At 40.8% G+C, this 144,179-nt stretch overlaps 2 protein-coding genes, 1 non-coding gene and 1 pseudogene across 7 annotated transcripts in view; 3 read left to right on the top strand and 1 right to left on the bottom strand.

The window, feature by feature from the left end:
- Nucleotides 1–11,016: 11,016 nt before the first annotated feature.
- LOC134292505 (ubiquitin carboxyl-terminal hydrolase isozyme L3-like) lies at nucleotides 11,017–11,697 on the bottom strand (annotated as a pseudogene).
- A 39,239-nt stretch (nucleotides 11,698–50,936) lies between these two features.
- Nucleotides 50,937–114,831, top strand: ctdspl (CTD small phosphatase like). Of its 5 annotated transcripts, none has more exons than XM_062957361.1 (9): nucleotides 50,940–52,031; nucleotides 91,095–91,249; nucleotides 92,875–92,907; nucleotides 95,669–95,770; nucleotides 102,571–102,627; nucleotides 106,988–107,026; nucleotides 107,890–107,982; nucleotides 112,179–112,364; nucleotides 114,176–114,831. In XM_062957361.1, the coding sequence occupies exons 1-9, from the start codon at nucleotides 51,956–51,958 to the stop codon at nucleotides 114,299–114,301; spliced, it is 867 nt and encodes a 288-aa protein (XP_062813431.1). In that variant the 5' UTR covers nucleotides 50,940–51,955; the 3' UTR covers nucleotides 114,302–114,831. The 5 variants fall into 5 exon arrangements, with proteins under 5 accessions (XP_062813432.1, XP_062813431.1, XP_062813435.1 ...); XM_062957364.1 differs by lacking the exon at nucleotides 50,940–52,031 and adding an exon at nucleotides 58,614–60,224; XM_062957362.1 differs by lacking the exon at nucleotides 92,875–92,907 and having other exon boundaries at nucleotides 50,937–52,031.
- On the top strand, nucleotides 107,126–107,219 carry mir26-2 (microRNA mir-26-2). The gene has a single exon (NR_129940.1). It is a non-coding gene; the product is annotated as a microRNA mir-26-2 (primary transcript).
- Nucleotides 114,832–131,806: 16,975 nt separating the features above from the next.
- vill (villin like) overlaps nucleotides 131,807–144,179 on the top strand; it is a 48,148-nt gene continuing 35,775 nt past the window's right edge. The window contains exon 1 of the mRNA XM_008112211.3: nucleotides 131,807–132,070. The gene's annotated coding sequence lies outside the window, so the exon portion shown is untranslated. The remainder of the gene's footprint in view (nucleotides 132,071–144,179) is intronic.

Below are 144,179 nucleotides of genomic sequence, written 5' to 3'. Positions count from 1 at the left end.
CCCCATCACTAGCTGCATCCGTGGAAAGCAGCCTTTCCGCTGGACTGATCAAGCAGAGAAAGGGTTCCAGCAACTAAAGAAACTATTCACCTCCCAGCCAATTCTACAGCACCCAAATCCTGGAACCCCTTTTGTGGTGCAAGCGGACGCCTCTGATGTGGCAATTGGGGCTGTACTCTTACAACCGGTGGGAGATCACCTCCATCCCTGTGCCTTTTATTCTCGTCAACTAACCACACCAGAGAGGAATTACACCATTTGGGAAAAAGAACTACTGGCCATAAAGGCAGCCTTTGAAACTTGGAGACATTGGCTAGAAGGGGCCAAATTTCCCATTGAAGTCCACACAGATCATCGTAATCTAGAACATCTAAGAACTGCCCGCAAACTAAATCAGAGGCAGCAACGTTGGGCTTTATTCTTTGAACGTTTCAACTTCCAGATCCATTATGTGACCCCAGCCCAAACCAAGCAAGCAGACGCCCTGTCACGTAAACCGGAGTACGCTGCAGGACGCAAGGAGACCTTTGAATCCCAACTGCTACAACCCGAGAACTTTGCCACGCTCACGGTGGGGAACACCAAATCCATTCCCATTGGTTCAACTTCCCCTACTCCAGGACTCATCTGTGCTCAAGAAATCAGGGCTAGTCAGCAAGCAGATGCCTGGGCGCAGGACCAACTTCGCCAAGGTCTGCACTTTCCCTTTTCGCTTAAAGATGGGCTGCTCTGCTATAGAAATCATGTTTATATCCCACCCGGACCGGGCAGGGAAAAAGCGCTTCGTCTGTGTCATGACTGCAAACCAGCAGGACACTTCGGACTATTTAAAACTATGCATTTGATCCTAAGGGATTTTTGGTGGCCCAAGATCCGCAAGGATGTGGAAAAATATGTCAACACCTGCCCAGTATGCCAGCGCTCCAAGATACGAAGGGAGAAGCCCTCAGGGCTTTTACACCCCCTTCCTACCCCATCTCGCCCATGGGAAATAATTTCCGCGGATTTCATCACTGACTTACCACCTTCCTGTGGATTCACCACGATCTTGGTGGTGGTGGACCTTTTCACCAAGTTAGCCCATTTCATTCCCTGTGAAGGCCTCCCCACGGCCAAAGAAACTGCGGATCTATTTCTTCAACATGTTTTCAGACTACATGGATTGCCCAAGAGTTTAGTCACAGACCGTGGATCTCAATTCACCTCTCGTTTTTGGAAGGCACTACAAAAACTATTGGGCATAGACTCTCGCTTATCTTCAGCTCATCATCCCCAAACAGATGGGCAAACGGAGCGCACCAATGCCACTTTGGAGCAGTATCTTCGCTGTTATGTAAACTACCAACAGGATAATTGGGCTTCTCTGTTACCACTGTCTGAGTTTGCCTACAACAATGGAGTTCAAGCTTCTACAAAAGAAACGCCGTTCTTTGCAAACTACGGCTTCCATCCACGTTTCTTCCCCCCTGTCATTGAAACTTCAGAAGTTCCCGCAGCAGAGGATTGGCTGCAGGAACTCACAGCGGTGCAACAACTTTTGCTCCAGCAACTGGACCAAGCCAAGGAGGACTATAAACGCCACGCTGACAAACATCGCCAGCCGGGCCCCGAAATCAAGGTAGGAGATCGGGTTTTTCTGTCCACTCGCTTCCTGCCCTCCCACCGCCCTTGCCGGAAGTTAGATGCCCGTTTCATTGGCCCCTATCCAGTGGTGGCGCAATTAAACCCCGTGACTTTCAAACTCCAACTTCCGCGTTCAATGCGCATTCACCCAGTGTTTCACCGTTCCCTGCTCCTTCCGGCGGATGGTGTGCGACCTGATACAGACCAACCAGCCCCCCCTCCTGTTTTGATGAATGGGGAGGAGGAGTTCGAGGTTGAGGACATTTTGGATTCTCGCTTTCACCGCCGCCGCCTACAATATCTCATTGACTGGGTGGGTTTTGGCCCTGAGGAACGCTCTTGGGAAGACGCCTCCACAGTCCATGCTCCTGATCTAACCCGTCGCTTTCATCAGACCTATCCCACCAAACCGCGACCTCGCGCCTCGGGGAGAGGGCCCCAGTTTGGGAGGGGCCTTGAGGAGGGGGATAGTGTGATGACCCATGGGCCTTGTAGTCCTGCTCAGGACATTGTAATTCCTGATGAAGATGAAAACTGGGGTTTTTTACCTTCCCAGTCTGAACTGGATTCTTCTCAGCCAGATCTTTCCCAGGCAGATCTGGGAACCTTGCACCTGCAAGAAAGTTGTCTCCCAGAAGTATGTCAAACAAGCCCAGAGCCTACTTCTCCCGTGTTCTTGCGCCGGGAGTTTTGTAAACAACAGAGAAGTTTGGAATCAGCTTCGCGCAGGAGTGCGAGGATTGCAGCTAAGAATGTGGCCAATTAAGACTGCTTCTCGTGAGAATCTTTGGGGAGTCTCACATCTGGTCTCAGAGTTTAGCTTTCGGTTCTGATTCCCAGAGAACTGCTTCGGCGGGAAAGTTAGACTCTATTTAGGTGTTTTACCCGCGTAGTAACTTCGCGGAGTCAATTCGTCAGCCTACGGAGCGAGTTGTGTCTGGACAGCGCGCTCCGATTCAAGCCTCGCTCCTGCTCAAGCCTTGCCTTGCTATCCAGCCTTCGCCTTGCTTCCCAGCCTTTGTTTATCTACGGACTTTGCCTTGTTTCCCAGGATCAATCTTTGCCTTGTTCCACGGATTCTATCAAGTTATTCCACGGACCTTGTTCTTGTTCTTAGTTACCCTGTTCCACGTTCAAGCCTTGTTTCAAGTATCAAGTTATTTCCTAGCCTCGCTCAAGTTTCATGGACTAAAGGACCTTGTCATCTCCCCTCACTTTGCTTGGCAAAGTGAGTGTTTCGGTTATTGGATTACAACTTTGGACCTTAATATTTCTTATTGGACATTGCTTTTTTGGACTAATTCTGACCTTTCCTGAAAGGTCTAATTCTGGACTATTTTCTACACTTGTTTTTATTAACTTTATATATTCCTTCAATAAAGATATTAGATAGATTCTGGCCTCTGTGTATGGTTATTGGTGCTCTGCAGCCTGGGTCTTGACAAAACCTAATCTACTTTCTGGATAGCCCTCGTAAAAGCAGACCATATCGCTGGGAATAATGGGGGTTGTAGTCCAACACATCTGGGAAAGAGAACTTTGCAGTACATGACAATAAATGAACTCTTTTAGGAGTCCCAGGTTTCTCAGATTATGAGAACAACAAGACTGGCAGGGACATTATTTTCAGCTGTGCATTAATATTCATGCCCTTCCTCAGGTGGTTCAGCAGTCTCCTTCCTTCTCTGATCTTCCTCTCTGATCAGACAAATAGCTTTCTATTTAGGCAGACTGTTGGCTCAGAAAGAGGTATATTTAATGGAAAATACTCTACTTTTATTTAGGTGTGGCTACACTGAATGAATGTAGTTTGGCACCACTTTAACTGTTATGGCTCAATGCGATGGACTCCTGGGATTTGGAGCTCTCCAAGGTTTTCTCTCTTCTCTGTCAAAGGATGCTGGTGCCTCACCAAACTACAGATCCCAGAATTCCATAGCTTGGAGTCATAACAATTAAAGTGTGAATCAAAGTGCATTCTTTTCTACAACCCAGATGCACATTTCATCATCCTCATCTGCAAAGATGAGCCGTCAAATCCACCTCATCCTCTTGGCCACCTGATGAAAGCACCACTTCACCTTTAGCCAGCTCACCCACTGTCATGGCTTGGGAACATCTTCTTTTTAGGATAATATATCCCAAAATGATAACTGGGGAAAATGCTGAGAACTAGCATCCAAAACAAACCCCCACCTCCCAAGCTATGCTCCACTTTTCTCCAGAACGCCTTCTGCATAGGAATACAAGGTACGTGCAGCAAACCCTGGGGAATCTCTATCTAGGCCGCCAGCAGCAGTCAGTGTGTTTTTCTATTTTGTTGTCTGGCCACGTAAAGGCCTTTGAAGAATGTGTGACAGGCACATTTTAGGCATCTAAAAATAGGCCCAGCCATGAATAAATAGCAGGCTGTCATCTTACTCTGGTCACTTTCAAGCAGATATCCAGATCTGGCCAGCAAAGCCTTCCTCTACTGGTTCTGAACTCAGTTTCTTTCAAGCATCCCTAATAGTTACTACAGGTGTAAGCATCCCTTATCTGAAATGCTTAGGAGCAGAACTGTTCTTGAATTAGCATTTCCCCACGATTGTGGCATATAGGTAAAGGTTTTCCCTGACATTAAATCTAGTCATGTCCAACTCTGGGGGTTGGTGCTCCTCTCCATTTCTAAGCCGAAGAGCCGGTGTTGTCCATAGACACCTCCAAGGCCATGTGGCCAGCATGACTGCATGGAACACTGCCACCTTCCTGCCAGAGCAGTACCTATTGATCTACTCACATTTGCATGTTTTCGAACTGCTAGGTTGGCCGAAGTTGGAGCTATCAGCGGGAGATCACCCTGCTCCCTGGATTCGAACCACCAACCTTTCAGTCAGCAAATTTAGCAGCTCAGTCATTTACCCGACTGCACGACTGCAAAATGGGATATCCTTGGGTGCATCTATACTGAAAATGAATACAGTTTGATACCACTTGAACTGCCATGGCTCAGTGCAGTGGACTCAGACTCACATGAGTTGTAATTTTACAAGAACTTTCTTTTTCCTATGTTACCATAGCATTGAGCCATGGCAGTTAAAGTGGTGCCAAGCAGCACTGATTTTACAGTGTAGATGCACTTAGAGATAGGACCCAAGCCTAAAGATGAAATTCACCAGTGTTTTAGATAGCTTGAAGGCAACTTTATGCAATGTTTTTAATAACGTTGTACATGAAAGGAATTTAGTGTACACTGAAACACCAGAAAGCATTATGAATGAATGAAAGAAACTATCTCCCTGAAGGGACTCAGGGCAGCTTACAACAAAATAAACTGGCAAACATTCAATGCCAATATTGGTAAAAAACAAACAAACAAAAAAACTCTAGAATCAGGACAGTAAATAAAGAGCAACACTCAAACAGGGGAATTCCAAACAGGAGACAATCAGGGCCAGGTAACACCTCCCAACAAAGGATCCCCCCAGGCAGGAAGCAGCTTTGAATCTACAAGGCTATTCAATGCCAGTTGTAACATTCACAGTTGCCTCAAACAGACTAGAGTTCTTTCTCCCATCCTGGACGTTATTCAACAGATATATAAACCCCACTTGCCTAGTTTCCAACAGACCTCACCGCCTCTGAGGATACCTGCCATAGATGTAGGTGAAACGTTAGGAGAGAATGCTTCTGCAACATGGCCATACAGTATGGAAAACTCACAGCAACCCAGTGATTCTGGCCATGAAAGCCTTTGACAACACAGTTATACTAAAATTCCTAGTTCAACCAAATAGAAGTAGTGAGATGACGGGTTAGTGGGAATCCTTATCAAGTTTGCGGATGCTGCAAAACTGGAGAGTAGGACACGGAGCAATGCATTTGAATTTCAGCAAAAGAGATTCAACCTAAATATTAGCAAGAACTTCCCGACAGTACATCTGTATTTTATTTTAAGTGAACCAGATGTATGTTGTATGTTGTTTTTGTATTGCCTGTCCTTGATAAAGCCAACTGGCTAATCAATAAATTGTTGTTGTTGTCCTGACAATAAGAGCTGTATGACAGTGGAATATGCTGTAAGGAAAGACTGGATGGCATTTTGTTGGGAGTGCTTTGATTGTATTTTCCTGCATAGCAGAATGGGGTCTGGCTGAATGCCCTTTAGGGTCTCTTTCCATGATTCTATGATTCATTCATGGCCTGAGGCTGTGGCATCTTGATGTAACTCTTGCACCATTCCCTGGGAACAGCCATTGGCCAAAGGAAGGGAGTTTTCGGTGTCTTTTTTGGAGATGAATGCTAGGCTGTTCCAAGTGCGACTGTCAGCAGCTGGAGAAGCCGCTTCTCCGTCTGTACAGCTTTTTCCAGTAACGAAGATGAGTTTTGACCTTTGGCTTTGTGTCAAGCAGCATCCACAGCGCACTTTCATTCTCTCCCTCCCGGCTATTGAAAAGCCGCACTCTTCGGTAATGAAGTCTGCTAAAAACCCTTCGGCGTTTTGCCTGATTTGTGACCTTAGCAAGTGTCCACTGAGGACTGGCCACTTCTTGGTTTTAATTGATGGCCGCGATTTGCATCTTTGGAGCGAGGCTGCTGTTCGGCACTTTCAGGGTCACCGCGTGTTATTACAGGAACCAAGGGGTTTCACGGCTGCAATACAGATTGCCGGTGAATGATTGGCAATAAATAATAAGCCCATCCAGGAAGGGTGGGGGGAAGAAGGCAGCCGGATGAAAAATGAGTCCCATTCATTAGCCATGATTGCATATCTCAAGGATCAAGGTGTGCAGGGAGAGATGATGACTCCTAACACGCTCAGGAGAGCAAATAAAAGCTTAAATATTTCTTCCGGCTCAGATTCATGAAGGCTGTCACTGTGTTCCTGTACCATATCCTCCAAAGTGTCTCAGTTTGGCAGCAAGGAGCAGACCCAAATCATCCTCTGCCATCCCACTTTTGCAGCCACTTCTAAAATAGCCCAGGTTTTCTCTAGCTACTTTCCTTTTTTGTCCTCAGTTTGCTTCAGGGGCTGCAAAATGAGTCACAGAATCATAGATTTGGAAGAGACCTTATGGGCCAATCAGTCCAACCCCTGCAAAGAGCAGGCAATCAAAGCATCCCCGACAGATGGCCATCCAGCCTCTGCTTAAAAGCCTCCAAAGAAGGAGCCTCCACCCCACTCCGTGGCAGAGAGTTCCACTGCTGAACAGCTCTCACAGTTAGGAAGTTCTTCCTCATGTTCAGGTGGAATCTCCTGTAGCTTGAAGCCACTGTTCCGTGTCCTAGTCTCCAGGGCAGCAGAAAACAAGCTCACTCCCTCCTCCCTATGACTTCCCCTCACATATTTGTACATGGCTATCATGTCTCCTCTCAGCCTTCTCTTCTGCAGGCTAAACATGCCCAGCTCTTTAAGCCGCTCCTCATAGGGCTTGTTCTCCAGACCCTTGATCATTTTAGTTGTCCTCCTCTGGACACAGCTTGTCGACATCTCCCTTCAATTGTGGGGCCCAGAATTGGAGTCAAAGCCCAGTAGTGGCAAGAGGAGATAAAAGTGTGAAATCATCCACTTCCCAGCAGGCTTGGGCAAAAGCAAACTGCTGAAACCTCTCTTTGGGTGTTTGTTTTGCCATTTAATCATAATTGTTGTCATCTTGAACCCACTTTGGCTGCACGTGTCCCAATTTTCATCTCTGAAAGACTGGAGGATATGTCATAAGTGAAGAACATACCAAGGGCTTAACCATTAAGACATCCTCTTAAAGCAGTGCTCAACCTTTCCAATGCCGCAACCCCTTAATACAGTTGTGGTGACCCCCCATAAAATTATTTTCGTTGCTACTTCATAACAGCCATCTTGCTACTGTTATGAATCGCAGTGTAAATATCTGATATGTGGGATGTATTTTCATTCACTGTACTAAATTTGGCACAAATACGCCCAAATTTGAATACTGGTGAGGTTGGGAGGGGATTGATTTCATCATTTGGGAGTTGTGGTTGTTGAGATTTATAGTTCACCTACAATCAAAAAGCATTCTAAACTCCACCAACGATGGAAATGAACCAAACTTGGTAGACAAACTCCCATGACCAACAGAGAATACTAGAAGGGTTTGGTGGGCATTGACCTTGAGTTTTGGAGTTGTAGTTCACCTACACCCAGAGAGCACTGTGGACTCAAACAATGATGGATCTGGACCAAACTTGGCACAAATACTCAATATGCCCAAATGTGATCACTAGTGGAGTTTAAGGAAAATAGATCTTGATATTTGGGAGTTGTAGTTGCTGGGATTTATAGTCAACCTACAATCAAAGAGCCCCTTGATAGAAGAGCCCACCAATGATAGAATTGGGCAAATTGGGATTTTGGTGGGAGGATTCACTGTCTGTTTCCAAAAAGGAAGAGAAGGACAAATGAAGAGATATTCAGCCTTCTCTATCAAAGGAGTTCCTAAGACCATCAGAAATATGTGTGGCGCAGGCTGGAGAGCAAGCCAGCTGCAACCAGCTGTAATGAATCACTCTGACCAGGAGGTCATGAGTTCGAGGCCCGCTCGGAGCCTATGTTTGTCTTGTCTTTGTTCTATGTTAAAAGGCATTGAATGTTTTCCTATATGTGTAATGTGATCCGCCCTGAGTCCCCTTCGGGGTGAGAAGGGCGGAATATAAATGCTATAAATAAATAAATACATAAATAAATTTTCTGGTGATCTTTGATGACCCCTTTGACATCCCCTTGTGATCTCGCAGGCGTCCCGACCTCCAGGTTGAGAAACGCTGTCCTAAAGTATCACCCCAGGTTTCCTCCCCTTTGGGTAGAAGAGATCTGTGAGCCCTAATACTAAGTTTTGTTTAGGAAAGGAAAAATAAAACAAAGATGTCCCGAGCCCCAAGAATCAGGCCAACCTCTGAGATCTGAAAACCCTTCCACTGTTCTGCTAGGAGGATATTTCACAATAACTCAATGTTCTTGTTCCTTGCTGTGATGATACCTTTCTGCTTCAGTAACATGACATCAGGGGCAGGATTCCCCCTCGCTATTCCCAAGCTATTGGTTTCCTTTTATTTTATACTTATATCTGCCATTTTTATTTTGATTTTAAAAGCTGGAATTGCACAGTCAGTTATGCTATAAAGGAGGTGAGCAGAAAGTAAAATTGCTGGACCATGGATATGAGGATAATGCAATTGTGCTAAGAAAGAGACGCCACATGAAGGACAGTGCAGTATGTATCCACTACCAAGAAACCTCCAATGGCACAATGGGTTAAACCCTTGTGTCGGTAGGACTGCGACCAACAAGTCAGTAATTTGAATCTGGGAAGAGCGGGTCAGCTTCCTCTGTCAGCTCCAGCTCCCCATGCAGGGACATGAGAGAAGCCTCCCATAAGGATGGTAAAATATCAAAACATCATGTCCTTGTAGACGGCCAATTCTCTCACACCAGAAGCGACTTGCAGTTTCTCAAGTCACTCCTGACATGAAAAAAAAACCCAAGTCTAACACAATTGTAGTAGAATAACAGCTTTGTGTGATAAAGTCCTTTGTCTCAACGAGAATGGGCCATGGAAATGGTGGCTAATGTGCATATACTACCAGAAACGAAGTCCTTGGTGGAGGGCTCCTTCAAAAGCCAGATTCTCCTTCACCGCAGCTGTAATATATATATCTAAAGAAGAGCACGTCTTCTTTGGAGAGGCTGCGGATGACGGCACAAGTGCCAAGATTGTATGGAGGCGTTCGTGCTTTGATAGATTATCTAAATAAAGAGGGGAAAGTGTGCTTTATTGGAACTACAGATTGCTCCACTTGATTATCTACAAATGGATGAGCTGTCACCAATTTCTTCCATAAATCTCTTGTATTATAAGCTCTGATGTGCCAACTTCTCCCTCTGCCCTTTTTGTCGCTGTTTGTGGAACACTTTTTTGTGAAAAAATTCATATCTTGTAGCAAGGAACTTGACAGCGTTTGGCACATCTTGATCAGATGATGTACTCTACATTATTTCATGGATTTTTTTTCGTGTCAGGAACAACTTGAGAAACTGCAAGTTGCTTCTGGTGTGAGAGAACTGGACGTCTGCAAGGACATTGCCCAGGGGATGCCCAGATATTTTAATGTTTTTACCATTCTTGTGGGAGGTTTTTCTCATGTCCCCACATGGGGAACTGAAGCTGGTAGAGGGAGCTCATCCATGTTTCCCCTGGGTTACATTCAAACCGGCAACTTTCAGGTCAGCAACCCAACCTTCAGGTCAGCAGTCCTGCCTGCACAAGGGTTTAACCCACTACGCCACCGGGCGCTCCACATTTCACAGATGAAAACCAGGACACGAACGGCCAAATGATATCAGAAAGTGGTTAAGATGGTAAAAGGTATTAATGTAGAAGGCCCAGCAAGCTAAGACAGGTTGCAGAAGTTTAGTTTTGGTTTTTTTTGCCTGAGTTGCTGGGAAGAAGCTTTTGTTCTCCATATGTTTCACCTTCAGTTCCCGGAATTCCCAGGCAAAACGGCTAATGATCTAGAATCCTGGAAGCTGAAGTTCCCAACATCAGAACGACCAAAGCTTGAGAACCAGTTAAGCCAGTATTCAACACCACTACACCACTACAACAAGGGCAAGCAAATCCCTTTGGAGGGTATATCTGTGTGGCAGTGGGAACTGGTATTCCCATGGCATTGAGGCAATGAATCCACTCTGGATGGCAAAGGAGCTCTCCAAGGTATTGATCCCTAGCCTACAAATATCTCCCACATTGAATTCTCCTTTAAAGTCAGCCAAAACGTGGAATGAATTCACTGCTCCATTGACATGGGAAGCAGGAATTGCCACTGCCACATGGCATACACAACTCAAGAGAAGAGAAAGACCAAGGACATGATGGAACCATGGAGTTCAGAGGAGTCAGGTTCTAAGGAGGAATGGTTTAAGGATTTTGGGTACGTTTAGTCTGGAGAAGAGTAGACTGATAGGATAGCCATATTTACAGGACACATCTGAAGTTTAATATGTATCCACATGTTAGTGGAAAGGGATCAAAATTTGATCACTGATTTATGACAAGATACATTGTAATACTTCAAAACAAGTCTCCTCCAGTCGTGAAAGAATAATTGAAGCTGCCTATAAAGCATTTGCAGGTAAAGGTAAAGGTTTTCCCCGGGCATTAAGTCTAGTTGTGTCTGACTCTGGGGGTTGGTGCTCATCTCAATTTCTAAGCTGAAGAGCCAGCATTGTCCGTAGACACCTCCAAGGTGATGTGACCAGCATGACTGCATGGAGCATCGTTACCTTCCTGCTGGAGTGGGGTATAAATATAGCAAATAAATAAATAAATAAATAAATATTGATCTACTCACATTTGCATGTTTTTGAACTGCTAGGTTGGCAAAAGCTGGGGCTGACAATGGGAGCTCACCCTTCTCTCCGGATTCAAACCACCGACCTTTCAGTCAGCAAGTTCATCAGCTCAGTGGCTTAACCTGCTGTGCCAATGGGGGCTCCAAAGCATTTGCATTGAACCTTAATTCATCTGGATCACGTTCCATAAATGTCTTACACACTTCTATTGCATCCCCTAAAAAGATGTCATCACTTGATTGCCCACAGTTGGTCCATCTAGTTCAAACATTTACTAACGCAAAGAAGTTCAGATCTACTTTCTCATCAATACTTGGTGCCTCAGTCTGACCTTCATGGGCACTGGATTGATGAGTAACACAGACAGCTTTATTTCTAGGAATTTGGACCTCTCTCTAGGATTCATGCATACTGAATCATCCAAGAACTTCTTCAAAGAAGAGTCCACTTCAAAGCTAATTTTATCTCTATTGTTTGCAAGAGCATGAATCAGTCCAATTGTTCCACAGGGATTTTTGATTGTTTGCTTTGTGAAATATACTGATGGTTTCACTTCTTGTCCTTCACCTTTTGTTTTATTTTCCTCTTTTGTTCTGAAAGTTTCACACTTTTCTGTAATTGGAAAATGAAAGAGAATAGCGCCGGCAGGTCTTGACACCATTCTAAGTAGTTCTGGATCCATACCATACACATCTACAAATCTACAAATTGTTAGCTGGGATGTATCCTCAGCTGTTTGAGAAACTGGTTTGTGACATCAAGGTTCAGCTCCAAGGGCAGCCAGCAGTGGAGTTCCATGCCTTGTTCCTCCAAGAAAGAAATGAAAGCCCATTGGAGAAAAATGTGTTTGTCCCTTGTGCTCCTGCACATCGCCAGTAGCTGACCCTAAACTGGCCCTCAATAGCCATATTTAAATAATTAGAGTTATCAAATCAGAGTTAGAAGGACCTCATGGACTATTGAATCCAACTCCTACTCAGTGCAGCTAAAGCAGTGGTTCTCAACCTATGGGTCCCCAGATGTTTTGGCCTTCAACTTGTAGTTTCCCCTAAACAACATCCTCCAAGCTTTCTAACAGCTAGTAAACTGGCTGGGATTTCTGGGAGTTGTAGGCCAAAACACCTGGAGACCCACAGGTTGAGAACCACTGAGCTAAAGCATCCCCATCAGGTCACCGTCCAGCCTCTTGTTGAAGACATCTGCAGAGAAGGAGAGCCCATCACCTATTTAGAATCATAGAATAATAGAGTTCGAAGAGACCTCATGGGCCATCCAGTCCAACAGAGAAATGTAAAAAAGGAAAGTATGGTATATAGTATGTAAGTACTGTTGGCAATGTAATATCTTCTATATAAACAACTTTTAGTGGCACTTGTTATACAAGCTGCAAAAGAAGGGGATTATGGTGTTGTATTTAACATCAATCTAAACTGGGGTTGTTGTATGTCTTTCGGGCTGTGTGGCCATGTTCCAGAAGTATTCTCTCCTGACGTTTCACCCACATCCATGGCAGGCATCCTCAGAGGTTGTGAGGTATGGCTAACTAAGTAAGGAAAGGAAAGAATATATATCTGTGTAGAGTCCAGGGTGTGGCAAGAGTCCTTTGTCACTGGGAAGCCAGCATTAAGGTTTCAGTTAATCACCCTAATTAGCATTGGAAAGGTTTTTGTCTCTTGCCTGGGGGCATCCTTTGTTCAGTCATTAGCCCTCAGAGTGTTGGTTCCCGTCTACTGTTCTGATTTTAGAGTTTTGTAATACACAAAAAATCTGCGAACCTCACCTCCTCCAAGGTGAACTCAACCACCTAAACTGGGCTCTACAGGCCAATGGAGACTCCACCACAGACATCAGAAGAGCTGCAAGGCCAAGAACAAGACATGAGAGTCAAGACAAAGATCCACCCAGAGGAAAGGTGTTCTTACCATACATCAAGGGAACCACTGACTGCATAGGCAAACTGATGAAGAAGCACTACCTACAAACTATCTACAGACCCACAAAGAAAATCCAACAAATGTTACGGTCAGCGAAGGACAAGAGGGATCCTCTCTCCTCTGCAGGAGTCTACCGGATACCATGCAGCTGTGGACAAGTCTACAGAGGGACCACCAAATGTAGCATTGCCCAAACACAAGTCAAGGAACATGAAAGGCACTGCAGACTAATTCAACCAGAGAAATCAGCCACAGCAGAGCATTTGATGAACCAAGCTGGACACAGGATATTATTTGAGAACACAGAAATGCTGGACCATTCCAGCAACTATCATGTCAGACTACACAGAGAAGCCATTGAAATCCACAAGCATGTGGACAACTTCAACAGAAAGGAGGAAACCATGAAAATGAACAAAATCTGGCTACCAGTATTACAAAACTCTAAAATCAAAACAGTAGATGGGAACCAACACTCTGAGGGCTAATGACTGAACAAAGGATGCCCCCAGGCAAGAGACAAAACATTTCCAATGCTAATTAGGGTGATTAACTGAAACCTTAATGCTGGCTTCCTAGTGACAAAGGACTCTTGCCACACCCTGGACTCTACACAGATATATATTCTTTCCTTTCCTTACTTAGTTTATCCATACCTCACAACCTCTGAGGATGCCTGCCATGGATGTGGGCGAAACGTCAGGAGAGAATACTTCTGGAACATGGCCACACAGCCCGAAAGACATACAACAACCCTGTGATCCCAGCCATGAAAGCCTTCGACAACAAATCTAAACTGGGTTTGGCTAGAAACAGTGGTAGATCATAGCCCAGTCCCTATGGAATCTCTTACATTGACTAGTAGTATATATTGCAATGAATATTTTACTCAAGGTATCCACTATTTGTGTTCTCATTCACTACATTAGTATAGTTCTTAACATAAAGGAATACACTTGGCAACACTTGCAAAGGTATTATGGCAAAACTATTCCCATTTATAGTTTAAGTGCCAATTATGTCAAATAGAAATAAAAACCAAACAAAGTCTTATAGTTGACTTAATAACAATCAAAATTGCTGTCGCAGCATTGAATCGAGTTAAATAAACAGTTCTTAACATGCAGGTGTACAATAAGGCAACCCTTCACATAAGCCTTAACATAAAGCTGTTGTAGTCTCTAGTTTGATTTCAATCTTGTCAAATCGAATAAACGAAAAACAAGCAGAATCTACTGCCCTCTTGATAGTGTTCTCAAGTGTTGCTGGAGCGTGGAAAAAGACAGTTCAGTAGGAAATCGCATTCAAAGCACCCCCAACAGATAGCCATCCAGCTTCTGCTTAAAAGCCTCCAAAGAAGGAGCCTCCACCATTTAAGTAATTGGTTCCATCACCAAGCAGCCCTTAATGTTCAAATGAAATCTGCTCCTCCATAACGTCAGACCATTAGACCAGATCTACTTGTCACCAAGTTGTACATGCCCAGCTCCTTCAACCTTCCCTCAATTTTTTGTTCTCTATACCTTTTCCTCAACTATGTTTTCTCTGAACCTGCTCCAACTCAAAAGGATACCATGTAGAAGATGAAGCTAATTTGTTTTCTGCTGTTCCACAGATTAGACCATGGACCTATGGATTCAAATTGCAAGAGATGTCACCTAAACATTTGGAAGAATGTTTATTTTAATTTGTCTTGTTAGACCTGTTCAACAGTGGAATAGACTACCTTGAAGGATAGCCAACTCTCTGTTGCACCCTTAAGCTACGTAGGCACCTCAAAACTACACTGGAGCCCCAGAATATAAACAAACATGCTGTTTATTAAAGGTTATATGCAAGCAAAAACCAAATAAAGTTCAGAGTCAGTAAAATAGGTTTAAATCCACAAGAGCAAGGTACTTGAAATTCATGAAGCAACAAGAGTCTTTAAAAGCCACTTCAAGAGCATCGTCCAAAACTGGAAGTCAAAGTAAGTCCCAAAAGGTACAATAGAGTCTCACTTATCCAACATAAACGGGCTGGCAGAACATTGGATAAGCAAATATGTTGGATAATAAGGAGGGATTAAGGAAAAGCCTATTACACATTAAATTAGGTTATGATTTTACAAATTAAGCACCAAAACATCATGTTTAACAACAAATTTGACAAAAAATGTAGTTCAATACGCAATAATGCTTTGTAGTAATTACTGTATTTACGAATTTAGCACCAAAATATCACGATGTATTGAAAACATTGACTACAAAAATGTGTTGAATAATCCAGAACGTTGGATAAGTGAGTGTTGGATAAGTGAGACTCTACTGTATCAAGGATAGTCCAAACAGGATTAAATCCAAGGCAGGAATCAATAATAATAATAATAATAATAATAATAATAATAAATAAATAAACTTTATTTTTATATCCCGCCCCATCTCCCTGAAGGGACTCGGGGCGGCTCACAACAGGGACAAGCCCGAACAACAACAACATATTTAACATAAACTTAAAACATTCCAACAATACACAAAATAAAATAATGGACAAATACATTAAAATCCAAGAAAACAAGGCTTGAATGCAGGATTAACTCCCAGACAGTTCAAGGTATAAAGTCAATGATGAAACACAAGGCAAGAGTCTTGACTAGAATAAAAACCAAGTCACAGAAATATCCAACTGGATTCACAGGCCAAGGCAAGGCTGGAACTTGAAACAAGATACACGGCTGCAGGAATACACAGGAACATGGAGAAAAGATCCTTCTTTCTTGAATAAGCAATGTTACCACTTCTGGTTGTGGCAAGGAAAGCCAAGCATTTTAAGGGAAATCCAAGGTCTTTCTCTCATGAGAAAATTGCTCATTAGATTGCTTCAAAAGCAAACGCTTGCTTCTTCGCAGAGATTCTCATTTTCTCCTTTGGTCAGTTATCATTGCATTCCTGTCAAACTCAGTGTCCATCTGGCACCTGGAGATTTGACCTTGACTTCTGGGAGAAATGCTGCTGGTAATGTTGTGGTAATCTCTAAGTGGTTAGACTCAATTTAACCCTCTCTGGGGGAGATTCCACCAAAAATCAGCAGAATAGCAAAAGCAAAGCTTTCAAATGCGTTACTTACACGGGGCGAGCAAAGATAAGCCTTTGATCATTTAGGATTGCAATGGACTGCAGAGTCTCAATAAAAGTTCAAAAAGTATTTATTCAGGTAAAAAAGAACTCCACTGTAGATAGAAAGGCTTGGGAGCTGTCTAGTCTACTCTAGACTGGTTTCTAAGGAAAAATAAGAAAGGAAAAATAACAAACATCTAAATAGTTACATCTTGCCAGGAGAGAAGGCAGGATGTGTTGTTAGCTTGAAGAACAAAGGGAGAAGAGTGAACCAAAATGGTTCCAACCTCATGGTCCAGTTTATTGGGGCCATAAAAGACATTCTGACCAATCACAAGTTAGTGTCCCTGGAGAGTCACATTTCTGTTAACTTCAAAGTAAAGGATGTGACGTATACAGGATAGAGTGAAACACAGTAAAGCCTATCTAGGCATGCTTTGGAAACAGGGAAAGGGTTCCCTCAATCTAACTCTATCATCTATCTAACTACATCTAGACTTGAGTAGTCCAGGGTGATTCCCAACAGGAAGAATATGGTTCACAATGCCTGCTTGCAACCATTCCGTCTCTGGTCCCAGAATCCACTGAGACAAACTCTGGCTGCATCTCAGGCCCAAACCCAGAGTCTCCTGGCAAAGCAGGTGCAGGAACAATCACTGGCTGAATAGACCCCATCTCAGGCTGGGCTACAACACTGTCTTTCTTTGGAGGTCTACAAATAGAGGATCGACAGGTATCTTTTGGGAATGTTTTCACAAGGCATTCCTGAACAGCTGAGGACTGGACTAGATGGTCCTTCCAATTCTGATTCTAGCATCCTTCCACAACTTTGTGTTTTAAGCATCTCCTTCTGATGCAGAGACAATGTCCACCAGCATGTGTCCATTGGGCATCTCACAACCCTTCCCATTGGCCCCGTATGAGTCATAGTTCCTGAACGTGGGCAAGACAGAGCAGCTGTGGGCAGTGGTAGGTACAGCCTGTCTTACGGCCAGGGACCTAAATAGCTCCTTTTCAAAATGTACAGCAGGTGACCGGAGTGCTTTTGGGTTGTGTTTTCTTTTTCTTATGTTACTCACTCGCCATCTCCCCCGCTTTCCTCTTGCCCAGACAAGCCTCTCCTGCTTTTATTGTTTAACAAAACACCACATTCTACTTGAGGTAAGGGAGAAGTGCTTTCAAACAGAAGGTTCATTATATTTTGCCAGGCATGAGGTAACCTTCGTTCCCAAGGCTCTGACAGATTTTGAAAACAAGAGGCCTTTTTGCAGGAGAAAAACAAAGCCCAAAAATTTCAAAGAAATACTGAAAGCCCCAAAAGGGTTTAGACCTGTGCTGTTTTTTCAATGTTCCCCATGTCTGCATCACTATCATGTCAATATGACAAACTGCTTCAAGCTGTTTCAAAAACACTGCGATTCATCATGTGGCATTAGTCTCTTCAAAGAGTGGTATAGATTTCCCAGATTTGAGGACCTGAGAGTCAGCGGGAGGAATCTTAGGGCAAGAGCACTGCTTTGAAAGGTGCGCCTTTCCTTTGAAGTAGATCCACATATAAGGCAAGGGATCCATGTTTCAGCCATTACCACACCTGCTTAGGTATTGCATCATGACATTCACAATCATACCCAGGTGCTATCAATATACCACATGTTCATTAAACAGTATTTTCCTTTGACTAAAAATGCTTTGCCTTTTCTATCTAACACAATGGTTCCCAATCTATGGGTCCCCAGGTGTTTTGGCCTACAACTCCCAGAAATCCCAGCCAGTTTACCAGCTGTTAGGATTTCTGGGAGTTGAAGGCCAAAACATTTGGGGACCCACAGGTTGAGAAGCACTGATCTAACAGGACCCATCTACGCCGTCATACAATGCAGTTTGAAACTTCATTATATGCTTGGGATACACTTACTATATATAATACTGTTTAAGATTTCTGTTTCAAGTTCGACACAGAGAACTCTGTTCATTCTTCTGCTCTTTCTTTCACTGTCTATCTGTCTCTCTTCCTCTCTTTGTGTTTGAATATCTAGCTTTGGTTAACTAGAATTGATACTGGATGCATGACAAGGGCCACATCTAGATCTCAGTTTGGGATCCAGAAACCTTAGGGTCTGGGATGATCCTGAATTGATAATCCAATTCAGAGAAGGAATATATACAGTAGAGTCTCACTTATCCAACATAAATGGGCCGGCAGAATGTTGGATAAGTGAATATGTTGGATAATAAGGAGGGATTAAGGAAAAGCCTATTAAACATCAAATCAGGTTATGATTTTACAAATTAAGCACCAAAACATCATGTTATACAACAAATTTGACAGAAAAAGTAGCTCAATACGCAGTAATGCTATGTAGTAATTACTGTATTTACGAATTTAGCACCAAAATATCACGATGTATTGAAAACATTGACTACAAAAATGCGTTGGATAATCCAGAACGTTGGATAAGTGAGACTCTACTGTACCACATTTCTTCAACTCTAAGATGCACCCCCCCCCCAATATAAACATCTCTTAAAATGGGGTGCTTTGTAGGATCACAGGTGTGTCTTGGGTAAATATATTTGGTGGTATCATGTGTATATCTTACCATTGATGGTGTCTTAGAATTGATGAAATAAGATGTGTATGTATACACAGATACATATATGTGTGTGTGTGCATGCACTGGAATCAAATCCCCCCTTTTTGTGGGTTACTTTTGATACTCTTAGATTGTTTCCCAGCCTTGAGGAGGCTGACAGCGGAGGCAGGGAGCCACAGAGAGCAAATTATTGCTCCTACATTCACATGCAGACCCTCAACAGAATCTTTGCAAAGTCTTCCCTTGCTCTTTTCAACCAGTAATGCTCCTTGCAGCCAAGGCACCCCATGTCCATAACAGACGGCGATGGAGCCTGAGGACGTGTAGCAAGGCGAGTCCTTTGCGCCGGAGTGCTGGAGCATGGGGAGAGGTCTCAAATGGCCATCCAAGAATGCTGGAGTGGCACCTGATGCCAAACGGTTATGTCAGCGTGGATGAAGGCAAGACTAAAAATAGTCCTGGCTTGAAAAGGTGTGGGATTAAGGGTCAGGGTGAGTAGCTTTTGGGCCATGGAGGAAAGCACTCTGGGCCGATTGTGAGAGCTTGGAGGAGGTCGTTTAGGGGGAACTATTTATTTATTTATTTACAGTATTTATATTCCGCCCTTCTTATTCCAAAGGGGACTCAGGGCGGATCACGTTGTATACATATAAGGCAAACATTCAATGCCGTATACACATAGAACAAAGACAGAGACAGATGCAGAGGCAATTTAACCTTCTCCTGAGGGGATGTTCGATTCCGACCACAGGGGAAGCAGCTGCTTCATCAACCAGTGCGATGGCACTTCCTCATTCCAATGGTGGCTGGATGATTTTTATGGTCGTAAATTAGTTAAATTAGCCTCTCCACTTATAAGTGGTGCCTTAATTTCCTACTTGATAGATGCAACTATCTTTCAGGTTGCTAGGTCAGCAACAAGCAGGGGCTATTTTTTATTTTAATTTTTAGGAGCCTCTGGTGGCCTAGGGGATAAAAGCCTCGTGACTTGAAGGTTGGGTTGCTGACCTGAAAGCTGCCAGGTTCGAATCCCACCCGGGGAGAGCGTGGATGAGCTCCCTCTATCAGCTCCAGCTCCATGCGGGGACATGAGAGAAGCCTCCCACAAGGATGATAAAACATCAAAACATCCGGCATCCCCTGGGCAACGTCCTTGCAGACAGTCAATTCTCTCACTCCAGAAGCAGCTCCTGACACACACACACAAAAACATAACAAAACAAAAAAAAACCCAGCTGTTAGGAACTGTGGGAGCTGAAGTCCAAAATACTTGGAGGCCAAAGTTGGGAACCACTGGTGTAGACTTATATAATGCAGTACAATTCAGCCTAAGCATTCCTATCACATGGTTTTCTTGGCAATATTTATTCAAAGTGGGTTTGCCTTCTTCCGAGGCTGAGATAGGATGACTTGCCCTAGGATCGCCCAATGGTTTCCATGAACAAATGGGGATTCTGGTCTCCGGAGTCACAGTCCATTGTTCAAACCATTGCATGGCATTGGCTCTAAAAGACAAGTATAAGCTGACTAACTAACCAAGATCCTCCCTTCTATCCAAGCTGACATGGTCTGCAAAAGCACTGTGTTGTGTGTGTTAACTGGAAAATAAAGTGCATGGAGCCAATTGGCTGAGCCTGGTAAAGACCTGGAGATTGATTTGATACTGTTTCTGTTCTGCTGCTGCAGAACCAGTTTGGACAAGTTTTCAGTTGCTGACTGAGTACTGCTGGTAAAGAGAGCTGTGCATTCAGAGAAGCCTTGCTATTTTGAGGCCTGTTTGCTGCTGAGAAAAGAAGGAGACGAACCAGGACTGTATTCTTGTCTGAAGCAGATTTGTGGACTGTTTATGACTGTGGACTTCTGTAAGAGATCACAAGAACCATTGTAAATAATACTGGTTTTTTTCTTGATTTCTTGGGATCAGTAAAGTTCCTGTATTTTTGTTCTGCAAACCTGAGTGGCATGTTATTGTTCTGTGGGTGAGTCTGGATCATGGGCACATGTAAAAGCTTCCATTAATTATCAACAATCCGTAACACAAGCTTCCCAGACTTACACATCCAGGACATTTTTCCTTCTTGAACAGAAATGTGTACATCTGAAAAGTGCTTCGTGAAATCTATATGGTCCACTGGCTCCAGAGTTATGCCAATTGCTCGGAGGAGAAGCATAAATCCATGTATTCCGAAAATGAATAATAGAGAAAAGGCCATAAAGAAGATGCGGGTGAGGTGGGGTGGGGGGCGAAATTAACTGAACTCTCCCGACCACGAACCGGCGGTTCCTGCAGAGTAACCATGTTATGAGAATGGATGAGAGGCCTCCGACATAAAAGGAGTAATGAAGAACAGGGCTGTGCTTTCTGGCCGGGCGCTGGGGAGCAATATCGGTGACGGACATAAATCTCCCGCAAGGTGAATGCCGGGGACGGCACTAAGGTGAAGGCAGAAATGATTCCCCTTAATAGGGTGCTGGTGGGGTGCAGGAGCAGCGTGATGCATTGCAGAGGTAATTGCGGCGAGAAAGGCATATAAAAGTTAATGGCAAAGCCAAAGCCCTTCTCTCCCCACCAAGCCCCCTTGGCCCTGGCATCCTACCTATCGAAGAATCAAAATCTGGGGGGAAAAAACTAGTTGCATTTAACGAATCATCTCTTTATTACTCTCCCAAGTAACTTGATATGTTAATAGGAGAGTGGACATTATGGAAATAATTTTATTTATTTATTCATTTATTTATTTGCAGTATTTATATTCCATCCTTCTCACCCCGAAGGGGACTCGGGGCGGACCGCAATATACACATAATTGGCAAACATTCAATACCATATACACATAGAACATAGACAGACATAGAGGCAATTTAAACTTCTCCAGCTTCTAGCTTCCTGAGGGTATGCTCGATTCCAGCCACAGGGGGAGCAGCTGCTTCATCATCCACAGTGACGGCAACTTCCTCATTCCAAACACTTGCTGGACGATTTTTTTAGAGTGTCGTAAAATAGTTAAATTAGCCTCCCCACATATAAGTGGTACCTAAATTTCCTATTTGATAGATGCAACTATCTTTCGGGTTGCAACTATCTATCTTTAGGTCAGCAACGAGCAGCGGCTATTTATTTTATTTTAATGGTCGGGTGCTCATTCAGCCATAGGCTAGCCTCGAACTCATGATCTCTTGGTCAGAGTGATTTATTGCAGCTGGCTACTAACCAGCCTGCGCCACAGCCCGGTCCTAATCCATTCATTTTAAATATGGGTGCATCTATGCCATAGAATTGATGCAGTTTGAAGCCACCTCAACTGCCATGGCTCATGAGAGATGTAGTTTACAAGGTCTTTAGCATTCTTCGATAAAGAGTACAGGTGCCTCACCAAACTATAATTCCCATGATTCTATAACAGTGAGCAATAGTAGCTGAAGTGGTGCCAAAGTGTATTAATTATAATTAATGTACCCTATGACTGGATCTACACTGCCATATAATGCAGTTTGAACTGCACTATGTGGTCAGTATAGACTCATGCCCTCTCTGCCGTGTAATCCAATTACTGAATCCAGATGATCTGATTTGAACTGGATTATATGGCAGTGTAGACACTTATAATCCAGATCAAAGCACATCATCTGGATTCAGAAACCGGATTATATGGCAGTGTAGATGGGGTCTCATATAATCCTGCTCAGGCTGGTGCTACATTGCACTATATCTTAGGATCTGATCCCAGATTATCCTCTTATCCCGGATTATCTGACAGTGTAGACTCATACAATCCAGTTCAAAGCAGATCATCTAGATTCAGAAACTGGATTATAGGGCAGTGTAGATGGGGCTTCATATAATGCAGCTCAAACTGCATTATATGTGCTGTGGTGGCACACTAGGTTAAACCCTTGTGCCAGCTGGACTGCTGACCTGAAGGATGGGTTGCTGGACTGAAGGTTGCCAGTTTGAATCTACGAGATGGGGTGAGTTCCCGTCTGTCAGCAATAGCTTGCGTGGACATGAGAGCAACCTCCCAGTAGGATGGTAACACATCTGGGTGTCCCCTGGGCAACGTCTCTGTAGACGGCCAATTCTCTCACACCAGAAGCGACTTGCAGTATGTTCTGAAGTCGCTTCTGACACGATTTTTAAAAGTCTACAGTGACCATATAATGCAGTTCAAATTGCATTGTATGGCAGTGTAGATCCAGCCTATGTGTCCTGCTTAAAACCAGCAAATGCCCAGTTGAGCACACCTGTAGCTAACAAGGGTTGGCAAGAAAACACGGAACGAATCTCAAAGCCTACATGAGGTTGCAAACAGAAGCATGGAGCAGAAAGCCCAAGGCCCAAAGTCTTGAGTAGAGTCCAAATCTAAGAGGTGAATTTCAGGAAAGATGGGCCAAAAGTGCTATCGAAGGTCAGGGAGCCAGAAATGTCAGCACAGCACAGACATTTGGGAGATATTGTTCTGCAGCAAAAGAATGACCTGGGCTCACTTCATTTATATCCGGCAGTAATCAGCCCAGCTGGCCTCATTATTTCAGCATCCAGTGTTTAAAGCGGAGCAGAGCATTCCTTGACCTTTTGCTCCTGGTGCTTTCATTTATGTCACTCAAGGAGATGAAGTGCTTCTGCTATCTCCTGAAATACAGTGGTGGTGTTCCCTAGCAATTTCCCATCCAAATGCTAACCAGGGCTGGCCTTGCTTAGCTTCCAAGATCAGGTGGGATCTAGTACCTTTAGGCTACCTGTGGTTTGTTTATTGTTGTTGTTCAAAGCAGATAATCTAGATTATCTGCTTTGAACTGGATTATTAGCTCTGATAACCTGTATTATTTGGCAGTTAGAAGGGGCTATAGTTTCCAGGCTATTGTCCAACACTCAAACTACTACCTCATGTTGACTCTGGCTGTTTAGATCCTACAAAACTGTGTATTGTCCCATATTTAAATGCTTGCCATTTAATTCAGAGAGGCATGCCTCTAAATTGGTATGTGTCAGATTGGGTGGAAAGAAGCATTGCAACACAATATTAGAAGTGCACAAGTCACCTCTGAAAACAGTTCCACTTTTCTATTCTTTTCACGGAACATAACCTCTTAGAGGCATAATTATACCTTGAGTTTCCAGGATTTTTTTTTCCTTAAAAGTATTTTGTTCCCTTGTTTTTTTTCACCATTTTCAAAATTATACTGTTTGCAAAAGATGGATAAAAGCTGTCAGTGAAGTCATTGGAAGCCAGATCGACAGTGCCCTACAATACAGTTTGAAGTGTATTATATGGTCAGTGTACGTTGGAAATAGCAACCTTCTTCAAGCCTCCACTAGTTATGTGTTATGTATATAATTCAGATTGTTTACTGTATTGTATATGTGTATATTGGTATGCAGTTTTCCTTAACTCTACGTTGTGGGAGGGGCTGCAGACCATGCGATCAGATCTGGGACTATTCGGGACTCAGACTCCATTTTAGAAACAGTATACTTTCAATATCTGTAGAACAGTATTATTTGTTTATTTATTTATTTACAGTATATATATTCCACCCCTCTCACCCTGAAGGGCACTCAGGGCAGATCACAATGTACATATATAGTATGTGGCAAACATTTAATGCCATTAGACATACGGCATACAGACACAGAGGCAATTTATCATTTTCCAGTTTCTGGCTTCATGAGGGTATGCTTGATTCCGGCCACAGGGGGAGCTGCCGCTTCACTGTCCACTTGTGACACTGAGTCCTTGATGGAGTACTTCCTTATTCCTTTCCACATGCTGCTGGAAGTTTTTTTGGTGTTGTAAATTAATTAAATCAACCTTCCTGCATAAAGCAATACCTACATTTTCTACTCGACAGATGCAACTGTCTTTCAAGTTGCTTAGGTCAACAACAGGCTTGGCTATTAATGGTTGGAAGCTCAATCCAATCCAGGCTGGCTTCGAACTCATGACCTCTCGGTCAGTAGTGATTTATTGCAGCTGGCTACTAACCAGTTGCGCCACAGCCCGGCCCACACGCCACAGCCCATCCCACAGTATTCTTGTAGAAGTCAGCAGCAACAGTATGCTTTCAAACGCCAATAGAAACAGTACAGCTTAGACTCCACTGGACTTTTATGCTATACAGAGATTCTGTTATACTCTCAGAACAGAGAGATGCTTTAGACTATGGACTGTTAAGATTCTAAGAAAGATGCCCTGTGTTATCTACACAGAGAAACTACGTAAAATCCTATCTGAAACTGGATTTATATGCAATGTACCTGTATGCTGAATACATGAAGTTTGTGAGTAAACCAACTATGTTACTTTAAAAAAATCTGTTTATTTTTGTCTCTTGAAAGCATGATTTTAAGGCAAATATATTTTAAGGGAGAGCAGATGTTTTTGGGCAACTGAAATAACACTTCTGAAATATATATATAGTCATGTGTTTTTGTCCCTAACTGTTCAGAGAGATATCTAGATACATCAGTTTAACAGCTGACAAACCTAGTTGCCTTGCATGAATGCCATTTTCCCAAAAGGTTATGACATGATTTTCCCAAAAGGTTATGAATTTCTAACAAGGTCATGCCTTTCTAAAGATCATAATTTCCCCAAAAGGTTGTGGAGATTTCCATTTTCCAAAAGTGTAAATCCATACAATGCAGTCCGAACTGCATTGAACTGGGTCATGCTGACCAAGTGAACAAATGCAGAAGGGGATTGGACTAAATGGCCCAATGTGTCTCTTCTAACCCTCTATTATTATTATTATTATTATTATTATTATTATTATTATTATTATTATTATTATTATTATCAACACAACGACGTTGTATAGCACAGCAAACAAGATAGATATGCTGGATTTCGTTTCGCAAAACCACAAGTCGAACACTTCCCAAGTGTCTAGCACTGTGTGATGTATTTTCTGATGATGTGTGCAGATCCCAGTAGGGTGGCCTTTTGCAGTTGGCAGATGGTGATTTTGTCAATGTCTATTGTTTCCAAATGCCGGCTGAGATCTTTTGGCACAGCACCCAGTGTGCCCATCACCACCGGGACCACCTGTACTGGTTTCTGCCAGAGTCTTTGAAGTTCAATCTTGAGGTCCTGATAGCGGCTGAGTTTTTCCTGTTGTTTTTCATCTATGCGACTGTCACCTGGGATGGCAACATCAATGATCCAAACCTTGTTCTTTTCCACAACTGTGATGTCTGGTGTGTTGTGTTCCAGAACTTTGTCAGTCTGGATTCGGAAGTCCCACAGTATCTTTGCATGTTCATTTTCCAATACTTTTGCAGGTTTGTGATCCCACCAGTTCTTTGCTGCTGGGAGGTGGTACTTGAGGCATAAGGTCCAATGAATCATTTGGGCCACATAGTTGTGCCTCTGTTTGTAGTCTGTCTGTGCGATTTTCTTACAGCAGCTGAGGATATGATCAATGGTTTCGTCGGTTTCCTTGCACAGTCTGCATTTTGGGTCATCAGCTGATTTTTCAATCTTGGCCTTAATTGCATTTGTTCTGATGGCTTGCTCCTGGGCTGCAAGGGTAAGGCCTTCTGTCTCCTTCTTCAGGGTCCCATTCGTGAGCCAGAGCCAGGTCTTCTCCTTATCAGCTTTTCCTTCAATTTTGTCAAGGAACTTTCCATGAAGTGTTTTGTTGTGCCAGCTGTCAGCTCTAGTTTGTAGTGCGGTTTTCTTGTACTGGTTTTTTGTCTGCTGTGTTTTGAGGAGTTTCTGATTTTTGACTTCAATCAAATTATTATTATTATTATAGTATTATTATTATTAACATTGAGGCTGGGTGGCCATCTGTCAGGAGTGCTTTGCTTGTGCTTTTGGTGAACAAATGCAGAAGGGGATTGGACTAAATGGCCCAAGGGGTCTCTTCCAACCCTCTTTATTATTATTATTATTATTATTATTATTATTATTATTATTATTATTATTATAGTATTATTATTATTATTATTATTAACATTGAGGCTGGGTGGCCATCTGTCAGGAGTGCTTTGCTTGTGCTTTTGGTGCACAAAGTCAGAAGGAGGTTGGACTAAATGGCCCAAGGGGTCTCTTCCAACCCTCTTTATTATTATGATTATTACAGTATTATTATTATTAACATTGAGGCTGGGTGGTCATCTTTCAGGGGTGCTTTGCTTGTGCCTTTGGTGCACAAAGGCAGAAGGGGTTTGGACTAAATGGCCCAAGGGGTCTCTTCCAACCCTTATTATTATTATTATTATTATTATTATTATTATTATTATTATTAACATTGAGGCTGGGTGGCCATCTGTCAGACATGCCATGTGCATAGGTATTTGTTTATAGTTTTTTTTAAATATAGTCCAGCCTTCCAACAGTCTGAGGGATCATGAACTGTCCCCCTGTTTAAAAAGTTTGGGGACCCCTGAGTTTAAATTTCCCTCTTCTAGAGTATGTATTCAAATGAATTTATCTCATAACAAGACTGAAAGCAAGGACAGGAACACAATTCTGGGCCATCCGGTTGTGCAAATGGAATGTGACTTTGCAGGTTCCAATTGTCAACCTTCCCGGGTTAAAACAACACTCTTCTGGTGCTCAGATTGCAAATTGTTTTATACAGGAGAAGATGTCATTCAGAACAAATAACCTACCAGCTTCAACCGAAGTGCAGAATTTCATACATTTCCTCTCTCCGCAGCCAAAAAACCTGCTCATCTCCAAACTGGTGGCTTAGGGAGCATCTACATGGTAGAATGGATGCAGTTTGACATCACTTTAATTACAATGGTTCAAAGCTATGGGATCCTACTATTTGTAGTTTAATGAAGCACCAGCTGTCTTTGGCAGAGAAGGCTAAAAACCTTGCAAAACTACAACTCCCATGATTCCATAGCCTTGAGCAATGGCAGTTAAAGTGGTGTCAAACTGCATTTATTCCACAGTATAGATGAAGCCAGCAACGAGGCCAAGGGTGTGACTGAGCGTGAACGTGGAATAATTAAAGAAATGACATTGAAACAAAACACCAATTATCACGTTATTCTAGTAAACGACAATTCAGAACGGCTTATTGCGAAGGCCATCTGCTGGATCGCTTCTGCTTTCATTCCATGTAAGTGGTAGTGATCTTCGTTAAATCGCCACGAAAAAATAATTAAAAAGTGTATAACGAGATTAGCACACTCACATGGGGCAATGCTGCATGAGGTTTTGTATACATTTTGCACAGGCTGCCTGCCCGCTTGCTACGGTTTTAATAAGGATGCAAAAAACAGCTGTGTAAATGAGAGCTAAGAAGGAATCCCAATGCAGATTCCTATGCAGACAAGATCATATTTTATTTAGCAAAGGCATCCCGCCAAGGGAATCTTTCTACAGAGAGGGAAAGCATATACAAAACTGTGCAACTGCCATCCAAAAAGTTTTTGCAAATTACTCGGTCCTTCGTTTATAATTTAGCAGAGGATGCATCTACACTGTATAATTAATGCAGTTTGACGCCACTTTAACAACCAAAGCTCAATGCCATGACTCATGCATGGAAATGATGGTTCTGCCAGGTCTTCAGGCTCCTAAGGTTACATAGCAATGAGCTATAGCAATTAAAGGTGGTGTCAAACTGGATTAATTCTACAGTGTAGATGCACCCAGAGTCACATAGTTGCCACCTATAGCAGACAGTAATCCTGGATGATCTTCATGAACCACTGCTTATAGTTAGTGGCACAATTGTCCCTTAACTTTCATGTCAGTGGGATGCTGAACCCTTTATGGTTTTAGTTTGGACTTTAAGGGACCTATTTGAGATGCTGAACACATCCGAAATACCTTCAGAAACTTGGAGAATACCTTCTAAGTTTATGCGTTGAGCATCCATTATTTGGAATTCCAAAATACACTAATTCAGGGATGCCAAACTCATTTTTATTGAGGGTCACATCAGCCTTATGGTTGCTTCCAAAGAGCTGTTGAATCCATGAATGGAGAATCCATGGATCCATAGTCTTCACCCAATTTGGGTCACCAGATGTTACTGAAAGACAACTCCCATCACTTTTGATGATCCACTGTGTGAACTGCGGATATTGGGAATTGCCACTGAACAGCACTTGTGGCCCTATGGTTGGGGAAAGGTCAAAGGACCGGGTTGTTGTATGTCTTTCGGGCTGTGTGGCCATGTTCCAGAAGTATTCTCTCCTGACGTTTCTCCCACATCTATGGCAGGCATCCTCAGAGGTTGTGAGGTATGGATAAACTAAGTAAGGAAAGGAAAGAATATATATCTGTGTAGAGTCCAGGGTGTGGCAAGAGTCCTTTCTCACTGGGAAGCCAGCATTAATGTTTCAGTTCATCACACTAATTAGCATTGGAAAGGTTTTGTCTCTTGCCTGGGGGCATCCTTTGTTCAGTCATTAGCTGCCCTCTGCCCTCAGAGTGTTGGTTCCCATCTACTGTTTTGATTTTAGAGTTTTTTAATACTGGTAGCTACCCTGGACTCTACACAGATATATATTCTTTCCTTTCCTTACTTAGTTTATCCATACCTCACAACCTCTGAGGATGCCTGCCATAGATGTGGGCGAAACGTCAGGAGAAAATACTTCTGGAACATGGCCACACAGCCCGAAAGACATACAACAACCCTGTGATCCCGGCCATGAAAGCCTTCGACAACAGGTCAAAGGACTCTTTAAAGCCATGCATCCTATCCACAAGCCTTGCATCTAAATTCAAACCCCACTCTCTTGACTAAACAGAACAAACTGCAGGCTTCAAGATGATACCGCATTGCAATTCTGATTTGTTCTAGTCATGATGTCGAATGATAAGGAATACAGGAGTTGCCATCCAGCATCTGGAGGACCACATAAAATGACATGGAGGGTCCAGTGTGCCCAAACCTGACTTCTGGCACAAAATTTATTAAAAGGTTGTGGATAAAATGACCTTCAGGCTATGCGTATTTGGTATATATGAAGAATAAAGTATTTTTTTCTTTAGACTTGAGCTCCAACTTCAAAAGGTGCCAGTGTTCCAAAATTTGAAATACAAAAACTTGGAAAAGGGATGTTCAATCTGTACTGGAGTGTTCTAAAGTGCTGTGAAATCTCTTGGATAGATCTGGGGCATTTAATTATAGGAGTCTACACTGCCAACAAAGGAGCTCCTGGTAGCACAGTGGGTTAAACTGCTGAGCTGCTGAACTTGCTGACTGAAAGGTCGGCAGCTCAAATCCAGGGAGCGGTGTGAGCTCCCACTGTCAGCTTCAGCTTCTGCCAACCTAGCAGTTTGGAAACATGTAAATGTACCGGCAGGAAGGTAACGGCACTCCATGCAGTCATGTCTGTCATGGTTTGCAAAGGCACTGTGCTATATGTATGTCAACTGGAAAATGAAGTGCACGAAGCCGATTGGCTGAGCCTGCAAAGACCTGGGGATTTGATTTGAAACTGTTTCTGTTCTGCTGCTGGGGAACCAGTTTGAACAAGTTTTGTTCAGTGAGTGTATGTGTGTGCTTGCTGAGTACTGCCTGGAAGGAAGATGGCTCTGTATTCAGAGAGGCCTGGCTATTTCTGAGGCCTTGTTTGCTCCTGAGAAAGAAGGGTGAAGAACCAGGACTGGATTCTTCACTAAAACAGATTTATGGACTAAGAAAGGACTGTTTATGACTGCAATCAGAGGGACTATGGTGAATACCACTGTTCTGTTGATCTCATGGAGTTAGTAAAGTTCATGTATTATTTGTATTATTTGTTCTGCAAATCTGAGTGGTGCATCATTGATCTGCAGGGTGGCTCTGGTAAGAGCTTCCATTTATCATCTACAATCCGCAACAATGTCGGCTACATGACCCTGGAGGTGTCTACAGACAACGCCGGCTCTTCGGTCTAGAAATGGAGATGAGCAGCAACCCCCCAGAGTTGGACACGACTAGACTTAATGTCAGGAGAAAGCCTTTACCTTTACCTACACTGCCATCTAATGCAGTTCAATGAAGTTAAACTGCATTCTGGCACAGCATTGTATGGCCATGTAGATGGGGCTGGGAATGGGGATAAATCATGAGCCACATGTCCCACCAAACTCCAGTTTTTACCCCCAAATCCCATATCAATCTTCTATAGCCCTTAACCCATTTTTGTCAATTTGGGGACTTAGGAAGTGGTGTTGGGATATTGGCAGCAAAGCTTAGCCATAAGTGACGATGGTGAGGAGGTGTAAGTAAATGATGAAATTCCATTCCAGACATAATTCACATGCCATGTAAAGTGCATCTTGTTCCGTTCTCTCTCCAAACTATCTATAAAGAGTAGGATCATCCGGAATCTGTCTTTTAATGGTACAGAAATGCAAATTATTTATGGGCAAAAGAAAAGCATACTCTGGGAATCCAAACCCAACAAGATTTACCAGAACTATAAATCATCCGCTGCTTTCAAAGCAAACCAGCAAGATGGGAACAAGAGTTCACAAGGTAGGGGCAAGATGGGACAAATATTTCAGATGCACATTAAAAAAAACTGAATCTGGGCTAGATCTGCAGTGGAGAAAATCTGGAGGTTGCAGAAGGAAAAAAGGAAATCTTCAATGCTGTTTTTAATTGAAGGCACTGTTTATAAAAGGACATGCTTTGATGAACCAGACATTTTGGGCCACCACCAAGGATGAGGGTAATTGGAGTTATGGTCCAATGCATCTGCAGTGTCCAAAACTCAAGCGTTAATATAATGTATGGTAGTTGCACAGCTAATATGTTTTAATAATAATAAAATTAAGAAGAAGAAGAAGAAAAAGAAGAAGAAGAAGAAGAACATCAACAACAACAACAACAACAACAACAACAACAACAACAACATGCCCTGGCAGAATATGTAAAGCAAAGTGAAGTACCTGCTTTAATTGAAGTCAAAAATCAGAAACTCCTCAAAGCACAGCAGACAAAAAATCAGTACAAGAAAACTGCACTACAAACTAGAGCTAACAGCTGGCACAACAAAACATTTCATGGAAAGTTCCTTGACAAAATTGAAGGAAAAGCTGACAAGGAGAAGACCTGGCTATGGCTCACGAATGGGACACTGAAGGAGACAGAAGGCCTGATCCTTGCAGCCCAGGAGCAAGCCATCAGGACAAATGCAATTAAGGCCAAGATTGAAAAATCAGCTGATGACCCAAAATGCAGATTGTGCAAGAAAACCGACGAAACCATTGATCATATCCTCAGCTGCTGTAAGAAAATCGCACAGACAGACTACAAACAGAGGCACAACCATGTGGCCCAAAAGATTCATTGGAACTTATGCCTCAAGTACCACCTCCCAGCAGTAAAGAATTGGTGGGATCACAAACCTGCAAAAGTATTGGAAAATGAGTACGCAAAGATACTGTGGGACTTCCGAATCCAGACTGATAAAGTTCTGGAACACAACACACCAGACATCACAGTTGTGGAAAAGAAAAAGGTTTGGATCATTGATGTCGCCATCCCAGGTGACAGTCGCATTGACGAAAAACAAAAGGAAAAACTCAGCCGCTATCAGGACCTCAAGATTGAACTTCAAAGACTCTGGCAGAAACCAGTGCAGGTGGTCCCGGTGGTGATGGGCACACTGGGTGCCGTGCCAAAAGATCTCAGCCGGCATTTGGAAACAATAGACATTGACAAAATTACGATCTGCCAACTGCAAAAGGCCACCCTGCTGGGATCTGCACGCATCATCCGAAAATACATCACACAGTCCTAGACACTTGGGAAGTGTTCGACTTGTGGTTTTGTGAAACGAAATCCAGCATGACTATCTTGTTTGCTGTGTCATACAAGGTCGTTGTGTCAATAATAATAATAATAATAATAATAATAATAATAATAATAATAATATCTAGAGCAGGCATCAGCAAACTTGGGCCCTCCGGGTGTTTTGGACTTCAACTCCCATCATTCCTAACAGCCTCAGGCCCCTTCCTTTTCCCCCTCAGCCGCTTAAGCGGCTGAGGGGGAAAAGGAAAGGGCCTGAGGCTGTTAGGAATGATGGGAGTTGAAGTCCAAAACACCTGGAGGGACTAAGTTTGCCCATACCTGATCTAGATTGTAATTAACTGCGAAGCAATTTAGGGAGCTGAGTATGATTACTTTGGAATAAAGAGTCCGAGAGGGGACATGATAGCAATGTTTACATATTTGAAAGTATCTGACATTGAGGAGAGGTCAAGCTGGTTTTCTCCTCTAGAAATCAAGGCATAGGGCAATAGATTCAAATAGCAGGAGAAAAAAAAAGACTAAACGTATTTTGGAGAATGAATTCCTAACTTAAGAGCTGTTCAACAGTGGTACATGCTGCTTTGGATTCTGCTGGAATCTCCTTCTCTGAAGGTTTGTTTAAGTGGAAGCTGAATGGCCATCAGTCAAGAGTGCTTAGATGGTCTTCCTACCTGGCAAAATGGGGTTGGACTGGATGGCCCTTGGGGATCTCATCCAACTCTATGACTTGCCTTGGATGTAATTTTGAGGGTATAGCATTGAGCTAAAGTGATTTTTTCTTCTGTGTCAGGAGAAACTAAATCGCTTCTGGTGTGAGAGAATTGGCCATCTGCAAGGATGTTGCTCAAGGGACACCCGGATATTTTGATTTTTTCTTTTACCATCCTTGTGGGAGGCTTCTTGTCAGAATATTTGCAGCGCAGCAGTAGTTGGATGGAAGCAGTGGAACGCAGAACGAAGAGACACTCAGAGACGTTGGTAAAACTATTTACAAAGTTTTACTGTATGCAGCAGCAATCAACACAAACAGACTTGCAGACTGTTCTATTCTCCAATAGAACTTGACTCGAACTCTAGGCAGACAGAACTGAACTGAACTGAACTGTTGCAATCATTATGCACAAACACTTGTGTCTGGATACTCCCTAGTTCCAGCCACACATCAAGGTCATCATAGCTTCTTGGCAATTAACTCTTTCCACACTATGGTACATTCTGGATGATAAAATCAGTTGCAATACAAGCATGGCACAAATTACATTTAAACACTATCAATACACAAATCCCACAATAACACTTCTCTCATCACTCCGCATGGGGAGTGGGAGCTGACAGAGGGAGTTCACCCACTCTCCCCAAATTCAAACTGGCAACCTTCAGGTAAGCAACCCAACCTTCAAGTCAGCAGTCCTGCCAGCACAAAGATTTAACCCATTGTGCCACCGGGGGCTCCAGCTAAAGTGATGTCGAACTGCATTAATTCTACCATGGTGATGCAGTCCTACTTTAACACCCCTGCCATCCTCCATACTGGCTCTTACTGTGTACAGATGCTTTAAAGTTCAGACTGAAACCCAGAGCAGAGTGACCATGCCACCAACACAGACAAGAGACTTTTAGACCATGCAAATGGAGAGGTGTGTGTTCCTCTACCCCATTTCTCTGATCCATATTTTAAGCTGTCATCTTGATTGATTGACTGATTGATTGAAATCAATGTAACCCATTTAGATTTATAATCCCCACCTCGTTCCCAGAGTGTGGAGCGGGCAGCCGTATTTCACATGGCGGCTCCCAAGTGAGTCCCTGTGAAATGGACTGTGAGGGATTCAATTTATGACCTGCGCTCAGCAGACCCCACCGGTTACAGAACCGCATGAAATATCGCTGTGGTAGGGTCCCAGTTGGGGAGCATAGCACATTCAATGACTACTGCAAGAAAATTAAGAAGCTGGGTACTAAATCAAGGGGCGGGGGGACAATGTGCTGCTGTATGCTGCTGGACTGCCAATCCCAGCATTCTTGTCCTGTATTATTGAGGGCTGTGTTGCAATACAACCACACCACCAGGACCCCTATTCTCAAAGGGTGGGTCAAGAATAGGGCTCCACGGTCACCTACGTATCCATCCCCAGAACACTACACCTGGAGGACAATCATCCTCGGACAACGAGGGATCACCCAAGTAAGTAAATAAATTGCTTATGTAAGTAAATAAGTCAACAGGAGCGACTGGTCTCGCGAAACCCCCTTATAATGCTAAGAATTATTAAATATGGTTTTTCACTGTGGGCAAGCAGATGGCAACAACTGGATAGCATATGTTCTGTATCAAAAACTATAGCTGATGTAGTCTATTTTCTAGATCAGCATCCCAAATAACCAAACCGAATGTAAAGTTGACCAAAAACTGATTTATAACTTTTTTTTGGTAGTAGTGTTGGAGAGTGGTCTCTGGTCAAAGTGGTCCCTGGTCAAAAAAAAAAGGTTGGGAATAACTGTTTTGGAGACTAGGATATGAATCCTGATACTATTTTAACTCTGTGGCTCAATGCTATGTAATTATGGGAACTGTAGTTTTACAAGGTCTTTACATGGGAACTGTAGTTTTACAAGGCTCACCAAACTACACCTTCTATGTTTCCATAGCATTGAGTAGTGGCAAAGTAGAGTCAAACTGCATTAACTCTACAGTGTAGATGCATTCCAAGTCACACTCCCAGGCTCAGAGGAAGACGAATCCTTCTGAATAATCATTACCAAGAAAACCCCCCTGAGAGGTTCACTGTAAATTGGAAATTACATAAAAGCACAAAAGAGGAACAATTTCTATTTTCCCAAGCGTTACTTTGTTTTCCAACTGGCTGGTAAATTCTGGGCAGTGTCATCCAAAGAAGAAGGAACTTTTCCAGTTCTTCCACTGATATACTTTCTCCAAATCCTCCAGGACGGAAATTAAGACGTTTCCTGAACAATCCCATATTTCAAAACTCTCCGAGACAATCCTTAGACAGCTGGCTGTCCTATGGGCATGAGCAGATGGATTTCCTTCTTTTGATCATAAACGCCCAGGGACGTGTGATTATTATTTTTCGAACACTTCCAAGGCAGTATCACATTGCATGCCCAGCCCTGTTATAGACAGCAGTGACAATGGGAAGAGGAAAAGGAAGTAACAGCAAACAGAACTGGGATAGCAGGATCTTTTGTGTCTGTTAATCCAGCCTAATAAATATATTTATTCAACAGGTTTGCTTGTCACGTGAACTCGTTGATTGCTGTTTCAATTAGATGCAAAGAGCACAACTCTAGGGTCAATTTCAGCTGGAAACTGTCCAAAGAATCACATTGGAGAATCTAGATCAGGCATGGGCAAACTTGGGCCATCCAGGTGTTTTGGACTTCAACTCCCACAATTCCTAACAGCCTACCGGCTGTTAGGAATGGTGGGAGTTGAAGTCCAAAACACCTGGACGGCCCAAAGTTTGCCCAGCCCTGATCTAGAGATTTGGAGAAAGATGGCCTCAATATGTCCATAAAATCACCCAAGAGGTCCCAGAGATTCCCAGAGAAAACATTTGTATTAAGGGACAAATCCCTTAAGAACCTGGGAAACTTTAGAAGCTGCTTGAAGAAAAATAACTTTTCCAAACTTTGGTTTCCCTTAGATGAGCGGTTCCCAAACTGTGGTCCACGGAAGCCTAACTTTCCACAGAAGCATTGCAAGGGTTCCGCAAAAAAATCATTTTAAGAAGAATCTTTTTTAAAAGTTCATGGCAGAATATGAAGATCTTATTTTTAAACTGAAATGTAAATAAATGAATTTTGGGTTGGACTAATAGAGCACATCGGTCGTTGGAAAGGCTCTACAAGTAATGCTCTGCTTCATGCCCACCTATCAATGTGGATCTGGCTTTTCAGTTTATGATTACACCAAAAACAAATTTAGGAGCAAGTTGGATGTCTCACTGGATTTACGTATGCAGCTGTTGGAAATGAAGCCCAATTTCAAACCTATTTTAATTACAAAAAATGAAACCATTTCATTCATGTTAGGTGTAAGGTAAAGGCAGGTAAAGGTTTTCCCCTGACATTAAGTCTAGTCGTATCTGACACTGGAGGTTGGTGCTCATCTCCATTTCTAAGCTGAAGAGCCGGCGTTATCCATAGACACCTCCAAGGACATGTGGCCGACATGGTTGTATGGAGCACTGTTGCCTTCCCTCCAGAGTGGTACCTATTGATCTACTCACATTTGCATGTTTTTGAAGTGCAATTTTCCTCTATTTTTTCCATCATTTTTAAAATGTATTTGTTATGCAATGCTTTTGACACGAAAAAAAAAGTGCTAGCTTGGCTGGGGCTAAAAGCAGGAGCTCACCCCGTTCCCCGTATTTGAACCGGTGACCTTTCGGTCAGCAAGTTCAGCAGCTCAGCAGTTTAACCCACTGCGCCCACTTGTTTTCCTATACCAAAACAAATATTTGTGGTTATACCCAATTTTTTTTGAACCAAAATGAAGGTCCGTGGTTATATGTAAAAAAAATATTTTTTTTACTACATTATATAAAACAATCAGGTAAAAGGAGCATATGAAAGAGGGAATAATAATATAATAATAATAATTTTATTTTTATACCCCGCCCCATCTCCCCGAAGGGACTCGGGGCGGCTTACATGGGGCCTTGCCCGATAAAACAAAGCAATAACACAATTATCCCAATAAGAAAGAAATTGTGAGTCCACAATATTTAGTAAAAATCAAGGATTGGGTTAGATCTCTACAGGGGGGAAAAGCCATCTGAAGGGTTCCATGAGCAAAAAAGTTTGGGAAACGCTGCCTCAGACAAACTATAAAGGGAAGCTCTCCTAGTTTGGACCAAAGGTCCCTCCAGCCTGCTGTTCCATTTACAGCAATGGATGGTTGGACAACATCCAGGGCTGCCCATAGACCACACCATAACAAACCTTTCATCTGCTTAGCAATCTCTGCAGGGTTTGTTGGGCACTTGCCTGCATTTCTTTTCCCCATTGGCAAGCAGTCTGAATTCCAGCATAAATGAAACATACTGTGGGCACTGCTTTCCCTTTCTTCTTATCCCTTGCCTCCACAGTTGAGGGGTGCCATACCTTTGTCTACTTCCCGGAGCCTGGAATTTGGGGTCCTGCCGGGGCACAGTGAGCGCGCATTCTGCTGTTTGTCCCTGTTGCTTGGCAGCTTTTATATAAATAAAGGAGAATACATCCTCCTAATGTGGGACTGCAACACCCATCAACCTCACAATCTGGCTCAGGATGCTGGGATCTGCAAAAATTACCATTATTATAACATTTTAATGGTATTTAAAAATTGTAGCAAATTCATGGCTGGAATGTATTGAAGCAGTTATGAATGAATAGCCTATAGTTACACATTTGTGACTAATTCATGTTCTCAATCCATCTATATTAACTGGTTTAGGAAATACATACTGACCGTGAAAGTCCCCCAGTTTTTAATTAGAAGGGAGCATCCATTGCAAGCAACAGTGGTCTGTTCCCCTGAGTCGAAGCAGCTAATTGACATTCCCACTCATTCCTCCAGTGAGCGATCACCAATGCAAGGGTGAATTGTAACAGAGGTGCTAACTGTCACATCAAAGATCATTCAAGGGAAGTGGTGGAAACATCAGTCAGCTGCTTCCTGATAAACAAGGGAACAAATACCTGTTGCTTGCAGTAACTGCTGCCCATTACATGAGGATTGAGTGGGTTGGGTTAGGAGATGCTACTTCTCTGTGTAACTAAGGTAGCTACATGACTAACAGTTTGGTGTAAAGGGCCAGTGGATAAAGGGTATGCTTGATGCACCTTCTTCTTGGCATGTTTCTTCCTATCACACTCCACTCGTGCCTGTTCAAAATCCACAGCACTGTTGGTAACAGCTGACCTCCAGTTCCAATGCTCAAGGGCCAGGGCTTCCCAATTTTTGGTGCTAATTCCACATGTTTTAATGCTCACTTTAAGCCCATCTTTATATCTCTTTTGCTGCCCACTGACATTCCGTTCTCCGTTCTTGAGCTGAGAATAAAATAACTGCTTTGCGAGACAATGATCGGGCATTTGGACAACGTGGCTGGTCCAGCAAAGCGGGTGGTGGAGAATCATCACTTCATTATTGATAGTCTTTGATTCTTCCAGATGCTAACATTTGTCTGCCTGTCCAAAAAGATATTTGCAGGATTTTTCAAAGGCAACACTGATGGAATCTTTCTAGAAATCAAGAGTGGAACTCCATAGCGGCTAAATGACACATGGAGCTGAACTGGGTTAACGTGGGTCAAAGATGCTTAATACAGTCTGGAACCTTTTTAAATAAATAAAATTAATTCTCCCTCAAACATCTGGAATGAGCTGTAACTTTGGGCCAATGTGAACTGGCCACAACTGTTTACATGGCCATCCTATGAGACCGAGGACACAGTATGGCATTCATCACCAGGACCCTGTTCTCTATGTCACAACTGCCAGCAGGTGCGACATGGGTCCTGTCAGTCAGCTGGATAGATGCTGGTCAGAGGAGTTTGGAGAAGAAAAGGTGGCAACGCTGCCCAATAATCAGGACTCCCTTTCACCTCCAAAGCAGCTGAGAGAGTTAAATCCTCCCAGGAACAATCTGGCGTTCTCATAAATGTCAGTAAAGATGTTTCTTATACAAGGCATGGCCAAACTTGGGCCCTCCAGCTGTTTTGGACTTCAACTCCCACAAACCCTAACAGTTTTGGGAGTTGAAGTCCAAAACACCTGGAGGACCCAAGTTTGCCTTATCCGGACTCTAACGTTCACACCGAAGATCATTCACAGAAGGTGGAAACATCAGTCAGCTGCTTCCAGACCAACAGAGGAACAGACCTGTATCGCTTGCAGTGACTCCTGGCGGTAATCAAGGATTGGGTGGAGTTGGGTTAAAGGACTCTACTTCACTGTGTAACAAAAGTGGTCAAATCACTATGTAGGCGATGCAGGCTCACGACCAATGCTTTTAATATGCTAACTATCCATTGCTCTAACTATATTTTGCTTTAACCCACACCTTGTGAAAGACAAGATAATTCAGTAATTAATGAGCAGCCCAAAACAAATGGAAGATACCAGGTTGGAGTTGGCTGCCCTGGTTCAATGGCAGTGCAATGCAGTTTGCATGCAAATAGGCTCAAGTTCAGACCAATTAATTCCTTTGCAACATTTCTGAATGAGAAGGAACAGAAAATGAAAATTTGTTTTCTTCAGCACTGGGGTGAATTGCTAGTCCCAGGGTGAAATAATCTGCAATTCATACACCTAAGAAAGACAGGGTGTTTTTGTTTTTTTTAAACTGAATACCTGAAAGCTGGTGGGACAAGTAATCTGTCAGCCAAAGGGATTCTTCTTGTCTGCCTAGTGTTTTATCACTTAACATGCCAAAGATAACCCTGAGGCACCTGAGGTATTTGGAATATGCCCGTTTCACTAGACACATAAAGGTCACATTCCAAGGTGGAGGGCTCAGCCGGCCTTCATATCTCAGTGCTAATTATGCTGAGTGCCATGCAGTTTGGGGGAGCTGGTGGTGAGAAAGCAGAGAGAAGAACCAAGGCTAGATCTGAGCAAGATTTCTCCTTCATTGGACTGGGTGGGCTTCCTCTAATGCGAAAAAGCTTGCTAAGATCTACAGTCTTGGTGCTTCTACAAGGGTAGCTGTCCATGAAGCATATGCTACAGAGCCAGTGCTTGGGAAGGTGACCTTTTGGACTACAACTTCCTTAATCCCCCATCTATGGTAGCCTGTTGTTTGGTGGGATTTCACCATCTTGACTTGGTAAACTAATTCTGTCAATACTCGAAGCTTGAAGAACCCTACTCAGGCTTCACCGACACTGTAGGATTAATGTATCCGTCAGGGTTTGGTGGGATTGCACCAACTTGGCTTGGTAAAGTACGAGGGTTGAATGAAAAGTAATGCCTCCACCTTCGTTACTTGGGTTTGGATGGGAATATTTTAATAAATCAAATGTAGAAATAATCCTTAAAATGTTTTCTTTAACTACCACTATTCACTTTTCCACATAACCACCAGACAATTGGATACATTTCTGCCAACGATGAACAAGTTTTCTGAAGCCATCACAGAAGACGTTGACACTCTGTTTCAGCAACCAACGTCTCACAGGACCCATTGTGCACAGGACTCACATCAACACAATCTCCATAAGCAGCTTGCATTCTCTGATGAATCTCCTTTGGAGTGACACCTTCTGCTGTCAAGAATTCAGTGACTGCATGTTGCTTAAGTCGCATTAACTGACCGTCTGCACAGGGTTCCATACTTCGCACTTTAACAACACAACTGTTTAATACAAAGGCTTCCCGCCAAATGGAACTGTAGGGGAGAGTCTACTGAACAAGCCAGGACCTGCCGCAGACCAGTACTACCATCTGTTGAGGAGTTATGAAGGTGGAGGCATTACTTTTCATTCAAGCCTCATATATTCCGTCAGTACCTGAAACACCCTACTCAGGCTTCATCAACACAGAACTGCCTTGGCTAAATGATACAGAACCATGAGAGTTGTAGTTTGGTGAAGCACCAGCACTCTTCGGCAGAGAAGGCCTAAAGATTTCGTAAAGCTAATGTTCCCATGATTCCATAGCACTGAGCCACGACAATGCAAGTGGTATCAAACTGCATTAATCCTACAATTTAGATGCACCGTTAATCCTTCACATAATAATCTGCACCCAAGCGGTGTTGAGCTTTGTAGCTCATAATCAGCACTTTGGAAATGGACCAGCATCCAATAGAGTTGTTTCAGCAAGGGAGTTATACGTTTCCTGCATTAACAATGCAATATTAATGAGCTTGCCTTACAACCCTGTGTTTCAAGCTCCAAATCTCATTTCTGGGCTGAAAATCCCAGCTGGAACTCTGTTAAGAACTCTGCCTTTACCCCATTCACTTTCTTCTAGAATATGGTTTGTAAAAATAAACGCATGCAGGGTTTGTTGCCAGGTCCAGAACAATGCATCCGCCGGATTTGCGGATAGGTGGTTGGTTAAGCTCTTCGGTGAATTGTGTGTTGGTGTTGCAAAAACGTGTCTGCAGGATGGTACACACCACGGGCTGTCTGGTGTACAGCTTCAGCCCTGGCAGTGGTCCCAAGTGCTTTTCATGCCCAGGACTCATTCATCATTTATATGTCCAATTGGCTAACAGCGAGCCTGAAAAGAAAAGGCTTCTCACTTCGCTTTCACCTGCTACTGCATGACAAGTTGTTATCGAGGTTCGTTAATGCAATTTAACACCACTTTAACAGCCGTGGAATCCTTATAGTTTTGCAAGGCATTTAGGCCTCTCTGCCCAAGAGCGCTGGTGTCTCCCCAAACTACAAATCCCACAGCATGGAGCCATGGCAGTTCAAGTGGTGCTGAACTGCATTGTGTAGTGTAGAAGCACCCTTTGTTTGGATACATAAAACCTATATATATATATATATATAAATTGTATATTAAATTGTGTGTGTGTGTGTGTGTGTGTGTGTGTATGTATGTATGTATGTGTGTGTGTGTGTATATATATATATATATATATATAGGTAATGAAATTTCGGCCTAGGACAAAACAACAAAACTCCACATCCCAGAAACACTAAACTTGGCAGCACAACCCCTCATCCATGCCTCTACGTTCATACAACAAAAAGAAAAGAAAAATAAAGTCCTAATTAGAGGGAGAGGAATAATTGTTTTTATCCAATTGCTGCCAGTTAGAAGGCTAAGCTCCACCCACTTGGTCTTCTGTCAGTTAGAAGGCTAAGCTCCACCCACTTGGTCTCCTAGCAACCCACTCAGCCCAGGGCCACTTCAATCAGGCCTCTTCCACACTGCCTAAAAAATAAGATTATCTGATTTCAACTGGATTATATGGCAGTGTAGACTCAAGATGAGCACCAACCCCCAGAGTCAGACACAACTGGACTTAATGTCAGGGGAAAACCTTTACCCTTTACCTTAACTACCACCAATTCCTCAATACTTTATTTCCCATACCACCAGACTTCGCCACAGCAATGCATGGCCTGGCACAGCTAGTCTATGTATATATGTGTGTGTGTATTATAAAATATTATATATAATATACAATATAATATACAATAATAAATAATAATATAATACAGTAGAGTCTCACTTATCCAACATTCGCTTATCCAATGTTCTGGATTATCCAATGCATTTTCGTAGTCAATGTTTGCAATACATCGTAATATTTTGGTGCTAAATTCGTAAATACAGTAATTACGACATAACATGACTGCGTATTGAACTACTTTTTCTGTCAAATTTGTTGTATAACATTATGTTTTAGTGCTTAATTTGTAAAGTCATAACCTAATTTGATGTTTAATAGGCTTTTCCTTAATCCCTCATTATCCAAGATATTCGCTTATCCAAGGATCTGCCGACCCGTTTAGCTTGGATAAGTGAGACTATATTTTGTGTATGTGTGTGTGTGTGTGTGTGTATATATATATATATATATAGTATATAATATACTACTCAAGTTGCTCCTGACACGAAAAAAAACCATAATATACAATAATAAATAATAATATATTGTATATACATATAATATTGATAATAATAATGTAATACAATATAATACTAATAATAATACAATATAATAATATTAATTATATATCATATATTATACATAATATTACTAATAATATTACAGTATTGCGGTATAGTACAATATAGTAATATATAATGCTAATATTGTGCTATGCTAATAATATAATATATTGTATGTACATATTATTTGTAAGCCGCTCTGAGTCCCCTTCGGGGTGAGAAGGGCGGGATATAAATGTAGTAAATAAATAAACAACCCTCCAGATAATAACAACAGTCATTATTTTCAATGGGACAAATGACCGAGGCCCCACCTACACTGACCATTTAATGCAGTTTCAAACTGGCATTGAAGAAAATGGTTTCACTGTGCAGATGATTACATAAGAAATCCTGGGAGTTGCGGTTTGACATGATCATAAGGTTCAAGTCGAGTCAAATGGCATACATTTGACAACGTAGAGCCAATCAAAGAGCTACCTTATACCCTTCGACGTACCATTGAATGTACAACTTGGTTCACATTAGTCCCTAGTTAAACTGAGTTATATGGTTAGTGTAGACTCATATAATGCAGCTCGATTCAGTGTAGATGGGGCCCTTGTTTATCCTTATTTTAAAAGACTTGGATGCAAATATTTTGCCCTTTGGATCACCAGGATCAGGGCCAATGATAGCTTCATGCTTCACATTTCCAATCTCGTCTTCATGGTCATAAAAGGATCTCTCCCTCTTCAACCCGCCTATTCAGGCACTGAGATAATGACAAGCACATCTCAACTGCTCACATGAGCGGCAAAAAAAAAGGCTCTGTAATAAACATCACTTTTGTGGCAAATGATATTTCGTTACCGAAATCTGCCATTGCTAATGGCACTCGTTGGGGGGAAAACAATAAATGGGACTGCGAGAGGGAAATCACAGAAGTCGTCCCCTCCACTTTGAAATGTTCAAAGCAATCAAGAGCCTTGGAAGCTGACGATTTAATCACTTTAGCAGAGCCGGGAAGGTTTCATCTATCAAGGCGCCGGCTGGAAAAGCATCCAGCAGCCAAGCTGAATCCATAATGAAGATTATACTCCTTTAGAAGTTGCCTGCCTTTGAGTTTTAAGGGACAATATTTCTCCTTTCGCAAACTGTAACATTTACAATGTCAACGGAGGAGCGCTTTCTGTGTTCTGTGTTAGGAGACAGACAATACAGGACCTTCTCTGCTGTGGCATCCCGATTCTGGAAAGCCCGCCCCTTGGAGGCCTGATTGGCATTGCCATTGGCCCATTCCAGTGTCAAATAGAAATGCAGCTTTTATCAAAGTCTAAATGGATTAACCGTCAATAATAAACGGCCATAAAAAAACAAGAAGGAAGCTAAGCCTTGTGGGATTTGAATGTTAGGTCCTCTAGAAATGGCTATCGTATAATATAAATATCAGGAAAGGAGATTCCACCTGAACATTAGAAAGAACTTCCTCACTGTGAGAGCTGTTCAAAAGTGGAACTCTCTGCTGCGGAGTGTGCCGGAGGCTCCTTTTTTGGAGGCTTTTAGCAGAGGCTGGATGGCCATCTGTCTTGGGTGCTTTGAATGCGATTTCTTGCTTTTTGGCAGAATGGGGTTGGACTGGATGGCCCATGAGGTCTCTTCCAACTCTAGGATTCTACGATTCTATACCATAATATAACATATTATACTATTAAATAAATAACTATTATTAAATAATAGTTTAAATAAATATAAATATTAAATAACTATTAAGACTTCCCTGTACTTGTATCCTTACTTGTAAATCCTATTGTAAGTTATTGTGAGCGCTTTCTTTGGGAAGATGTTGTAATGTAATGTAATCTAATATAGACTGCATTAAAGCATCTACCCAAACCTTTCTGATACATGTTTTTCTCATGTGTAATACAGTAGAGTCTCACTTATCCAAGCTAAACGGGCCGGCAGAAGCTTGGATAAGCGAATATCTTGGATAATAAGGAGGGATTAAGGAAAAGCCTATTAAACATCAAATTAGGTTATGATTTTACAAATTAAGCACCAAAACATCATGTTATGCAACAAATTTGACAGAAAAAGTAGTTCAATATGCAGTAATGTTATGTTGTAATTACTGTATTTACGAATTTAGCACCAAAATATCACGATATATTGAAAACATTGAGTACAAAAATGGCTTGGATAATCCAGAAGCTTGGATAAGCGAGGCTTGGATAAGTGAGACTCTACTGTATCAGGAAAGGAGATTCCACCTGAACATTAGAAAGAACTTCTATAATAATAATAAACATCACCAACATCATTATTAAACATTATAAACAAACATTGTATTGGAAGGGTTTGCTTTGAGGTGATGTTGCGACGTCAAAACATTTACGCAAAGAAAACCCTAATAGAATATACTTGTAATGTTTAATAATAATAATAGTAAAGCTGATGTTTATTATTATTATTAAACATTACATACAGACACTGCATTGGAGAGAAGGGAGTTGGTAGATATTGCAATACTACTTACATATTTACTTATATTACACTAGATGACACCATCTGCCCAAAGAAACTTCTTCCAATATAACGTGGGTATGGAATGTTTAACAATAATAATAAACATCATCATCATTATTATGAAATATGACAAACACACATTATATTGGAAGGGTTTTCTTTTGGGTAGATGTTGGGATGTAGTGTAACGTAATATAGGCTACCAATACAATTACAATGTATGTATGTAATGTTTAATAATGATGATGATGATATTATTACTAAACACTATATACGTATATTACCTTGGGTAGGTGTTGTAATCTACACTACATTACAACATCTGCCCAAAGTAAACCCTCCCAATACAGTGCATAATATTTCATGTTGATGGTGATAATAATGTCTATTATGATTATGATGGTGATTATTATTAAACACTACAGAAAAGGTAAAAGTTTTCCCCTGACATTAAGTCTAGTCGTGCCCGACTCTGAGGGTTGGTGCTCATCTCCACTTCTAAGCCGAACAGCCGGCGTTGTCCAAGGTCATGTGGCCAGCATGACTGCATGGAGCACCATTACCTTCCTGCCAAGGTAGTACCTATTGATCTACTCACATTTGCATGTTTTTGAACTGCTAGGTTGGCAGAAGCTGGGGCTAACAGTGGGAGCTCACTCCGCTTCCCGGATTGGAACCTCTGACCTTGCAGACAGCAAGTTCATCAGCTCAACGGTTTAATCCGCAGCGCCACTGTAGGCTTCATACACACATTGTATTCTAAGGGTTTTCTTTGGGTCACAGTTGTAATCTGGTTTAAAAGAAAAATGCTGTACACTACATTAATAATAATAATACTATGTGTATTTTATGGAAATACAGTAGAGTCTCATTAATCCAAGCCTCTGGATAATCCAAGCCATTTTTGTAGTCAATGTTTCCCATATATCGTGATATTTTGGTGCTAAATTTGTAAATACAGTAATTACAACATAGCACTACTGCGTATTGAACTACTTTTTCTGTCAAATTTGTTGTATAACATGATGTTTTGGTGCTTAATTTGTAAAATCATAACCTAATTTGATGTTTAATAGGCTTTTCCTTAATCTCTCCTTATTATCCAAGATATTCGCTTATCCAAGCTTCTGCTGGCCTGTTTAGCTTGGATAAGTGAGACTCTACTGTAGTTCAATACGCAGTAATGTTATGTTGTAATTACTGTATTTACAAATTTAGCACCAAAATATCATATATTGAAAACATTGACTACAAAAATGCCTTGGATTTGAATGCCTTGAATCCAGAACCTTGGATAAGCGAGTCTTGGATAAGTGAGACTCTACTGTATGTGTGTGTGTGTGTATATATATATATCTTTGGGTAGGTGTTGTAATCTATACTACATTAGAACATCTGACCTAAGTAAATCCTTTCTATACAATGCATAATATACCGGCTGTTAGGAATTGTGGGAATTGAAGTCCAAAACACCTGGAGGGCCCAAGTTTGCCCATGCCTGATTTTGAGCATACTCTGATGAGCTGTGACTTAGCAGATACACCTGGATAAATGCAGAAAGTAGTAATACAACTTCCCTCCTCGGGCAAAATCTCAGGTGTCTTTCAGTTTTAGATAACATCTAAAGAATGCGCTTTTTGGTGGGTGGAAGCAAGGCACGTATTTTGGAGCCATGCCTAGAATTCTAATTATCTTTTCCCTCCCTCCCTCTTTCTTCCCGAGGCTCTGTCAATTTTGATGCAAAGGAAGGCTGCGTGCTGAAAATCAATAGCCAGGGTGGATTTTATGCTAGGGCGGATGAGAAAGAAAAATGTCCATTCTCCGAAGCCATCTTTGGGCACATCTACACTGTGCAATGAATGCAGTTTGATAACACTTGAACTGTTGGCACTCTTTGGAAGAGAAGGCAGGTAGAGCTACAACTCCCACGATTCCATAGCACTGAGCCATCCAGTTCAAGTGGTGTCAAACTGCATTAATTCTACCATGTGGATGCTCATTACGTCCAACCTATTGCAAGGCTTTATTATGACCCCATTATCCCCAAGCAGCAAGGGAAGGAAATTATTGATTTATTCATTTATTTACAGTATTTATATTCCATCCTTCTCACCCCGAAGAGGACTAGGGGCGGATCACAATGCACATATACTTGGCGAACATTCAATGTGTCATGGTTTGCAAAGATAATATATGTGTGTTAACTGGAAAATGAAATGCATGGAGCCGATTGGCTGAGTTTGCAAGGACCTGGGAATTGGTTTTGTAACTGTTGCTGTCCTGCTGCTGGAGAACCAGTTTGAACTGGTTTCTCTCTGTGTGTGAGTCTACTGAGTATTGGCTGGAAAGAAGATGGCTCTGTACTCAGAGAGGTCTGACTATTTTTGAGACCTTGTTTACTGCTGATCTTCACTGAAGCAGACTTATGGACTAAGGAAGGATTGCCAATTAACTGATTTCTGTAAGCAAACATAGGGACTATTGTAAACACCATTGTTCTGTTGATCTTTTGAATTCAGTAAAAGTCCACGTGTTGTTTGTTCTGCAAAGCTGAGTGGTGCATCATTCTGCAGGGTGTCTCTGGGCTCACGGGCACACGTAAGAGCTTCCATCTATCATCCACAATCCCCAACACAATGCCATTAAATATACAACATGTAAACAGACACAGAGGCAATTTAACATTTTCCAGCTTCTGGCTTCATGAGAATATGCTCAATTCCCACTACATGGGGAACTGCAGCTTCAACGTCCACTTGTGACACCGAGTCCTTGATGGTAGTACTCCCTCATTTCTTTCCGCACACTGCTGGAAGTTTTTATGGTGTCGTAAATTAGTTAAATTAGCCTCCCCGCATAAAGCGGTACCTAAATTTTCTACTCGACCGATGCAACTGTCTTTCGAGTTGCTTAGGTCAACAGCGAGCTAGGCTATTAAATGGTTGGGAGCTCAATTCGACCCAGGCTTCAATCTCATGACCCCTCGGTCAGTAGTGATTTATTGCAGCTGGCTACTAACCAGCTATGCCACACCCTAGGTTGTAGTCCAATATATACTTGTGAAATGTTAAGCAACAATCCCAAATCCATCTTTTCCAAACTTAGAGCCAACACATTTGGAAGAAGGCAGAAGGCCAGAACTCAGATTTGGTGTTTACATATTCCCCGATATTTTAAAACATTGGCAGTTCAGCTCGCATGTCTATACATGTGTAAATCCCTATAGCTATATGCATTATGAGATGCAAAATACCATGGAGACCCACAAGGATGAAATCACCTCGAATATATTAAGTAGAATGTGTTGTTGAAGGCTTTCATGGCCAGAATCACTGGGTTGCTGTGAGTTTTCCGGGCTGTTAGGCCATGTTCCAGAAACATTCTCTCCTGATGTTTCACCCACATCTATGGCAGGCATCCTCAGAGGTTGTTAGGTATATTGTAAAAACTGAGCAAGTAAGGTTTATATATCTGTGGGAAAAAGAATTCTTGTCTGTTGGAGGCAAGTGTGAATGGACTTCCAGAGATATATAAACCCCACTTGCATAATTTTCCAACAGACCTCACTTTTGAGGATGCCTGCCATAGATGTGGGTAAAACATCAGGAGAGAATGCTTCTGGAACATAGCCATACAGCCCAGAAAACTCACAGCAACCCAATATTAAGTATATATATTGCTTTTTCTACAAGACAGTTGACATGTTTGTTCTCTTTCTTACCTTTGGGAAATGCTTCCAAAGACATGGGCCGCCTCCCATGAACTAGCAATGGAATTAACCAGCAATCTGCACATGCTCAAATGCACCATTTTTTTCTCTTTTTTTGATTCAGAGATGTTTTATGCACAGCTGGGATTTTCATAAATAGCAAAAAAAAAACCACTCTGCACATGTTCTGGCAACACTTTTCTTACCACAAATCAAGACAATTGTATAGATTTTGCAGATGAAGGTAGAGAAGGGGGAAGCATTCTGCACATGCTCAAAGGCACATAATAAAATGGGAAGTAAGCTGCATTTGGTGATATCAAATTTTGTAATCTTCAGAATGTGGGTACAGCTCCTCTTGCTCCTGCCAGCCTTCCTTTAGAGACCCCGCCCCTTTGACAGTCCCCGCCCCTTTTCTAGACCACGCCCCTTTCAGAAAGAGTAGGTAAGAATTCTCTTGATTGACGGGGCAGAGTAGCTTAGGCCACGCCCCCTAAGTCTTGCTGGACACACGCTTCTCCTCCCTCTCTCCAACATACACATTGCTTCCCGCCTTAACACTTGATTGACAGGGTGGTCCCCTCCTTAGTTAGCTCCTCCCCCTTTTGCCTTATTTAAATAGGAGAGGCGGGTCAGAGAGGAAGACTTGCCTTCTTCCCGCCTCAACGCTTGATTGGCGGAGGATTACGTCAATCTGTTTCTAAGTGGCGGGAAGAAGAGCTCTGCGTCTTCGAAAGGACTCGGAAGTGTGTGTGGTGACGCGACGCTGTCACAGGCTTAACCGACATGGGACACTCAGTCAGGCCCCGCCTCCAGGCTTGATTGACGTAGCGCCCCTTAGTCGAGTTCTAAGTAGGGAGGCGGGAAGAAAGGCTTGAGTTAGCTCCGCCTCCAGGTCAGATTGACATGAGTCCTTCAGAGAGGCCCCGCCTCCAGCCTTCACCAATACGAGCCCGTCCCCAGACTTAACCTGGGCTCGCCAGAGGCCCCGCCCCAGGCTTGATTGACTTGAGAGGCCCCGCCCCCTTAGTCAACTTCTAAATTGGGAGGAGGGAACAAGGGCTTTGGAGTTAGCCCCGCCTCCCGGCGTGATTGACATAGTCTGGTCATCAATTTAACAGACGCGGGCCTGTCAGAGAAGTCCCACCTCAATGCTTGACTGACATGAGCTCTTCATAGAGGCCCCTTGACTTGAATCCTTCAGAAAGACCACACCTCCAGCCATAATCGACAGGGGCCCGTCAGAGGCCTGATTGACGTGAGAGTCCTTCCTAGAGGCCCCGCCTCCAGGCTGAACCGATGCCCGCCAGAAAGGCCCCATCCCCAGGCTTGAGTTCTTCAGAGAGGCCCCGCCTCCAGTCCTGATTGACGTGAGAGTCCTTCAGAGAGGCCCCGCCTCCAGGCTGAACCGATGCCCGTCAGAAAGGCCCCATCCCCAGGCTTGAGTTTTTCAACGAGGCCCCGCCTCCAGTCCTGATTGACGCGAGAGTCCTTCAGAGAGATCCCTCCTCCAAGCTTAATTAACAGGGGCCTGACAGAGAAGCCCCGCCTCCAGGCTTGATTGATGGGTCCTTCAGAGACTTCCCGCTTCAAGGCTTAAGTAACCTGGGCCCGCCAGGGAGGCCCCGCCTCCAGGCCTGATTGACGAGAAAGGCCCCGCCTCTAGGCTAAAGTAACCTGGGCCCGTCAGAGAGGCCCCGCCTCCAGGCCTGATTGACGTGGCGCCGCCAGAGAGGCCCCGCCCCGTTGTTTACCGGGCCTGAGGAGAAGAAGAGGCGTCGTCGGCGTCGGGAGGAGAGGGCTGGGGCTGGCGCTGCCTCCTCCTCCTCTTCGTCGTCCTCTCCCTGCCCGCCTCCATGTTGTGTCCTGACGGGGCTGAGGCAACGGCGCCCTTTTCGTCGCCGCCAGAGGGGCCGAGAGGAGAGGGCGGGGCGGGCGGGCGGCGGAGGCGGCGGCGGAAGCAGCGGCCTCAAGAGCGCGGCGGGCCCTGAGGGGAGGACGGGCAGGCCTGGCCTGGCGGGCGCGCTGCTCTGAGGGGGAAGAGCACCCCACCGCACGCCACCTTATTGGCCTCTTGAAGGGGTTCAGAGAGAGACCTTTGGGATGAGACCCCCCTCGGCGACCTATTTGGGGGGAAATGGTTCCTGGGGGCGCTTTGGTTAGGATCTTTGGGAGGGAATGAACCGAAGAGTTGGAAGCGATGAGGGGCCATTGGGTTAGATCCCTTGCGGAGAGGCAAAGCAAGGAATGACGCGAAGACTCCTTTTTGGTTGCTTGGTTTGTTTTGCTTTCCTTCCTCTCTAATACCTAATTTTGAGAGGAAAGCTCAGCTCAGGGCAGCCTGATGGCATCGAATTAGAGCAGATTGAGGGGCCTGTGGGGGTCTTGACACCTATATTGCATTTCTATGTCGTGCCTGGCGCAGGGATTTGGACTGGCATTTGGGTTGACTTCTTCGCCTTGCATTTTGGTGGACGAGCTCTTTTGGATGTTTTAAGAACGAAACCACAGAAGAAGAGACTTGTACGCCTGCTGCCTTCTATTACTTTTTTCCCCTTCTTTCTTTTTCTGGCTGGGCTTCAATCCTGGAGGAGTGTTTCCCTCTTATTTTTCTCTCTCAATATAAAATAAATCCGCCTATTGATTTCCTCAAAGGAAAACAGATAACAATAATAATACATTTTTTTAAAAAAAAGAAGCAGCGCAGAAACAGACACCAAACCTGCCTCCAGGAGAGAAATAGCCAGGTGAAAACGCACTCAGTTTCCATGGACAACCCGTCCATTATCACCCAGGTGACTAACCCCAAAGAGGAAGAAATCCTGTCATGCTCTCAGGATAAAGGTGAGAAACTCTGCTGCTTGGATCATGCTGTTGTAATGGTTGGCTACAGGTATTATGGCATCCTGTAGAGCTGCTATAATATTCCTTTCAACAGCCTGCATGCCTGTTTTTTTTTCTAGGCTGAAGTTGTTTGATTGTGTAACATTCTTCTGCTTACAGTTTTGTTGAACCTGAGTCCAGCTGTCAATTAAAACATGCAAAGTGCTGTTGTACCTCTGCCTACATTTGTCTGGCGTCCGATTTGTGTTGAGCGCAACTCCCGTACCCTTGTTTTGTTTTTCCTTTGGTGGCTTGAACTTGGGTTGGATCCAAGCCCTAGGAAGGCAGACCTTTATTGAACTTACTAGGTGATTTTTGAAATGTTGGCATTTGAGAACTGTTCTCTGCTCTTGGGGGGGGGGGGGGGTTGGGGGGACATTAGAAAAGAGATTGGTGTAAACATCCTTTCCAAAATGGGGATTAAAACATTTGATCCGGAGACATTTTTTTAAAGGTACTTGAATCCATCCTTGAGAAATGGTAGATTCTTAATGTCAAGAAATGGCAAGCCTACACCGTTACTGTAGACATGTAGGTCTGGTTGTAAAGTTTTTAATCCCAAAATGGGCACAACATGCCTTGGAGGTATCTCTCCCCTTCAGAAACCAGGGCAGACAGTTGCTCTTGTTTCATCCTTCAGTGTTAGAAGAAAGGCTCAAGCCATGTCCAAAGTTGACAGATCAAAACACTGAAATGAAGATAGATCTTAGACCTGTGAAATGTGAAAGGGGCCACTGATTGTGCTCTACGGATATGTGATGTTTTGAAATAATGGACTTTCCATGCAAATAAGGGACAAGGAATAAATCTGGTGGCGGGAATGTTGCCAAAGAGTAAAGGTTGTTGATGTAGATTTATTTTGTCCAGCATCAAGAATGGTGCTTTATTCAAGGGATCTATAGTATGCCTTATCCACTCCAGATCTCTGCTTGCTTGATTTGGAATCAGTTGTGTTAATAGACAGTATTTTAGATGATGTTGACTGGAAGACAGGTTCGTGTGGACTACGCAGTTAGGGTTTTTCTTCTGTTCTCTGCTCTTTAATACTGTGATTTTCCTTCTTCCATTTAGGTGTCATTTGTGTTAATAACATTAATGAAAAATACAATAAAATAGTAATTTAAAAATAAACAGGATTATTGTTCTGAAAAGGCTCTCAGGCTGCCAATTTCTTACCAAGCCTTAATGTAAAATGCATTTCTTCCTTGTTGGCTTCAGCTCTTTTCATTTCCCTCCATAGCAAGGAGCCTTTGCTCCTGCTCAGGCTCTTATAATGTTAAGGAGTCCTCATAATGGAAGGTTTTAAGGCTGTGTTTTAATTGATTATTTTTAAAAGAAAATATATAAGGTTTGTTATTTTGACATAAACCTATGTCTATAGCATAGAGTCTATGATTGATACAAAGTGGAAGAAGATAGTGTGAATACTAGAAAAAGATCTCAAAACTTAGTGGCTATTTTTTTTACTAATATTGTATGAAATATAAATATGATTTTGCTTATTTTGAAGGTATACTGTTGTGGTATGGGTGAAGCCCGTGTAAACTAGGCAGATACTACGCATTTCATTTGTCTTTGACCATGGCTAAAAGAGGGCAGGACCCTGGAACACAAACCTATGTTCGCCTCTATGTTGATAGTTACTTTTTAACTAACCTGAAACACAATTAATGCCAAATACAATTTCCTGTTGACGAGTGCTTTAAGTTGCTTATCGGGTAATATGTTACCTGTGGTGAAAGATGGAAGGAAAAACATATATGAGTAGAAAAACTGTTGGTGGTAATTAAGTGAACCTGTTGGTCTCTTCTGCTCCCTTACCATGGTTTTAGCTTCCAAGATGATGACACTGGTTCTAAGGCAGAGGTGGATTGCATGTCACCCACCAGGCCTGTTGCCCCTGAGGCCCCATTGAGAGCTTTTGGTAGCCCGCTGGAAGCCTCAAGATCCTTAGGCCTTGTTCTAGTTTCCCAAATACTTTAAATAATAGTGTATATATGGAGCCCTGTGTAGTGTGAAATGAGGTAGCTGTAGTCTTTCAGGACCTTTATATCTGCCCATTCCTACTCTAAGACAATTTGCTCTGATTTCTCCTTGCTGGTGTTGTGTGGCAGCAGTTCTATAAATCTGCTAAAATGTTATTTATATTGAAACCTGTTTTTCAACCTCCTTTGATGGGGACACATGTTAAACCTGAGGGATGAGGCAATGTTGCACACAACTATGTGGGGGGACTTTTTAACTTTGTGGGAACATCTGACTTCAAATCATACTCAAAATAGCTTACTATGGTCAGTATATAGTAATATAGAGCTAGTTGTGCCTTGGCACTAATCCAATAGGATTGCCTTATGCTGTGCCATTGGTTTGTCCTAGTAATAAAGCCTAAACTTGTATTTGTCTGGGTCCGGCCCTTTCAGATACAATCCTATTCATGCATACTCAAAGTTCCATTGTCTTCAGTGGGGCTTACACAAAATGTGGACAAGTGGTAAAGTTTTGGAGCAAGGAAATAGAGCAGACATTTACTAAATGTGTTTCCTGTTACAGTGGTCAGGCACTTGTTTGAATAACTGGTGCGCTACCAAAATGGCCAGTCCTATTTTCTCTAGTTTGTGCTATAGTGGAAATTTTCCAGAACTCAGGGTAACTATGGGATCAGTATTTTGGCTCTTCCTTGTTCCAGCCTAGAGAGGATGTTAGTGTCTTTTCTTATCACCTTCATTATGATGTGGTGAAGTGTGGAATCCATTAATAGTGGATACTAGAAGATAAAGTGTTGGCACATTTGTTTGCTATACAAAAATGTTGTGGTTCTCTGGTGAATGAGGTACCAGCAGCAACATAGAATCAGAGTTGGAAGAGATCTCATGGACCATCCAGTCCTATCCCCTGCCAAGAAGCAGAAAATTGCATTCAAAGCATCCCTCCCCTGACAGATGGCCATCCAGCCTCTACTTAAAGGCCTCCAAAGAAGGAGCCTTCACCACATATAATCTCTTTCAGAATTCTAATTTGGCCTGAAGAAGAGAAGAGACTTTTTTCCTGTCTTGCATTTAGAGTGGAAATGAGATAATACCCTGTGTCTTTATTTAAAATTGTACCACAAACATTATTGATATCTACCTCAGATAACAGTTGGATAGTAGACCACAAACTCAAGCTTGTAGACCACTAAATATCACACATGTTTTATTCTCATATGATCCTGGATTTGACTAGATGCACCTTGTAAGGAAATTGTCACTTTACTACTTTCAAAACTTCTGTTGTATTTACACCTGACTGAGTCTCTAGAAAAGCTTTGAGTACCATTATAGCCTCACAGTAGTTATAATAGAGTGAGAAAGCGAAGCTTACTCGAGATTGGCCAACCAATAAACTTTAGTACTGAACAGGGATTTGAACTTGAATTTCCCTGTTCTAACTCCAGCACTCAATCCCAACCTGCCCCATACCAGTGATCTCTACGTGTTTGTCTGCAACTTCTATCATCCTCATTCAGCATGGCTTGGGGTTATTTAAGTTGTTCAGAGGATAGGAGATTGGGAAATGCTGCTGTAGTCACAGGAGAATCTAAACGGTTCCGGCCCAGCTTACTTATCCTAACGTGTCTCCCGCTATGACCTACCACGTAATTTAAGATCTTCAGGGGAGGCCCTGCTCTTGGTCCCACCAGCCTCACTGGTGCGGCTGGTGGGGATGAGAGACAGGGCCTTCTCAATGGTGGCTCCCTGGCTGTGAAACTCCCTCCCTAGTAACATCTGACAGGCTCCATCCCTTTTGAGTTTTAGACAGAAAGTGAAGACCTGGCTATGCGAGCAAGCGTTCAAAGAATAAGTTTTGTTGGCTTTGACTCGGTACAAGGTTTTGTGGATGAAGTATTTTGTATTGTTTTAAATCTGTACTTAACTGCTTATGTTTTATTCTTTTGTATTGTTGTGTATTGGCATCAAATTCTGCCAGTTTTGTAAGCCGCCCTGAGTCCCTTTTGCACATGTTAATAATGTGATATTTTTATGCTACATGATTGGCATGAACAGGTCTTGAAAGAATGCACACTTATCTAAAAACTGAAACAACTGAATACTGTATATTTAAGGTTTCAGTTTTCTTTATGTGAAGGTTTTGTGTTTAAATGATCCAGTTATACACTGGTTTAATACCAGTGTAACTTAGTTTAAAAGTCTTTGACAAAGAAACTTCATTTTACAAAATCTTTTCATGTCCACCCAACCTCAATTTTCTTCCTAGTCCTCTGTCTAGCTGGATGTTTTTAGTACCATTATAGAATCATAGAATAGTAGAGTTGGAAGAGACCTCATGGGCCATCCAGTCCAACCCCCCCGCTAAGAAGCAGGACATCGCATTCAAAGCACCCCCAACATATGGCCATCCAGCCCTTGCTTAAAAGCCTCCAAAGAAGGAGCCTCCACCACAGCCCGGGGGAGAGAGTTCCACTGCCGAACAGCCCTTCTCACAGTGAGGAAGTTCTTCCTGATGTTCAGGTGGAATCTCCTTTCCTGTAGTTTGAAGCCATTGTTCCGTGTCCTAGTCTGCAGGGCAGCAGAAAACAAGCTTGCTCCCTCCTCACATCCCCCTCACATATTTGTACATGGCTATCATGTCTCCTCTCAGCCTTCTCTTCTGCAGGCTAAAAATGCCCAGCTCTTTAAGCCGCTCCTCATAGGGCTTGTTCTCCAGACCCTTAATCATTTTACTCGCCCTCTTCTGGATGCTTTCCAGCTTGTCAACATCTCCCTTCAACTGCGGTGCCCAAAATTGGACACAGTATTCCAGGTGTGGTCTGACCAAGGCAGAATAGAGGGGGAGCATGACTTCCCTGGATCGAGTCGCTATACCCCTATTGATGCAGACCAGAATCCCGTTGGCTTTTTTTAGCTGCCGCATCACATTGCTGGCTCATGTTTAACTTGTTGTCCACGAGGACTCCAAGGTCTTTTTCGCACACACTGCTGTCAAGCCAGGCGTCCCCCATTCTGTATCTTTGCATTCCATTTTTTCTGCCGAAGTGAAGTATCTTGCATTTGTCCCTGTTGAACTTCATTTTATTAGTTTCGACCCATCTCTCTAGTCTGTCAAGATTGTTTTGACATTGGATGTATTGTGAAGGAGGATTAGAGAAACAAAGCCATTTCGTTTCTGGTTGCAGCAGTGTGTTTGCATTGATCAATGTAATAAAATATGGAGCTGGGTAATAATGTGACTCTGCTCTAGGGTATCCTACTGTAGCTGTGTGTGGTGGCCTAAACAATTAAGGTAAACAGCAACTGTCCACAGAAAACTTTATGGAACATGTTGAACACCAAAACAAAAGAAAGAGGGAAAACAGTTAAGCATGCCCAACCAACTGTTGTCTTCATGTTAAAGATCCATAAGCTTAGCAACCAAAATGGAAATCACAGGAAAAGGGAGCTAATGAGGAAAAAATATAATTTCTGGGTGCGTTTTGGAAGAAGCTGGTCTCAAGGATGTAAAATGTTTTTCTTTACTTACGCAAGACATACCCAACATGGTTGTTACCTTTGACACATGCATATTGTTAATTTTAGGTGCAAATTTTGCTGACATATAATGAACTACTCTTTTATTATTATTTGTGGTGTAGGACCCTGCCTCTTATTTATTTCATGTTATGTATGCCTCTAGCACCAAGTTTTTTTTTATTTAAAAAGTAATGCACAGGAACACATCTGCTTTATTCAGTGAGATACATTTAGAATCAGTTAGAAAATACCATAAGGACCATCTAGTCCAGGGGTCCTCAAACTTTTTAAGCCGAGGGCCGGTCCACAATCCTTCAGACTGTTGAGGGGCCGGATTTTCATTTAAAAAAAAAAATAATACAAATAAATTCCGATGTACACTGCACATGTCTTATTTGTAGTGCAAAAACAACAACAACAACAATGAAAGAACAATACAATATTTAAAAATAAAAGTAATTTTAACCAACATACATTTATCAGGATTTCAATGGGAAGTGTGCTCCTGCTTCTGGCCAATGAGATAGTCAAGTTAATTAGAGTTGTTGTTGTTGTTGTTGTTGTGTGCCTTCAAGTCATTTCAGACTTTGGGTGAGCCTAAGTCTAAAATGTATTTATTTATTATTTATTTATTTACTGCACTTATTTACTACATTTGTATCACACCCTTCTCACCCCAAAGGGGACTCAGAGTGGCTCACAAATTATATGTACATACAATATATTATATTATTAGCATAGCACAATATTAGCATTATATATTACTTTATTGAACTATACCACTATACTGTAATATTATTAGTAATATTATACGAATGTAATATAGAATATATAATTAATATTATTATATGGTATTATTATTAGTGTTATATTGTATTACATTATAATATTATTATCAATATTATATGTATATACAATATATTATATTATAAAACTGAGGGCGGGGGCCAGGTAAATGAGCTCGGAGGGCCGCATCCGGCCCCCGGGCCTTAGTTTGGGGACCCCTGATCTAGTCCAACCCACTGCCATGCTTTTCATTAATCCAAGCCATTTTATAGAAACTGCATCTTTGGAATAACATGGCTCTTACTTTTCATAATGGGTTAAATTAGTCTGAGTTCTGAAACATTATCTAATACAAATAGCATAATGGACGGGAGTAGTCTACACAAAATAAAATGCTGCCCAGCAAATCAATAGATTTATGTGAATAATTTGTACTAGTTTTCTCATGCCATCTAAATGTCATGTCACATCCTTCCTGATCAGTTCTGTATATATAAAACCATAAGGAAACAGCTGTGTAAGTTCAGAAGTATCCAAGTAAGAAAAGGGGCTCTTTTTATACATTAGGTAGATGTGCACTAATAACATTTGGTGAGTACAGTTGCCATATATTAGTGAGTTACATACAAGTAAGCCAAGGCTACGATGTTCTTAGTATTAATTAAAGAGATTTTTATGTAACAATGATTTCCAATTACTGGGTAAGTGCTGAATTCTTAAATAGCCATTAACATTATTGTCTTCCTTGGAGATCTCTTTTAATTTCACTGAAAGACATCTGAAATAATATGTATTATTTTTTAAAAAGTGGGATAGAACTTTTAGAACATAAAATAGTATAAATGAGATTTGGAAATTATATTCTTCCCGTTCTCCAAATGTACAAAGTATGATGGATTGCAGGGAAACAGGTCAAATGGAATCTGCAATCATTCTACCTGTACTTTTCTTTGGAATCTGACAAGTAGGAACCTCTGTAAAATATCTCCTTTTACAGATTGCTGAGGAAGAAGATAGACTGCATTGCTTCTCAACTCTGAAATGGTGCCTCAGGGCTTAGCTTGACAAGTCAGAACTGTAGAGACCTTTTTTGAACTGGAGAAACTCCCAAGGCTCATGGCTGGGTGCCTTTGGAGAGCACAAGATCTCTTTCTTATAAAGTGACCTCTAATTTTCTTCATACATTTTGATGACTTGCCTTCCAAATCTTTTCATCGTTTGTGTGTGTGTTGAGTCTATTTGTCATTTAGCTGCTATAACTGAAGCAGGAGAAATGGCTGTCTTAATTCAATACCACAGTTCAGTACACTGGGTTTCAGCCTCAGACATTCAAGGCACACTGGATGGACAAGTTACTTTGTCTTTTTCCATTAAAAATACTTATTTCCATTTTGCTTATTTTTTAAAGTGACAAATTTTAGCAAAACAGTGAACCCTGACACCAACCCTGGGACTCACTGTTGCACTATGGAAACCCCATGGCAATTCTATTGATGGAATGGGAGGGGAGGGGGAATTAAAGGAACATTTCACCGTGTTTTCATATCCAAGCACAGATTAAAGACACCTTCACCTGACACCTGCTGGGGTCCTCTAGAGGTCTAAATGGATTATGTCATTGATCTGCACCTGACTGGGATGTATCTAGACAAGGTCTACACAACCTGTGACCCTCCAGGTATTTGTGACTTCAGCTCCCAAAAATCCTGTCTATTGGGCAAGCTGGCTAGGGATTGTGGGAGTCTGAGTCCCAAACACCTGGAGGGCTACAGTTGTGCAGGCCTGATCTAGACATTTCTCCCGCCTCTACATTCTTGACCAGCAATGGAATCGCCATGGGGAAGGCTATCACGGAACAGTTGTGAGTTTGGAGATTGTTGAGTATCTAGATCAAGGGAAGCCATAGTACTGCACTGTTCTGATTGCATCAGACCTCACCTAGAATGTAGTGTCCCGTTCTCAGCACGGCAATTCAAAGAGGATAGTAGTTAACAAACTGGAACATGTCCAGAGATGGGTGACTAAAATGGTAAAGGACTGGACACCATATCTGGAGTAGTTTAGAGAGGTGGGAATATTTCGCTTGGAGAAATGAAGAGGACATTTTAGTCATCTTTAAATATTTAAAATGATCTCATTAAATATACCTGCCATTAACAAGGTGCTAGTCCATATATAATCTGAACTGTAGTTAAGGACTCCATGCTTGACTGCAATGTATAGTATTGCTTCTCCTCCATACATTTGATACGTTCTGACATGAAAGATATCCCCACCATTTTCATATAAAAATCTCCCAAGGTCTTTCGGAGGTCTTGGTTATAATGTTCCAATGGGATATGGAAAATCTTTGAAATGAGTGTATCGCTTGAACCAAGTAATTTGTACTTTAACCCTTTGTTATGTTGCTAGGAACTCTATAACTGTCTCTGTTACCTTTGTGAGGAATGTGGATGTAAATATAGATACAGTGCTTTGGAAACCAATTGGTATTTTATTCATTACTGAGTAACTGCTCATGATCAAAGTACATTCAAAAAACTAAAAAGAGCTATTTGACAGTGGAATAGGTTGCTGGGGCGTATTGTCGAGTTTCCTTTTCTGAAGATTTTAAAATATAGACTGAGCAGCCATCTGTTGGTAGTGCTTAGATTATGTATGTCTGCATGGCAGAATGAGGTTAGACTGGATGGCTCTTGAGGTCTCACCCAACTCTGAATTTCTAGAATTCTTCATACATTGAAAAAGTATTCTTCATAGTTACTCAGAGTACTTCTGGAAAACAAGTACTTGTTGCAGGGAAAGGTTGATCTGTAAACTCAAGACTTTTTCTGATAGCACAATGGGATAGATTAAAATGATCTTACCATCAGATGTTTGTGTGTATGTAAGTCAGTCACTATTGCTTTCCAAATTTAGAAACCTTAAAACCCTGAGGGTGAATAAGACTAAAATGTAATATTAAGATTCTGGGGAAAAATACCTTTTATTTGTTGAGCTCTGCAACTGAACAGTTTACAAATATACTTCGTATTCCTGTCATTGAACTTCTCGTTGAAAGAATAAACATTGCACACATATACCTAATTGTTTCATATTAAATAATGTGTCCATTGATGAAGAAAGGAAATGTAGGACTAGATTCTTTAGTTTCATTTAACAGTAAACAGTTCAGAAGTGGTTGTCTCTTGAAGTATGGCAATTGTTTCCCCATGAATAATGCATTCTTTCTGATTGCATAATAGCTATAAAAGTCATATTAAGTCACAAAATTCTTGTGTGTTCTTAGTTCTGTTCTATACTTGCATTAGAATGAGAGAATAGATTTCTGTGATAGTTGGGACAGCTGGACATTTCAGTGGGAATTAAAGACATGGTTATTCATTTGTTTGGAGGGAGGACTGCGAAACAGTGAAATTGAGTTAAATTATGTTTTAAATTATGTATTACTCCTATTAACATTTATAGGATGTTTTCAACTAAAATAACCTATTGAACAGAATCTATGAAAGTCATGCAATATATGCTCAGCAAAATATAAAATTAGCATTACTGGTAACAGATTAGTACAATAGAATAAACAGCTGTGTAAGAGTGTAAAACCTCGTTACATATTATGGATGTATTGTCATCAGCAATGAATTTGTGAATGGGCAAGTAAGTCTGGTGATAGCCTGTTTCCCTGAAAATAAGACATCCACAGAAAATAAGACCTAGTAGAGGTTTTGCTGAATTGCTAGATATAAGACCTTCCCTGAAAGTAAGACCTAGCAAAGTTTTTGTTGGAAGCATGCCCGCGGAACAGAACACCAAAGCATGTAGGATCGATAAATGTACATACCATAGATTGTTGTACATGGAAATAATGGTAGTAACAAGAAATTCTTGATAGGACTCATAGTATACAGTACATAATAAATGTATATAATAAATATAATAAATGTTCATTTTTTGTTCAACAATAAATGTGAACTCTTCTTCATGGAAAAATAAGACATCCCCTGAAAATAAGACATAGCACATCTTTGGGAGCACATTCTTATTTTTGGGGAAACAGGGTAGGTTTGCTAGTAGTAAGCATATAATATTTTCAAGAACAAAGAATATTGTTTTTCACAGGTTAGGGTACTGTCACTTCAAATACATTTGATTCAGCTATATAACCATTAAAATATGGCTAAAATAGATTTATAAAATATGACTATCTGAAAATACCGGTAATATATCATATTTCATTGCATAGTAGTTGCCACCACATAATAGTTGCACCCCCTTTTTTAGGTGCAATTTTTTTCCTTGCATAATCATTGCAGAGCCATATGGGGCTGATCCTTCCTTCCTATTTTCTCCTAAGGCAAGGAAATTTTAAAACTGTAAAATGAAGGTCCTTTCACTCTCTTTCCTTTGAAGCAAATCAGTTTTTTAAAAAAACCTGAAATGCAAGTCTCTGGAATTCGAATATTCCCTCCCTTCTCCAAAGAACACAATTCTAGGTTTGCTAAACAGAAATGGTAGATTATTCCTCCTCCTCTCCTTTTAGAGGTAGGACATTTTATTGAAAAAGCAGAATTTCTTCTTCACATAATGGTCACACCCGCTTCTTATATTAGAAAAGGAAAAAAGTGACTATTATGTGATGAAATACAGTAGTTAAGGAGTGATAACACAGGATTATCTCATCCTACCCCTTCCTAAATTTCTTAATGAGTTTTGATTAGTTTTGATTCACATAATTTCTAAGCAGTCTCAGTTCTGTATTCTTCCCTTTTCTACTTTGGAAAAGAACAGTGTTTCTAAGATATTCAAAGACCTCATCTTGATTTAAGCTTCTTTTATAAATACTATAAATCATCTCCCATCAGTAGTTGAGGGAGTTGTTCTTTCCTTAACTCAGTGACAGGAAGGCCCTCTAGGAGCTTTGGGTGAGTGGCATTGACAGATTTAAGGGGGAAAATGATAGTTTGTAGTCTTATTCAGACATGATGATGAATAGCTTTTTCTCTTTAAGGGGGAAAATTCCATAAAACTGTGTTGCATGCTTATTTCTACATAAAGGTTTTTCTGTATGGGATTTTTAGTGTGGATGCAAGAACAAGCCCCCCCCTCCATATTTTATGTGCAGTAAAGTTAGTTCATATAAATGACCTAAGACTAGAAAACATATCTTTGATTTTTGTGACAAACCATACAGTCCTCTACATACTGAGTTCTGTGGAGCTTATTCCCAGATAAGTGGACATATAATTGTCTTGTTAGCAATGTTGAATGAGTCAAAAACTTATAAAATACTAAATTGAGAAGGTTTTTTTGTTTTTGTTTTTTGTATCTTGGTCTCGAGGAAGTTCACATTTGGCTTGACAGCTCACCTTGTTCTAACTCTTCTGATTGCACATACACACATTCATGCATGCTGCAGTACATATGGGAAGCATTTTTTCCACCACTTGTCCACTTTAGCTATTTTAAGACATTGTAATGGAGGTTTGGAGTCACTAACGTGCAGGAGGAGAAGTTGTCTGACTAAGGAGGTAAAGTTATAATTACCAGGCAGCCGTAGCAAGCTTGCTATTCCCCATCTTGTATTTTTAACTTGTAAGCTTTTGTGTTCTAAACACTCAGGCTTTGTATGTAGTATAAACTTTCTTCAGCTAGATAATCCAGAATTTGTTGGTGCCAAAGTACCAGAGTATGCACTCTTACTGTTTGCAGATATAGATTGTAAGACTTTTTAATACATATATGTGGCAAACCTCTATTTTCAGATGCAAATTTCTCCCCCGCTTTCATCCAGTGGTAGTTATAGGGGTGGGTACACATTTTTCATAAAATTCACACAGACTCTTGTTATATTTATCTTCAAAACATTTGCAAGTAATTTAGATTCCTTTGTGTTTCTCTTTTATCTTGGTTGTACAAGTGACTGAATATTTTGCACTGTGCAAGAAACTGCTTCATTTTCTTCCTTCTGTTGAAGGAAATGGTAAATCTTCCAGCTATTCAAATATTGTTTTCTAGAAGGGGAAACCTGTAATGCTTTTTTCAGACAACAGCTTTTTTTTTTTTGGTCAGGAGTGACTTGAGAAACTGTAAGTCGCTTCTGGAGTGAGAATTGGCTGTCTGCAAGGACGTTGCCCAGGGGATGCCCGGATGTTTTGATATTTTTACCATCCTTGTAGGATGCTTCTCTCATGTCCCCGCAAGGAGCTGGAGCTGATAGAGGGGGCTCATCCGTGCTCTCCCCGGGTAGGATTCGAACCTGGCAGCCTTCAGGTCAGCAACCCAACCTTCAAGTCACAAGGCTTTAACCCACTACTCCACCGGGGGCTCCTCAGACAACAGTTGTAACATTGGTGGATATTCTATGAGAAATGCATGCCCATATGCCACATTTGTTTGGTATGTGACATAATCAGTGATGCACATTTATTCTTCCTGATTTCCCTTTGTAAAATGGTGGCTGCTGTCGATCCACCATGTTGACATATCAAGTTTTGAATGACTTTTCAGTTATTTTGATTGACATCATATTAAGTAGAATCCAGTTCTACAATCTGAATTGTAGACCCACTGAATCAGTCGGGAGAGTTGTTATGTCAACCCATAAGTAAAATTCTGTGATTTGGGAGTAATAGTTGGATTAAGCTCCTAGTTTCTAGGTCATAGTTTTCTGAAGAATTGGGCAATTTTTTCAGTGGTGTTTAGTCTCAACACCTAAAACCCCAATTGTGCACTTACCGGATCACTCCTCCATTGCCAGCAGTAACCTCTGTTGTATTGCACTAAGTATTGTGTAGACTTGGCACTTTTCTATGGAGTACCTATCCATGCTATTGATCCCAATTTGAAAGGGCTGAAAATTTTGTTAAAGTGGATACATTGTTAATATTACTCATAGTTGTATATTAATGTTAAATATGGTGTTTATGTTTAGCAGAAGTTGAAAAGTAATCAAGCAGAAAAAGAATTATGTGTAATAATAGGATTATTTTTTTTGCTTGATGAGGGAAAGACCATTGTTTTTAATTATTTCTGTTGCATGTAGGTAGAGAAGGGGTGATGAGAGGATTGTGGAGTGGGTCACAGTGAGACTTTTTGTTTTGGAAATTGTGTGTGTGTTTGTTGTTTTTGTCTTTTAGCATTCAATAAAATGAAATTTAAAAAGAAAATAGCATGGGCATCCTTTTCTTTGGATGTTTTATGCCTCCTCTCAGTTCTGTTTCTCAGTTGGAATTCACAGAGAGAATTTTCATTGTTAGAATTATTGCTGCTCCCTTAAAATTGCTATTTTCTTGACCTTTCTTTAGGAAATGATGGTACATTTTGCTGAACTGCAGGTTAACTATTTGGAAAATGTCTTGAATAGATGTTTATGTATAAGGTATATGATCATATTCCATAAATGCTGCTGTTTAGAAGGACTGGTTCTGGCAGATGTTAGTGTTTTATGTCACATTTAGCTGGCCAGACTGCCTTTGGAAAATAAACATATAATTTGATCTGGACAAGGGCATCATAATGATAAGCTGTTTCTATACTACTCATGGCTGTTACAAGTGTTATCCTTACAGAAGAATTATTGCATTCAATTAAAATGGTAGATAACAAATCTTTCAGCCAAAGTTTTAAATTATTTTACTCTTGTGTCGAGAAGGTCTCAAATGATATTAAACATTACTTGAATGCATAAATCCTTGTATAATACTGAAGACTCTTAAACATGTTGTCTTGTTTTATGAATAAAGTGAACACCATATCACACATTAGCGTGAAAATTCAAGGAACTAGCTGCTGGTGAGATGTATTCGTATTGCAGTAATAAAATGAAGGACACTGCAGCAGAGCAATAAAACACAGTCCAAAAGCATATTAGCTTTGTCAGCACTTTGCCAGGAAGACAACTTATCTCAAGTTTAGATAGGTGTGATTTAAAAAAATGCCTTTACAGTCCTTAAAAACATGATGCTTAAGATTCTAAATAAAATGTACTGTGAATCTAACTTCAACTGATATCAATGGAATATGTTTTCAAAATAGGCTACGACTTGCCTACTAATTTATTTCTCCTTCATATGTAATTCCTATGGTTCTTAACTACATATTTTGGTTAGTCCACATTTATTTCAACTCACGTTGGATCTTCTCATACAGTTTGGTTATCCTTATCTGAATATTAATTGACTTTAGTGTTCTTCCTTAAAAGTGTTGTGCCTTTTAACGGTACTACAGCCAGAGGAGTGACCTCTGCATATTCTGTATTTTCTGGCACAGAGAACATCTAAGACTAGTCTACCTTATTTGCAAGGTTGTATTGTCATGGAAACCAAACAAATATGTGTTATACTCCTGTATAATCCTAGAAAGTTTAATTTAAAATCAGCCTAAAAACTTGTGTCAAGTTATCCACTGGTCAGTGTAAATACTGTAACTAACTCTTGCCAAAAAAGGAACCACTCCCTTCTTTGAGTACAGGGGCAGAAGGCAAGAGCTTAGTCTGCCCTAGGAGAATCTAAAAGATGCACCAACCTCTTCTACCTGCCTTCGACTTATACGTGTATTCATTGTAAAGGGATAAAAGATAAATCATGACATTATACTCTTAACATGCTTTTGTGTTTATATGTAAATGTAAGATAAATTTCTTGCACCTGATAGGTACTATTTTTGAGGTAGTTGAAAACCTGTCTTTCTTTTTATTCAGACCAGTGATGAATGTAGACGGGTGTCATCTGTCCTGATTGCCTGCAGCTCCCCACGGTCTTTCCCAGTCAGTGATTTTTTTTAAGAGTTGATGCTGGGAATGGAGCACTAGGATTCTCTGCATCCAGGATGTGATCCTGGTTTTTTTCCTGACAGTTCCCCATGTGCATACACAGTTATTGCGAGTGATGGCAGTGTCAAATCAGGTAGCTCATGCTTTAAGATGCAAAAGTCCCAATGTAAAGACTTTCATCAGGGTTTCTCAACATTTGAAAAACAGTTTACAGGCAGTCCCCAAGTTACGAACAAGATTGAATTTGTTCTTAAGTTGAATCCATTTTTAAGTCAGAACAGGGACATTTTAAAGTGTAACTCCAGACAGTCAGATAGATACATGCATGCTTTGGATAGCATAGGGAAGGATTAAAATCCCTGTGATGTTTGTTTTGTTTTTGTGTGCCCCTTGTTCAGAAGATTTCACCTCACTTTCTGTCCCTGTGATCATTGGATTCTGAAAGTTTGGCTTGTTGAGGAAACAAGGATTGGTGATAAAGCTTCCCCCATGATACCTCTTCTAGGAATGAATTTCCCTTCTGAAGAAATTCCTGTTTCCCTCACTTTCTGTTGTCTCACTCCTGTTCTTAACTCTGAGTTGTTTGTAAGTCAGATGTTTGTAACTCAGGGACTGCTGAACTACAATTTTTGGAATGATAGGAAACCCGGACAGCTGGAAGTTATGGGACTTACGTTTTACAATACTTACAAGTTCAATGCTGACAAGAAGTTATAGTCAATATTGATGAAAGCTTGTGTGTTCCCTTGAGAACTTGCTTGACTGTATTGGTCAGGAGGTACTTGGTCCTCATCAGCTTTTGCACTTACATGACAGTGTTGCTCAGGTCATCACTCAAGAAGCAGCTGAGGCACATCAAGGAGACTGGGTAGCCTAAGATCTCTACTTCAGAGACCACTGTGCTCCAGTGAGAAGCTGATGAAAGAGAGCCAAAGAAGAGCCACTAATGCTGCTTCTCTTTCCTTCTTCGCTTTGCTTTTGCTGTATGGATCTGCAAGCAACTTTGAGCCAATTGTAGCAGCCAGGTGGATTACATCATTTCCTCCCCAAAGGAGAAGCACCTGCTGCCCCATTGTCCTTCAGTTTTGCTTCCTGTGTAATACAGACAAGACCCACCAATTTCTACAATTTAAGACAGTTCACAGGGGCCTTAAAGCTCCACTGCAGTCTGTCATCTTTCCTGCTAGTTCCTACAGCTCCCCATCTTATTCTGTGAGACATCCCTAATTTTGACATGTCTCACACTGCACTCTTTTCCTGTGGATATCTTTTTTACTGCACCATAGAAGCAAGGTAAAGGTAAAGGTTTCCCCTGACGTTAAGTCCAGTCATATCTGACTCTGGGGGTTGGTGCTCATCTCCATTTCTAAGCCAAAGAGCCGGCGTTGTCTGTAGACACCTCCAAGGTCATGTGGCCGGCATGACTGCATGGAGCGCCGTTACCTTCCCACCGAAGTGGTACCTATTGATCTACTCACATTTGCATGTTTTCGAACTGCCAGGTTGGCAGGAGCTGGAGCTAACAGTGGACGCTCCCGCCGCTCCCGGGGTTTGAACCTGGGACCTTTCGGTCTCCAACTCCGTGCTTTAACGCACTTCGCCACCAGGGCTCAACATAGAAGCACAACATATTTTTAAAGTCATGAATTAACTTGGGTCATGAGTTAAGCTGCTTTGAGTCTCCTTCAGGAGAGCTAAAGCAGGGTATAAATATAATAACAACAACAACAACTCATGATGCATTATAAACTCTGTAAGATCTGTAGTTGGAAGCTATCCATGCTGAATAGTGACCTCTATGATATTATTACACATAAACTGCTAAAATATGGGCTAAATAGTGCTACTGATGGCTGAATGTTTACTCTCTAGTCATCCTAAATAGAAGTTATTTGGAGACACCTCTGAGTTCCGTCCAGGTATTTGTCAACATCTTTATAAACACCAAGGATGATGGAATTCTAGGAATGCTTGTCAAAGGTGCATATAATTCTCAATTAAGGGGTGTTAAGAGGAGATAACAACTATTTAAAATGACAATTTGGAGAGCTGGATAATTTTTGAAAATTAATTTCAACATGAATTAATGTAAGGTGCCACATTCAGGCAGGAAAAATATGTTGTGTAAATAAACAATAGTCAACACTTTGACAATAGTACATGAAGAAAAAATGTAGAAGATTTAATAGACTACAAACTATACGTGGGTCAACAGTTTGATTTGTTATTTACCATCAAACTGATTGAATCTTAGTCTCAAGAATATAAAGCCAAAGCAATTCTAGACTTCAAGAGTAGGACATTCAAATTGAGGGAAGTAATAGGACCATTCCATTCTGACCTGGTTAGATCCATCTGAAGTATGATTATGGGCTGAAGGATATTGGCAAATGGAATGTGACAAGAAGAAGGCAACCAAGATGATGAAAGGTCTGCAAGCCCAGCATTCTGTGGTTGACTTGCAGACTTTTAGGGCATTAGGTTTAGCACAGAGAACTGAGAGGTAATATAAAAGCTATATTGAAATATCTAAGAGGCAGAACAGACTGCGCTCCATGTAGTCATGCCGGCCACATGACCAGGTGTCTACAGACAACGCCGGCTCTTCAGCTTAGAAATGGAGATGAGCACCAACCCCCAGAGTCAGACATGACTGGACTTAACGTCAGGGGAAACCTTTACCTAAGAGGCAGAACAGTTGTTTTTTTAAGATTACCTTATGTAGGGATAGGTATTTTTCCCTAACCTGCCAATGACCAGGACCATCATTGTGTGCCTTGTTTACCATTGCTTTTTTTCTCCACATACTAGCACTTTATGGTTAATGAGTGTCACTGACTCGGAGACCACTAGTTTGAGTAGCATTAGTATAGAAAATGGAACATGTAGGACACAAACTCAGATGATTAGAAAAGAGAACTCATCTAAACATTAGGGAAAAGATCTTAACGATAAAGAGCTGTTACAGTTGAATTGACTACCTTTAGGAGAGTGGACTTGCTTTCATGAGTGTTTTAGCTACGTATTTCTTCATATTCATAATAAATAAATAAATAAATAGTAGGGGGTTGCAGTAGATTTCCTTTGAAGTCCCATCCAATCCTGTAATCCTAAATTGGCTTGTTATGCTAGTCATAGTCATTTTTCAAACCAGCACCAAGGTAGTTGATAGGAGTAATTCAGTTTTAATGTCTCAGTGTGAGTAAAAGTTAAAAGGTGTTGGGAAATAGTAAAAAGAATGTTGGCAGTATAAACTAGAAATAATCTCACATTCATTATGGTTACATAAATATGCTGAAATGCCAGGAACTTCTGTGGATGTATCATCTTCTGCTTAAATACAGTTAAATAAAAAATAAGGAGAGCAGCATCTACAAATATCTGACTATCCCTTAATTCCCACCACCTTCATTCCAATGAGGAACATCAGTTTACCAAGCGAATTTCTCCTGTTTTTTCTTCTTCTGTAGATTGAAAATATTAAGTTCTTAAAGGGCAGAGAGAGATGGCAATATTCCAGTTCAGTGGTGCATAGGAATAGTTAACGCACATGGGAGTAGAGTATAAATGCTTCCTATTCAGAATAATTTCAATATGCATCAACATAGAAGAGATTGAGGAGTAGCAATGAGGATGCAATCCTCATAGCTGCCAGTGGATTCTAATCTAGTAAAAATCTTCAAGCACTTTGAATCATCATCTCCTGGGAAATATTAACACATTGTCAAACGGACTCTGGGAGTGCACTAGGATTCTCCTAGGCTTAGTTGAACAATCTTCTCTTAGTCATATTGACTTCATTATTATGATTGCCCCTCACTGAAGAATATCTATTTGGGATTGTCCCTGATAGCCCTTTTTGTTTTCACATCTTTGTCATTATAAATATAAACCCACCCTCATACCAGGAGGAGATACATTTTTCTACTTACTGTAGAAACAGGAAATTTTGGATGCTAGTAGACCCTACTGAAATAAATTATTTCCAGCAGATGTTACCATACAATCATGCTAGAGGACCTAGAAAATTCCAAGAGTTAATCGGGGAATCCATCCCACCAGTATTATGCAAAGCAATAGTTTCTTGACCCATGTCCCAGAGGGTTGCATTAGATGCTGTGTTAAATCTGTAGTCTGCAGAGAACCTGTACTTTTAGTTGTAATTTTTTGAGATTCTGCAGAGGATTCAGAACACCATATTCCTCCCAAATGGCATCTTAAAAATAACAGACTAAACTAAGCTAAAGCTAAGATAAAAGGGGGCAAATCATGGCAAATCTGATCCAGAGCAGAACCCCTCTGTGCTTGTTTACAATTAAAACATAGTAAATGTAGTATCAGTTTTGTTTTTCCAAAGTACACTCTGTTAAGAACTACTTCACTGTCTCACCCTGTTTCCTGAATCTGTCCCCACTTTGAAACAGTCCTTTTCTGCTAATAGTCTTACTGCTTCTATTCTTCAAATTATTGGTTTATTATTTTCCTGAATATATTCAGTCTAGATTTGATTTTTCTGGTTTTCTTCGCTATAGCAATGGACATTTTGCTATGCATATTTTCTTCCAACCAGATTCCTGTAGTCTCCACCAGGTCTTGGTTCTCTCTACACCTCAGAGCTTTACAGGTTTGTCTGTCTGTCAAAGTAAAATGACTCTTGCCATTCCAGACAGAGACTTAATGAGTCAATTGAGGAGGTTCAGTATTTTCTGTTCTCTATGACTTCAGTATGCTTTGTAGGTCAGCATCTAAAAATTGGATTTTATAAACAGAAAGCCATTGCTCGATGGAGTAGGATGAAGACAGTTAGTCAGTTCCTGTTACAAATTGGGTGGGAACCTGGATCCTTTCAAGACTATTCAGTAGCTGCTATGTTCTCTTTTATATAAAGAAGTATTAATCACTAAAGAGTATTCCAGATCACTGGTTTTCTTGAAAAGTCTCTCTTCTCTCACTGCCATCACCGTCGCAAATGCGACTGACATGGACGAGGGAGAGGGCATTTTCGGTGGCCGTCTCTACCCTGTGGAACACCCTCCCTAAAGAAATTAAAACAGTTCCCTCCCTCTTTCAAGAACCAATTAAAAAACTTTCCTGTTTAGACAGGCCTTTAGTAAAGGAAACTAAGTTGGAGTGGTAATAAACATCATAATGTTTATGGACTGGAACAGTATAATATGATCTGACATGATGTCACAGGAATGTGAATGTATATTATTGTTTTAAACTGCTTATTTTATGATGTTTTATACTTATTGATGTATTTGGATGGTTGTTTACATGATTTGAATATGTCGTAAGCTGCTTTGGGTCCCGTGATGGAGAAAAGCGGGATATAAATAAAAATATATTATTATTATTATTAATAATAATAATAATTCTCTCATTTTCTCTCCATTATAATAAAGCAGGTCTAGGTTTTGCTGTTCCAGTTTCTCTTATTAAAGTATTTTAAGACTATTAAAATCTGGGTTTTGGAAAAGACCTGCTTTGTTAGAATTGCAGAAAGTTGGAAATGCTTGTTGACATATTTATTTTCGGACTGGCTTATCATGACCACCTATTTGTCATTTTGGATTGGTGCTTTAATATAAAGCTAATTGCACTTGGTGTCACAAGATTCATCATATCAGACATGCCTTAGAGTTTCTTAGTTTCGGGAAACTATGTCTCTGTTTTGGTTTGGTTTTTTAAAATCCATTTATAGCTGTTGAGTTATGCTGTGGACAACCTGAGGATTTTAATAAAAATATTGCATAAGATTTGTTCAAAGCTTCTGGGAAGGAACCAAATTGATGAAAGTAATTGAACTGGATCTCTGGACCATGTTTGGTTGTGATTCTACTACAGTATGAGGAAGCATACTTGTTTAACAAAAAAATGAGCCTTATATAAATTAAACGTGAAAATGCTGAAATTTACATTTCAGATAGTTTCTACCCCCCATAGAAACATCAGGGAAATTACATGTTACAGAAATAAAGCAGCTGGGACATTTGCAAAAATGGTTAAAGTCTGAAATTACAGGTTTCTACATGACATGTAACACTAAAGCTAGCATACTGCACTGGAAAAAGAATGAGGTTGTCACAGGATGGTGGATAGCTAGTGCCAAAATGGGATCTAAACAAAGTCAAACAGCGCATCTTCATTTTTATTATTATATTATGTTATTTATACCTCGCTTCTTCTATCCACAAAGAGATTCAAAGCGGCTTCATGGGAGTAACTTTGTGCCTATAATTCATTCATTTTACAGTTAACATGCCTCAAGTCTTTAATGCGCATATATGAAAATGTTGCCTCAACTTGTCAGTTACTGCCTTTTTCTGGAGCACATAAAGTTTAAGTTGTGTGCAATAACCCTCTTGGAAACAGTGATTAATTTTGTAGATGTCTGTAGATAATGGGCTGATTCCAAACCTTTCTTTGCCCTGAGATCTCATTGAAATCAACAATGAGAGTTTGTTACACTGATTTTCTTTGGTGGATTCCTAACGACAGTCAACATGTTCTGAATCTAACCTCCTCTCCCCTCGTTAATTTTTTTTTAATGTTGGTAGCTCTAACCAAGGAAGGCTTCAGTATGCAGGATTAAATTTGAGGCCCCAGCTTCCTGTGCAAGGAAAACTAAACATGTATGAACAGCAAAGGCAGCCAAAAGGAAAAAGGGCAATTGGACAAACATAGAAGCTTCAGTTTATTCTGGCAATGGTCAGCAACTGCTGGGTGGACTTCCTGCCTTGGGAGGAGGCTGACATTTGGGGCATTTTCTGTCTGTGAAGCAGCCGTTTGCCTGAGCTCAGTTAATAAACATGTTTGGCAGCTAATTTTATAGAAGTACTCTCTTTTTACTTTTAAAAAGAAGGAAATGAGGATAGAGGTTTCACAAATCACTACTGAAAGCATCTGTTTTATACATCAAGGTTCTCATCATATGAAGTACATAAAACAAATAATGCTACTTAGCAAGCTAAATTTATTTTGGATGAGCGGCATGAGATTTAGCCCTTAATTTGAGTTGGAATCACATTATATGCTTTTTTAAATTGCTGGATTTGTTTTCAAGCATAAATCAAGTAATTTATGTTTCCTTTTAAGTTGGCTCGTTAGAAGGCCATCTCCACTAAAGTTTGTATGTGCGTTTTCTTTTCAAAATACTTTGCTCATAATAATTTCTCAAGTGATTCTTTTTACCTGGAACTTGTGATGTGCAAAGGTCTCAGTTCCCCTTAGGTAGATTTTCCACTGCTTTGCAATTCAGATCCAGGTCACCAACTCTTGTTTGGCAGCTACATCTAATGTTACACAAGGTCTTTTACACTTCTGTGTTTTCTCTCCTCCCCATTTTTTGTCAGCAACAAATACCAGAAGATGAAAGAATCCCAGCCTTTCATATCTCTGTAAGCATAGATTTGTGTGCAGACAATGTGAGATCTAAAAAGCGGAATTATTTGCTACTCCATTAACAAGCTCTTATAAATCATAGAGACTTAGCCACTTTTGTTGGTGTGTTTTCCAGGTGATACTGATAAAGTGATTGATATAATTTCCCAAGATGTTCCAAAAGCTGCTGCTGTTAAGGAAACAGTCAGAAGGAGCCTGATGTCTTTTAGGGACATTCAGAGGTTTATCTCTTGCATCTATAGTATTCTGTCATTCTGTGGTTGTCTTTGTGTTTCTCATGCTTTGTCTTTGGCACCAACAATGCCTTATCTGTGCCAATCCTAGAATTTGTACTAGCCACCCGATCCATTTGAGAAGACAGATTGCTTACTCTGATTGTAGGCAATGCTTGCACTGTGTTTCAGCATCTCTGCTTGCTTAGAGAACAAGGAAAACTGGTTTAGAGGTGGTCAGAGACTGGAAAAAACATCCTAGCAAAAATCTGCTTAGCAGCTACAAGCAGTCTTTATCTTACATTTGATTTTCCTTGACTTCACACCAGTTTCCTCTGAAAATGCCAGGATGTTTTGTTTTCATGTTTGTGGAGTCCACTTTGCTGTCCACTGCCTGAAAAACTAGCTAATGTGGATTATCTGCATTGATAATCTGGATTATATGGCAGTGTAGAAGGGGCCTAAGTCCTCCAGTGCCACTCTGGCTGAAGCTGACTATAAAGTCAACAGAAAAATTTCTAGAGAGAATGTATTAATCTAATCTTCAAACGTGAATCCTGAAAATGTGGAGGGCCAGCTATGTATGTGAAGCACAAAGTAAAATCATGAGTAAGACCAACTCAAAGCCTAAAATAAAACAGCAAGGTTTTTTTTTTTTTAAAAAAAACCCTCTATTTAAATCAAAAGCAGATTGCTGTTTGGTTTCCAATTCTACTGATCTACACTGTGGCATGTTTAAATAATGATAGGTGTATATTGTGATAGGATTTGTACATATCACAATATGTAAGCAAGATCCAGAAAACCTAATGCTTACACCAAATCTCTGTGTCGACAGGCACATCTCTCCAGTTTCCAGATGCTGTAAAGGAGCAATGTTTTATGCCTATCTCAGTTTGCTCTGCAGGAGAACATCACAGGGGCTGTCTTGACCACAGTCCGGCACATAGCTGTATGTAATGGAGCTTTGGTCTGATTTAGCATGGCTGCCATTCATTTCTTATATCTGCTGCCTGATAGCCACTTCAGCAAAATTGCATATAGTGTAGTTTTGCCATTGTTGAGAGTGAAGCGTACATAATTCCAACACTATGTGCCATATAGTGATCAAGCAATTGATATTTCATTCTGTCGTCTAATGGATACAAAATCTGTTTACAGGCTGCTTCACATCACATTTTGAAAATGTATGCACTCAACTCTAAAAATGAGTGCATGCAGAGAGCGAGAGTGCATGCAGAGAGTGCATGCAGAGAGCCTTTGAAAATGTTGCTTCTTGTTGTTAGCAGCAGCAGCAGACATTTTCTTGGAGACTATTTGCTATGTTTTTCAGGCAGTTAGCTAAAATGTTTAAGATCCAGAATCTGATGTCAAATGTTTACTGCTTCAATAGTGAACAGTGAGTTGAGGTTTCTTTAAAAACAAATCCTTTCTCATAGGACAATCAAGGACATTCCTTTCTTCTGGTTCTCTGACTTTCTATAGGCAGTGAGATTTTGTTATGTGTGAACAGTATCCAACCTGACAGAAACACGCATTCAAGGGAATCCCTATATATATGGCTCTCACGATTTACAACACAGACTCTGGAAGCCCAGGGAAAAGGTCTGAAATATGTATGAAAGTCCATAGTGGAAGAAGGAACACTCCATTAGATCTAATCCACAATCTCTTATCAGCAGCAAAAATTGAGACATCTCAACCAGGAAAGTGAAAGCTTGCTACTTCAGGGTGTAAAATGACCATAATAAGGGTCATGATGGTGGTATGTATGAATGTAATTCAAGTCCTTTTTGGTGTACCACTATGAGAATACCTAATAGAGCATTATGTGTTTCTTATTTTACATTTGCTGCATTTAGTGAGGGGTTTTAAAATATTTTTTCTATGATCTTGTATCTTTTTGTCTTTATTAGGTGTTATGAGGTAACACCACCTCCCCCTTGGTCATAGGACTTTGTGTGATATTTTGTTTGAATCTGATTTCATTACCTATTAAGGTGGTAATACACTGAATAACTTCATTGAACTTATTTCAGTCCCAGCTTTTTTGGGGGGCAGGATGTTGCTCTACCTTTATTGTATAGAGGTGCTCTTGGGTATATTTTGATTTAATCTCATTTAGTTGGCTGTACAAATATTGACCAGATTGAAAAGCCCTGGTTTATCTCAATCATGACAAGTAATAGGATTCAAATCACAGCTAAGGTAAAGCCTTAATGTTTTGCTGTGGGCAGAACATTATGTCTCACACTCTATTTCTTATCAGTAGAAGGGGATTAATAACACCCACATCATAGAGGTTGCAAGGAAGAGCAAGATAAGATTGTCATCACTCCTTGGCTTGAAGTGCTGTTACATGAAGATGAGTGCATCTTGTATTTTGGTGGCCTTTCATTTATTGGTCTTGCAAGCTTTCCTTAGAAAATAAGTTGACTTCTATTTCTTTGGGACTCTAAATTAATGGGTGAGGTGTGTGACCATCACTTACTACCCCCACCAAGATCTGTATTGAGCTACAGTTGGAGATAAATCTTCAGTTTCCTCCTATATACCAAGAGGAGGCACCAAGAAAATCAGGTTTTAGATCATGGTGTAAATTAATCAAAAGCTTATTGTTGGTGTTTTTATGTCTGCAGAAATGCCATTTTTCTGCTTTGCATTTATGCTGTTGGCCATTGGTGTTACTTCTCATTGATCTGTGAAAAGCAGTTAATTATATAAGCATGGATGGCATAATTATTTCTTTTCAGATACTCTGGAAGTAAATAAGCCTCATTCTTATAATTTTCTCCATTATTGAACCATTAGTTGTCTTTGTAAAGATCTCAGAAAGAGTTTGTTTGGGCTCAGTTAGGAGCAAGCTGCCCCAAGGATTACAGGCAGTGAACAGGGTTATCTATAAAACACATGGCTTCCAAAATGTCGTTTTAAAATAATTTGCCAAAACTTAGGCAGATGTAGGTGGTACAATTTGAGACTGGGTTACAGTAGCCTAAATGTAAAAGGTCACTTTGGTTTAGTTGCTGTTTAGACTCTACATTTATTTAAAAATATATTTTGCTGTAATCATACTTTCATTATTCTGTCTGACAATAATGTTAGGTATCTCTACTTGAATCATTAATACTCTTGAAAGAAACTGTTTTGGGGCACATTTTATTGTAAAGTTAAAAATATTCAAAATATTCACACACACATTAAAACATGCAATGGAACTATTAAGTGTCTATTTTACTGATACCATACATAGTCAGGGAGCCCTCAGTGGCGTAGCAGATTAAACTGCTGAGCTGCTGAACCTGCTGACTAAATGTTTAGCGGTTCAAATTCGGAGAGCAGGGTGAGCTCCCACTGTTAGCCCTAGCTTCTGCCAATCTAGCAGTTTGAAAACATGCAAATGTGAGTAGATCAATACGTACCACTCTGGCAGGAAGGTAACAGTGCTCCATGCAGTCATGCCGGCCACATGACCTTAGAGGCGTCTATGGACAACGCTGGCTCTTCTGCTTAGAAATGGAGATGAGCACTAATCCCAAGAATCGGACATGACTAGATTTAATGTCAGGGGAAAACCTTTACAGTACATAGTCAACTGGTATCTACTGCTCAAGAAAAATACTCAGTTTTAATTAATAAAACATTTGTATTTTGTATCTGTCCTGTTAATTTTCTGGGTACTGTTTCATTGTCTGGGTGGAGACCAAAAGGGAGCACTAAACATAAAAGGATAGTCCATTTTACGGGGGAGTAGGGTTTGAAGGAGTAAAACCATTTCCACGTTTTCCTGTCATTTCCACCACCCATGTCGCTGTCGTGGAAACAAACCTCATTTATGAAATGGGAAATGGGGAGGGGAATAATCAGCAAAAATGGGGGAATTTGTTTTCCTCCTTCAACCCCCCCCCCAATAAAGGGGGCGATCTTTGTTTCCTTTGTTTATTGTTACAACCTCATTATTACTTTACGTAAAGCAACCATTTTGAGTGAATTCCTAAGACTTTTTAATTTTATTTTTTAAATTTTTCTGTAGTGTGTAGTTATTTTGCTTTTGTTTGTTGTCTTTCTTAGATGATAAGCTAATTTAGGCAAGACGTGTCTTCTGTTTCTTTAGACTAATAATGAACATTACTACTGAAATCCTTCATCGAATTTCCCTTCCCACTTCTTAATTATCTTGGTTCTGGAAAATGAAAGCAGAAAGATTGCTTTCCTGAGGCTGTTATTATAGTTTAGAAACATGTCTGCTTCTTGGAGTATAGATAAACGATTTTAGAAATTAGGCAAAGCTATTTTCCTTGTCAGAATAGAATCCAACCTATATTAAGCTTATTCTGTACATGGTTGTTAAGGAATTATTTCAGTCTTGTAAAGTAGGGATGATAATTGTGCAGCCTTTCAAAAATGATTGCATTGCAACTCCCAGCACTCCTCCCTATTAGCCGGTTTGGGTTTCTGGGAATAGCTGTTCAAAAAGATCTGAAGGCACAATTCTCGTCCCTGTTCTTTTTTTTTTTAAATGGAACTGTATAAATGTGAAATTCTCAAGCACCAGTCAAATTTCAAAGTTGGCACTACAAAAATAGACTCCATGGCTACATTTTTTGCATTCCATTTCAATCAACAGGATGGAGGGCATTCAAATGCATATGGGGATTGTGGTGGTGTGAAATTGATGTTTCTGAAAGTGGTTTCTTATGGCAGTCAGGAGTCTTGTGCAATTATTCTACAGTTTCACTGACTGGATTGTAACTGTAGGCGTTTGAGTTCTTCCTGCAGTCGATAGAAACCAAGTAAATCTCTTCTGTTGGCCTTAACATCCGCAATATATTCAAAAATATGTCTGATATCATGGCTTGGATATTTCATAATTCTTTCCTTGCCTGAAAGGGAATATTCTTGTCCGCATGTTGCAGTGTTGTTTTCCCCTCAGTTATGTTCCCAAGACCACAGGCGTCTTGGAAGATTGTCAAGAGCTCCGAAATAGCAGATCAGAGATGGTGGGCAAACTTCCCTGAATGACAGCTTGTCTAATGAACTCCCCTGCAATGTGCCACTGAAGGAAGAATAAAAATTGTAGGAGAGACAGCAAGGTCCAATATGCTGCTTTAGAAGCTTTTGCAAACACAAAGTATGGCATAGAGTTTGTGTCAAGAGAGTTGAAAGGATTCCTTTAGTATCAAAAATGTGGCTAACCCAAAAGTAACATATATAATCAACAAGTTTAGGGCTCTTGGCATTGTATAATCAACAAGTTTAGGGCTCTTTATCATTTTTAGATATTTGATTTTGAAAGCTTTGTTTGTAGTTGATGAACTTTGATCCTCCAGTCCATAGAATCCATGTTTCTTGGCCACCTGAGCATTTTGGAGTTGGAGTTCAAAGACTGAGGGCCCTTCCACACAGCCATATAACCCAGAATATCAAGGCAGAAACTCCCATAATATCTGCTTTGAACTGGGTTATCTCAGTCCACACTGCCATATATCCCAGTTCAAAGCAGAAAATGTGGGATTTTATTCAGCTGTGTGGAAGGGCCCTGGGAGTCACTTGTTTTAGTGGAAAGGATTTCTCCATACTTACTGAAAAGAAATGAAATTCTATGTGCAGAATTGCCAAAGATACCAAATACCAAAGAGTATCTGTCCATAATACACATCTGCACAAAACCTTGTAGGTGTACATTGAATGCCACCATGATTTTGTTATTAAATTTGAAATACTCTAATTTGAGTTCTAGTTTTGTGGATTGGAGAGTATGTTTGACTTTGTTATCAGATTACTAAGAATTTATCTATACTGTAGAATTATTTCTGTTTGACACCACATTAACTGACGTGGCTCAGTGCTGTAGAATCATGAGATTTGTATTTTGATAACCAGCATTCTTTGGCAGATAATTGTAAAATTACAACTCCCATGATGCAATAGCATTGGGCCATGGCAGTTACAATGGCATCAAACTGCACTGTTTCTACACTGTCGATGCACCTTTAGGGTCACTATAGGTTAGAAATGACTTGAAGGCACACAACTACAGTAGAAATACTGGTTTAGCCATAGGTTACCTTGCTGGTATTAATTTAGGTACATCTTCCCATATGTAAATAAAGCAAACTGACCTGTCTCACTGGTTTCTGCAAACTGATGCTTGTGGCATTTTGAAGTACTGTGCTTTGAATGTTAAATGCTTTCTAAAGAGAGAGCTGTGGTAGAAGTCATCAGTAAATAATGTCTGGTATCATTTTGCTGATCAGCTGCACTCTATGGCATTCTTTTGCCTGGTTGGGTTAGTAGGAAGGGATAGCCTTTTACGCTCTGACCAACATGTGGACTAGCCAGAAGCCTTCTGTGAAGAATTTGCATTGCACTTTTCAGATAAAATCACTCACAATCACTCTGATCTGAATGCTGTGGTTAATACAGGGCCAGTGGATGGTAATTTTATCTCCTCTTGCGTCGTCTTGTTGGATTCCTTTCAGTTTGACACCATTTTGACTGCCATGGCTCAGTGCTATGGGATCATGGATTTGTAGTTTGGACAGGATCCTTGGAGAGGTGAAAGCCTTTATTATTATTAGATCCATGCCCTTCCAGGCTTATAAAAACATCCAGAGGAGGACTGAGTAAAAGCAGGGTATTTTGGAAGAGTAGTACTACTTACACCTCAACTGCCTTTGTAAAACCTTGTTAAGAAACACATCTTGCTTTGCTGCTTGGATATTAACAGCACTGTGTGCTCAAACAAATGTACAGTTGATTTTTACATAAATGATAATTTCTGTATTTATTTACAGTGAGCCTTTCCATGTCGATACTTTTTTGACATTTATATGCTCTGAAATATTGAGCTTCGTTCCTTCATTTTAGATCAAGGGTTTGGTTGTGCTGCCTGGATTTTTTCCCAGTACATTGGTTTGGAACAGGAGTGTAACAGGAAATACTGCAGAGTCTGTGCATGCATTACATTCCTTTCCCGCCCTGAGAGAGGGGCCAACAAACAAAGCTTTCTTCTAGGAAAAAGAGACAAGCTGCACAAAGTTCAGCAGCAGATGCAGCCACAAAATCCAAACATCCTTTTCTGCAGAAGGAAAAAATGCAGCTATGCTTAACCAAAGTAAGGAAAGAAAATTGGGAAAAAAGGGGAGAGAAAGAAAGAATTAGTGTTGCCTTTTTGAGATCTAAAGCTGGCAGATATTCTCTCACCTTCATTTAGCTGACATTCCTCTAGGAAATTTGCTTGCTTTGTGGAGGTGTCTGGAAGGATATATGTAGTATTATATTTTCTACATTACAAAACAGAGGATATGGTGAAATATATTTAGGCTACCCTCCATATTTGCAGGTCGAACTTTTGCAGATTTGATTATTCCCAGATTTGTCCTGCCTAGGAATCTCCAGAGTAACTCTATGATCAACTTCTGCCAGAAATTGACCACAGCATCATGGTGGAGGACCTAAAAATTCCTAGAGGAAATTTATCAAGGAATTTCTGAGTCCTCCATAGTCCATAGTTTTGTCCTGGACGACCTAGAGATCCCTACAGATGCTCTCTCAGGTTTAAAAAATTGATTTTTTTATTCATGGTTTTTCCACTGTCATGAGGGCCATGTACGCCTATGCTTTCAAATTTAGGATCCTTTTGTGGTCATAATGGCGTGCAGTTATTTGGTCTGATGTGGAAGTCTAAACAACAGATTAAATAGTTGATGTATTAGATGTAATTGTCAATTTTGTTTAGTGAAAGCTCAGATTAGGTCATATAAGAGCACTGGTCCTTCTACACTGCCATATAATCCAAATTCATATTATCTGGTTTGATCTGGATTATATGAGTCTACACTGCCGTATAATCCAGATCATCAAAACAGATAATCCACATTATCTGTCTTGAACTGGATTATATAAGTCTACACTGCCATATAGTCCAGTTCAAAGCAGATAATCTGGATTTTATATGGCAGCGTAGAAGTGGCCTTAGTATCTGTATTGTCTTGTGGTAGTTCTCCAGGGTTTCAAGGCAAGGAACTTTATCCCTAACTAAAGATACCAGGAACTGAATGTTTACCTTTTTCGTACAATGCATGCTTATTATTACTGAGCAATGGGTCTTCTCCCATTGCTTTTGAAAATTAAAGGACTATCTGCTGCCTTAAAGGGTTTGCTTCAGAAGTTTGGTGTTCATTATAGTAAGCGCAGTTGAGCTGTGTGGAGGCTATGGAGCCCATCCAGGTAATATCAGATTAGTCTTAAGCATCAGACGGTTCCTCTCAGTGTTGTCACCATGGCAGCCAAGACAGTAGTACATCCTCTACTATTTACATATAAATCATTAGCCATCCTATATAGATGAGAGTGTGAACTTTCAACCTGCAGAAAGTTCTTGGGAACTTCACACTTGAATATGCATACTCCTAAAGGAGCATTTGCACCATGGAGCAGCAATTATAGGGCAGACACTCCATTACCACCTTTACATAACTCCATTACCACCAATACATAACTTTCTTACGGTTCCAGAAATAATACATTCTATCCTTGCCAAACTGAAAAATATTTTAAGTTTAAAAAATTGTTTAAGAATATAGTCTAATGATGTCTCAATGTACTTCATTTAACTTTATTTTTTTCTAGTGAATGGGAAACAGGATGCACATGCTGAACTTGCCAGTTCTTCTTATGCTTATTTAGCCTTGGGAATATATTACATAATTTATTAACTATTTGACAGAAAAGGGGAACTGAAAAGAAACGGAACTGGATCACAGATAGTATTGTTGTATGAAGCTTTTCAGCCATTGTTAATGCCCTTGAAAATGAATTGAAGTTGCAGGGAAAGAAAAGCATTTTCTAAGTGGATTGAGAGAAATACTATGAGTACGTAGGTGAGCTGAAATATGTGCCTGATTGCTGGGTTTTGATTAAAATGGAAGGTTAGCAGCAGTCTTGATGAAAGCCAATTGTTACTCAGCACTGAAGTGACTTGGAAGTAGTAATTGTGGATACTGAGCAATGTGAAAGGGTTGTACTTTTTATGGCCTTCACAATTAATGCCTTTTCAAAAGTGAGACTTATTTTTCTATTGTACACATTAATATAGAAGCTAAACCTGATGGATAGCAGTTGCTAGCCTTAACTGCAGTAAATCAGTTGAGTTAGTAAGATTTGCATAAAGGTTGATTTACCATTGAACAGATTATTTTAGATAACTATTGGATTTATTGCATCATTACCTAGATTCAGCAGGCTCGGTCTATGCATAATCAGCCCTCGGTATCCTTGGATTCTGCATCCACAGTTTGAAAATATCCCCCTACCCCACAAGAAAAAACTCAAAGCAAACCATGGATTTGACTTTTTATACAAATGACAGAATTTTACCATGCAATTGTACTGTATATAATGGGGTGTGAGCATCCGTAGATTTCAGCATTCACAGGGGCCCAGGAACCCATCCCAGCAGAAACCAAGAGCCCATTGTATGTATATTTAAAAATGGAAACCATGCATGATATGTATGAACAATTGATTCAGAATGTGGTTGGTGATGTTTCTTAAAGCTTGTTTTGGAAATACTGTGAAATATTGATGAAACTAATGCATTTTGCACCTCTTTTGAAATTACAACTTTTTCAAAAATAGAGGGGAATATTTGTATGGTTCAACAATGTTTTCTATTATAGCCTGAGATGATATTTCTTAGACATCTAACAAATGAATTTCAGTTCGGAGTGTACATGTGTGTGTGTCTGTGAATGTCTGTTTTTAAGCTGAAATATAAATAGGATGTATTGGTAGATTGATTAATGTGCTAATCGGAGATGAAATGTGCGTTTAAAAATCAGAATGTAACAGCAGCAGGAAAGAAGCCCGCAGGGCTCTTCTGGTTGCTCAACTACGAGTATAATTGTGCCCTACTTTATAAAAAGAGTGTTGAAATGCCTCTTCTTGATAACAATTTTAACACCAGGTTTGGTGGGTGGAAAATTGTTTTAGAATATACAAGGAGATTCCTTTCAAATATTTCCTCTCCCCATGTTTCTGACTTTGTTAAGTCATTGCAAGGTAGAGCTTCAGGAGACCACACACGTTGATTGTCTTGGGAAATGCAGCATAGATGGCATAAGATTTTAACATGAGCTTGGCAAAATAATATTGTAGCGTTCATATGGGTTCATAGGTCTGATCACAAGGGTATTTGTTCTTAGGTAGGTGAAGTGCTGCAGCGGTACCTCTTAACAACGTTTACTTGAGTCTGTTTCTGATGTGAATGTGTAGGTGAAAATGTTAGTCTGGAACACAACATACAGATGGATTTTTTTTAAAACAAGGTTTTGTAAGCAGGGGATTCTACTGTTTTAATGTAGCAGGAAAAGTTAGAAGCAGAATTGCTGCCTGGATGTTTCTAATCTGCCTCTGTGGCTAGGTCTCTAAAAACAGTAGGCGGTTCTTCAAGCAAATTGCACCATTAGCACCTTGTAATCTTGGGTAAGATGAAGCATCAATTCCTCTTATGTTCTGTCTGGGAAGTATGTTTGCTGTGGATTGACCTCACAGCAATGAACTACAGAGTTAGTTGCTGAGTAGCGATTGTGGAGTTAATTTATAGCAGGGTCCCAGTGAACAGCTGCCCTGGTAACATAATGGAAATGTTAATGGGGAAGTTCAAAAGGCTGCTTGGGAAAGGCAGCATAGGTGGCAGAAGAGCACACACTTCCTGTTATCTACTAGCCAGATTATTAGATTGACTGGAAAGTCCCTTTCCTGGAAGGAAGGAATATTTTGTCTGAATTGTTTTGTTTATTTGTAGGCAATATAGCCAAAAGGACACATGCTTCTTTAATCTAATAGCAAGGTTATTAGGTTGGCTGGAAAGTCCCATGTTTGAAATAAAGAATTCTTCCTTTTTTTCTTTTTAAAACCTTCCTACTCTAACACAAAACAGACAAAACAAGACCTCCCCTGACACCTCAGGTATCACTGATGTGATATTAGGGCATGCACATAACTTGAAGGCATCAAGAAGCCAACATGGCTCCAGAGATTAGATCAGGGGTCCCCAAACTAAGGCCCGGGGGCCAGATGCGGCCCTCCGAGGTCATTTACCTGGCCCCCGCCCTCAGTTTTATAATATAATATTTTATATCAGTTTTAATAATATAATATATTGTATATGCATATAATATTGATAAAAATATTATAATGTTATACAATATAATACTAATAATAATACCATATAATAATATCTATATATATAAAAGAGTGATGGCATCACGGCGACCAACAAAACAACAAAACTACAGGCCCCCCAACCTCGAAATTTGACAACACAACCCATCATCCACGCCTCTAGGTTGATACAAGAAAAGAAAAGAAAAATAAAGTTCTAATTAGAGGGAGAGCAATAATTGTTTTTATCCAATTGCTGCCAGTTAGAGGACTAATCTCTGCCCACTTGGTCTCCTAGCAACCCACTCAGCCCAGGGGACAGGCAGACTTAGGCCTCGGCCTGTTCCACAGATTATCTAATTTGCACTGGATTATCTGGACTCCACACTGCCATATAATCCACTTCAGTGTGCATTTTATACAGCTGTGAAGAAGGGGCCTCATATAATCCAGTTCTAAGCAGATAATATAAGATTATAAATATAATATGTAATAATTACTGTGATACAGAATCACAGAATAGTAGAGTTGGAAGAGACCTCATGGGCCATCCAGTCCAACCCCATTCTGCCAAGAAGCAGGAAATCGCATTCAAAGCGATTAATAATAATACAGAACAATATAATCTCTAAAATCAGGACAGTAAATAAAGAGCAACACTCAAAGCATAAGCCACAGCAACGCGTGGCCGGGCAAAGCTAGTTAATTATATATTATATATTACATATAATATTACAGTATAGTGGTATATTTATTTATTTATTTATTTATTTACAGTATTTATATATCCCGCCCTCCTTTCTCACCCTGAAGGGGACTCAGGGCAGATTACAATGAACACATATATGGCAAACATTCAATGCCAACAGACAAACAACATTCAGTTTTAGACAGACACAGAGGCATTTTTAACATCTTTCCAGCTTCATGGTTCCGGCCACAGGGGGAGCTGTTGCTTCACCGTCCATTGGTGGCTGTTCTTCCTCATTCTTTTCCTCGTGAGCAGTTTTATGGTGTTCAATATAGTAATACAGTAGAGTCTCACTTATCCAACATAAACGGGCCGGCAGAATGTTGGATAAGTGAATATGTTGGATAATAAGGAGGGATTCAGGAAAAGCCTATTAAACATCAAAATAGGTTATGATTTTACAAACTAAGCACCAAAACATCATGTTATACAACAAATTTGACAGAAAAAGTAGTTCAATATGCAGTAATGCTATGTAGTAATTACTGTATTTACAAATTTAGCACCAAAATATCACGATATATTGAAAACATTGACTACAAAATGCGTTGGATAATCCAGAATGTTGGATAAGTGAGTGTTGGATAAGTGAGACTCTACTGTATATAATGCTAATATTGTGCTATGCTAATAATATAATATATTGCATGTACATACAGCTGCTCTGAGTCCCCTTCAGGGTGAGAAGGGCGGGATATAAATGTAGTAAATAAAGGTAGTAAATGAATAAATAAATAATTTTAGACTTAGGCTTGCCCAAGTCTGAAATGACTTAAAGGCACACAACAACAATCATAATTAACTTGACTATCTCATTGGCCAGGAGCAGGCCCACACTTTCCATTGAAATCCTAATAGGTTTATGTTGGTTAAAATTGTTTTCATTTTTAAATATTGTATTGTTCTTTAATTGTTATTGTGGTATTGCACTACAAATAAGACATATGCAGTGTGCATAGGAATTTGTTCGTATTTCTTTCCAAATGATAATTTGGCCCCTCAACAGTCTGAAGGATTGTGCACCGGCCCTCGGCTTCAAAAGTTTGAGGAACCCTGGATTAGATGAATGCTCTTCTCTTTTCCAATATGGGGGAAAGGTAGTGTGGATAGAGACTTCAGATAAAAGCTGGACAACAAAGCCATTAAAAATCTGTGAACCCCAAATAGAAACAAACACGAAGACGGATCTAGTGCCTTCAGGGTATTTAGGCCCAAACACAGTATATCAGCTTGTCAATGATACCATACACATTGCCTTTTTGACATCCTTCATTGAAGATTGCACCTTCCATTATTTATGGTGAGAAAGCAATGTGGCCTTTTGATGAGCCTAGATAATTTGCCCCTGATCAGTTTGATGAACCTAGATAATTCAGTCCACCTCCCTCCATTGTCATTTTCCTTAGGTGGAAAGCAGTGTATCTACAGAGACATTGCTGTTTGCATGGGAATTCTCTATGCAAGCTGGAACCCTGAACAATTTAGGTGTCTTATGTGGCTCATCTCTATGTAAACAGAAACAATTCTTCAGATAAGTCATTTTTCAGATGAGAAAAGTGATGAAAGAGGTGGAAAGGGCTTGGCTCTCCCCTCTGTTCCTGTCAAAAAAGTGTGATGAGTAATGCCTAAGCTAGGCTATTGTTGCTTGCTCATACATGTGGTGCATATTTGGCTGCATGCCTCTCTTTTAGTATGTTTATCACTATGAAATATTATTTCCTGAATATTTTGGATACACCCAAATGCTCTTTATTGCAGGGTAGCTGTTCTCTGCTTAGATAGATACCTGTTTTGCACTCTTATAATCTGTGTTTATAATTCTATAATTTTGCTATGTATTTTGGAAAAAAATGAGACTGTACCTAGCTTTATATGTCAGTATATTAGCTTTTCAACTTGACAGTGTCTCCAAGAAAATGTCTGAGTGGAGTGAGCACATTTGGCGTAGGGCAGTTACAAAATGGATGGAAAAGAAAATTGGGGTTTTGCTGTTGTTATTCATTTGGAACCAAGAGTTCAAATATTGTGAATTGCAATGTACCTTTCCAGAATGCCTTTTGCATGTTGAAATTGAGCTTTCTCCCTCTTTTTTAGTCGATGGTTAGATATTTTTGTATAGTGTGGTCTTGTGAGCCTTTTAACCAGACAGTATTAACAGAGCCATCATTCAAGGAAGATGTAATATGTGCTATTCCGCCCATTCCCTTTCATATGGCAATTTGCTTCTTCATTTGATGGCTTATTGCAAGGTGACTTGACCATGACAAATCTTGTAATCCACAACGATGTTAAAGTAACAGCTTGGAACTTAAAATACGTACATTACAGAAGGATGGTTATCAAAACAGAAAATAGTGGTTCTGAAGTTAATCAAAAGAATCCACTTTGTACATTCAGTTTGAAAACTCAGACCTCAAGACAAAATTTTGAATGCTTTCTATAGGCTTTAGTTCAATTGGCTAGCTGTCCCATCCCCACTTAAAAGAAACAACAATGGGAATTACTGGCATGTGCTTTATACATATGAATTCCTTTTAATTGAATTAACTTAGAAATGTTAGTTTGAAGCTAGAAACTTGAATGATTCACATGCACACACACATAACCTTTAACTTTGAATATGTTTTAATGGTTTTTAAATGGGAATTTTAAAGTACTGTTTATATTTAATCCTGTTTTAATGTTTGCATATTGGTATATTTTATAAATTGTATGCTAATGCATTTATGTTAAGCTGCTTTGAATTCCCCTTGCGGGAGATAAAGTAGGATATAATAATAATAATAATAACAACCTGGAAATATTGTAGCACTAATAAAAACACTATCTACCCAGATTTAGAAATCAATTCTCAAATATCAGTAATTGCCACTAATATGTAAGTACAGTAGAGTCTTGCTTATCCAACCTTCGCTTATCCAACATTCTGGATTATCCAACGCAGTCTGCCTCCCACCCTGATCCACAGCTCTTTCTCTAGGCAGCATGGGCTGAACTTTTTACGGATTTAACTTCCAACAATGTTGTTACTATAAGTTCATTTTATGCAATTCTATCTTTATTTGTAGTCAATTTGTTAGCAGCCAATATTTTTGTAGTCAATGTTTTCAATACATTGCGATGTTCTGGTGCTAAATTTTTAAATACAGTAATTACTACATAACGTTACCGTATATTGAACTGCTTTTTCTGTGGATTTGTGGTAAAACATGATGTTTTGGTGCTTAATTTGTAAAATCATAACATAATTTGACTTTTAATAGGCTCTTCCTCAATCCCTTCTTATTATCTTACATTTTCACTTCTCCAACATTCTGCCGGCCCGTTTATGTTGGATAAGTGAGACTGTACTGTAGTACTATTTAGATACGAGCCTATATCATTTGTGCATTAAATTTTGCTTTTCATTATTTAATTATTGTACAAGCTATACAAAAATTATTTAACTTCTGACAGACTCAATATGTGTTTTAATAAAGTATCCAGACTTTGCATTACTTGAAGCAATGCTTTTTTTCTCCCCTCCAAAACGTGATAATTTCAGCCAAACATATTTGAAATCTTGCTCACTTCCTATTTGGGAAGAACTTAGCAAAACAAAACAGAAAAAAAACCATAGCTTTTGAACCACAACTGAAAAGGCTGAGTTAGTAGAAAATACTCTTCTGTTAGAATAAAAACTAATGAGGTTCGTTTGAGGTCAGGTCATGCCTCATCCCATCATCCATGTATTATCTTAACTTCCTTTGAGAATCTTGGTGCTTAAATATTGGTGACCATATCAGTATTATCAGTAGTGTCTGTATACTAGTCAATTTCATGTTGTTTGTGTCTTTAATTCATCATTTTATAGCATAGAGGATGACAAGATATTTCATGTATAAGCTTCTAGTGGTTTAAGTTGATTGTAAAAATGAAGTTTTTATCAGAGGCTTTGTAATCTGTGGAATACTTGTATTCACATAACACACTGACTTCCACATAGCTTTAAAAACTATTGGCTCATTTGCAGTTAGTATTTTTACATATAAATGTAAAGTATGAATGTGGCCAGGTTCACTGTAGCACAGTATGAAAAGTTGAAGTAAAAATCCCCAACCCAAGAGATGTAGCTTAACAGTTTCAATCAAATACATATGTATCTAAAAGGTCCTCCTGTGTACTCTCTCTGTCCAAAATGAACCCAACGATCAGTGAAAGCCATAGAACAGCCTTCTGGTTCTAACTTCAAACTAGTCTAATGACTTGCAGACAGAAAAGCTACATTTTAAAGAAGTCTTTCTTTTCATGTTGTAGATTTTAGAAGTAATATGTTTTATCTTCAATGTAATGTTGTTATTTTTAAAGTGATACAAACATATGTGAATCAGGGATTTTTTTTAAACTAAAGAGCAAATTTTAACTAAGTGTCACTTTTCTTTACAGTATCCCAATGTAATCTCAGTTTGAAGAAGCAGAGGAGTCGAAGCATCTTTAGCACCTTATTCTGCTGCTTTCGTGACTACAATGTTGAGCCACCATCTTCCAACAGCACCAGTGTCCTTCCTCCATTGGTGGAAGAAAATGGCGGGCTTCAGAAGGTCAGCATTTCTTTAGCAAGGTTTTTAAAGTCGTGTCCATAAAACATCATTCACGTGCAGTCGTAACACCAATACCCATAAAAAAATTAAAATTAACCCCCAATAGTGACCAGAAGTCATGCCTTACCACTTCTGGTGCACTTTGAGAGTCACAGGGACAAAAGCTGTACAGCCTTCCACACAGTTCACAATGATGATGACGGTGATAATGATGATGATGGTGATGATAGGGTGCTTCAATTGGTTTGGAAGTTAGAACAGGTATATTTTTAAATGTAACTCCAGCCACATATATGTGTGTGTGCATGTGTGTATACACACACACAAACCCACATACACAAACTTTGGATAGCTTAGGGAAGGGTTAGCACCCCTGTGGTGTTTATTTTGCTGTCTGTGCACAAGACAACAGGAAGTGAGGGAAATCTACCCATTGGAAGGGAAATTCACTCCTGAAATGAAAGAGTTATCGTGGGGGGAAAGGTGTCTCCACTGAAGCTTTATCACCAAACAAGTCAAATTTTTCAAAATCCAATTATCACAGGGACAGAAAGTGAGGTGAAATTTTCTGAACAGGGACAGCAAAACAAACACCACAGGGATTTAACTCTTACCTATGCGGTACGAAGCATATATATATATATATATTTGGCTGTAGTTACACTTTAAAATGTACCTGTTCTGTCTTACATTCTAATTTAACTTAAGAACAAACCTTCAGAACCTATTGTGTTTGTAACTTGGGGACTGCCTGTACTATTTACACTTGGAGTAAATCCATGGAGCCAGTGGAAATGGTTGGCTTACTTGAGTGTTGATGTAAATTTTACATCAATTCAGTGGGTTTGCTATACTTGGGAATACAAATTGGATGTAAGTCCTAGAAGGAGTGGCTTAATGTTACTCATTACACAGTAACAGCGTTGCTAGTTACATTACAAGACAGAAATGCCATTGTCTTGTCCTCATCACCCAAAAAGACAGGTGGCAGTGTTATTACAAACACATTCATTTTAAGCTTTGATCCATGCCAAATAGTAGTAATCAAGCAGAACCAAACTTGTTTTCAATGCACCTAATAGTTTCCTTCTGCTTTTCCTCTTAATTATTCCTGTGTCTGGTCCACACACTGAAGCCTGGGGTTTTAAGAGCCATTTAGTTCCTGTGAGACATAATTCTATAAAGAACACTTGTGAAAGATATAAAGATATACATACACACACACACACACACACACACACAAATACCCAGGTGCCTATGCAAAATATGGTAGTGCATTATATGAAATGGGCCCATCTTGTAATCTAGTCCTGTTTAGCTTGTCAGCCAAATGCTGTAAGTCATGTACTGAGGCATGGCAACTGTACTCTTGTTGCAGATACCAAGGACTTGCTTTGTAGGAATTACTCTCAAGAGTAATTGTGATTCTTACAAATGCTTCTGTTATACTAACTTACAATTTTTGTTGTCATAATAAAGAATCTTTCCATTTTTGCTAATTTCTTAAATTCTATATTGATTTTCTGTTGGAATAGTTTGGACTAATATGACAATTTAGTTTCCTTGGTGTTTGGTCTTTCAAAATACCTTATTCTTACAGTAACTCTTTTCCCTTTCCCCCCCAGGGTGACCAGATGCAGGTCATTCCCATTCCAAGTGTATGTATTTTTATTCTTTTTATGTTTTTAATTTTTGGATGTTCCTAATTTTGGATTGATTTGCTTTTGTGTTGCATGCTATAGAACTGTTCTTTTTTACTAATCTATGAGATGTTTACAACACAAGGTGTACAGGATGAGAGTTGAGCATTACTTAAATACAAATAATGCGCAAGAACCAAAAAAAAAGATTGTTCGGTCTTGAGCCACTCATGAAGCATTTGTCACAGTATTCTAATAATTGGTCAGCAAGATACAAAAACATAATATATGTATATCCCACTGTTGGCTCTCTGTACAGTGTCCCAAGCACAAAAACTATTTTAGAATTGCTTAGTTCCTGCTTTGATCATCTTTACACCCATGGTTCCACCCTCCCCAAAAAATCTTCTTTAAATATATTTGTTCAGGGAATACTCTTTTATATGGCTCCACTACGAACAATATTTTATCACTTGCAGCCACCCTTTCAGCCTTTTTGTTCATTTCGTGGGGTTCTTGTCAGCAAAAACTGCTGAATTTGGGGCTAGTTTGCACTCCTTGTGGCCCAAAGGTCATGCAAAAATGGATGAAGGCAGTAATTTTTTTTAATAAAAAAGTTTGGAAACATTAGGATCCTCAGAAATGAATCTGTCCAACTGCATGCAGCCCATAGACTGCATTTCTCCGCCTCTTCTCTAACCCATTTCCTGCTGGGCTTCAGGGTTTCGCTCAGTGTGGCTGCAGTCGATTGTTTAGCATATATAGCGACTACATAAAATCTTTCCAATGGATGAAAGTTACCCTCACAAACTGGCTGCTTGTAGCATCCTGCTGTGCATTGAAGAACTTATGACGTGTCCTAATTATTCCACATCTTTTATGTTTGCCGATGTTCACTAGAAATATTTCCATCCAGGGTCTGCTATAGAACAATATGCACTCCATTTTCAGCACTGTGTGTGCAGAGACTTAAATAATTTTCGGATAGTACTGACTGCAGCATACAGTATTTTGCACAGCTGTTTCCTTATTCATCCGACTGATGACTATTACGTTCTGCTGTGGAGCGGGGGAGCCCGTTTGTTTCCAGAGAACATTTGTAGGCACTAGATGTCTGGCCAGGCAACAAAGGCCTTACAGTATAGATAAACCTTGTGTACACACTCTCCTTAATCTGATTTTGCTATGAATTGGGTGTTTATGTGACTATTTTTAGTCTGTTTCCAGTTCCTAATTTTTGCATGCTATCCGCTCTTCCCACCTGGCACCATATTTAATTCCCATAATCACAGATCTTCCCTTCACTCCTTTAACCTTCCAGTGCTCACGCCCTTCTCTTGGGGCCATTAACCACTTTACCCAGCAGTAAATCCTTGCTCACTTGAGAGGGAGATGCCACTAGTCCCACCTTCTTGAAGAATGTACAAGCATGATAATGTGTCTGCACAAGGACTTGTCACTTTCACACCTCTGAAATGTAATGTGCAAAGTGGTCCTCTCTATCATGTAGTATGATTGTAACGCTTTAATTTGTCCAGCTGCTCTCATAATGCCGTCTCTGCTTTTTTCGTCTTCTAATGCGGTGTCAGGTTTTCAGAGTGCTGAATACAAATGGCTAGGTAATAAAGACTATTCACTGTATACTTCATTTTGGTTAATAAGTTAACTCTCCATATCAGCCTTTTACAATTCAGAATTGTTCCTGCCCTTCTTTGTTTCAACATGACTTCTGAAAGATGCATGGATATTCTGGATCATCTCCCCTGGAGTACTTCAATCCTTCTTGGAGAATAATTGTATTTGCAACCCCATGAGATATTTGACAACATGACAGTTGCTGTTAGGCACTTCATGGTAGTTTAATGTCACAGAAGCATACAGAAGTGACCAAAGTCCCTTATTCTGCCACCTAATATACGGAGTTTCTACTAGCTTGTGGGGAAGTTCATTAAGGATGACCTGTGATCAGTAATTTGACTCACTAGGGAGAAAATAGTTTTCCTCCCCCCTCCCTTGTTATTTCCAGTTATATGAGGAAATGGCACCTGACCATCATGTGCCAGAATGTTAATGCAGCTTCATTTTCAGCTCAAGACTTGCCCCTACAAGGAGGGGGGGGGGGGGGGGGGGTTAAGATAAAAAAAAAAACCTGGGCACTCCTTGCAAAAATAGTAGGCACTTGTTCACAGAGGGCAAGGAAGGTCCATATAGTAGGTCACTTCCCTCTAGTGGCAATTGTCCCCTTTCTTAAGCATTTCCCAAAAACTTTGGAGAAAAAAGCTGAGAGCTTAGGGTTTGCCAAGCAGGAGTTGCTGTTTTAGCTGTATGTGAGAGAGGACATAGGCCATAATAACCACTATTGTGGACTAAATTTATATCTGGGAACCACTTTTCCATCTACCTTGCTTGATATTTGTGTTTTTAATTGATTTATGGTGAAATTCCTCTAGGTTAGTAAGAAAAGTTGGCTTTCGGTGCAGTTTGTTATTAGCCCAAGGCCAGTCTCAGTTGCTGGCTGTGGTGGGAAAGACACTGAGGGTTCTTGTTTTACAATACTTTATGCTGAAGTCGTCAATTTATTTTTATCTCTGGGGTCTGTTGTAGCAGTTGGGAGTATGGACTTCAATGGTTTTCATCAACCCTACAAGCTTCAAGTTGTACCAACCAAAATGATAGTCTTTGTATTTGTATCATATGTGCACTGCTAATTACAACTGTCACAATTTCATCAAGGCTATGCTTCTAATATCTCATGATGTTCCTCTGTTTTCTGTTTTAGCCACCAGCTAAATACCTCTTGCCTGAAATGACAATATCTGATTATGGGAAGAAATGTGTGGTTATTGATTTAGATGAAACACTAGTGCACAGTTCCTTTAAGGTATGTATTCTTTCTTGTTAGCTGATGCTGTTACGAATTTGTTTGTATACATCAACCTGATGCCTTCCAGATGTGCTGGATTACTCCCATACAACTCCCATGATCCCACACTACAGTTACAGTCCAGCACATCTGGAGAGAGTGGAAATACACTCACACACATGTTCTACCTTCCAGAAATATCTTGAAAAATTAAGATTAGGATCCCATGCTAGATATACTGGTTCTGGAGGAGGAAGGTCCCTGTTTAGAATCCAGTAACAATTGTACCTCTTGGTCAGATTGTCACAACATCAAATGATGGTTTATAGATATGAGTGACCATTGGAAAAGATTTCCATCTTGCCTCAAAAGTCTGTGTTTTTCAATGGAGCTGCTGGATATTTATCTATGATTCTGTTTGATGAGAATTTACGCAGTGGGCATGTTTGTGTATAAATGAGACCTGGACATGAAAGAAAAATATGGGAATCAGTTTCCAATATGAAGCTACTTCTCTAAGTATTCCATTTTTAGCCATAAAAGAGCTGAATTTACTTCAGCCAATGCTGGAACAGTTCCCAGGAGCCTTTCACATTTTTGGACCTCATTTGTGTAATTAAGAGTCTTCTCTTACATTTTTTCAGCATGGAAGAGAACTGCAGGATGGCTATATGTAAGGAAGCAATGTGAGAAAGGCAGGCTGAATTCATCGTGTTTTTGTACATGAACAATTTCATACCATTGCAGGGCAGTTCTTACAAGTCCTTCTGTTCTTGATAATGATTTCTCTGGTACTGCTCTTTTCAAAGAGGACTATTCAGTTGCTTTTGCACTTTGAATTGGTATTCCCACAGTCTCACCTGTTCGTTGCCAGTAGTCATTTTGTAATAAATGTTCCTTATTTTCCTTTCAGAATGTCTGCTGCTCATATCTTTTTGGAGTAGCCTAGCTGATATAATTTAGTCATGACCTATCCTAGAAGCAGAAGCAAATTAATATATGTGTAGGGTAAAGGTTTCCCCCTGACATTAAGTCTTGTCGTGTCTGACTCTGGGGGTTGGTGCTCATCTCCATTTCTAAGCCAAAGAGCCGACGTTGTCTGTAGACACCTCCAAGGTCATGTGGCCACTGGCATGACTACATGAAGTGTTGTTACCTTCCCGCCAGACCAGTATTTATTGATCTACTCACATTTGCATGTTTTCAAACTGCTAGGTTGGCAGAAGCTGGGGCTAACAGCAGGAGCTCACTCCGCTGTCTGGATTCAAACCGCCAACCTTTCAGTCAGCAAGTTCAGTCGCTCAGCAGTTTAACCCGCTGCACCATCAGGGGCTCCAATATATGTGTACATGGTGTTTATTTAAAGATCAAATTATAGATTTTCCTAGAGAGTCTGTTTCTGATACAGAGCCACTTAAACAGAATAATTCCAGAGGAACGTAGGATGAAGGGCTACATAATGGGAATTTATTAACAAATTTCTGAGGGCCCAATTAAGGGTTTTAAAGCTGCCTCTTATGTTTTATTGTTTAAAACTATCACATTTGGGACATGCATTGCATCCAGCACTCTAATTTTAATTTATTTTGCAGGAAGTAGTGTGCATGTAGTGTGCATGTATATATTGTAATATTATCTTTAATCATCTTGCTTAATTTCATTATTCCCCAATATATTTAAACCCATGGGCATGTACCTGTCTTTGTGAATAAAAAAGAAATACTGCCTTCTCAATTCATTTACCCTCGGATATGTGAGGAAACTTTCCTAGGAAAGGCTATCCTAAACAAACGTTTTTGTGTCCACACATTTGGATTCAGTTTGATACCTAGCTGTTCCTTCTGGTAATTGCTAAGACTTTCTTACCCTTACAGCTGAGTTAGGTCCCTTTCTTCTGTAACCGCTGATAGAAAAATAGATTATGCTCTTTCCTGTAGTCCATGATTTGGATCAGGAGTCCAGGCACAGCACCCATCCCAGCCTCATTTTCATTCAAACATTTCCAGCTACACCAATACTATCACAGAGAGCACTGTTATTATCTAGCAAATTCTGCAGGCGATCATATGATCCTGTAGGAAACCTTGTGGTGATAGTGCCAACCATAGTTTTGAAGGTCAATTGGAAACTTCTGCTTTGGGAACTTTACCTGAATCAGCAAGCACTTTTCTAGTTCTTTCCTAGATTTTGTTTGTCTATATTTTCATTTTAGATTTAAATTCCAATTTTAAGTTTTAATCCTGTTATTCACCATGTCTCATAACAAAAAGTGATTATGGAGATTAATTGGTTGCTTCTTGAAAATGCAATGTTCCCTCAGTACTTCGCGGTTCACTTTTCACAGATTCGCTGTTTTGCGGTTTTTCAATAAACTCTAAAAGACTATTATAAATCATAAAAAATTACAATTTACAGCCTAAGGAAGGGAGGAAGGAGAAGCCAAAGGGAAAGAAAAGGAGCCCAAGCAGCAATGGGAGGAGAAGGAGGCGATTTATCAACACACGATTGGCTGATAAAGACTGAAAATAATGTATAACTACTAAAATAATGTATAAATATTAAAATAAATATAGCGTCCCTACTTTGTGGATTTTCACTTATTGCGGGTGGTCCTGGAACCTAACCCCAGTGATAAGTGAGGGAACACTGTATCTACTTTTGATAGATGTTAGCATTCTAATAATTGAATATCGATACAAATATTCCCACACTAACAAAGTTCTTTTATTGGAGTGGGAAAAAACAATAAGCTTGAGTCCTCTTCCTTTTTCCTCATCTCGTGTTCACCTGAAGAGAGCACTTCCAGGTTTGCTGAATCAGAGTTTTGCTCTGATGTTTGAATGGCAATGGGATTTGAACCCTGCCTACCAAGCACGACTGCGTATAGTTTGATCTAGTTTGTAGAGTATGTGTGATCCACAGTTTATTATTTTAGAAATCATAAGGACAGAACAGAAAGACCTTTCTGCAGCAAGAAAAGAGAAAGTACCAGTTTGCTCCCAAACCCATAATTAAGCTGAGCTATGTCATATTGTAGTTCAAGCTTACCTTTTTAAATAGTTGCCTCATACGTGAACCTGTCCAAATACTACTGCCATGTTTCATGGCTCTCTTCCAAGTCTCCCATTTTTAAGATTAGGCAAATTGTGATGCCGTGCCTATGAAATGTGATTTGCTAGCAACTTATCTGGTGACAAAAAATGGGAGGAAGGTAATTTCCCTCCTTTTGGCCCTGTATTTACATTTCCCCATGTGCTAGCTAATCTCAAATTCTTGAAAAGAGTAATATCGTAGAGGCGGTTTCAAAGTTACAAAGATAGATTCTGTAGGTTTGTTCTTAAGTTGAATTTATATGAAAGTCAGAACAGTTATTTTTATATTTTCACTTTCTGTCCCTGTAATAACTGGTTTTTGAAAAAAATAGCTCTTTGTGGTAACAAGGATTGATGAGAAAACTTCAGTGGAGACACCATTTCCCCTTGAGAACTCTTCCAGGAGTGAATTTCCCTTCCTAGGGATACATAGATTTTGCTCGCCTCCTGTTGGCTCATCCTCGTTCTAAACTAGGAGTCGTTTGTAAGTCAGATGTTTGTAACTCGGGGATTGCCTGTATATGGATTTCTAAATATATAAATACAGTAGAGTCTCACTTATCCAACATAAACAGGCTGGCAGAATGTTGGATAAGCAAATATTTATTTATTTATTTATTTATTTATTTATTTCCAACATTTATATCCCGCCCTTTTCACCCGAAGGGACTCAAATATGTTGGATAATAAGGAGGGATTAAGGAAAAGCCTATTAAACATCAAATTAGGTTATGATTTTACAAATTAAGCACCAAAACATCATGTTATACAACAAATTTGACAGAAAAAGTAGTTCAATACGCAGTAATGCTATGTAGTAATTACTGTATTTACGAATTTAGCACCAAAATATCACGATGTATTGAAAACATTGACTACAAAAATGCGTTGGATAATCCAGAATGTTGGATAAGCAAGTATTGGATAAGCGGTACTACTATACATAGAATTATGATGGGCACCTTGTGTGTGTCTTAAGAAGGTCTTCTGGCATTGTTAGGTATCTCATAAAAGCCAGAACAAACCCCTGCTAGATCCAGCGTAAAGCCAGTTTGATCTAGCATCCTGCTTCCCAAGCTGACTAACCTGATTCCTATAGGAAACCCACAAGCAGAATACAATAGTCTTCACTCCAGCAAATCAAACTCAGAGGGAATGCCAACCCTGTTTTTGGAGGCGGTGCATATATATAACCATCATGACTAATAGCTGTTAATAGCCTCATTTTCCATGTTTTTTTCTTATACCTCCTTAGTTCTGTGGTCATCACCACGCCTTGCATAGCAAGTTCCATTGTTCCGTAATGCAATTGGTAACTTTTGTTCACATTTCTTTTAAAAGGCATGATTTAGAACACAACAGATTTCCTTGGGCTCTCTTTAGAATGAAGCAAATCTTAAGAGTTATATCGTTGGAAAAAGCAGGGAAAAAACTCATGAATATTTCAACAATTTTGATAAAAATTCACATCACTGGCTAATGCAGGCTAGGATACATGTCTCTGGGTAGTGGCTATTTTTTTTTTAAAAAGATTAACTTGCAGCACTGCTTCTCAAACCAGAAAGTCTTTTGAAAGATATTTAATGTCAAGATTATTTGGGTCAGAGAAATATTTGTGAAAGAACTAATGCATTTATGATGTGGTTTATAAATAGCAGCACAAAGGCAGGAGAATTAAAAGGCCTGTTGATATTACTTAACCTTGGTGATTTTGAACCTCGTCTGCTGTTATAATGGTTGAAGCTGTCTTGTTAAAAACTTAAGGACAGCTTTTGTCTTTGGAGTGACTTTTACTTTCCCTGATAATTAAGATTTTGTTGCCTTGCATCTCTGTAGATATTAAGAAGTACACTATTTTAAAATATTTTATCTAAAGTGTTTAAGTGAGTGAACACACATTCCTATTAATTAAACTACAGCAGACAGCATTAAGCTTTGTATCTGGCTTTTCAGTTGTTCCTTGCAATGAGTTTCAAGAAGCCTAGAGCATTTTGTGAAATAGTTCTAGTTAACTGCAAACAAAAATAATTAAGCCTGGCTTTTTATGAACTGAAGTGACCAAGAACTGGCAGTATCCTGAGATAGTGGAATGGGCAACTGCTCTTTGGGTTTTTCAGAAAGAATCCAGAAAGAATGCTCTTCTCTGCTTAAAGAATAAAAAAAAAAACATAAGTAGAAACCCAATATACCAGAGAGAGAGAGAGAGAGAGAGAGCGAGAGAGAGACGCGCACACAATTTCTGCACATCTTTCTCTGTGCTCTGCTGGGTTTTCATTTGCAGGGATTGTTTGAAAGAAACAAAAGGTATCAGTCAATAATGACACTTCCCTACTTGTAGTTTGTAATAGTACATTCTAAAATACCGCCTCCTTCTGCGTTGAAGATAAAAGCTGAGGTTTTATGGCTTCTATGTCAGTGATCTCATGAATTTTGTTTTATAGAGAAATCGGTGTGTGAGCCTTTTTCTGGGAAATAGTACCATTCTCCATTTTAAGAGGAAAATAACTCTTCAAAATGTTCATGGATTGTTGTAGATTCTTAGGGGGGAGCAGAAAGTAGTAGTGTGTCCTGTACGAATATTTGGTATCTATAACAGAATAGAGTGCAGCATAGCCAGTACGCTATATGAGGTCATGGTGGGAAACAGGAAAGAAAATGCACAAAATGGTCTGGTAAGGTTTAAAAGAAATAAAAACTTACATTTATTGTAATACATGTTGTATAAAAGACCAGATAAACAGAAGTAGAAGATTCCCAAGTGCTGACTCTCATGTCTAGAGTAAGGCATCTTGAGGCAGAGAGAAGCCTCATGATGCTCCCTTCTCAAACAAAGGGGAATAAAACACCAAAGACTTTTGGGAAGAAGAGGGAAGTGAGCTTTATAGACTGACAGGAAGCAAAACATCTTGGGTTACTTAGATTTAGAAAAGAGGGGAAACAAGACAGCAGACATACTCCACAGGGTTCCCTCTGTTCCCAGTTGCTCCATATACAAGTGTTGATGCTTCTTCACTTCCAACCCAGGGGAAATTGAACCCTGGTCTCTGGAAAGTACTTGAATGTTAATCGATGTTCACCACTTGCAAGTGTCAAATACTGCATGCTAGAGCCATTTTGCTCATGATTTGAACTGCAGATGGGGAATGATGGACTGCTTTGATGGTGTATTCCAGCATGGCAGGAAGTTGGACTGGATGGATGGCCCTTGTGGTTTTTTCCAACCCTGTGATCCTATGATTCCAAGGATATTGAAAACAGCCGCTTTTCCTCACAAATTGACTAATTGGAGATAGGCAGGGATGGGACAGCCTTCCTTCCCTGTCTCTTTCAGAGGTTTCTCTCCCATCCTGTCCTTCCTAAATCCCCTCTTCAGAGGCATGTCCCTTTGACGGGAACTACCTAGTGGATTTGTTTGCAGAATCCAAGCAAAAGCCTCTCCTGCGTGACTAAAAACATCTTGACAGCCATTGTGCCCCAGTTATAAAGCTGAAGACACAAATGTGTCTACGCAACAAATTTGGGTGCGCAAATATTTGAACAGGGTAATTTTCCAGCTCTTTGGCAGTTCTGAAAGAGTTTTCTGTGACAATTGTGCTGCCAAAAGTGTGCAGATTTTCAGAGCTCTTTTGTCACTTCTGATATTTTCCTTGAGTGTGTCGTGGGGAATTTGTCATACTAGAAATTGCTCTCATTTCCTAAAATGTCTCTTTATTTTCTCTTTTCTAGCCAATTAGCAACGCTGATTTTATTGTTCCAGTTGAAATTGATGGAACTATACATCAGGTGAGTACTGCTGCTGTATTTACCATTTAATTCGTGTGTTCTTGTGGCAAGCTTTCTTTTTATGTGTAAGATGTTCTTTTAAACTTAAGATGGCCTTGTTCATCTTATCTTATTTTGGAGAATTTCACTAGTCTTTTTCTGCCATTTGGGTATACATAATGAACTCATGAGGGAGTTATCTTTCCATAAGAAGTTACTGTAGAAAATGATGGATTGATATTCAGATTGGAAATAGATTACCCATACACACACTGGAAAGGCACTTAAATTACCTTGGCAAAGGATGGAGTGTTTGATTAAAACTAATCAACAGATTCAAAGGAAATGTTACTCTCCAAGATCAGATGACACTGTCTGGAAATATTAAAAGAGTGAACTGTTAAATAAATAAATTCCATGTTTTTTTTGTAATCACTTGAGTTCAAAAGGAAGCAGGGTTGCTAAAGTAACACAAAGTTTCAAAGGTTGCTTGCATATATGGAGTGGAAGGAGGCCAAAAAGACACTTTTCCAGTAACAGAAGTAAACAGAATACAGAGTTCGGTGATCAGGACCATTCAGTTTAGACTCATCAATTTAATTGCAAGCAGTTGATTTGCTTGACTGAGAAATATTAAGAGCCTCTAATTTTGTCATCACTGGTTAGCAAAGTTCTCGTTCTTCTAATGAGAAAAAGTTCTGCTAAGGATCTCCTTCTCTTGCATTGAAGGCAAATAACTATGTAATCCTTGTTGTTTTTTCTAAGTATACAGATGAAATACCACACTGTTATTGTTTTTTTTTAACTTGTATTGCTCTTTTTAAACTGTTTAGTGTGGATAGATGTTAACTGCCTTGAGTCCTCATGGGGAGAAAGGTGGGATATAAATGATGATGATGATGATGATGGTGATATCCTTTATCTGGAATTCCAAAACACTCCAATATTCAAAACTATCCACATGGGTGGCTCAGATAGTAACATCTTTGCTTTCTGATGGTTCAGTGTATACAAACTTTGTTTCATGCACAAAATTATTATAAAATTACCTTTGGGCTGTGTACGAAAAATAAAGAAATATCATGTTTAGTCTTGGGTCCCATCTCCAAGATATCTGGTTCTGTGTACTGTATGCAAGTACAGGAAGCCCCCGAGTTACAAACATCTGACTTACAAATGACTCCTAGTTAAGAATGGGGGTGAGACAACAGGAAACGGGAGAAATCTACCCCTTGGAAGGGAAATCCACTTCTGGAAGAGTTATTATCATGGGGGAAAAGGGTCTCAACTTAAGTTTTATCCCCAATCTTTGTTTCCACAACAAGACAACTTTTTTCAATATCAAGAGAGAGAGAGGGGGGGGAGATGAAGTTGCACTGCCATACAAATTTAATTTTAAAGCAAACCTACAGACCCTATCTTGTTTGTAACTTGGGAACTGCCTGTATTTCACCCCCCCCCCCCCCCACCAAAAAAACCCCCACCTTAAAGTATAGAATGTTATCCAAGCATTTTGGATAAAATATAATCAATCTAAATCTCTTATGTACTACATTTATGAAACATATTCTGATCAGACAACCTTACATGTGGTGAACATTTTACAGGATCTTGATTCTAGGAAGAGAAGGCTTAAAAGGACCTCAGATCTTGGCCAAGAATATATTTTCTGTCATACAGAAACCTCCTGTTGTCTTTTGTTTGTTGATTTGTGTTTGGAGCTAAATGGCTACACCCATGTTCTTTGCCAGCTCATATGTTGTTTTCAACTGCATAGTAAACTAGTGCACTTTATTGTAAACAGCTGTGATTTCCTGATTTCCACATGGTATCGCATACTTTGGAATTCAGTTCCTGTCTTCCTTCCACTGTCCTTTATTGTTTCAGAGGTTGATGTAATATGCAGGAGTATAAATAGACTTACTTGAGCAAAAAGGCCTTTTTTCTTTGTTCTCAATGAAGTCTTTGCACACTCTTCCTCAATTTGGTGTCCTCCTTAAAGCAGGTGGATCCAACCTTTAATCCTCCAGGCATTTTGAACTTCAACTCCCAGAATTCCTGACAATTGGACAATTTGGCCAGGGCTTCTGGGAGTTGGAGTCCCAAAAACCTGGAGGACCAAAGGTTGGGCATCACTGCTTTAAGACATATTGTATTGGCTTCCCTTTCCCATCTTAGCTTTTCAATTTACTGAGGTTATCTTTTTATACATCGTTCCGTGAGATCCTGCCATTCAGAGGGCCTAAATCAGGGGTCCCCAAACTAAGGCCCGGGGGCCGGATGCGGCCCTCCGAGGTCATTTACCTGGCCCCCGCCCTCAGTTTCATAATATAATATATTGTATATACATATAATATTGATAATAATATTATAATGTAATACAATATAACACTAATAATAATACCATATAATAATATTAATTATGTATTCTATATTACATATAATATTACTAATAATATTACAGTATAGTGGTATAGTTCAATATAGTAATATATAATGCTAATATTGTGCTATGCTAATAATATAATATATTGTATGTACATATAATTTGTAAGCCACTCTGAGTCCCCTTTGGGGTGAGAAGGCTGTGATACAAATGTAGTAAATAAATAAATATTAAATGAATAAATTTTAGACTTAGGCTCGCCCAAAGTCTGAAAGGCACACAACAACAACAACAACAACAACAATCCTAATTAACTTGACTATCTCATTGGTCAGAAGCAGGATCACACTTCCCATTGAAATCTTGATAATTGTATGTTGGTTAAAATTGTTTTTATTTTTAAATATTGTATTGTTCTTTCATTGTTCTTCTTGTTGCTGTTGTTATTTTGGCACTACAAATAAGACATGTGCAGTGTGCATCGGAATTTGTTTGTATTTTTTTTTTCAAATGATAATCCGGCCCCTCAACAGTCTGAAGGATTGTGGACTGGCCCTCGGCTTAAAAAGTTTGGGGACCCCTGGCCTAAATACTCTAAGGCACAATCCCGTCTGATCTGGGAATATAAGTATGGCCAACCCTAGTTGTTATTTGAATGGGACACCAACAAAAAAAATGCTAGATGCTGTAGGCCATCCTTCAGAAGAATTGGCTAGATAATATGAGTATCCTTTGCCTAAGAAAGTTCTATAAAAATCATGGGGCGATTATATCAATAGGTGGGTTGAAGGCCACACACACACAAACAGTTTGTGTGGTAGTGATATTAATGGTGATGACCATGGTATGGATTATTCATACAAAGCACGGGTTTAAATATCACCTGGGTAACATTTAAAAACTATTATATTATACAGTACTTAACTTTTGATTGATAATGGTGTAATTGTGTACTGCTTGCATTCTACCGGTGGTTTTGTTTTTTTTCTTGTTAAACATTTTGTGGTCCGGCTGGATAAAAATGTTTTAAAAGATGTGTCTCGGCTTAAATTAGTTTGAGCAAACGTTCCTTTGTCCCACAGAAAGTCAAATAAATTCATCAACAAACAACAGTTCCCATTATTTTTTTACTCCAGCTGTGACATTATTCTGAAATCTATGTAGTAAATAGGTCACTCTCCATTTACAAATATTAGTCTTTATTTGTCTCCTATCAGACCAGGGAGTGCTTTCTGGCAGCCAGAAGTATGGAACAAAAGCAGCCAAGATGATTGAACAGCTGATGTGGAGGAATTAGAATCATAGAATTGGAAGAGACCAATGTTCAACCCCCGGCCATACCCTTTTAGCCCTTTTCACTGGTTGCACTATTTTCCTTTGTCTTCCCAAAATAAATGGCCATCATTATTGCATCATGATCTAAAGTCCCATCATCCTTCCTTAGAAGGCAGAGAGGCTCCCAAGCAAACTTGTAGAGACCTTCCTTGGGCAGTTGAATTTCAAGCCACTTCCTATAGCTGTTTATTAATTCCCTTTCCCCCCAGAAAATTATTGCTAAAAATGCCTTTGTCTACAGTGCTTTGTATCTCTGCCTATTTGATTGCTTTTATTTAACTTCGGGGACAGTTGATGAGCATATTTAATAACCTGGGGAATGCTTAAAATCTATTTTACATTAAACATCACTCTTGTTTCTGAACGTTAATACAGTTCTGACTTGGAAGAGGGTTTGTGAAATGGCGAGTTTGCAATGCAGCAAACAAAGCATTACAGTTGTACCACTCAGTGACTACTTGAAAGCTGCATTTTATTGAATGTACAAGTCATTGTTTGTCCTTGGTCTAAGAGGACCTGAAAAAAACCTCAGTCGTAATGTAGATCATAGAACATTGTGCCTGGGTACAATAACAAATACTGTATATTGAACAGTGAGAGTCCTTGCACTATTTCAACAGCATGTATAAATAAACAAAGTAATTTTTTCTCTCTGTTAAGGGGTGGCGATGGGAACAGGAGAAGAGAAAAGTGAACGAGGTACAATTGAAAGCCGTATGCATAACTCCAGTACGTGGTGATTTGGGGCATGTATTCTTTCCCTAAAGGGCAATGCTGTCTATGAGCCAACTTTCAAGAAGAGGCTGTGACCTGCTTCAAGTAATCCAGGATAGGCTGTGTGCATTCTTAATGGCCTATCCTTGATTACTTGCACTGGGAAATAGCCACAGCGCAATGAACAGGATGCTGGAAGATTCATGTCCACACACCTTCTCCCACACACTGCAGCAAGAAATGTTCACAACTGTAGATACTGGAGCAGTGAGTGCTGAGGATGGCTTGGCTACGTCTCCATCCTCATCACAAGTTCAAGGCAAGGGACAAAAACCAGAGCTTGAAAAAAGTATGTCACAAGCATATGCACCAGTAACCATGTTACTCAGGAGTGAACTTTAAAAAGTAATGTGCCAATGGTTATATCATTATGTTGAAAGAACTGTAATGAATAACACTTATATGGTATTCCTAAAACATTGTAGTTGTGGGTGAGTGTTCTCTCTTTGAGCTACTTTTGTATTTTGAGGGTTTTTTCCATTGGAAAAGAAATTTGAAAGGAGCACTTAATGTATTCCTCACATTGTTCTGTGCATTCAAGTCACTTCTGACTTATGGTAACCATAAGGTGAGCCTATCGTGTGATTTTCAGGATGTCACTGAATGTGTGACTCACCCAAGGCCATCCAGTACATTTCCATGGTTGAATGGGTGAGATTGAACCCTGGTCTCCAGTGTCATTTCTTTGCAAGTGTATTATTCACAAACACCACTTACAGATTTGCCATGATGCAGGCCATATATTTCTGAATCTCAGCTTCTCTTTTCCTATCCTTCATTACTTCTAGGTTTATGTATTAAAACGACCGCATGTGGATGAATTTCTCCAGAGGATGGGAGAGCTGTTTGAATGTGTTCTGTTTACAGCCAGTCTAGCAAAGGTAAGCCACTATATAACGGCCTTGTCTCTACCTCTTAGTCTTTCACCTCCTCCTTTCAGGTACCCTGAAATGGCTTAGAGTGAAGGTTCCAAGTCACCAATAGTTCTGGGATAGTACAACAACTTTATGACTATTGGAGACCTCCTTTGTGAGAGTCACACCTTGAAAAAGCTACCTTCTTTTTGGAATACAACTCCCTCATGTACTTCGAGATTTTCAAAAGTATTTTTTCCAAGCTCTATTAATAATAATTTCTCAGAATTTGAGTGGCACGAACCCAGGAATTCATAAGAGCCACTGATCTAGTGTCCATATGAGCAATGGCCCAAAGAATTTTGGCCCAAAGCAACACGATCCTAACCAAGTTTGTTACCAATGTAGGCACTCTTTCCCTTTCTCTCTTTCTTTCTTTCTTTCTTTCTTTCTTTCTTTCTTTCTTTCTTTCTTTCTTTCTTTCATTATCCACAAAGTCTCCTTCAAGGACCATTTTTAAGTTGGCATGAAGTATCAAACAAGGAGAAAAATAATTATCTTCATCTTCCCCCCTTTTCTTCCGCTTCTTTATCTGGCAGCGTGTACTTTTGTCTGCTAGTGTGTGGGTAAGTGTCTCCATGGTAACAATATCACATATGGGCTTGTCTCATAATGTGGCCTCCATGTATTGCTCAAGATGCCAATATGAAAGGCTTTTTTTAGTTACCATGGTTATTGGGGGGAGGGCAGGATGAAGAAAAGCAATGGAATAAATAGCTTATTACATGAAGTCATATCCGAAAGCTGGGCACACATATATATATACCCATTTCCGTCCAGTGTTGGTGCAGGCAACTGACAGTCAAGACTTTTAAAGTCCACCGAACATATCTAAACTTATAGCAGTTAACTATTTTATAAACTGTGCTTGCAAAGCTTGAGGATTCTACCTGCATTTGTGGTATTGTGGAATAGAGAAGACAGAATAAATATTTTGTGTACTCTGTTCTGTTTTGTAGAGGCTTTGTAGACATAGTGGTGTATATTCAAGCTCTACAGTAGAGTCAGTTGTGTTAGTCTTGTGATGTTTTCAATGGCGTCTGTAGTTGTGATAGCAGCAAAAATCAATCTGATCATTTTCTTTGGTTGAGAATGAAGTCAGGCTTTTGCAAACTTAATAGCCCTGGAGAAAGAGAAGCTGTATTCACTAAAATGGGGTTTTGGGAAATATTGTTACCTCGTATTTTGGGAAATATTGTTACCTACTAAACCTGATAGAGAATGCTATGGGTTTGAGTGGTACAAGAGACAACTGGGATTTCTAGTTTGCTAGAATAGCCCTTACATGGGCCTAAGGGTGGGAGTTTTTTGTAGAATACCCTACCACAAATCTAGCCCAGAATTATTGCTGTTTTCAATGCATTCAAAAGCCAGCTCTAGATTCGTACACTAAACTTTGACTTGTGAAAGCTCCTGATCAAGCATCTGTTTAAATATATTTGTAATTATGTTTAATACTTTCTTGGCTAGGAAAGCCTTTGACACTAATGCAAGAGATGGTTGTTGACCTACTGAGTTTTTAATGTGTTGTTAAGGTTTTTTTATGTCTTATTTTCTGCCATACTCTGCAGCTTGCTGCTCTTAAGCTAATCAAGCGTGATGTAAATATTAAAACACATCTCCCCTGTAATGATTTCTTAAGAGTATGGAAAGTCCCACTCAGTTGAAATATCAGACTTCCTTACCTGCATAGTACATTGATGCATGTGAGTGCAATAGTAAAAAAAAAATTAGGTTACGTTTCACATTAGCAATGTGCAGATACATATCCTGAGCCTAGTGCCTTGAACCCAAGGCCAAGACAGCATTGTTATTCTTTCTTTACAGTGGTGATGTTAAAACCAACCCCATGTTGTATTGTGTCTCTTGTGTCTCTTGTGAAGGACCACAAATGTAGAAAAATTCAGCAGCATTAGCACTCTTAATTTAAGTATTTATTTTATTTATTTATTTACTAAATTTATATCCCACTCTTCTCACCCCGAAGGGGACTCAGAGCGGCTTACAAATCAAATGAACATACAATATATTATTAGCATAGCACAATATAAGCATTAAATTACTATATTGTACTATATAATTATATGGTAATATTATTAGTAATATTACATTTAATATATAATATATAATTAATATTATTATATTGTATTATTAGTAGTATAATATTGTATTCCATTATAATATTATTATCAATATTATATGTATATACAGTATTTTTTATATTTATATATATATAATTATTGTGGAAGTTTAGTGTTAATCCAGTAGTTATAGACTTGGCATATGTGGGCTCTACTTCACAACCTCATTTGATGGAGAGTGATATAGACAGCAAGTACATTTAATAGTTTTTCCACCTCATCCTGTGCATTTCTGTGCCTAACAAAAGATACATCCACATGCTTGTTCAGATCAATGAATTCAGCATCTTAAAGAAATCAGACATGAACTAGATTGTGTTTCTTCTCTTGCTATTGCTTTTGGAACCAGACTTATTATGAATAGTATAAAATTGGTATAATGGCTGTTATTTATCCCATAACTACGCTTCTTAAGTCGTTTATGAGATTCCCTTTATCAATTGTTCTACAGTTTTAGAGTCGGTGGCTTGGATTACAAGATCCATTGAAACTAGTTCCATGAATTAAGGGGGCATTGAATTCATTACTCTTAAACAGTATTTATCCTTCTTTCTCACTATTACTATTCTTGAAAAATAATTGTTTAAACCACTTCAACCTCTTGTACAAGCCTTTTTAGTTTTTCGGTCCAATGTGTTCTCTGAAAAATAAATAATACAACAAACATTAAGTAATGACCCTGGATTATGTATTTTCTTTCTCCAAATAAGAGATAAGGAGTGATTATGGAGTGAGGCTGTCTGTCTAGACCGGCTTTGCCTCCTCTTACCAGTAGATATTCTCCAGAGTCATGAAGAAGGTTTTTCCCTTTTAGCTGGAGATTATTATAATTTTGTGATTTATTAGGTTCATATTTTGGATGCCTGCTTCTAAAAAAAAGAAAAGCAAAAGCAGAGAGACGCTAAGCCTTTCACAGATAAATTATACAAAAGTGGAATGAAAAGGAGTCTGTGATAAGACAAGAGCAGGACTTACATAGTCCTGCAGATGTTAAAATACAATTTCAAGCATCCCTTTCTTTTAGCTATGTTTGCTGTGGCTACTGGAGTTTGGCGATCAATGCCAGGGAAGGTTGCCTGATTTCCAGTCTGCGATAGAACAGCACATCCATCTATCAAATAGGAACAAGCAAATGGAGTCACCGACAGATATATCACTTGAATGCCTCCTTATTTCTGGTCATGGCAGTCCCAAACAATTCATTGTCATTTTCAGATTGTATAACTTTTTCCATCTCCTGTTCCTTTCTGGAAATCCCATCTGCAAAGCCATTTCTTGACTGCCATGCTTGCAACATTGAGTTTGAAATATTCTTAGATTTTTGCACCTGTGCCATGATCAAAACATGGCAATGAGATATGTTGAAATCAATGTATTTTGTAAATAAAACTTAAATACCCCTTATGCTTGGTTTGTACACATGATTCTAGTCATCAGTGGATCTTACCTGTGAATATTCTCACTTGTTAACTGGCTCAGTGGTCACAAAACTCCACAAGAGTGCATTTGTACTGTGGAATTAATGCAGTTTGACATCACTTTAATTGCCATAGCTCAATGCTATGGAATTCTAGGAGTCTTATAGTTTGGTGAGGCTCCAGCTATCTGGTAGAGAACATTGTAAAACGATTCCATAGCATTGGGCCATGTCAGTTAATGGGGTGTCAAGCTACAGTCATTCTACAGTGTACTTACACTCTGAATAATTTTTAAATTGTAAACCTGTAGTCTTGTTTATGGGCCATTTATCCCAGTGAGTTTTGTTTACTGAAAGGCTTGAAGTTCAGGAAGTAGTTTCATTCATGTGAAAAATGTCCCCCTAAAATCTCTCCTTATGGAAAGCAAGGCCTCCCATTCCTTTTGGAGTTCTGGGGTGTTCAGTATCATAATTTTTGCAGTTGCTTAAAAAAATTCTCATACTTTTGTCAGTAATACATTATTCTGGCTGTTCAATTTTGTGAAGAAAATGCCAGACATTATGTCTTAATCCTGTAACCTTTTCATTTTATTTTCCAATCACAGTATGCAGACCCAGTGGCAGACTTGCTGGATCGCTGGGGTGTGTTCAGGGCTCGGCTCTTCAGAGAATCCTGCGTTTTCCACAGAGGAAACTATGTGAAGGATCTAAGTCGACTGGGGCGAGAGTTGAGCAAGGTTATTATAGTGGATAACTCCCCCGCGTCTTACATCTTCCATCCCGAGAATGCAGTAAGTATAGTAGCAGTGATGTTTACAGTAATGGAACTCTTACTTGAACTTTATGGATTTGGGCCGTCAAGCATTGGCTGCTTTAGGGAACGTAAAGCTCTGTTCTGGTAGAAGATATAGTATGGTCATATTCTAATCCAGGTGTAAGAAAGGGTTAACAGGAGTTGCTTTCTTCTTTTATTATTTTTTAAATGTTATTATTCTTTTACATCACTGCAGCTCCAGTCCATTTTGTCCTTATACAGCACACATACCTCCCTTTTTAATAATATTTGGATACAAAAACAAAGTGGATGATGTGCTTTCAAGTTACCTGTTAACTTATAGTGGCACCAGGAATTATATATTTTTTTCAGAGGTGGTTTTGCCAGTTCCTTCCTCTGAAATATAGCCTACAGCACCCAATATTCATTGGTATTTTCCCATTCAGATACTAACTGGGATTGACCCTGCTTAGCTTCCAAGATCAGAGAGGATCTAGTAGTGTCTTTAGAGGTGTTTAGGTCTAGCAGAGGGAGGCACTCAGGTACTGAAGAGACAGGAAAAGAAATGTGTATTGTTCCTTCTATCAGTTCTTGATTGTATCCTGTTCCCCAGCATTTCAAACAATACCTCTTCAGGAGCTTAGAAACCAGCCTGCCTTAATGAAAGCTGAGGTTTCAGAATCTTTAGAGCAGCTGTCCCAACTATTCAGCATCTAGTCGTATCTTACATAAAGTACCAAATGTTCAGTTCTTGGCGCTGTGAGTGAAACCTCATGGCATGGAAAGTGGAGGCGGAGGAAAGAGACAAGCTACAATTAGGAAGAACGAGCAGGCCTGATATGAGCAATATGGCCATATATTGAAGCTCCAAAACTACAACATGTATACAGATATCTTAATTCACAATGACATTTCGTCATTCCTTGGGGATGGAATGGGGAAATGTGGGCAAGAGTGGGGGAAATGTAGCTGTGATTCTTATGTAGCTTCAAAAAAAAACCCCACCTACTATCCCTTTTTTAAAAAAATCCTGCTGATTTTCAGTTAGTGTTTTGCCCCCAACTGTCCAAATCAACCCCAGACTGACAACAAATGTGATAGCTTATTTCTGCCGCCCGTCCTTGAGCTTCCATGCAACTTTTTAAAAATACAATTGTATATACCCCCATGTTTCCTGGGTGTTGAAGGAGTTGCTACCCCCTGATTCATCCTTCCTTTCTTTTTCCTTCCCCTCATACACTTTCCTCTTTTCTTTCCCTCCTTCCCCCCATTCCCTCCCTGTCTTCTCTGTTCCTTCCTTTTCTTCTTTCCTTTCTTCCTTCCCCTCCCCTTTCTCCTTTCTCCAGTCCTGAGAGGGCCCTATCTCACAATGTCTCTGTGGCAAAATAATTCTCTTTGTGGGTCTTCCCTCCCTCCCTCCCTCCCTCCCTTCCTTCCTTCCTCCCTTCCTTCCTTGCTCCCTTCCTCCCTCCCTCCCTCCCTCCCTAACCCTAACCCTCCCCCTCCCCCTCATAGACATACCACCTTTCTTTTCCAGTGACATCACAGAGGGCCACTTCACCTAGCTATAGCCTTTGTGGTACAAACAGAAAGATAAACAAGTGTACATACTTTGACTTTTATATAATGAGATAAATACTGAACTTTATTCAAAATGACATTTGAAATTGACATGGCATGACATGCTTTCTAGTGCACCTGAAACATGTTGGTGTGGCCCAATGAGAAAACAGAGTACCACCCACTCTTCAGTTGTCCACCCCAGATTCTCAATAAGACATTTGCCTTATTTTTTTTTAAAGCTAAATTATGCTCTTTTTGTTCTAGGTGCCGGTGCAGTCCTGGTTTGATGACATGACAGACACAGAATTGTTAGACCTCCTTCCGTTCTTTGAAGGACTAAGCAAAGAGGAGGAGGTCTACACTATGCTTCATAAACTCTGCAACAGGTAGCCTTCCAAGCTGAAATGCACTGCTTGGCTGCAGCCCCTCCGGGGGGTGTTCAGAATTAACACAGCATCTCAAAGAGGCTGCTCATGTCAAGAGTTATAAACACTCTCGATCTTCCTCTTGCAATGCTGTACATGAAGGACAATCGTGAACTGATGCTACTAAAATCGTGGGAATACTGATGCCGTAAGGTGATAAGACTACTTTTTTAAGAAAAAAAATATAAGAAATTGAAACAAAGCTATTTTGAATGGGACTGTTTTAATGAATTTCATAAATGGACACCTTTTACAGATCCTGCTTTTTTTCTTAAAACATGCCAAAAAAAGTATATTTAAAGCTTAATGTTGTTTCAGCACGTTGACTTGACCCTTTCCCCTTCCCCACTCGTCCCATCCCATCCCGCTATGCAGACCATTCCCCCCCCCACTCCATCCTGCTTATAGAGCAGTTGACCTGACTCTGAACTTACTTTCTTCCATGATAAAAGTGCCTTTTCAAATGTTGTTTTAAGATTTAAAGGAAAAAATTAATCATTTTTGTATGAGGAGTATTTCCAGACATCTTTTAGTCTTGTATTGTTTAAATGCTTGAAGAGGAAGAAGAAAAAGAAGAGGACAACGCCGTTGTAATATGTGGAGGTAAAAAGGAGAACATTGGAAGCAGTTTGTTGGTGGGGGTTCTGTTCTGTTTCTTGGATGTTGTTATTAGATTCGCATTGGGTCAAGCTTGAAAGGATCAGGAGTATGTAAGCAGGGATATTGCAGTCAACTGGGTAATATACCATATTTCATTGCATAATAGTCCCTCCCTTTTTATCCTAAAAAGGAAGTGTGACTATTACGCGATCAAAAAAATCTGCCTTCGATTCTCCAATTTCTGATTTTGTTTTATTTTTAAAATAAAGCTTTACCTTCAAAGGGGGAGGAGGAAAAGGAATGATCCAATCTCAAACTAACAGCCCTGTTTCTGTTTGCTTGTTTAAACTGTTTTCCCTCTGAGAAAAGAGGAGGGAAGATCCTCCTCCTTTCCAGAAATGGAAATCTCTGGAACTTGGATCTTCCTTTCTTCCTTCTTTCTCCAAAGGCAAGGCAGTTTACAAAATCTGAAATTGAGCTCTTTGGTGAAAGGAGAAAGGACAGAAGATCTGAGTTCTTAAGATCTCCATCTTATAGTTTTTAAAATGCCTTGCCTTCACAGAAAGAAGGAAGGACTCTGCGACTATTATGCGAGGAACACAAAAATACCAATTTTACCACCCCCAAAATGGGGGACTATTACTCAGTGGCGACAATAATGCAATGAAATACGGTATATATATCAGTGACATAACTGTCTTAATAATTTGGGGCATGTTTTGCACATAGCTTACAGTGCGTCTGCATTTTTCGACTGAATATGGTGAAACGGAATGGGATGTGCACACACAGTGGCAAGCAATTCCTCAGCGCCTTCCAGAAGGGTCTTCGATAGCCTTTGCTAACGCACAACTGCCAGGTATTTCTGTTGTTAGTGATGAGATACTGATATAAATTATTGAAGACGAGGGTATATTTATGAAGCTTGAATTCTTCCCATAAGTAAATATGAAAATTTTACTATTTGCAAAATACCCCCTCCACCAAATGGCCCAATAAAAGGAATGGGAGGTAAACCAGGAGCACACTTTTCACCCCAAACAATGGGGCACGCACAGGAGACAGTTCCCAGTATAATTGTGCTCTAGATATTTTCTGGACCGCTACTACAGAAGGTTCACCCAATAGAGCTGTACCCCGGCTGTTATACTGTTCTTCGCCACTGTGCCTGTGCTACTGAAACCTTTGTCAAAAAGCTGCAAAACACGGGCAACAAATCAAAACGCTGGCTTTCTGCTTAAGGCCCTTCAACATATATTGGCTAATGTCATCAAGGATAACCCCACAGATTCCCTTTTTTAAAAATTGGGATGGTGTGCCCTTTTCTTAGTACTTCATTAAAAAAAAAAAAAACAGTGACGTTGACTGTCCCATGGCTAAAAGATTTTGTAGTAGCTCTAAAGTCAGATCTGGGATTGTTGACCCTTAACAGGAGTGCTGAAAATTTTTAAGTGGAGGTTCGCTATGAAAAATTTTGAGTTGGGAATTGTCTAAGTTGTTGAAATCACTCCACTGAGAGTTTGCATTAATATTCCTAAATTGCTCTATATTGCTTTGGAGCATCACCTTTCAAATTTGACCCTGCCCTCCTATACTTCGGCAAAGAACATCGGAGTCTGTCCTTGGTAGAAAAATTGATGCTATCAATTTGATGCTTTTTTGGACCACATGAAGCTCATATTTACACCAGTGAATCATAGTTGCTCAAATTTAGCCATATTGGACAAGAATTGTCCAAAAATGTTTTGGTGCTCAACCCAGCCAGCTTTCAAATGCTGAAGCTGGCTTGTTGTCACTCCTTGCCTTTACCTGGATATATGGCCAGTAGGAACCTCCTTAAGGAGCTAGAATGGATTTCTACTCCTTAGCTAAAAACATCTAAGAAGCAGCTTGAACACATTAATTCATTGGAAAGAGGGGGGGGCACCTCCATGGGCATGGAAAAGATCAGCCTTCCCCATCACCATTGGGATGTGCTGAAGTATAGCTCCCATTATCCCCAGCTGACCTGGCCACCAGGTTGGAGGGGGCTGCCATAGGTTACCACAGGCACAGTAGAAGACAGACATCGCTCCAGCCATCCCCAACCTGTACTCTTGAAATGAATTGGACTACAATCTCCATCAGTCCCATGACTCTGCTTGCCGCTCGCAGTAGGATTATGGGAATTGCATTCCAGCATATCTCAAGAAACCAGTTTCTCCCAGTGTTTGCAGCACTCTTTATGAGCAGTACAGACTTACTAATCCCAAAATGATCTCCCATTGATAACATCAACACATTGCTTGCCCTTTGGAGGTCATTCCCTTTAGTACTGTATGTTTCATCTGCCAGGAATTTGGCAACATGGAAAATACCCAACCATTAGGGCATTTTTTCCTTTTTTATTTTTTTTTAAGTATGGATTCTGGTTAGTCCATAAAGCTTAACTGTCATTCGAAGTTTTCTCCTGATTTTGTATTTGACTTCAAAATAATGAAACAGTTGTACTGCCAAAGCGTTTTCTCTGAGCAGTATTTTTCCACTGTGTTTCTGGCCTTCTGAGCCTCAAATGCAGTCTGCAGGGAAAGTATTCAGGTTGTAGCGAGGGCAAGTATGATGGGAATTGTTGGAATTAAGTCGAAGAAAACCACGGGTGGTTTTTCTTTCTTGTACTAAATCTCTGGATCTTCCCAACTGCCAGCTGATATCATCTTGCCCTTTCTAGTGTGGTGTGACCTTCTGACAGTTTTCTGAGATCTGTTTGTACATAATACAGACCATTTTCATTCAGTGTTCACTTTTTTATAAAATCAGTGATTTTATCTCTAGCCGGTTGCCTTAAATGTCTGTGAATGAATGTTGATTATTAAAAGTGTCTTGTAACGTTGTGGAATCCACATACAACGGACAATGGAACTTCCCTTTTTGATTTCTTCCCTCACCAGCCTGGCCTCTGTTTTAAAGAAATTACCTTGAAATTAACTCTGGGATTTTCAAATCTACCAAGTTCTTGAAAAATAGCAGCATAAACCATAGGCTGTAATTCATAGGCAGGCAGCAGCCAACCACCTGTGAGTGTTCCTTGCTGAAATCCACGGGGCCACCATAAGTTGATGGGTGACTTGAAGGCACAGATACCCGCACATTATGAGAGTGTCATAGCACCTTAAGGATTAATGAGTTTACTATGTCACTGATAGTTGACATAATCCCAAACTCGATTTATAATTGTTCAGGAAGATAGTTGGAAAGGACTACAAGGTCCATCCATTCCAACTCAATTCTGCCATCCAGAAAAACACAATTAAAGCTATCCCAAAAGATGGCCACCCAGTCACTGCTTAGAAACCTCCAGAGAAGGAGACTCACAAGACCTTCAAGCAGCAGCCAATCTCACAATCAAACAGTATTTACCAACCATTGGAAACACTTTTCCTGTAATTTGAATCCATTGCTAGTCTCCAGAGCAGCAGGAAACAAGCTTGCCCTTTCCTCAATATGACATCCTTTCAATCACTTAAACGCACCTATGTTGTCCCCTCTCAGTCTTCTCTTCTCCAAGATAAACATACCCAACTCCCTAAGTGTTGACTCATAGGGCTTGGCTTCCAGACCTTTGACCATTTTTGGTCATCCTTCTCTGGACATCTTCCAGGATGTCATATTCATGTTGAATTGCTTTGCACAGATCTTAACATAGTGTTATTCCAGGTGAGGTCAGCCCAAAGCAGAATAGAATGAGACTATGACTTCCCTTGATCTAGAAACAATATGTCTAATGCATTACAGGAGTTGGTAACATGTTTAAGACTCCCCCCCCCCTCCAATAATACATCCAGCAATAGTGAACTTCAGAATGTCACAAAATTGCCCAATCATCTTTTAAAAACAACAATGACACATAGTAGTGCATGCCATTGCAACAAGCATCTGATGTCACATTGCAACCTATGCGCATGATCAGATCTGCTCCAAATTAAAGCATATCTACTTAGAAAAGCAGAACTGATGGCATTTCAAATGCACTGCATTGTCTCAAAAATGGGAGAAGTGTACTTTTTTGGACTTTAACTTTTAATTTGCTATGGACTATGGGAGTCACAGTCCCCAAAAAGTGTTTTAGAAATTATATGAATTTGCAAAAATAGGTTCACGCTTCTTGTATATTGCATGCACAAAAATTCCAAATTTCTGGTTGGTAGGATTGCTGTGCTGTATTGCCCACCCTTACTTACCCTGCAGTGCAACAAAGCAAGTAAGATCCCTTCCTTGAAGCCATGACACTGAACGTAGTATTTCTTAGACCTGCCTTGTGGTTCTGTGCCTTCACCATACGGCCAAGTGGGATTTCATTCTCTCAAGAGGCATATACCATTGAAAGATATGGTATTGTATATAAAGATCCAAACATTGTCCCGTTGGTCACTCAGGTGTTGCCTGACCTGAAGTTCTGTTGTCAGTTGTACGTTGGGTTTTGGGGATGGGATTGAGGGGAAATGAAAGGGACACAAACCAGTCCATGGATGCAGTGATTGTGCATGGAGAATCTCCATCCCTCTATTAGACTGCAGTTTTCATTGTTCCCACCTGTGTGCATGCACAGCAAAGTTGGAATAAACCATTGGGAACAAGGGAAAAGTTTTGACCAGGTCTCTTTCTTTATCTCCCTGTCAGTTTTTGGTCCTTTATTTGATGAAATGGCTTTTGTTTTGCATCATGAATAGCATCCACTGAGCAAAAAGGGGAGGGATGGGCCTTTGCGGTCCACAGATGTAGGCAGGGGAATTAATGCGGCCCATGTAAGTCAATGAGGTTCTCCATACACAAGCTGTGCACCTTCAGTTGGATGGGATTATGGCCAATATAAATTAGCTAATGAGGCATCCAGTTTTTAACTCAAAACTGGATGCCTTGAATACATGAAAAATCCTAGGAATAATCATGAATTAAATTGTAACATGTTAAAACTTTAATACTTGAAAAAAATATATCCCACGTGTAATCAAGAGACACGCAAGAAAATCCCATGTATAAACTATGGCTACGCCCAAAATATATTTTGTCAAAAACGTAAAAAATAATCTGCAGGGTTTTGAAAGGAAGATGTCAACAAATAATGTAATTTGCTGTGTTATTTTGGCTACGTTGGACAATTCTGTTTCCTCTTGTTTAGCCTTTCCATTATAATTTTTTTTTATTAAAAAATGAATTTTACTTGGCTGAACCTGTCCAGCTTAAGAGTTTTATTTTCTTTTGCGTATGGTCTCTGTCAAGGTATTATTTAGAAATTTAGGTGGTTTGGGGAGCAATCAGTCCTCAGTGACACCTGAGAAATTTGTGTTTTGGAAAAGTATGCATATAAATGGGTAGGCTGTATATTTTCCAACACTTTCCAACACTTAAATAATAATAATATACTTTATTTATATTCCGCTTTATCTCCCTGAGGGGACTCAGAGCAGATAACAGGTACATATATGGCAAACATTCAATACCATTATACAATTGACAAAGACAGACAGTACTTAAAACAGAGGTAAGGTGTATCTCTTTTCATCTCCGGCATCTGGCTGTGCTCCACTCAGCCATGGGGAGGTGCTGTTGTTTCATTTTCCATGACGCCTTTCTTCATTTTTTCATTACTCCTTTTACCTCCCCGCCAAAGAGGTACCTATTTATCTGCTTACATTGTTGCTTTTGAACTGCTAGGTGGGCAGAAGCTGGGCTGACGGTGGGAGCTTACCCTGACCCGGGCTTGAACTGCCAACCTTCCGGTCGGCAGGATCTTCTATAGCTGACAGTTTCACCCGTTGTGCTAGCCCAGCCCTAAATACACTATAGATCTTTTAACAATAATAAAAACAGTAACCATAGCAATAGCAACACAGAACCACACATACCTTTTATAAACTTCTTTTTCAGCCTCTCATCTCAAAGGTGCTATAGTATTTCTTTTGAATGATTTAGAAAATAAGTTGGGATTGGCATTTTTATCAGCTGTGTATGGAAAGAAAGAAGATAAATGCTGTCTTTCGGTATATTTTCAACTTTACTGTAAAAATACAGATCACTCAGAAATCTGGAAAGAAGAGCATAAGCAATGGGTGAATTGTTTGTTATAAATAATAAAGGAACTGTTTGCACTTTTTGTGCTTTGAAAGATTGCCACAGTCCTTGAGAGAACGCATTGCGATTCCTGGGTAGAAGCAGAAATGTTGTCAGTCAGGAACAGAATGCCTTCTTTATCGTGCAAATAAAAAGGTGGTTCCTTTTTTTAAAAAAAAATTGACACTTGTACATATAATATTTGGATAATATGGAGGAATGATCTTCCTCTTTTGAAGCAAAATATAAGACCATTGGATAGAGCTGTTCATTGCTGCACTGTCTACATCAGGCATGGGAAAACTTGGGCCCTCCAGGTGTTTTGGACTTCAAATCCCACAATCCCTAACAGCCTCAGGCCCTTTCCTTTTCTCCCTCAGGCGCTTAAGCGGCTCTTATTTATGCAAGCAAAAATCCCATTGGCTTTTTTAGCCACCACTCACATTGTTTGGCTCATATTCACCTTCCTGTTCATGAGGACTACCAGACCTTTTTCACACATTCTGCTGTCGAGGTAGGCATCGTCCCCCATTCTGTATCTTTGCATTTCATTTTTTCTGCCTTTTGTCCCCATTGAACTTCATTTTGTTAGTCTTGGCCCATCTCTCTATCATAAAATCTTTCATTTTCTTTCTTCTGAACCAACAGTTTATTATGTGCGTTTAAGCGTGTTCATTGAAGCTTTTGTTAAAACCACAGTTATTAAAATATCAATATATTTTCTTAAGGAGAAGTTTCTTCAACTGTGTGACTACTGGTAGGAAATGAATTCTGCAATAAAAAGCCAATCCAGCCATTTTGATATCTGAACATTAAGGGAAGGTTCTGATATATAGGCCTCTGTTAGGTAACTGGCCCACTCTCCTATTCATGCAGGGCTTTTCCACTAGATGGAGAGGTTGAGCTAGACTTTTTGCTAGAAAAAAAGCTATCCGAAAAGACTGCACCGAAATTAAAATTCAGCTACTCCGAAAGGCTCCTTTTGCAAACAGCCACTATGCCTTTGCTACAGGAAGGAGTGGGTTATTGGATACAAGCCATGAAGAAAGGAGGAAGAGCTAAATGAAGGAAAAAAATGTCTACACTTATTCATCGTATTTACAGGCAGTCCCCAAGTTTCAAACATTCAAATTACAAACGACTCCGAGTTAATTTATCTCCAATCCTTGTTTCCACATCAAGCCAAATTTTTCAAATTCCAGTTATCACCGGGACAGAAAGTGTGAAATCTTCTGAACAGGGGCACAGACTACAAACATAAAAGGGTATCATGTGATTGTCACCCTGCTCTAAAGACAATTCTCGGAACTTAAGCATTTTATTATTTTATTTTATTATTTGTTTTATTTATTTTGGTTGGTTGTGAATATTATTTTTGGGCCACCGTGGGATTGGGGGAAGAGGGAGGTGGGATTTGAATGAGTTAATATTTGTTAGGAGATACCTAGGTCCTCCAGTTCAACTCTAGGAGTTATCTAGCTCCTCCAGTTCATTTCAATAGGGTTCCATATCCACAGTTTGCTATTTCCACATATAGGGCTTCTACTATGTTTAGGGCCAACGTAACTACCCCTAAATATGTTTCAAAGAACTCTAGAGCTCATTAATATAAAATTACACTCAAAATATAAATTCCAACGTTTCAAATGCGTTCTGCTCCTTCAGATGGGATCACTATTAATTCCTTGCTAGGAATCTGGTTATCATCCACTATCTCTATGCTGTAGATTTAATGCAGTTTTGTACCACTTTTAACTTCCATGGGTCAAGGCTATGGGGTCATGGGAGTTGCAGTTTGATGAGGAATCTACTTTTTTAGCATAATCATCGAAAGGCCTTGTAACACTAGTACTCCCAGCATTTTTCTGAATGAAGCAGAGTGTTTGAGGATGGGGACATCCATAGGATACCAAGATGCTTGTTTATAACGCTGTTGTCCTCCCAAATCTATTCTATGCCTGCGAAATGTGGACTGTCTATAGATGTCACACTCAACTCCTGGAACGATTCCATCAGTGTTGCCTCTGAAAAATCCTGCAAATCTCTTGGAAAGACAGGCGGACAAATATCAGTGTGCTGGAAGAGGAAGCAAAGATCGCCAGCATTGACGCCATGATCCTTCGCCATCAACTCTGCTGGACTGACCACGTTGTCCGAATGCCCGATCACCTTCTCCCAAAGCAGTTAATATACTCCCAACTCAAGAACAGAAAACGGAATGTGGTGGACAGAAAAAGATGGGCTTAAAGCTAACCTAAAAACTGTTGCATAGACACCGAGAACTAGGAAGCCCTGGCCCTTGAGAGCTCTAACTGGAGGTCAGCTGTGACTAGCAGTGCTGTGGAATTTGAAGAGGCACACATGTAGGGCGAAAGGGAGATACGTGCCAAGAGGAAGACATGTCAAGCCAACCCTGACCAGGACCACCTTCCACCTGTCCTCACTGTGAAAGAGCATGCGGGTCAAGAATAGGGCTCCAAAGTCACCTACGTATTCACCTCCAAGACCCTAAGCTTGGAAAGGCCATCAAACTCGGACAATGAGGAATCGCCTAAGTAACTCCCAAGACTGTAATGCATTAAGCCATGGCTGTTAAAAGTGGTGCCAAACTGCATTAGTTTTACAGCGTAGATGCAATGTAAGGGTACATTCAAGGACAACTGGAGCCCTGGGGGGATGTTTCAGCCTCTTCCCTTCTTTCCTCATGAAACTTTTATTCTGTGCAAGGTATTTAACCTGAAAGTGGGACAAAGAGAAGGGCAAAGTGCTGTGTTGACACTAAACTCCGACAGCATTTTGGAGGTTTTTTTTTTCTTTTTAACAGCATCTTCATTGCATTCCTTCAAACCTGTTTCTGGAACAGCCGGTTTAGAGAGATGGAAAATTTCCCAAGGGCTGTATCACTGAGGATATGGAGTTAATATTTACCTTGATTGAAGAGCAAAGGCAATGTTAAGAAGAGCAAAGGCTGACAGTGAGGGAAGGATGCATCTACACTAGGCATGGGCAAACTTTGGCCCTCCAGGTGTTTTGGACTACAACTCCCACAATTCCTAACAGCCGGTAGGCTGTTAGGAATTGTGGGAGTTGTAGTCCAAAACACCTGGAGGGCCAAAGTTTGCCCATGCCTGATCTACACTGTAGAATGAATGTGTTTTGTCACGACTTTAACTGCAATTCTTCAGTACATTCCTTCTCAAAGGAAGCAAGAAATAATTTTGGCAATTTCCTTCCCGTGTAAGAGAGACTTCGAAAACCACCAAGGTTAATTGCAATTCGGGATTAATTCTGTGCAGAACTCACACGTGGCTGTTTTGCACAGAAAGCAAAAGAGACTGAATTTTCTACATTGAAAATGATACTTCTATGCAGAATCACAACCCTCTACTTTGAGGTTAAAGCCAAATTGTCTCAAAGCAAAGCCGTGTAATTTGTTTTCAAATATTTCATATTTCCAGCAGCAGTAGCATGGAACACACTCCACCCATATTGTCAGGATTCCTGGGTTTTGCATGGATGGACTAAACCAGAGATAATAACAAACGCTACTGAAATGAAGAACTTCTGAAGAATCCAATAACATTGCACTGGAAGACCTAGAAAATGCCTAGAGAGAGGACCTGTTTAATCAGATATCAATAAATGAAACCACAGATACAGGGGTCGTATTGGTACTCAGACCTCTTTGATCCTTATGGTTTTATTTATTTATTTATTTATTTATAGTATTTATTTATTTATTTATAGTATTTATATTCCGCCCTTCTCACCCCGAAGGGGACTCAGGGTGGATCACAATGTACACATACATGGCAAACATTCAATGCCATATGAACATAGAGACAGAGACACAGAGGCAATTTAAACTTCTCCATCTTCCAGCTTCCTGAGGGGATGCTCGATTTTGGCCACAGGGGGAGCAACTGCTTCATCATCCACTATGACGCCGAGTCCTTGGATACTTCCTCATTCCAAACACTGCTGGATGATTTTTATGGTGTCGTAAATTAGTTAAATTAGCTTCCCCACATAAGGGGTACCTAAATTTCCGACTTGATAGATGCAACTATCTTTCGGGTTGCTTAGATCAACAACGACCAAGGCTACTTTTTATTTTAATTTTCGGGTGCTCATTCCAACGGGCTGGCCTCTTGAACTCATGACCTCTTGGTCATAGTGATTTATTGCAGCTGGCTACTATTTATTTATTTATTTATTTATTTACAGCATTTATATTCCGCCCTCCTCACCCCGAAGGGGACTCAGGGTGGATCACATTACACATATAGGCAAACATTCAATGCCTTTTAACATAGAACAAAGACAAGACAAACATAGGCTCCAAGCGGGCCTCGAACTCATGACCTCCTGGTCAGAGTGATTCATTGCAGCTGGTTGCAGCTGGCTTGCTCTCCAGCCTGCACCACAGCCCGGCCCTTCTACACTGTAGAATGAATACAATCTGACACCACTTTGACTCCCATGGCTCACTACTAAGGAATCATGAGTGTTGTAGTTTTAAAAGATCTTCAGTCTTCTCTGGTGCCAGACTACAACTCCGATTATCCCATAGCAAGAAGCCACTGCCATTCAGTGGTGTCCAACGGCATTCATTCTACAGTTGTAAGTACATCCTACGTTGCCTAGGATAATGTTATCTCAGTTGCCTATCGACTCGGCTTAATCCGTGCCCAGATTTAGCCGCCTTGAGCTAATGAATGCCGTTTTTTGCCCTGCTGTTCATAACGCTTGCATTTCTTTCTCAGCCTACTTCCTCCTCCTCCTGAATCCTCTGCCACTCCATTCCTGAGAGCAATTATTCCACTTTTCCACCTCCCAAATGCAAACACGGTAACTAGGAAACGCTTTTGCAACCGGATCTGTCTCTGGGGAAAGCCTTGTGTGCTTTTTGGGGTGGAGGGTGAGTAGGAAAGCCCTCCTCCTTTGGGTTTGTGTTCTTTATTGACATCCTTCGCCAAGCCCTAACCATTTCCTGCATGCTTTTTGTATGTCATCCCTAGGAAGATAAGGAGAAAGAGATGCACAACTATACAAATGTACTACACAGAACAAACGGCATACAGATCTTGCCTATTAAAATTCAATACCATTATCAAAATACAATACAAGACCTCAAATATAAGCAACAATATTGAAATTTAGATTATTTTCAATTAGCTAAGAGCATTCCCCATAGCAATCAACTGCAATGTATTTAGCCCACATATTCATTGCTGCCAAGGCAGAAAAAAAATGTGCCGTTTATAAAAAAAATTGATATCATACAAGAGATCAAATCTCAGCTTAGGTATAAAAGTTTATTGCACACACTACTGATATCAATAATCCAGATGGCAATTAAGTGTGTGCGTGTGTGTCTGTATGTACATACACACACACAACAAACAGGCAGAAGGGAGTCAGGGAAAGGTGAGAAATAACTGCTGGAAAACCAAAGCCAACCCAGTTATTTCTTCACATTGGGCAGAAAAATGACTCAAAGAGTCTATGGTTGCCAGAATAAAAATTAAAAAAGGCTCCTGTACCTTTCATGGTTGCATCGAAGCGGGAATTTCAGCAGGTGTTGCTTTTAACACAATCAGGTAACAGGCCACACCTGTTGAGATCCTACGCAACTGAATGGTGAGTCAATGGCTAAGCAAATGCCATTGATTCAGCCAGCCTACTCGAGTTAGGTCTGACAGCTCTAGTTCCCGGTCTATTTTTATCTTGCCGTTCTCTTAATGAATGAGATCCTAGACCTGCTGACAGTTAAACGGCAAACATGAAGCTAAAATGCCAGGTAAATAAGAGCTTATGTTATGCATAAGTGAAACAAAAGATAGTACTGGCCATCCCACTTCCATTGAGAGCAGTTGCTCAAAGCTTACCTGTCTAAAGACGAGCATGATGTTTTGTGCATTGGGCTATGACACTGCACACGAGGATTTGAATCCGTGATCAGACATGGAAACTCACTGGGTGACATTGGGGAAGTCACATTCTCTCAGCCTCAGAGGAAGGCAAAGGCAAGACTCTGGACACATCTAGCCAATTGAGGTCCATCTTAAGTGGGATATAATTAGAAGACAAGACACACAACAACAATTTGCCCAAAAGGCAATGGGGATAGGATTGACCTAGCTTCTTTCAATGCAAAGATCCAAGAATTCATGCTTGTTTCTTGAACTCACAGCAATTCTGTAAGATAGGCTGGACTGACAGAAGACTTTTCCCCATAATGAGTCCTATTAATTACTCAATTTTAGATGAGATTAACCATGCAATTCAGGCCTGAATCAATAGCTTAATTAGTAAAAGAAGGTTGGAAATATGTTTGCAAGTTCATCATTATCCCAGACCCAGAGATTTCAGGATCAAATCCCAAGACGTCTCTTTGCAACGTCGCAGGGAATCTCGGGACTTTGGGATTTACCGTTCACATATCTCCAGTTTTTCAGAGACAAGTGTGGTCAAATAATATCAGAACCTAGTCAAGAAGGCAAAAGTTATTAATAGGGTTGAATATACAAACTAGGAGGTGATGCTCTGTGTCTCTTTGAGGCTTTCCTTGCTGAAGAGGTAATTTAAGAAACCAGAAGCAAGTGTTTGGTGGCAAAGAGGGAAAACATTAACTAAACCATAAAATCCTGACTCTTAAATTGCACCCATTCAATATCTGACCCGAAATCTTAAATCACAATATATTGCGAACAGAAGGACCTCATAGCTCGGATTTGCTTTGTGAGGCCGAGAAGAGGCCAAACCTGGCTTCGATTGAGAGTCACACCCTGCAGGGAAAAGACATAAAACATTTCAGATTTCATTCCCTGTGCAATGAAAGGTTGGTATTTTCCACCGGGTCCTGAATGCGAGGGAACATTTCCTGGTAGCCTGTGCCCATTGTGCCCTACAATAGGAACACCTGCAAAGTTGGCCAAGCTAAGCAAGGGGATTGAAAGGAATGAAATCCAATCATTACACATTTCTCCACATTGTCTAAATTCTCTCCCAAGAGTTTGGAGAAAATTATTTTATTGGACTACAACTCCCAGAATCCCCCAGCAGGGAAATTCTGGAAGATGGAGCACAAAGTAGAAAGTTTTCCCAGACTCTGTTTCCCTCTCCAAGGAGAATGTCTATTATATCTACCGGAGCCTCCGGTGGCCTAGGGGATAAAAGCCTTGTGACTTGAAGGTTGGGTTGCTGACCTGAAGGTTGCCAGATTCGAATCCCACCTGGGGAGAGCGCGGATGAGCTCCCTCTATCAGCTCCAGCTCCATGCCGGGACATGAGAGAAGCCTCCCACAAGGATGGTAAAACATCAAAACATCCGGCCATCCCCTGGGCAACGTCCTTGCAGACGGCCAATTCTCTCACTCCAGAAGCAATTCCGGTTGCTCCTGACAAGGAAAAAGAAAAATTATATCTACCAGGAGCTGCCATTTCTGGAGGTCCAAGAGCTAGGAAAACAATTTGGGGAATGGATAGGTTTTTTGCCTTAAAATGGTCTTTAACATTACCTAGGAAGCTTTGGGGTGTTGCCACATTTTTGCCCCTCTACACCTTGTTTATTGTCCAGAGGAGCCTTTCATCATGGAGCCACCCTAGAAACTGATCATGAAGCAACCCTAGAAGTTGATTTTCACATCATTTACTGTTAGAAAATAAAGGCCAAAGAGGTGATGGATAGATGAATATGCACTTCAACTTCATCATGTTTTCCAGGTTCGTCCCCCCCCCTTCCCTCTCCATTTATTAAAATGCAGTTTGGAGTCCAGGTGTGCAAACAGGTGTGCACATCGAACGGCTCTGTGGCTCCATTGCTGCTCCTTTGAACAAACAGCTCGAATGACTGGAAAAGGAGGTATGAGTCACTCCTGGGGATGCCTGTTAGGAAAAAGGGATTCCTTCCATTTCAATTAACCTTTGGAGTTAATTTGCATTGCTGTCTTTCTCCCATTACTTGCCTCCACCTTCTAAAACAGTCCCAGGTGAGATTCTCCATTGAAAAACCAAGAGAAGCAAAACCAACAATAAATTGTGTGTCCTTCTATGCGTATATTAAAAACTGAATCACATGACATCGCACACATAATCAGATGACAGCAAACCTTATAAGCCTTTGGGAAGAAGCACATTTGAAGTGTATTGGAAGAAAGCAAACAGGTGTGGCCTGATCACATTTTCTGTGCAGAAAATTCAGCTATTTCCAGTATGTGATATTAACAGGAATGTGACGAGTATACCCTGTTTCCCCTAAAATAAGACATCCCCAAAAAATAAGACCTAGTAGAGGTTTTGCTGAATTGCTAAATATAAGGCCTCCCCTGAAAATAAGACCTAGCAAAGGTTTTGTTTGGAAGCATGCCCATCGAACAGAACACCAGAGCATGCAGGATCGATAAAAGCACGTACCATATACATGGAAATAATGGTAGTAACAAGAAAATTATTGACAGGATTCAGTTTGTCTGGTTATGCTGGTTTGTGATGACAACTACTGTACAGTACATAATAAATGTTCATTTTTTTGTTCAACAATAAATGTGAATTCTTCTTCATGGAAAAATAAGACATCCCCTGAAAATAAGACCTAGCGCATCTTTGGGAGCAAAAATTAATATAAGACACTGTCTTATTTTCGGGGAAACACGGTACATATACATACCTGGTATCATAGAATCATAGGGTTGGAAGAGACCTCACAGGCCATCCAGTCCAACCCTCTGCCAAGAAGCAGGAAAATTGCATTCAAAGCACCCCCAACAGATGGCCATCCAGCCTTTGCTTAAAAGCCTCCAAAGAAGGACCCTCCACCACACTCCAGGGCAGAGAGTTCCACTGCTGAACAGCTCTCTTTCACAGTTTGGAAGTTCTTCATAATGTTCATGTGGAATTTCCTTTCCTGAAGTTTGAAGCCATTGTTCCGTGTCTTAGTCTCCAGGACAAACTTGCTCCCTCCTCCCTGTGACTTCCCTTCACATATTTATAAATGGCCCTCATCATGTCTCGTCTCAGCCTTCTCTTTTGTAGGCTAAACATGCCCAGTTCTTTAAACCGCTCCTCATAGGGCTTGTTCTCCAAACCCTTGATCATTTTAGTCATTTATTCCAGCTTGTTGACATCCCCCCTTAAATTGCAATGCCCAGAATTGGACACAGTGTGAATCCAGGTGTGGTCTGACCAAGGAAGAATAGAGGGATAGCATGACTTCCCTGGTTCTAGACACTAGACTCTATAAATTGGTGCCTACACCTAGAATGCAGGACAACTGAAAGTGAAATTCATGCAGCTGCAACATTTGGGTGAAACATGATTTTGGATCTGGAACTTAAGTGAGGCTTCCAAAAACCAAAAAAGCCAAACTTTAAATCTTATTGATGAAGCCAACAGGGTCATTTGGTAACTTACCGTATTGCAGTAAATTTGGGGAAGGTCACTCGTGGGATACTTAAACCCTTGAAATTGACCTTGGCCATGGATATGGTCCATGGACTATACAGTTGCCTTGATTAAAGAATACCAGTGTTTCCTCTTTAAGAACTTGCTATGTTCGCCAATGCAACTCAGTGGTAACCACTTTTTACAAACATTCATAAACAAACACACAGGTGGTTTCCTTCAGAAGATCTTAAGACTCAGGCAGATGCCTATATGGGGAGATTCACCTTCAAGTATCTTTGGTCCCTTCCACATAGCCATATAACCCAGAATGTCAAGGCAGATACTGTAATCCGCAATATCCACTTTGAACTGGATTATCTGACTCCACATTTCCATATAATCCAGTTCAATGTGAATTCCATACAGCAGTGTGGAGGAGGCCTAAGTCCCAAAACATTTGGGCCTAGAGACTTTAGAAGTGCTATGGGCCACAAAAGCATCCTTCGGGGTTTTCCTTTGAGATTAACTTAACAAGAAGATTGCAACCATGGGCTAAATTTATTTGCCATGTCTCTACTCACAGCTTGGAAAAAAAATCCTGATTTTGCCAGTTTATATATGGAATGCCATTTAGTACACCATTGTGTATTATGGGACCTCAGCATGCATGGATTGTGGTCTCCATGGAGGAGTCCTGGAAGATCTCAGGAGTCCTGGAAGATCTCATACCCAGGAGATCTCAAGGATCCACCATACATTCAAATCAGTGTTAGGAGCACATCAAAAAGAAGAGTAGAAACTGTGTTGCTCTTGGGCTTTATGTGGCCCCTAATTCATTTTCTGCAGCCCCGACTCCCTCCCCATAGTCCCCAAAATCCAGCAAACTTGAAGACAAGGGCAGAGCAATGGGTTCATTAGGAAGAGCTATCCAGCGGTAGAATGTGCTGATGGGACTCACTGCAGCAGGCATGGGCAAACCTGGGCCCTCCAGGTGTTTTGGACTTCAACTCCCACAATTCCTAACAGCCGGTAGGCTGTTAGGAATTGTGGGAGTTGAAGTCCAAAACACCTGGAGGGCCCAAGTTTGCCCATGCCTGCACTAGAGGTATTCAAACAGAAGCTGAATGACCATCTGCCAGGAGTATTTTGTGTCTTCCTACGGTTGGACTGGGTGGCTTTTGGAGTTTCTTCCAACTTTATGATTCTAAGCAACAACAACAACAAAATCTCCAAAACAACCCTATTAAAAAGGAAGGCAGACAAGGAGTGCCTTGGCACACGTCCTTGTGGTCTCCAAGCCATTGTGGATGAGACACAGGAAGAATGCCACTTGTAAAAGGGAACTTGTTGTCGAAAGTCAAAAACCACAGAATGATATCTTTCTTCCTGCAGAGCGCTGAACACTCCTGCTGAATGCACGCTCCAGCTGCTCTCTCATTGAAAAGAAATGGGTGTGACCCATCAGGGGCGGGTCTCGTGTCGGTAAGTAAAAACTGGATTAAATTACCTTCCTTTAGGACATGCCCTCTTCTGTCAAAAGGTAGCACAGCAGACGACGAGGGAGGCAACAACCAAGTTGGAAAGGACTCTGTGAAGCCCAGGAGAAAGTGAGGAGGAGAAGGGCCACCGAACCGTTCCGCAGCCTGGACTTCACAACAAGGTAAAGGAAACTTTTGGAGATCCTTGACTTGCAACAAAACCCTTTCCTTATGTCTGCAATGTTTAGCAGGAGGGCCTTGATTCTGAGTTGGGTGCTAGAACTTGAAAGAATATCATTTGAAAGGATCTAGTTATATGGAAAGGAGAAAGCAGAAAGAGACTGAGCATCGTTAGGGAAGGGAAGTATGTTCAGTTTAACCTGATCCATTCCAGGCAAAAGACTCCTTTATCCAAAATGCAATTGAATTTAGAAAGGGTCCTGCGTATTTTCGAACATTTTTATCAACTTCGTCACAGTCACGTTTCCCTTTGAAGTGTGACATTTCAAGCCAGAACGCAACACTTGGCCACAAAATTAGTACTAAATTGCTGGTTGAAAATTTGCAATAAAAAGCAGCTCAATAAACATATGGAATGGATAATTTCCCCCCGGATAAAGACACCAAAGTCGAGAAGAGGCTGACAGAAGGATCTGTGAAAGTCTTTTTTATTTTATTTTCCGTCCCACTGGATGTCTTGTTTTGCAGACAAGGGGAGGAAAGGGATTCTCTTCCCAAACCGAAATGTATTTCCGAGACAATAGCCGGGTTTGTCTTCCGAGAGGCTAGTACAGTCTAATTGTCACCAACCAAGTAATTATCTCTGTTTTGTTCAACGCGGGTGACTCATCCGATGCGCGGCAGGAGCTGGTTTTAATTTAAAGTTTGCTGTTCTGCAGAATTGTTTATCCCAGGAAGGTCGGTTGGGGGATAGTCGACATGGATTTTCATGTCTGATAAACTATTGTTTTAGCTGAAGCAATGGCCTGACCTTGCATCTCCACTTTGTCTTGTGGTTTGAAAATATTTTATGTAACACAGCTGCATAAATACAATATGAAGGGCCTCAGCAGCCTGTGTTTTCCCCCCTTGAAATGGTTGCCTCTCCTCCTACTCACAGACACTATTAATTTGGTATGCAAAGCAGGCTCGTGACGAACTCAGTCTCTAACTAAGGTTGTCTGCAAGGTATACAACTGCATTGTGGGTTTGTTTTTAAAAAGAGAGTGCTAGCTAAGTACATCAGGTGTTTGATTTGGCAAAAAGGAAGTTGGGTGCATTTATTTTCTTTTTGCTTTTTCGCTATTAAAAAATAATATTGACCGAAGGTGGACTTAAAAGGCCTTTTCCCACCAGGTAATGTTGGGCAGGATGGCGGATGTGGTTTACCAATGTGGATCACAGGGAAGTAGTTTGGAAACAATACCCAATCGTTCATGTTGGTTTTACAAAATGGTAGCAAGGATTTTTCCATGTCGCTTTAGATTAGTGGTTCCCAACCTGTGGTCCATGGACCACCAGTGGTCCCCAAGAACTAAAATATGGTCCGCGGTCTCACCGTTACGACACCGTTGCAATGAGAGCAACTGGTCTTGCGAAACCTTCATATAGTGCCGAGGGGATGTGGTTGAGGTTCCTTCTTTGGAGGCTTTTAAGCAGAGGCTGGATGTCCATCTGTCAGGGGTGCTTTGAATGTCATCTTCCTGCTTCTTGGCAGGGGGTTGGACCGGATGGCCCGTGAGGTCTCTTCCAACTCTGATTCTATGTCGGAGGGAGAAAGGCTGAACCCATGAAAGATGCAATAACAAGCCTCCTGACTGCTGCTTCTCCTCCTCCCTCCCTCCCTCCCCTGAGCGAAGCCATTCCATGTGGTGCCTTGTTGTCTTCATTTTTAGGCCTGTTCCTGGGGGTATTTGGGGTACTGATTCAGAAAATTGCATTGGATAGACCACATCGGCTCTAGATTATTCAATATAGTTTTCTGTGGGCGAGCAGATGGTGACTACTGGATGGCATATGTTCTGTATCAGAAACTAGACCTGATGTGGTCTATCCAATGCACCTTTCTGAATCAGCACCCCAAGTAACCAAACTGAATCTCAAGCTGACCCAAAACTGATTTGTAACCCTGTTGAAGAGTGGTCACTGGTCAAAGTGGTCCCTGGTCAAAAAAATATTGGGAACAACTGCCCTAGATTCAGCAAGCATCTGACATTGGTCTCCACCAGTATATGACATCATTGTGGCATCCTAGAATTGAAGGGGACCCCAAGGGCCATCCAGTCCAACCCCATTCTTCCAAGCAGGAAGACACCACCCAAGCCCTCTTGACAGATGGACATCCAATCTCTGCTTAATAATCTTCATAGAAGGAGACTCCACTAGACTCCAAGACTCTTGGAAGAGAGAGGGGTCACTTTCTTTTTTCCTTGATTCCTCCCTAGTAAACAAGAGCATCACTTCCAACACCTTCCAATATTTCAGAGATGAAAACCAGGACACCTGAACCTAAGCAACAACAGAGAGTGGTCAATATGATAAAAGTTACTAATGAGGAAGAACACACAAGTTAGGAGATGCTTCAGAAATTTGCTTTTGCCTGAGTCTACTGGGAAAGGGCAAGATTTCTGGCATTCCTCTCCTCTGCTGAGTTAATTGAATGTAAACAACCCGTTACCTTCTAGAACTGGCATGGGCAAACTTGGTCCATCCAGGTGTTTTGGACCTCAACTCCCACAATTCCTAACAGCTCAGATCCTTTCCTTTCTCCCCTCAGCCACTTAAACCATTTTCTGCATTCCTGGAATATAATGGGCTCTGTTGCAGCGCATTTTCCTGTTGAAACCAGACTTGCATAAACTTTCATAAACATGGCTTTTCCCTGTTTAATGAAGTTGTGCCTGGATTATGGGCATGTGTTGTTTGTTCACCCTCTTCCTTTATAAACCACTTTAATGTGGTTTATAAGGCCTGTGTAGATGAGGCCCAGGACATGGGATAACAAGAGGATCCATAGGAAAGTATGACTTCCAGGCATGACTCTGCTCTCCTGGCCATTGATAAGTCACGGGTACTTTGTGCTTTTCCTGCATGACAGAGGTTGGACTAGATGGCCCATGTGCTCTCTCCCAACTCGGTTATTCTGACTAGATAGCCCAGAGAAGAACCTCCAACCTTAGTGAAAGGGTGCTTCTTGTTCTCCAGATGTTTGTGATCATCAGGAACACATCTGGTGCAGATGCATGCCCAATTGGAGGCTGGAAGATGGACAAAGAGGAGCAGCATTTCACATATATACTATATGACCCCTGTAATCACAGAACCCATACCCAATTCTGTAGAAAAATAGTCTCGCTAGCAATTTACAAGATCCTCCAGATAATTCATTTGTGTGTAGGATGTCCTAGAGACCAACCATTCTCCATGGGTTCCTGCCATTAGCATCCCACAGATGAAAATATTATTCAATTGGTTGCTGTGAGTTTTCTGGGCTGTATGGCTAACGGCGCTCCATGCAATAATGCCAGCCACATGACCTTGGAGGTGTCTATGGACAATGCCGGCTCTTTGGCTTAGAAATGGAGATGAGCACCAACCCCCAGAGTCAGACATGACTGGACTTAACGTCAGGGGAAACCTTTACCTTTTTCCTATGGCCATGTTCCAGAAGCATGTTTCGTCCACATCTATGGAAGGCATCCTCAGAGGTTGTGAGGTCTGCTGGAAACTACACAAGTGGGCTTTATATATCTGTGGAATGATGTCCAGGGTGGGAGGAAGAACTCTTGTCTATTCGAGGCAAGTGTGAATGTTGCAATTGGCTAGCTTGATTAGCATTGGACAGCCTTGCAGCTTCAAGGTCTGGCTGCTTCCTGCCTGGGGGAATCCTTTGTTGGGAGGTGTTAGCTGGCTCTGATTGTCTGACCCCCATGACTTTTTCATAGCAGCGACTGCAATTGCCAAAGCCACCCATGAGTCCATAGTGATGATACTCTGGATCGCAGAGCATCAGATGACTTCAATGTACTGTTATTTCCCTGCAAAGTCACTTTCACAAGCTCTCTGCTGCTTTGCTTTTGTTCCGTCTTAGCCCCAGGGAAGGCAATTACTGTTTTACTAGTTTGTTCCTGCTGGTACCAGGTAAATCCAGCCAGTTTCGTGTCCTTCTAGACAACTCCTTCTGTCTTGCTTGCTTTTCTTTCTCTCTCTCTCTCTTTATTTCTTTCATTCTTTCCTAATTACTGAAACAGCTGTGGCATTGTTTTCCCAAGGGAAATACAGTGTGTTCCCTGTGTCTGGAGGGAAAACACTTCTGGACTTCACATAGATATGCAAAACCAGGAATAATAGCAAACCCTGTTGAAATGATGGACCGCAAATGCCATAGAGTCAAGCTGGAGGACCTAGAAAAGCCTAGGGAGGATATATTTTGTGATGTGTGGACTAATGAAACTGTGATACCTGTGGATCCTGTTGTGATCATTCAATTTGCTTTCACTTGGGGCTTGAACCCAGAATGCTCAAGCCTCTGGTTTAGCAACGAATGGTTCCGTGTTATGCAAAAACTCCATAAATTGTTCACATATTATATTAAGTGAATGCTTTGTTAGAGCGACTCAAAGCATTTCACATTAATAAATGACCAGCTTCAGTTAGGATATTTCTCTCTTCTATGAACATGTGGAGATGCCTTTTGCTGGGTCCAACCCACTGGCCCATGAAATCCTTTGGTGTGTATTAGAAAAGCAGCATTTGTCCCTCATCTTCAGTTCAAAGTTCATGATACATCTATGTTATCCTCCCGACCTCTCTCTAATAGTTGCCAAAAATGGGTCCAAAGCATTAAGATTCCTCCTAATCAACAGAGGTCCCTTCTACACTGCCATGTAACATCCAGATGATCTGCTTTTAACTGGCTTATATGGCAGTGTGGATCCAGCCTTGGTTTCAAGAGAGGGCCCCATTTATCTGTCTTTTTAGCAGTCCGTGTTATCCACAGAGCCCCCAGTGGCTCAGTGAGTTAAACTGCTGAGCTACTGAACTTGCTGACCAAAAGGTTGGCGATTCGAATCAGGGAGCTATTGTATGTATGTGTAAGTGTGTACGTATTGTATGTTTTACATGTTTTGATATGGTCAAAAGTGACTAATCAATAAAGAATTGTTGTTGTTGAATCAGGGAGCGGGGTGAGCTCCCACTCTTAGCCCCAGCTTCTGACAACTTAGCAGTTTGAAAACATGCAAATGTGAGTAGATCAATAGGTACTGCTTTGGCAGGAAGGTAACGTTGCTCCATGCAGTCATTCCAGCCACATGGCCTTGGAAACGTCTACAGACAATGCCGGCTCTTCGGCTTAGGAATGAAGATGAGCACCAACATGATTAGACTTAACATCAGCAATTCTTCTCAAATGAGTTTATTTTCTTCCTGTCAGCTTTCTTCGCTGTCCAGCTTTCACAGCCATATGGAGAAATGGGAAATGCAATGGTGTGGACCATCCTAACTTTAGGATTGACTGCTCTCTTTTGACACTTTAGGATCTTGTCCAGTTTCCTCATATCCGCCCTTCCAAGTCCTAGTTTCCTTCCAATTTCTTGACCACAGTCTCCACCCTGATTGACAATTGAGTCAAGGGATGGAAAATCATGAACTATCTCAAAGCTTTAATCATCTGTTTAAAGTTATGTAAAGCATTTTCATTTTCTTAATGTCAACTGTAAGCCTTCTTCCTTGACTTTTTTTCAATATCGGAACCCCTTGATATCTGCTGGAGTTTAGTTCCACGGCCCTGTGCAGATAGCAAAATATGTTGAAGCTCAATAGGCATGGTTCTCAACCTGTGGGTCCCCAGATGTTTTGGCCTTCAACTCCCAGAAATCCTAACAGCTGGTAAACTGGCTGGGATTTCTGGGAGTTCTAGGCCAAAACACCTGGGGACCCACAGGTTGAGAAACACTGCTCAATAGGCTTGTACATTTTGACTGAACCTCAATCCATTTCTGCTGGCCGGATTCCAGGAGATCCACGGATCCATTTTTGCACACCTCCCGAAAACTGGTGGGTTATCAAATGGTTTATTTATTTATTTATTTATTTATTTATTTACAGTATTTATATTCCGCCCTTCTCACCCCGAAGGGGACTCAGGGCGGATTACAATGAACACATATATGGCAAACATTCAGTGCCAATAGACAAACAACATATATAGACAGACACAGAGGCATTTAACATTTTTTCCAGCTTCACATTCCGGCCACAGGGGGAGCTGTTGCTTCACTGTCCACTAGTGGCTGTACTTCCTCATTCCTTTCCTTGTGTTTTGCTGGCATTTTTATGATGTTGTAAATTAGTTAAATTAGCCTCCCACATAAAGTGTACCTAAATTTCCCTACTTGACAGATGCAACTGTCTTTCGGGGCTGCATAGGTCAACAGCAAGCCGGGCTATTTAATGGTCGGGGGCTTAACCCGACCCGGGCTTCGAACTCATGACCTCTCGGTCAGTAGTGATTTATTGCAGCTGGTTACTAGCCAGCTGCACCACAGTTGTTTCCATTCTGCAGTCAAAAGATCCAGGAAGATCCGGCCCATTGGCGGGAATGGAGAACTGGCATCCTTTCCTTTCTTCCTTTCAAGGAATCCTGGTTTTGAAGGACGGGGTTAAGGAAGCATCCTTCCTGGGACACTTTCCTTAGACACAACTTGTTCACAGATGCCTCTACATGCCGCGTGGTGCCAAATAAAGGAGTAGGAGCCATATTCAGGTGCCATAACAGATGAAAAACATGATGGCTAAGCCCTTATCAGTACAGTCATTTGGCCAAGCCAAGCAAGCTGAATTGGTCGAAGAGAACCAACCACTCCGAATATATGCACAAGCCTAATGCTGAAGTCCTATACAATGGTGTAGAATTTTGTATATAAAATGACAAAATCAAGATTTGCATTTTGGAATTTTTCAATGTAGATAGTTAGATAGTCATGGATGCTTGAATCTGTGGATACAGTATCTGTGGATAAGGAAGGCCGATGGCATTAGGTCTAAGTCTGCTATTTCCTACTAGCAAAGTTGCCGATGCTCCTTCCTACAATTTTGATGCCTCCTGCCTCCAAATCCAATCCTACTTTAGATATGATCTTTTTGGCATACATTTTCCCAAGTGGACAAAGTGCAACCTGTGTGCCACATATGGCCCCGATATTCCAAAGTCTGGCCCCTAAAGAATGCCCCCAAAATGCCCCAAACACTACCCCATTTTTGTGCCGATTTGGAAATAATCATTGCTTGTGACTGGTTTGAAATTATGTTTGGAATAGATCCTCACTTTCACAGGCAAAGTTAGGCAAAATCCTTGCTGTAGGAATATGGCTGGAGAGGGAACTGTGGCCGGATGGGTTTGGTCAGCGATCCTTTTCCTGTGCCATGGCTTTCCCTTTCTTTCCTTTAAGGCTAAAAGGTCAAACCCAGCAAGCCCAAAGGCCAGCAAATGACATTCTGGGGCCAGGTCAACATGCCCTCCTTCTCTTTTGGATAATCGTACTCTTCTGTTAGTTTCACCTCCACGCCCTTTAATGTACAAGGAAGTAGTAAAAGGCCCTGTCTCACATTTCCTTGGAAGGGAAAGAAAGGCGTTTTTCACAAAGGGAAATGCCAGCTACAACACTATGTAACACGGTTTTTGTTCCCAGGTTGTCAATGTCATTTCCTAATTGGTTCTATCATAAAAACATGGGGAAAGTTTACTAAACTGCAAAAACTTTGTTATTGCGGGAGGGACATCCTGAAACACATTTTGCTCTAGTTTTTTTAATGAATATTTCATTGAGTCTCAACCAATTTAACCTAGTTTGTGGTAGCCACAAAAACAAAGTTTCCAGAATATAAAAACTAATTTCAAAGTAAGTATCACATTATTAAACAGGAAATAACACTTTCAAACCAGGAACAATTTTTTTTTCAAATTTTGTTACATAGTGTATTGATTTTGGAACGTTTGCACTAACGTTTCAATGGAAAACGTCAACTGTTTTCTAAATGTTGTTCTTTATTTATTGTCCTTATTTTAAAGTTTTTCAATACTGGTAGCCAGATTTTGTTTGTTTTCGTGGTTTCCTCCTTTCTGTTGAAATTGTCCACATGCTTCTTGTGGATTTCAATGGCTTCTCTGTGTAACGGGAAATCCAGACAGGAAGCCATCAGGGCCGGCTAACACCTCCCAACAAAACATTTCCCCAGGCAGGAAGCAGCCAGACTTTTAATCTGCAAGGCCATTCAATTCTAACCCAAGTGGCCAATTGCAACATTCTCACTTGCCTCAAACAGACAAGAATAATAATAAATAATAAATATTTATTTCTATCCCGCCACCATTTCCCAGAGGGACTCGGGGTGGCTCACAAAACACTCAAGGTGTGACACAAAATACAAAATATAACAAGAGCCAAACAAAACATAGGCAATAAACAGTTAACACAACATCATATATTCTCTCTCCCACCCTGGACATTATTCGACAGACATATATATAAATATCACTTGCCTAGTTTCCAACAGACCTCACAACCTCTGAGGATGTCTGCCATAGATGTGGGCAAAACGTCAGGAGAGAATGCTTCTGGAACATAACCATACTCACAGCAACCCATTTTAATAATGTCCCCATTGATTTAGTTTCTGCTATACAGTTGGTCCTGATGATGATGATGATATTTATTTATATCCCATTTTTCTCTCCACAAAGGAGACTCAAAGCAGCTTTTTGGGGGCAGTTGCTGTCATTTGCATCATTATCATCAGATGTGATATTTATTCTGTGAAGTGTTACTTCATTTGTCTTCCCTGGTTTTAAAATAGGAAAGGCGTGTTTCATGGTGCATGGAAAAGCAGTGTGTGGCTCCTGGGTGCATCTCCCTTGCTATTCAACCTACTTAACAAATAATAACAATTTCTTGGAACTGCCCCAAGTGATTGCATGGAACCAAAGCCAGTTTGCTGTGGAGTCCAAAACACCTGGAGGGCCTAAGTTTGCCCATGTCAGAGTTTTTCCTCGACCTCCTAGCTTTATAAATTGACCATGAGCATTTCAAGAATCTTTCCGCCACTTGCGTTTCAAAGGAAGGGCCATACCACACTATGTTTCCCAATTGACTTTTCTGCTCAGGTCTGAAAGGGCAATCCCGTGAGCAAACGGGTTTGGGTTTTGCTTTCGGCAGGGGCTTTGGGGATTACGGGCTTAAGGCAGCCTCTTTTGTCTCCTGTTTGCTCAGGCCTTAACCTTACAGGTGTGATGTTTATGAGGCTTTCGCCTTTGGCACAGAGGAAAGAAAAGGGTGGGGAAGAAGTGGCCTGAGTCACAGAGGTTCCCAGGGATGTCACAGCAGGGAAAGCCAACAAGGAAGGTTTGGAATGGGCACAGATTTGGGGGTAGCGTTCCATTCTTTGATGGCTGGTGGGCACCTGGGGTGTATCAATATGAGGCATGGGCAAACTTGGGCCCTCCAGGTGTTTTGGACATCAACTCCCATTATTCCTAACAGGCAGCCCAAGTTTGCCCATGCCTGATCAACACTGAAGAATCAATGCAGATTAGAAAATAATCCAGATTATTTGCTTTGAACTCGTGTTGGCAGTGTAGTTCAAAGCAGATCATCCGAATTATCTTCCTTGATAACCTGGATTATATTGCAGTGTAGATCCAACCATAGATTTATTTTATTATTTATTTTATTTACAGCATTTATATTCCGCCCTTCTCACCCCGAAGGGGACTCAGGGCGGATCACATTACACATATAGGCAAACATTCAATGCCTTTTAACATAGAACAAAGACAAACAAACATAGGCTCCGAGCGGACCTCGAACTCATGACCTCCTGGTCAGAGTGATTCATTGCAGTGATTGATTGCAGCTGCTCCCCAGCCTGCGCCACAGCCCGAGCCCGCCTAGATCCAGCGTAGATGGGGCCTTATGGAGAATAAGTGTCCTGGTAGCTTTCAGCCATGATTGCTTGAAATGGAGCCTCCATAGTCAAGGACTGTATATCTTTGTGTGCATCTACGCTGTAGAATGATTACAGTTTGCTACCACTGTTGGGGCTCAAGCAACGCTTCGCTTGTATTGTTTGTGAATGTCCCAGGAAAAGTTTGAAACAGAATGCTATATTTAATGTAATTTTGTGTTATCCTTCTTTCATTCTGAACCATATCTGCTCACAGGGCTGTTCTTTGTGGGACTCACATTCTACACATAGTTTGTTGCTGGAAAATTACTACTGTGAGATCTAACAGTGAAGCACCGTATTATTTCCTCCTTGGGTTGCATGAACGAAAACGTCTGCTTTTGCAGAATGCACTTGATCTCCTTCCAAGTGGGATAACAATGGACTGTGTTGCCACTTGTTTGTATATATACGCATCTATGAATATATCTGTGTGTATGATGGGATTTGCAGTACCTTCACCTGATTCAGCTCCAACTTCAGCGGACCTCAGAGACCCACACAAATGATGGACATAGACACAACAAGGCACATAGACTCCCCATGAATATATATATATATATATATATGTGTGTGTGTGTGTGTGTGTGTGTGTATACATAGATAGATAGATAGATAGATAGATAGATAGATAGATAGGTCCCCTGGTGGTGCAGCGGATTAAACCGCTGAGCTGCTGAACTTGCTGACTGAAAGCTTGGCGGTTCGAATCCGGAGAGCAGAGTGAGCTCCCACTGTTAGCCCCAGCTTCTGCCAACCCAGCAGTTTGAAAACATGCAAATGTGAGTAGATCAATAGGTACCGCTCTGGCGGGAAGGTAACAGCGCTCCATGCAGTCATGCCGGCCACATGACTTTGGAGGTGTCTATGGACAATGCCGGCTCTTTGGCATAGAAATGGAGATGAGCACCAACCCCCAAAGTCAGACACGACTAGACTTAATGTCAGGGGAAACCTATACCTTTACCTTATAGATATACAGGGCCGGCCCCACTATTGAGGCCCCTGACGCCGCCGCCTCGGGCGCAGGCCCGGGGGGGCGCCGTCAGGCTGGGCGGGAGGCGGGGCACCGCCCTGACGGTGCCCCGCCTCCCGCCCAGTGCGCCCTGGCCCGTCTGGCCTTTCCTAGCTGGCCAGACTGCAGCGGAGGTCCCTGCAGGCCGCAATCGTGGCCTGCAGGGACCTCCGCTGCAGTCTGGCCTGCTACAAAAGGCCAGACGGGCGAGCGGGAGTAGCGTGGGAGGCGGGGCCAGCTCTGACGCCGCTCCCCCCCCCCGCCCAGCGTGCCTTGGCCCTGCCTCCCACGCAGCGTGGGAGGCGGGGCCAAGGCACGCTGGGCGGGGGGGGAGCGGCCTCAGAGCTGGCCCCGCCTCCCACACTACCCCCGCTCGCCCGTCTGGCCTTTTGTAGCAGGCCAGACTGCAGCGGAGGTTCCTCCAGGCCGCAATCGCGGCCTGGAGGAACCTCCGCTGAAGTCTGGCCTGCTACAAAAGGCCAGACGGGCGAGCGGGGGTAGCGTGGGAGGCGGGGCCAACTCTGGCCCCGCCCCCCCACCCAGCGTGCCCTGGCCCCGCCTCCCACGCTGCGTGGGAGGCGGGGCCAGGGCACGCTGGGCGGGGGCGGGGCCAACTCTGGCCCCGCCCCCCTCACTATTCGCCCTGGCCCCGCCTCCCACACAGCGTGGGAGGCGGGGCCAGGGCACGCTGGGCGGGGCCATGGCGCCGGTGGCGGGGGCGCTTTTCAGCACCCCCGCTTCACATCGAAAAATATCTCCGGCCGGCCCTGTAGATATACATATACATACATATATATGTGGACTACAGGTCCCAGAATCCCCTGCCTACATGGCCAGCAGATTTGGGAAACTATACTCCAAAGCATCAAGTTTCCAGACTTGGACTGCAATGTACTTCTAAAGGGCAGTGCCTTTCTTTTTTCAAAGCACATTGGTGCCCGCCTTGTTTCAACAAAAGGGAGTATGAATAGAGACTACTCTTCCTCCCAGCCGAGAAGAAAGCATACTTTAATGCGACTATGAAAATGAAATATTTCACTGCAAGTGTAAAAGGCATTGCTCGCTGCTGTTTGAAAAGAGAGGCGCGGCTGCGTTTCCCAAGCTTTGTCGGAGATTGGTTTGTTTGCCCTGCCTTTGCAATTTAGCCCAATGTAAACTGACCAGGAAAACTCTGTGATTCAGCCAGACTCCGCCAGGAACTTAATATTGGATTACCATATTTTTTTGTGGTGGAGGCCAAATTCCTTTAATTTTCTTGATGAATCTCAATGGCC

Source organism: Anolis carolinensis, chromosome 6 (assembly GCF_035594765.1).
Source record: "Anolis carolinensis isolate JA03-04 chromosome 6, rAnoCar3.1.pri, whole genome shotgun sequence".
Lineage (NCBI taxonomy): Eukaryota > Metazoa > Chordata > Lepidosauria > Squamata > Dactyloidae > Anolis > Anolis carolinensis.
This window is presented reverse-complemented; position numbering and strand designations above follow the sequence as displayed.

What these genes read in the sequence shown, in the direction of transcription:
- ctdspl (XM_062957361.1), top strand. Translation starts at nt 51,956, where the DNA reads ATGGACAACCCGTCCATTATCACCCAGGTGACTAACCCCAAAGAGGAA. An exon ending in GTCATGCTCTCAGGATAAAG is followed by an intron (nt 52,032 to 91,094) that starts GTGAGAAACTCT and finishes TTTTCTTTACAG; the next exon opens with TATCCCAATGTAATCTCAGT. An exon ending in AGGTCATTCCCATTCCAAGT is followed by an intron (nt 92,908 to 95,668) that starts GTATGTATTTTT and finishes TTTCTGTTTTAG; the next exon opens with CCACCAGCTAAATACCTCTT.